This window comes from Lampetra fluviatilis, chromosome 35, assembly GCF_964198595.1.
Source record: "Lampetra fluviatilis chromosome 35, kcLamFluv1.1, whole genome shotgun sequence".
Lineage (NCBI taxonomy): Eukaryota > Metazoa > Chordata > Hyperoartia > Petromyzontiformes > Petromyzontidae > Lampetra > Lampetra fluviatilis.
In genome coordinates, this window is record NC_136309.1 from 10,060,601 (window position 1) to 10,183,931 (window position 123,331).

The 123,331-nt window shown below is 46.9% G+C and overlaps 1 protein-coding gene across 2 annotated transcripts; it reads right to left on the reverse strand.

The window, feature by feature from the left end:
* Nucleotides 1–57,624: 57,624 nt before the first annotated feature.
* On the reverse strand, nucleotides 57,625–120,787 carry LOC144944605 (TOM1-like protein 2). 2 transcript variants are annotated; one of them, XM_078872912.1, is made up of 15 exons: nucleotides 120,689–120,787; nucleotides 101,492–101,576; nucleotides 100,557–100,635; nucleotides 99,911–100,060; nucleotides 97,044–97,178; nucleotides 92,202–92,366; nucleotides 91,715–91,831; nucleotides 90,816–90,949; nucleotides 89,236–89,362; nucleotides 82,247–82,361; nucleotides 81,365–81,494; nucleotides 76,011–76,086; nucleotides 67,431–67,490; nucleotides 61,504–61,552; nucleotides 57,625–59,939 (listed from the first exon to the last, which is right to left on the reverse strand). In XM_078872912.1, exons 1-15 carry the CDS (start codon nucleotides 120,738–120,740, stop codon nucleotides 59,791–59,793), a joined length of 1,623 nt encoding a protein of 540 aa, XP_078729038.1. In that variant the 5' UTR covers nucleotides 120,741–120,787; the 3' UTR covers nucleotides 57,625–59,790. The 2 variants fall into 2 exon arrangements, with proteins under 2 accessions (XP_078729038.1, XP_078729039.1); XM_078872913.1 differs by lacking the exon at nucleotides 67,431–67,490.
* Between the last annotated feature and the right edge of the window lie 2,544 nt (nucleotides 120,788–123,331).

The following is a 123,331-nucleotide window of genomic DNA, read 5'->3' on the forward strand; positions in this document are numbered from 1 at the left end:
AGAGCGCGTGTGGAACCTCAAGTAATTGTCTTTCCCTCACCTCCGATGAGCACGGTTGCAGTCGCGTAACTAGCATGGGGGCAGGGGGTGCCTTGCCCCCCCCTCCCGCCTTGACAACCACAATAAGATATGTGTTCAATAGTGTAAAATAACACAAATGTACGTTATGATGTGATTAGGCAAAAGGAGCTGCAATGTATAGCCGAGGTGCGACTGTACGAGACATATAAAATATTGGGGCCCCACCTGACCACTTGCCGCACCCCTTGAGCTGATAATGTAGTTACGTCATTGCATGGTTAGCTAAGTACAGTGCGAAAGAAGTTCAACATACATACCGTACATATGTGCCCAAGCGTTCCCATAGTGTGCAATCGCACAACGGGAATATTTTTCACGTTGCTATGGAATTCCATATTACTGAAGATACTGCACTCTCCTTCCCAATTTCGGTCATTAGTAAATGTATGCCACTGTATTTTACGATGTGACCCATATTTAAAAAGTCACTTTTGATATTTCGATTGAGTTTGTTTTTGGTATGCAGCCAGTGCAGACAGTCCGGGCGCTAGATATGCGAGTGCATGTTGACAATTTTGACTTAATCACGTTTCTTCTTGCGATAATTATGCAACTTGGAGTCTGCCTTCTTTAGGCAAATATAACTCTCTGTTAATCCTGATAAAATACTAGCAGGGCTTTTAATTTCTCACTCGATATTTTCCACAGCGCTACTGGGTTGGCGTAAGAGGAGGAATTATTGGCGTAAGGCACTACCACTAGAGTACAAGGTATGCCTTATTCAGCATAATCCTGTATTATTGCACCCTATGTTCCTATAAATCTGAGTAATACTTTAAAAAATAGGGCGAGATGGACGTGACGTGCCGAAACAATTTCCGAAGAGGTGTTCCAGAATGTTCTGGCAGAAATGTAACTCTTTAAGTTTATGTGAATGTATAAGCACAAGTGTATTTGTACCATGTATTGCATAGGCTGCTGCAGGGGCTATGTTAAACTAGACCGGTAGCAAATAAAATGAACTGGTAAAGTAAATTATTCAAAGTTGAACGCATGAAATGTAATGAAATGGAAAAAAAAACTGCACAATGTTGAAATAGCTATGAGATTAGGAATACACGTTAAATAAGTAATATATTTTAAAAAAACTCTTACAATTGTATGCAATTGCTGTTAACAGATTCCATATGAACTCGGACTCCGGATGGAACAATCTCACGTTTAACAAATAAATGAATAAGTTAATATTGACAGGTTGCTCGTGATGCCCTCCCCTCTGCGTCTATGCGTACACTCTGGACTCTGTGTGCGTCGACTGTCATGGATTTCCCAACTCCGTGGGCTGCCTCACCGTCCTTCAACAGCACATCGAGGGGCCAGAGAGATGAGAGTGGGTAATCAAAAATTGGAGACTGCACTTTACATCCTGGGGCCTCATAAGTTTAAAAAAATATTTCTTCATACTTTTTTTAAATGTTAACATGCACAGTCACGCATCTACCAACTCGCATTTTTGTCTGATTTGACGAACTCACGTTTCTCCTGCATGCTCCTCTTCAGCGCCGTGTTCTCCTGCTTCAGCCTCTTGTTCACCTGCTGCAGGAACTTGATGTAGTCAATCGCCTTCCTCAGCACCGCCGACTTGTTCAGCTGCGACGCAGTCGGGGGGGAAACAAATGCGCTCAGCGCGAATCGATCCCGGGCGTCACTCGCTCTCGCGTTTGCCACCGCGCTCGCCTACAGGTGGCCTCAAATATGAAGACGCTCGTCAATAACACCGCAGCCTTTAATGTAAACAGCGTGCACGAGAGTTGACGTTTCAGGCAGTGGCACGTCTTTAACCGTTTCCCGTTCCGATGACTTACGCGGACGTACGTGTACGTCATCGGAACGGAATCGGAAGTATAAGGCCATGCGGGAGGGCGCGTGGCACAGTTTGGCGCCAGCTAACGTAGAGTGCGGTCGTGTCGCTATGGGTGTCTGCGATTCAGTACAATGTCTTTATAAACAGCGGCGCTACGCCTCTATATAAAATGAACGCTGAGGCAGGCGCTTACGCGTTCCGAGGTTCGGTGGTGAACGAGACACCCACCCTCAAAGTGGTACTTTGTGGGTGGTACTCGAAAAAGAGCTTCATAGCTTATCGGATTTCTCCGGAATAAAGAATCTGGTTCTGAAAAACGCTGAGCGGGTTATAGCTGACGATTCGCTCCACGTGTTAGGAGAGACTTCAGGAGCTGCTGTGTTAAATTCGGAATGAACATTTACGCCAGATAAACATTGTGGGACTGACATCACTGTGCTCTACACGGCGGTTCACCGGAGACGAGCCACCGACGTCTCGGTGTTCGTTACAGCAGCAGGAAATCACTTAAAACTCGTTGCTGTTGAACCTCGTGTACCTTATTGTGTGGGCCCACGAGCATGGAGCGCATTTCTCCGATGCGGTCGTTAATGGAGCAGCGGTAGCGGCGCTCGATGGCGTTGTGCGAGGAGCGTCGCGATCGGCACGGCACGGGGTTCCCGGTCCCTGCCGACGACGGCGAAGACGAAGGCTCGGCCGCCCCGGCGGTGCCGGCGACGGTGGCGGCGACGGTCGCGGCGACGGTGGCGACCGTGGCGATGGCGGCGGGCTGCTGCTGCTGCTGCGGCGGCGGCAGTGGCGGCGGTGTGGCCGCGGTGCGTGCGGGGCCCGCGCTGTCGGCCAGCACAAATATCGTGCCACTGCTGACCACCTGTGGGGGGTGGGGGTGGGGGGTAGAGAATTGTGGCAGTGGTCACATGGCACCGCATGCAAGACGTGGGTAGCAGTCTGGCCTTGCTGCTGTCTGTGAGCACACCTCTGTGTGCGCACGCACGTTGAATTTCTTTCGCGCCGTACTTAGCCGACCGTGCCAATCGGAGGTGCGGAATAGTGGGGATTGTTAAATCCGAGGATGGTTGTGGACGTCTGTGAAAAAGATCTGCATAGTTCGTCGGATTTCTCCAGGATTAATACAAATCCTGGTTCTGGAAAACTCCGATTTGCCCCACGTGTTGGGAGCGATTTCGGGAGCTGCTGTGTTAATTCGGATAAACCTTCATGCCAGATAAACGTTGTTTATGACCTTTAAATATCTCGTTTGTGAGTGGTGTAATATTCCTTTAGAGTCCCAGTACTCTTTGCAAAAATGACGTTTCTGTCTTTGTTTTCTTGTTGCTGCTGTGCTCACACACCACGGATCTCCCTTGTAAAAAAGCCGGGTAACTGGCTAAACATAAAATACACATGACCTTATTTGTATATGCATTCCCATCCACCAGCCACTTAATCCAACCACCGTTATAGCCGTAAGATTCGAAATATGAATTTAGATATTCCTACGGGAACTTTCCCCTATATAAAAATGTATGAAAAATAAGATTAGGTTTTACCCTTTCTGGCATGTTTTGCCACAAGTAAGTGTGGTTAATGCAGACTTGATGCCTTGAAAAAGGTATCCATTTGGTGTTTTATTGCCAGGAAGGGGTAAAAATCTATTCTTATTTTTGTCATAAATTTAGATATTCCTGGCTTACGTGGCCGGGCACACTCACTAACCTGGAGTGGCTGACGCTGTACGGGGCTTGCGGGCAGAGGGGAGGCCTTAACGGCGCCCACCAGGCTGCCCGCCGCGTCTCCCGGCATCGCCGTCAGGAGGAACGATTCTCCCTTGAGCAGCTGAGGTTGCACCAGCACCTTCGGTCATGAGAAAGCAAGGATGTAGAAACAATAATGGGCACACCACCCATCCCAACTTGGTCAACAGATATATTCACGTGCGTTCAATGTGAGTCGCATTGATATCTTAGTTGCAGAGAGAGAGAGGCGTGGAGAGAGATTTTAGGGTAGTAAAATGCCTTTTGTTTAGGCCTGGTGCTGACAGAAGTGATCTCATCAGCCACCGTCTGGTCGAAGTACGGCCAGGGGCTGTCCTCTGGGGGCCCCTGCAACTCGACTTTGCAGCGCAACAGGCGAACCACGTGTGGCCATGTGCTTTGGCTGAGGTAAATGTCCACGCGATAAGCCACTTTGTTGAGCTATCATTTGTGGCGGTCAGTTCGCTTCTAAAAAATAAGCTCATAGCTCAGCGGGCTTTACCTGGTAAAATAAAATAGTGACATTGTATTTGTATATTTTTGTGAGTGATTTGCTGCCGCTGTCCTATGCTTTGCACTCCTATCGTGCCCTTGTATTGTTTTTCTGTTGCCATGTTCTGACTCGCCCCGACTGGACGTCTGTGAAAAAGAGCTTTATAGCTCATTGGATTCCTCCGGTGTACATAAATGTTCTGATCCTGAGCACCAGGACATGAAAGCCTTTTCCCCCACGTAAACCTTGTAGCCCAACCTGCCATACTTGTGCTGCCACTTCATTGTTCTTATACACTTGGGTTGCACATCAGACAGAGAGTGGCCCTTCTTAAGTGTTAATGACAGCAGGAGCTGGGGGGTTCTAACTGGGTAACAACATTGAGCTTAAACCACTCTACGCTGCTTGTTTATAAAGGGGCATTGATCGTAACAAATAACAAATAGTGGTTCTCAAGATCATATTAAGGTCGCACTCCTGACACATAAAGTGATTTGCACAAATGAACCACAATATCTTGCCGATCTCGTCAAGGAGCATAAACCACGATCACACGAACCGCGTTGCATCCTCGCAATAGCAGCGGCTTTTGGTTGATAGCCATCGAACAAAGACGGTGGCCACCGCATCGCGCGGCGTTTTCAGAGGCGTTTTTGTGGCCGTCTGGAACGCCTTTTCCAAATTAGGAAGTCAATTGGAGCTGTGCACTTTTTAAATAATCTCGACTGAAAACGAATTTCTTTAGAACTGCTTTTTGTGTTTAGTTGGTTGTCCTTCCCCCGCACCTCCGATTAGCACGGTTGGCTACGTACGGTGCTAAAGAAGTTCAACGTACACACATCTACTCGGTGAGGGCAGCCCCGTGGCGTCGATGGCTGGAGGGGGGCTGAGCACCCCCTGCCCAAGGCGCGAGCCTCCCCCCTTCTACTTTAGTCGTCAAGTAAAAAACTTTTTATGCAAAAAAAACAAATGGGTGAAATGAATTGATGGACGCCAAAGCCTTTTATATTATTTACTTATTTTACAAGCCACGGCGTGCTGAGCACAGGCCCAATATGTCACGTGGGCAGCAACGAACAGCACCATTGATGTAATAGATGAAGAGTGTAACACGTTTCTTGACTTGAGAAAGGGTTATCATCATTATTATTGTTGTTGTTGTAAGATCTTGGGGAGATAAAGAGAAAATGGGAGAGAATGGGAAAGTGGAGGAGCGGGAAGTGAAAAATCAGACGTGTGTATGTACAGCATGTTGAACTTCTTTCGCACCGTACGTAACCAACCGTGCTAATCGGAGGTGCCGGGTGGGAATGCTCAAAAACTACTAACACAAAAAGCAAGTTCTAAAGTGGGGAGTGAACTCGGCGCGGATTCACACAGAGAGAGAGAGAGGATGAACGGGGGGGGGGAGGATGAACGGGGGGGGGAGAGCAAGAGCCGTACGCACGACAGAGAATATCAGATCGCATCGTTACTTATTCCAATTGGCATTTTACATCCAAGTAAGATTAATTGGGTCGCGGCCACCAACTTTTGCAAATCCCCCTCCTCCAACCTTCTCCCCTCCCCTATTAAACAAAAAATGTGGCACATTCAACAATAACAGCGTGGCCTTCATAGAAAAAAAAATCCAATCGGCGACGTTTCGGGCAATGGCCCATTTTATTCGTCGCACATTCACTCGCAATAGTGGCTCCCTTCAAGCGAGATGGCGCTGCGGGGTCGTGCGAGGGGCCCTCCGTACCGGCAAGTGCTGTCCCGTGGAGATGAAGGACTGCCCGGGCGCCAGCTGCGTGGTGGTGGCTGTGGCGGTGGCGGATGAGGAGGAGGAACGCAGCAGCTGCTGGGCAGGCAGGGCCTGCAGAGGCCGGTAACCTCGTGCGGGAAAGGCCTGCAGCAGGGGCTCGTAGCCTTGTGGGCCACCTGCGTCCCACCATGCGTTTCAAGCACATCTTTAATGAAACATTTTTATACAACAAATATTATTGCTAGAAGGTTTACGTCTTTGTCAACCAAACGCTACGGTTGTAATGACAATTATACACGTTTAAGTCTATTGCAATGTAATTACTATTGTGCGTTTGTGTGCTTACAAGACGTATGAACACTCTCGCATGAGGTCTGAGCAATAGGTAAATAATAATGGCGTTTTTTCAGCCCTGATCTCTTAGCTAGGAAGAAGAGGTTCACCCACCATGGCACCTGAGTGCACTGCTCAGACATTGACAATCCCAGAGAATAAATGAATGCCATTAAATGTAACTCCCCTCCCCATTACTCCCTGGCGGGGACATGGGGGTCAACTTTAAACCACTCGTCCTGTCGCTGCCTGTAAAGCGCCACACTTGGCTCACTTTCAGATGGTGGCTCACTCACGTTTGCAGAATATATGCTCAAGAATATAAGCCGTCATCTCTTGATGTACATAGCGCATGCTGGGACTTTCTTTTGTCTGTTTTTTCTGTATCAAACACCTTTCAGCTGATATCATCTGGTTTCAGGTCTGTACACACACACACACACGTTTTTTTGCGTCTGATGGACTTTCCAATTATCTACAAAAAAAGCAATTTAATTAGAAAAATGGGGAATTGACTGGGCAGGCGATTGCCAAAAACGAAATTGTCTGTGGCATTGTGGGAGCAGCAGGGTGGCGGGCACGGTGCTGTCATGTGTGCCTCGTAGCAAGAATGACCTCGGTTCGATTCCTGACTCGGGCGCCTTTCTGCGTGGAAGTTATCTGTTCTCCCCCTTGTCCTGTATGGATATTCTCCGGGTTCTCCTGTTATCTCACATGGCTTAAGCAATACCACAATCGGTGTTGCCCAAATATGCCAATTGCAGGACCCTCCTGAAAAAAGTCTCCATACTGAGTAAATATGTTTATTTTATTCTTCTTCTTCTTGGTTCCTTCGGTAAAGTCACGTAGAAGGGAAATAATAAAATAATAAAAATAAAACAATAAAATAATTCTCCCGACGTTTCGGCCAAAATGCAAGCAGCCGTCCTCAGATGAAGACCAGGTCTGTCGGGGAGACACCGTCTGAATGAAACACCACCACGCTTAGAGCGTATATTTAAGCTGGGTTGGAAGGGGGGAAGGGCGCCTTGACAAAATAATTTGCATATCAAGAGGAATATTATTATTTTATTATTTCCCTTCTACGTGACTTTACTGAAAGAACCAAGAAGATGAATCCCTGCAGTCACGAAAGCTTTAAATCGAAATTTATTATTGTTATTATAATAGAACTTACGGTTGTAGGTGTGCTGTGGGTCAGTTCTGGGCAGCAGGGTCCCACCCTTGGTAGCTTTGGTCAGCGGTTGGCAGACGCTGAGTGGCTTGCAGGCCTGCGCTGCCGTGGGCTTGGGTCTGATGGGCAGCGACGGGGCGCTGGGGAACGAGTCGCTGGGCCGTGCCGCACACCCCGGGGACTCGCTCGTTGGCGCGGCCAGGCCAGTGGGAAGAGCTGTGGGGAAAGATCGTGAGTGAACGCGTGAATGGCCTTGCGGTAAAAAAATGTATGTCGCGGCTCCGAATAATTAACATCTTCAGCTCGTGTTCATCATGGCAGCGGCGTTAAATACAGCCACGTAATATTACACAGCGCCTGGTGGCTCAGCGGTTGAGCGAGCGGCTCACGAAAGGAAGGTTGAGAGCTCAAATTCATGGTTGGGGGTTGACTCTGCCCATCATCACTCTCGGGTGAATAAAATAGCTAGCACTTTGTGGGGTAGTCAACAACAGTGGTTTTCCTGTGGGTAAACTCGCCCCCGTCGTACAAATGTGGAGTTTGTACCACTGGCTCAGGGCTGTAAACAGATGAGCACTGGATCAACTCGCCCCTGCCATAGAAATGTGGAGTTTGTACCACTGGCTCAGGACTGCCAACAAGAGATGCACACTGTCTCAATGGGCAGCAAAAAATCTTGAGTTTATTTTGAATACCACACGCCTTATGGTGTGAATTAATTTAAAATTTATTTATTTATTACGTAATGTTAAGAATCGTTTCAAATCATTCAAAAACCCTCCAGCGAGATTGAACTGTGAACATATTGTCAGTGTTTGTCTCGGCTGTTTTCTCTCTCTATCCTTATCGGAGAGGGATGTGATTCATGCAAACAATGACAATGCAATGCTGATTATTAATCGGCCTATCTTTGCAATGGCTCCTCTGCTTCTTCCCTTGACTGCAATGGGGAAGGACCATTGCTCAATCAGCATCGATTATATATAAAAAAGTGTTGTCCCCTTGAGGGCAGTGTTATTGACGAATGTGTTCAGTTGTTTGTTGTTGCTATTTGCACTTCTTCAAAGTATCTAAAATGTATATTTGTAATCATCACTAAAATATAAACACAATAGTGCTCTTCTGCTCAAGTGAGCGTTGAGGCGGAGCTCACCTGTGCACATCACTGAACCACCAGTGGAAATGACAAATTCTTCTGACATTTGTGAGTCTCTGCATACGACGACCGCTCTTGACTTCCCTACAAAGTGTCAACTATTTGCTAATAAATCCGCACACCTTTGTAGCATTCGAAATGTGCGCATTTTCGCAATCGTCGAGCTGCCGAGAAACGCACGTGCGGTCGCAGCGGAGGTCCCGGGCCGAGCAGAGGGCGTGCTGTCCAGCAGAGCGGCCAGCGATGTTGGGTAGTAACTGCTGCTGCTGCTGCTCATGGTGGTGGTGGTGGACGGAGGCGCAGGGATCAGGGAGGCCGTGTCCATGGCGCACGGCTGTGAGAACGAAGATGCCAGGTCGGGGGTCCCCTCGTCCATGGGACACGGGGGCTGGAAGAGCTCCAGGAAGTCGTCTGAGTGGTTGCCGATGTACTGCAGCATGTCTGTAAGGACACAATACGAGGTTCACTTTTGAGTTGTGCAATGCAGTGTGGATTTGTCCTTGATCAATCCACTTCGGGATCCCTCACGGTTCTGTAACAATCAACCCTGGCACCTGCCCATGAGATGATTTAAGCGCTCAACATATATTCATACAAACTCGTACATGTCAACCCATACGGTTTACCCGTATTCTTGTAGAGGGAAATTGAGTAAAAACTATTTTTGACAATTTGTGTTTCTCCCTTGTGATGGTACTTTGTAGGATGAACGTTGAGATATATCAGGGCACGGGTGACCAATAAGGTCTGAATTGGTCTGTAATAAGGTAGGAGCACTGATGAGGGGTTGACAGGTAGGCGTCCTCCACGGTGTGTTTCCTCCTATGGCTGCCACTCCACAATCAGTCTTGATATCTGTCCATCACCCCTCACGACATGTCTTGCACAAGCCCACTTACATTCCTTAACAGTCAGGATGGTGTATTTATCCTGCTTATGACCTCTAAATCACGCGTCTTCTCTCTCGGTGTTATTCTAGGCTTGCTTTTCTCCACGCCTATTTGCACACTTTTTTTCAGGTCATTGCTTATTTTTATTCCGTTAAATGTCGGTGTTTCTGATCCGTATCTCGTAGCGTTCGTATGACAGCAGCCATTTCCTCTATATATGTGGTACTCATTTTATCAACACGAGAGGGATGATGGGCTGATTCAATGTACAGCCATGACATGGCTTAGCAATAGCACCTTCAGCACTTGTTTAAAAAGCTTCGCAGTTGTAATCCGGTAGGCCGGCCTGGTTATTACTGCAGGTTTTATTAACCATAAAATATGTGCCATATGCTCAAAGTGGGCCATAAAGATCCCCTGAAGTCATTTGAAATTCGTAGGCCAGTGTGGGCCTGCAATATGGTCCGAATTTATCAAATTCGAAAATTACCCACAAAACTACACAATTGTGATTACACATCACAATCATTGCCCGCGGCTGTCAGACTGATGCCAGATTGCAGGCCAGGTAGGGGTGACTTTTCAAATGTTTGATATTAGAAGTGCTGTAAGTCACTTATCACGTATAAAACTCTTATCTGAGACGCTACAGTGTAAAGGGCACGCATTATTAGTAAAGTTATATTGTTACATCGGCCTTTGCAATGTGAATTGAGTAGGTAGGCCGAACATGTTCTAAATGTGTTTTTATTCTACAAGAATATCTATGCATTATTGCTGTTCCTGTGAACTTTAGTCACTGATTCCTCCACCCATGTTGAGGACTCGGTCTTGCAGACACTGACTGTTTCATGTGCAATTGCCTCCCGTTGTACTTATAACCTTTGCTCAATTAAAGAAATGTGTGTCCGTAACACTTATTTATGACAAACTTTAAGAGCGATCTTTGTTCCTGGCCATGTGGGGTGTGAGCTTTTGGGCCTGTAATCAGCGACTAGGGTTTGTCTTGTCTAATTCAGTTGATATTTTATCAGATTATCGAAAATATTGCACAAAATCACATGTTGCTACGATATAATAATATTAATTTCATGAAAGTATACGAATACAATCTACTAATAAATTCTGTACCGGGGTTGAAGGCCCATGACATGGAGTCTAATTGCTTTTTTGGCCCTTTCTGCTGAAATAAATAAAACATGTCTCTCTACCTTTAGACTTGTGATTCTAAAACAAACACAACGTACAAACCACGTAAAAAAAAATCCTCCCTGCTCGTTTATGAGCATAACAGTCACTTTGGTTGGTAAAGAAATCTTCCCTGCTCGTTTATGAGCATAACAGTCACTTTGGTTGGTAAAAAAAATCCTCCCTGCTCGTTTATGAGCATAACAGTCACTTTGGTTGGTAAAGAAATCTTCCCTGCTCGTTTATGAGCATAACAGTCACTTTGGTTGGTAAAAAAATCCTCCCTGCTCGTTTATGAGCATAACAGTCACTTTGGTTGGTAAAGAAATCTTCCCTGCTCGTTTATGAGCATAACAGTCACTTTGGTTGGTAAAAAAAATCCTCCCTGCTCGTTTATGAGCATAACAGTCACTTTGGTTGGTAAAGAAATCTTCCCTGCTCGTTTATGAGCATAACAGTCACTTTGGTTGGTAAAAAAATCCTTCCTGCTCGTTTATGAGCATAACAGTCACTTTGGTTGGTAAAATAATCCTCCCTGCTCGTTTATGAGCATAACAGTCACTTTGGTTGGTAAAAAAAATCCTCCCTGCTCGTTTATGAGCATAACAATCACTTTGGTTGGTAAAACAATCCTCCCTGCTCGTTTATGAGCATAATAGTCACTTTGGTTGGTAAAAATTAAATTTTTATTGGTGCAATCATGTCGATTATATTCAGGCAACTAAGGCCAAACAAAATGTGTCGAGCCAAAGCATTTGTTAACAAAAATATTCTCGGGAGGTATCTTATCTCCTTCTTCGGAAAAGATATATATAAAAGCGACGGGCTGCAATTGTATTTTTAAAAATATGTTGTGAGCCATTCCACAACTTTGGAGTAGCACAGTGGAGCCCGATGTCTCGATACAATAGATCCATCGCTGTTTGGAATCCTACACAGCGATTCCGCGCCACTTGTTACGAACGTGATGCATAAGACGGACACGCTGCGGATAAAGAAAGCCAAAAATTAATTTTTCTTCCAAAAAGGGTTTTGTGGATTTCATGAATCCAGAATTAATTATCGTGGCGACCCGAGCCGACGCTGTTTCCAGCGAGAGCTGCAATAGCGCACCAACAGCTTAAAGACATTTTTGTTCCACGCGTTCCACATCGAATTAAAAGCCCTCGCCACAATGCGCATGTATTGTTTGATACATGCGCATCGCAATCCGCTGGGATGAGCAGAGTTGGTGCGTCTAAGGTTACGCGCTGGAATGCCACTGCGGGGAGGACATGCGAGTTCACCACGCGCCAATCATTAATCGGAGCGTCGGAGAGGGGGCAGGCTGCCAATGTGTTTCACACAGCCGTATCGGGGCACCGAGTCGGCAACGCCTGAGTTCGCGTCCTGATGCTGGTCGGTTGGCCACGCTTCCAGAGTTCGTGTCTAGTCACTTTTCTAATCTCGTAGCTTTCCGTTAAAAAAAAAAACTTTTTAAAAAGAACATTTATAAATGTGAAGTGCAATTCACCATACTTGTTCAAATGTTTATGAAACTATTGTTAGGTTTAGTCTAGATTTGCTACATTTTAAATGTTTTAAAGTATAGATATTCTGTGCACTTTAGCAGACTTGATGTAACCCGGATCACCCTTGCAAAGAGAGGCGATGGTTAATGCGTCTCGCTGGGTCGAGGGTTTCATTTGCTGGTTAATTGAGGATTCTAAAACACGGAGCCAACAAACCTTCGGTCCTGGGTTAAAGTCGTGAACCTAACAAAAAAAGACTGTAAATGGCAATACGTAAAAAAGTTGCATAGTACACAGCATGCAATTATACAGAGATACTGCACGTTTATTGAAGGCTTGGAGCGGTGGCATAGTGGTTAGCACACTGCGTTACAATTCAACTGACACCAGTGAAAAATGTGCGTCCAAATCAATCCTGAGGCCGCTCTACACACAACCCGCTTCGACCAGTGCGGTGAAGTATGGTGAAACAACCACAGTGCCTAGGGAGGGGACTCCACCCAGCAGTGGGTTGACAAAAAGCTGTTCGATACATTCCAAGTTTTTTGTCACTATCAAAGTATGGAAAATAACAATAGGCTGTAACCTTTGGGCGAACAGCACAAAGGCAATGCAATGTACTTGCGCTGTTTACGTTTTGGCGTTGCTCTCTGGACTGACAATGGTGGCGAGACGAGGCCATGAAGACGACGAGGCCATGAAGAAGGCCGCTGTCTCTGGTGTAGGCCAATCAGTTAAAAAAACAATGCAATTTATTATCAGAGCATGTTTGTTTGCATGTTCACCACCAGTGCGTGTGGTTAATGCAGAAATGATTGCTTGCAAAAGGTTCAATCTATTTGGCGTTTGAACATCTTAACACCTGTACTCGTTGGTTCTTTCGTTAAAGTCACATAGTTAGAAATAACATAAAACAAAAACAAACTTTACCGAAAGAACCAAAGAGTGTGGATTCCTGCAGTCACAAAAGCTTCAAATCAAGATCTTAACACGCGCTTTATTGCCAGAACGGGTAAAACCTAGTCTTAGTTTTCCCATACATTCCAAGTGTATTGAGCATTATTGGGAAGGCGTCTACAGTGGCAGAGTTTTTACAGAAGAGACGACACGAGCGGCAGACAAGTTTGATTTCGGGAGAAGCCACGGCGTGTCAATGCCTGCAAGGTGCCATGGCGGCCATAGGCGTTGTAAGGTCAGGGCATGAGCTGACAGTCTTGTTGGAGGATATTTGGCTTCTTCTTTTTAACAGTGGCTGCTGATCTGTATGGGGAGGGGGGGGAGATTGGTTGGCTACCTCGGGATTAGCACGGTTGGCTACGTACGGTGCGAAAGAAGTTCAGCATACATTGGGGATGGGCGCCCCACCTAAACATTATCTTTGAACATGTAATTTATTTTTCATTGAAACAATTACAAATAAAGTTTTGAATGTGTATTAAAAAAAAATCCTGAATAAGTAATTTACTTCTTTATTTGGACAATGCTTAAATCGATTAGAATCGATTTAAAAATAAATAATTCGTTCAGTCGACTCAGGTGCGGGATCCCACTGAGAGGGAATTTCTCATTGGCCGATGAGGAGAGGGGCGGAGCTTCAGCGTCGGGTTCAACTCCATAGCCAATCAGAAGCCGCCCCTTGGAGGAGGAGGAGGAGCATCTTTCCAGATGGTGCAGGTGATGAACAGTTGGTATATAATTAATGTGCTTAATTGTTTCCAATGTTAATTGCTTCTCGTGTTAAAATACTTAATAGTAGCCTCCCCCGCCGAAACGTTGCACCACTGCAGTCGCCACTGGCTGCTTGTCATTATAATTGTAGAGAAATACTTCGATACCTAAAATGACACGGTTGTACCAATATACCAAAATAACAATCAACTTGGGCATGCCATTGGCTTCACGCTGCATTTAGTGCGTGCCAAATGCGGTCACTTTTTTAAATCGAGAAAGCGAAACAATGCCACAACCTGATTCACACTCGATGTTTCTGTGAGATCGATCGCGTGCATGAAATGTGTGCGCTAAACCCTCCACCACCCGACCCAGGTGTGATGAAACGAACGTGTCCCGATGTTTTAACAACTTGCTTCGGCAGCGCCACAAGTGTTGTGTTGGAGTGCGATCCAACACCGTGTCAACCCGTACGGTTTAACCCCGTATTCTTGTACAGGGAAATTTAGTTTTTAGGTCCATAGGGCGTACAGCCGTTTCAATGCGGGCAATAAAAAATATTGTCTATTTGTTTGTGTTTCTCTATTGTGATGGGACTTTGTAGGATGAACGTTGAGATTTATAAGGACACGGGATGACCAATAATGTCTGAATTGGTCTGTAATAAGGTAGGGGCACTGATAAGGGCTTGACAGGCGTGCGATCTCATCACAAAATTCAACAGTTGGGTACGACGTTTCGCTGGTAATTGCAACCAGCATCGTCAGGTACAATACTTGCCAGGGCAACTGATTACGTCACTGATGATTGTTCTCCCACACGCCGATTGGTGCTGCTGTCAGCAGTGATACGTCATGCACGTTTGTTCATCACGTGACAACTTTGACTCATAGTGTCTGTGTCGCACGCGGCGATCTGAGCCAACAATATATTCGAATATTGGATTCGAAAGCCTGCCTGTGAAAGGCAACACTTTTAGACAAACTTTAGACTTGCTTTCTCCAAACTACCTATTTTGGGAGAAACAACTCATGAGCTGACTTTAAAATATATATCATTCCAGAGAAGCCAGCATGTGACTCGGCTCAACTTCACCTAAAACTAAAAACGTTTTACTTTACCACGTAAGGCCCACCACTGAGATATTTGGCTCTTTTTCAAAAGCGACTTGGCCACAAATGATAGCTCATCGAAGTGGCGTATCGTGTGCAAATGTATAGCAACCAAATACCTGTAATTGTATAGAGAGTAGTACTGTAATACTATTAATTTCCCACACTTTTGTCAATCCACTGCTGGATGAATGTCTCTCCATGCTGTGAAAGTTGCGCGGGTTGTTTCACCATACTTCACCATGCAGGTCAGTAGGGGCGGATGACGGGGGGTAGAGTGAGTGGGAGGTCCAGGACCGGTTTGAGCATCGCTGGCTACTGACGTTAGCAGTGACCAGCAGAAATCCAACCCAGGTCACCAGGGTTCACAATCGCTGGGCCACCGCTCCCCCTAATATCTCGGTAATAAACTGGAAATAAGTAATTGGAGTTGCATAACCGCCACGTTTGTCGTACAGCGTTCACCGGTAATCGTGGTCACCAGGGGTAATTGCTCTGTGGCAGCGCTCTGCACTAAAAGCCAGCAACAACTGACGACACGAATGTCGGTCATAATTTTACTTGGCATCGTAAACCAATTTAACTACAAGGACTTGGGCTGATAAGCCGTCTCTATCTCACGCTGTCAGCTATTTCTTGTACTTTAGACTCTAATGAGAACACTGAGTTTTTTTTACATGTCATACTACTTAAGGCTAGAAGCCAGGGAGGGCCCATGTTTATTGGTGGTCTTATTCTCCAGCCTTGTCGTTGGGTCCATCTATGTAGCACGTGACAAATATTAACTTCTGTGTTTTTTTTTTTCCCAGGAGTTTTCTTTTCCTGCATATAATGATTAGTACACTGGACTTCCAAGTTGATTACATTTCCCCATCTCTGTATACTTAGCAATATAAATGGATACACAACAGTTAGTCAATCAGCAGGTTGCGTGTGGTGGAGTAAAATGTACGTACTCAACCCCTTTCCAAGACGTCTGGCCAGCAAGGAAGAGTAGGCCAAATGCTCTTTAGAGAGGCTCTCTCGAGCTTACACTCATGGAGGCCCTTCCACCAGCAACGGAGTGAGAAAGCAATTGCAGGGCTGCGTATTTATACCTTTTAGGCTCTTGGCAATTTTAATTGTACTTTCAGCATCGATGTGCAAAGCATATTTTAAATTGTCATCACTGTTTACCATGCACATCATTGTCCAATTCTCATGAAGTGACATTCAAGACATTTGCTTTCATACACAGTCCTTCGCAGCTTATATAACATCACCTATACACTCTTATTTTCATATGTGCAGATCAGCGAGTGATTCAATAATGGTAATAATGATTCGACAAAGAATGCGCTAGCGTGTCGAAACATATCTGCATACACTATGGGAACCTCATTTGCCAGTAAAAATATGATAATTGGTTCTTTACCCTTCTATCTGGCGTCATCTGGTCCAACCCATATGAGACTAGGCTATAAGGAAAGCTGTCTCGGGTGTGGATCAATCAACTTTAAGGACAGTGCACATTATCAGAGTTATGTTCTTTTGTTTGCATTATGACTGCAGGTATTGCGGTCTATGCAAACATGACTCCTTGTAAAAAGGTGTCAGTTTTGTTGCCAGATAGAAGGGTAAAGAACCAATTATCATATCTGCATAGTTGCGAGGTAACAGGTGAATTTTTAGGTCGCGTTTGACTCTAGAGAGGGAAGGCGAGAGAGAGATGTCTTTGTCCTGCATTCTTTACGCAGCGACTTCTAAGGAATGGATGCATGCTCGCCCTGCGCCAGTCTGAAACATAATCCCCTTTTTTGCTGGCCGCTTAACAATTACGAGAAAGGTGGCAATCCGAGTTATTGTTATTTGTGTGCTGCTATCGGTAAACTTTCTGAAATTGACAAACTAATTCCACTTGAAAACAACGACCATTCTCGGCTTTAATGAAACGAGAGTTTTTACCCAAGGTAAGCATGCAAAAGGTCACTACGGGTCTTGACACGAATGGCTGTGTTTGTTGAAACGGCCAAAGGGTTAGACCCCCCTCCCCCGAGCCTCCCAGCTTGATTTAGTTTAAAACACACATTTCAATTCAATTTAAGTTCCATAAAGTACTTTCACTGAAGAGGCATTGTAACCTTTTGACAATATCATTATGAGAGCCTGCAGATAAAACCTCCCCCACCAAACCACCAATTTGCATTAGTACGCATTAGCCATGTTCACCCGAGGCACTTTTGTGTCAGCACACATTGCAAGTGTTGTGGGAAAAGTGCCAACTTCGCATTGACATCACCAAGCACGGCTACTTGCTGTGGCCACGGTGGAAATGCCATCCCTTACAACTAAAGTTATTATCCAAGCCTGAAGGTCATTGTGGAGTGGTGGCGGTGGTGGTTAACACACGATGCTGTGACCCTGGTGACCGGAGTATGATTCCCAGCCACAGCTAAACTCGACGATGAGAGACACCTGAACCGGTCCTGGGCCCCTCTTGCCTGTGCTGACACTGATCGGCATGCGTGAAATATGGTCAGACAATCACCATGACCGACACAGCATGGGGCGACTTTCATCCAGCAGTGGAGTTACAAAAGGCCTGAAAGTTAATTGAGTCTGTGGTTGGCTCTGTTTAAATGCTTTTTCTAGTAATTAATTTATGTAAATAGTACAAATTTCATTCTTAACACGGTTATAAAATGGGGTGCAGATGCTTGAGTAATCTTGGGAGTTATTGTTATTAATTGGTGTCCTCTATGAAACCAAGCGATGAACTCGGAAATATTTGTGATATCTCTTGCAATTAAATTAAACCAAAGTTTCACGGGGGATTGTTGTTGTTACAGTCTAATCACGGCTGGCTGTAGGATTTGCAACGTGCTCCTGCAGACATTCTCACTGTGAGTGAGTTACCCTCACAGAGACTCAAAATTTTCACGATTTAGGGACAGAATTCTGCTCAATAGACGCTTCCTTTCTTGTTTTCGCTCTCTCACTTATGTTGATTTTTATGTTTTCCTGACTCGTTTCTACACAATTTCTTTTGGCCTTAATTTCTCACGTGATTTTTTCCCGAACGCTGCTAGGCTGGCTTTGGGGAGTAGGGATTATCGGCATAAGGCACAATGTCCTGCCTATCCATAATAATCCTATTTTGTACAGTATGTTCCTAAAATCCTATGAACTGCTTCATACAAATCAGATACAATTATTCACAAATCATTCCCGCAGTGTTCCGGACCCAGTCAAGCACTGTCCAGTGGCCTAGATGTCGCATTGATGTGGACATTTGAGTTCGAACTGCCATGGCCATGCATCTGACCTGCAACAGGGAAGGCTGCGTGGGCCCGTCAGCCGGCACGATCTCCGGCTGAGCCATCTCGCGTAAAGTCGATGGTGTGAGGGCTTTGCAGCTGCCAGGTATTTCCGTCGACTACTGAAGCCTACCACCATGTTCTCAAGTGGACATTAAAGACGCCCCACGGTGTCGTTTGCGTCAGGGCTCAAATCCCAACCATGTTTTAGATGAAAAAACACCAAGCATTGTCATACTATTAAACAGCATATACATGCATAGATTGTTATCTAAAATTCTAAGCAATAATTCCTATCTAAATCAACTAACGCGGGTCACATTTGCAATTTAAAAAAATGCATAGTGTACTCACCGGATTAGATAAGGCATTGATATCGTATAATGTGTATGCACTATTAATGAATAATATTAAACACCATATACATGCAAATATTATTAATAATTACATTAATAAATCCTATGCAAATCAATCCAGGTCTCATTTTCAATTTTCAAAAAATGCATATTGCACTCAGCGGTTCAGACAATGCATCGATATCGTACAACGTGCATGCCCCATTAATGAGAAATACCTCTAATACAAATTCAAATATATACTAAGAAGTTTTTAGTTATTACAGTTTTATGTTAAATGCGCATCTAAAAAAAACATCTAACTTCTATCGAAACTGTTTCCTTACCATCCAGGTTGTCCATGACGCGTGGAGGATTTCTGACGGCAACTCGAGAAATGGAACGACGGCTCGCAGGCTGGCGGCGGTGGCGAACGCTTCTGAAGTTTAAACCCCCGTCACGCGCACATATACACTCACACACTCACTCTCGCGCGCTCCAGAGGCGCGCGGTGCGACCCTCTAGCAATCAAGATCGTATATCGTTTGGGAGCAATTGCAACAAACAATAAAAGGAGTCCTGCTCAGGGGGACTGGGCGGAGCGAGTATCAGCGAGCCTCGGTATCGATGAGGTGACTCGCCGCCGGCCAATGACTGCGGGGCCAAGCGCGGCCGGCCCTTATCGTTTTGTTCGGATGGCACCTCGCCAATTTGATGTGCAGTTTGAAGGTTTCTAATCACTGATTGGAAGCAGTGTGCGTTTGTGTGTGTGGGCACTGGGAGGGTCGTGGTGGGGGCGGGGGGGGTAGGGTTATATGTGTGGGAGGAGGTGGGTTGGGGGGTGGTGTAACAGGAGCGAGGTTACTGACGGACATGTGTCAGACAACAAAGTTCACGTTGTCCCTCTCTTTGCCCCTGCCCGTTACGTCGCAGCGACGAGTGGAGTTTCCATGGGCGGCGAGGGTGGTGGGGGGTGGGGGGGTGGAGAGGGAAAACCTGGTTAAGCATTCAGAAGGAATAATCGCCCGCGACACGATCGAGACCATCGCATCGGGAAAAAAATTGGCTGCTTGCGACATCCCAGTTGGTTCTCAGAAGAGTGTGACTCCGAATGGTCGGACCGTTTAGCAAAACTGAGCTCACGAGCCGGAATGGTGCAGGTGGTCGCAGTCATGCGATAGTTTGGAGCTGAAGTGTCCGTAAAACGAACTACGGACGGTACGCTGCTTCACCATGATTGAGGCCAGCTCTCATGATCGCCCACATTGGTAAAGTTTCTTACTGGTAGGAACCTCCTGGTTACACCAGCCTACAGGGGATTATTGTGTCCGTCCGTCGTGCATCCAAAAATGGGAGGGGTGGGCTGGGTGGGGAGGGGAGAGGCTGGGTGGGGAGGGTGGGGAGGGGCTGGGTGGGGAGGGTGGGGGTGGGAGGGGTGCGGCTGGGTGGGGAGGGGCTGGTCACCCCGTGGTGCCCTTATAAAACTCAACGTTTAACCTACTCACGCCGGCTTGTGCCCACCCTCACAGTCGGGCATATTTGCGGAATACACCACGCCGCCGTTGACCCTGGCCATTGACCGAGCAACCCAACGTTCCTACCAGCTCCCTCCACAGGAATGTGTTAATTAACCCACCCACGGACCCACCCCACCCCGGCCTCTGTTCACCCAGGAATATGAATGTGTTCACCACGGTTAGTCAATCGGTAAGTCGCATGTGGTGGGGTAAAGAGTGGGCTACTCCTACCCCTTCCAAGATATCTGTGCCAGTGTGGATGTCTGGAAGAGTAGGCCAATTATACCATCTGGAGGGGCTCTCTAGAGCTCGCTCTAGTAGAAGGCCCCTCTGTCAGCATTTGCTTGAGCAGTAAATTGCAGGGCTGCACCTTTACCTTTTAGCCTGGAACTGGACCACTGTGAAAAATAGATTTATAGCTCATCGTACTCCTGCGGTATAAATACAGATTCTGATTACACACCGTCAGCTAGACGACAAATCATGGCGGTTATATTCACCCTTTTGTAGTTTAGTTCAGGACAGTTTCAGAATTTCTCCTGGGCTATGACACCCATTGGGATTTGGGTTACGACACTTACAAACAATGTCACGCAGACCATTGGAACCTCCTTTGCCAGTAGCAAAATATGTTAATTTTTTTTACCCTTTTATCTGGCAACAGAACTGACACCTTTTTTTTTATCAGAGTTGTTTTATTTGTTTGCATTCCGACCGCAGGTATTATGGTCAATGCAAACATGACTCTTTGTAAAAAAAAAGGTGTCAGTTTTGTTGCCAGATAAAACGGTAAAAAACCAATTATATTTTTCTACTGGCAAAGGAGGTTCCAATGGTGTAAATTCTTACCCCGAGCTCGCATACTCTGATGGTGCATTGTCTTTGAGTTGTGCGCCTTTTGGCGTCATCTGGTCCAACACCATGTGAGACTAGGCTCTAAAAAAAGCTGTCTCGGGTGTGGACCAATCAATTTCAAGGACAGTGCATACATTATCAGAGTTGTGTTTTTTTTTGCATTCCGACTGCAGGTGTTGTGGTCAATGAAAATATGACTCCTTGTAAAAAAGGTGTCAGTTTTGTTGCCAGATAAAAGGGTAAAAAAACAATGATCATATTTTTCTACTGGCAAAGGAGGTTCCAATGGTGTAAATTCTTACCCCGAGCTCTCATACTCTGATGGTGCATTGTCTTTGAGTTGTGCGCCTTTTGGCGTCATCTGGTCCAACACCATGTGAGACTAGGCTCTAAAAAAAGCTGTCTCGGGTGTGGACCAATCAATTTCAAGGACAGTGCATACATTATCAGAGTTGTGTTTTTTTTTGCATTCCGACTGCAGGTGTTGTGGTCAATGAAAACATGACTCCTTGTAAAAAAGGTGTCAGTTTTGTTGCCAGATAAAAGGGTAAAAAAACAATGATCATATTTTTCTACTGGCAAATGAGGTTCCAATGGTGTAAATTCTTACCCCGAGCTCTCATACTCTGATGGTGCATTGTCTTTGAGTTGTGCGCCTTTTGGCGTCATCTGGTCCAACACCATGTGAGACTAGGCTCTAAGAAAAGCTGTCTCGGGTGTGGACCAATCAATTTCAAGGACAGTGCATACATTATCAGAGTTGTGTTTTTTTTTGCATTCCGACAGCAGGTATTGTGGTCAATGAAAACATGACTCCTTGTAAAAAAGGTGTCAGTTTTGTTGCCAGATAGAAGGGTAAAAAAACAATGATCAATGTCACTCAGGTCTTTAGACATACATTTTACAATAAATGGTGTGCGTTCGTTAATTTCCCACAAAAAAAGTATACCACAACCTTTGTTGAGCGTGCCACCGACCACAATGTAATGCACTTGACTTTATCACCATTATTTATTTTCCTAAGCTCTCAGGTTCCACTAGGTTTAGGCATTCATGACAATGAAATTCTAATCATAATAATCTGATGAACTTTGCATGTGTAGTGAGGGACTTCTGAGACACGTCGAGTAGAAGGCTTCTTATTTATTAAGAACAACTCGTAACGCAGCTACACATAGGCGATCCTAATGTAATAAAGGACTCTTGCACTGGGTCTGTCGTACAACTTTGCCCGCACGGCGTCTCGCTCAGAGTCTCCTCCGTCTCCCGCTCGGCAGCTTCACTGCTGCCATCGCTCCTACCAGACTTGTTGCTGGCTCACTATGCAGCCCCGCTGCTGGCTCGTTACTCAGCCTCTCTGCCTCCGACCTGCAGCCCACGGCTGCTCACTGTGCAGCCCCGCTGCTGGCTCTCCGTCGCCTCCGTGCCCGGACACCACTGGCTAACGGTGCCGAGTCCCAACCCTGTGGCGATCACGTCACTTTCCTTCTCCTGCCCTGCGTGGCCTCCTCCTGTCTTTATTCTCACACCCTCCTCTAGCCCTTCCGGTTCTTGTCCTTAAAAGCTCTCTCTCTCCCCACGTGACCTTAACTCCTCTCACCTGTTACGTCACATCCCGCGAGCCCGTTTACGCTCGCATTACACCACCCTCCCCTGTAGAGAAAATTCCAGCCATCCTCGGCTGAAACAGAACAAGTAATGCGAGCGACCACCAACCATCAGCCGTGACCGGACAACGGAGAATACAACGATAATAACAATAACAACAAGAACAAGAACAACAATCAACGAAAAGAAAGAGATTTCGAACGCGTGCGGGTCGCCGGCCCGTCCCGGACGAGCGGCGGCCCCCCTGCAGACCGAGAACGCGACGGGGTTTTAGGAGCGACAGGGTCAAAACCCCCTGTCGCTATTGGAGGCCCGTCAACGCCAAGGTCCCGTTCCCCCGAAGGACCCGAGTCCGGGGCGTCCCGCAACCGTGTCTGTGGTGGGGTTGGAGGGACGGCGGGGGTCAGGTGTCCCCGCAGCCGTGGTAGGCCCACCCAGAGCAGAGTCCGCTGCCTCCTGCAGTGTCACGGCCGGTTCGTCTGTAGAAGGCACGACAGGCGCTCTTGCAGGGTCAACAGGCACAGGCAAGGGTGCGTCGGCAGCAACAGACACCGGCAAGGCAACATCAGGAGATGACGCATCCGTCCGAGGGGCCACGTATGGTTTCAACCGAGACGTATGGATGTACCAGCGCCGAGATCTGAACCGAACGCGCGCGGACTGCGGGTTAGGAACCTCAATGAGCCTAACAGGCCCCTGCCATGGTTTATGCAATTTAGCGGAGGTTCCTGCTCGCACCTGCGGGCAATGCAGCCAAGCCATGTCCCCCACTTTCCAGGGGCACTTCCCCTTCGAGCGTCGAGCGCAACGTTCGTTTCGGGCCTGCGTTTTGGCAGTAGCCAATCGGGCCCCCTCCCGCGCCTCAGCGACGCGGCGAACGGCGTCCTGAATGTAATCGGGGAGAGGCTTAGTAGGCCCTCTCATTCCCGTCCCCAACTGCACATCCATTGGCGGCACGTTTTCGCGACCGTACATGAGAAAAAAGGGAGAATATCCTGTGGACGCGTGAGGCGTCATCCGGTATGCCAAGAGTACCCCAGGGATGTGCAAATCCCAGTCAGCTTGCTTCTCATTAACCGAGTGACACAGCATGGCTGACAGCGTCCGATTTAGTCATTCCACCATGCCATCCGTCTGCGGGTGGTAGGGGGATGTCCGGATCTTTTTGGTCCCCAGAGCAGCGCACACCTCCCCCAACAATTTAGAAGAAAAATTTCGGCCCTGATCCATGAGCGGCCTCTCCGGCGCCCCTTTGTCCATGACATATCCAAATAGAAAGGCGTCCGTAATGGACGCCGCCGACTGGTCGGGCAGGGGCCAGGCCATCGGCCAGCGGGAGGGATACTCCACCCCAACTAGCAAGTATTTATTACCCTTAGCGGATGGCGGGAAGGGTCCCAAAATATCCAACGCCACCAACTCGTTAACTCGAGACACCTGTATAGACTGTACTGGCGGCACATATGGGTGTTTAGGCGGCTTCCGCCGGGCACACTCGGGACACGCGCGAACGTGCCCGACGACATCCGTCGTCATGCCGTGCCAGAAATAGTCTCGTTGCAACGTCAACAAGGTTTTCTGCACCCCCAGGTGTAATAGCGTGTCGCAATGCAGAGCCCTAATCAATTCGTACCGTAATGACGACGGTACAACAAGACGCCAGTGATCATGTAATCCCTCCCTCCACATCAGTCCGTCGCGGAGAGCGGCCCCTGGCGTCCCTCCGGAAACCAGTCCCCCCCCTCCCTTTGCAGCCCGACTCCGCAGAGTCCCCAACGAGTCGTCAAGCATTTGTTCACGAATCCACACTGCTCGTGGAAGGTTCAGAACCCCATCGGCCGGTCCCGGGCACACTGGAGCCTCAGGCACCTCGACCGCTAACGCAATAGGCCAAGGGGGCTGCTGAGTCGGCGTACACCTATGCGTACCTGACGCGCAAGCGCAAGGGGATCCTTGCGGTAACCTGGAGAGCGCGTCCGCGTTTGCGGACGCGCTCTCCAGGTCTACCTTCAGAGCATATTGTAAAGCCGCATGATCCGTGCGCACTATAAACGAACGGCCATAGAGATACGGCCGAAATTGGCGGAGAAAATAGACAATGGCCAAAAGTTCGCGGCGAGTGACACAGTAGCGGGTTTCTGCGGGGGACAAGACGCGGCTACCGTACGCCACCACGCGTTCCACACCGCCTTTGGACTGCGACAGAATGGCCCAAATGCCCGTGTCACTCGCGTCCGTGTCCAGAATGAAAGGGTGATCGAAATCGGGATAGTCCAATGTTGGCGCCGTCGCCAAATGATCGCACAGGCCCTTAAACGCCGCCTCCTCTGGCGGTCCCCAACTGAATTTCCGTCCTTTACCCGTAAGGAGGTGCAGAGGCCTAGCGATCGTTGCAATATTGGGAACGAACCTACGGTAATATGAGGCAAACCCCAAGAAGCGACGCACATCCCCCACCGTGGCCGGGGTTGGCCAGTTGCGGACGCACGCCGTCTTCTCCGGATCCGTGGCAACCCGTCGGCACTGACTATGTGTCCCAAATAGCGCACGGATCGTTGCAATAGGTGACATTTCTTAGGTTTAAATTTCAGATTGGCGGAGCGCATCCTGGCGAACACCGCCTCCAGTCTCTGTAGATGTTCGTCAAATGTGCGGCTAAAGACGATGATGTCGTCTAAATATATCAGACATGTCTCCCACTGCAACCCCGTTAATACCAGCTCCATCAACCTCTGAAATGTGGCGGGGGCAGCATTCAACCCCATCGGAAGACAATTAAATTGAAATAGGCCCTGCGGCGTACGGAAAGCAGTCTTTTCCTTCGAGGACTCATCGAGGGGAAGCTGCCAGAATCCCGAAGAGAGATCCAGCGTCGAAAAGAACTTCGCCCCCGACAAGGCATCGAGGGAATCATCCATACGCGGCAGGGGGTATGCATCTGCCACGGACACTTTGTTTAATTTGCGAAAATCGACGCAAAATCGCAATTTGCAGTCTTTCTTTTTGACCAAGACTACAGGCGCGCCCCATGGGCTGTTAGACGGAGATATTATGTCCGCAGCCAGTATGTCATCCACTGCTCCACGAACATGGTCTCGCTCCGCTGGGCTCATCCGATGCGAGTTCAACCGAATCGGAGCAGCGTCCCCCATGTCAATATGATGGGAAAGCAGGGAGGTGCGTCCCAAGTCCAAATCGTCGGAGCTAAACACATCGGAATAACTCAACAATAGCGCGCGAAGCGCGGATCGCTGTTCCCCGGTCAGGGATGAATTCTCCCCACACAATTCGGCGACCCAGTGATCATCTTGGCCCGTAGGGCCCGAAACTCCGCCAACCACATCCCGGCGGCCCAGATCGTCATGGGCCGTGAACGCTGTCGTGGCATGGGCCACAACCGTTCCGGCCGGCACGCAAACATTCTCCGTACTCCCATTGAGCACCTGCAAAAACGGCTGCTGGTCCGGCCGGATAATAGTTTGCGCCCCGACCAGCGCTGACCCGCCCGTAATGGTTGCGGACGGTGATAACAAAACCCCAGGCGCTCCTTCCCGACCAGGCACCGGTTTCCGATATCGCAAGGGGATAAGCATCTGTGAACCAGATGGAATGTCAACAGATACCTCGGACAGCGCCTGCACCTGGCAGACCGGAGCGGGTCGCCCCCAGGGCGACGGCAAAAATGAAATTATTCGACCCCCCGGTAATTCAATGCAATTTTGATTCACTCTTATTAGAATGGGCATTTTGGTCAGAAAATCAGTCCCCAACAAACACGGAACCGCAAGGGACCTCGAAATCAACACAGTTCCTGAGGCCGACACCCCCCCCGATGGAGATATTGGCGTCCACCTGGCCCACAATGCCCATACTTCCCCCGTTCGCTGCTACACAGGAATCGTAAACCGGGCGCACTGCGTCCAGCGGGATGCCCAACAGATGGAAAATGACATCCGATATAATCGTCGCGGACTCACCGGAGTCCACTAAAATGCGCACGTCGACCCCTTGTATAGAACCCGGCACAGTGGACGAACCAGTAGCGGCCGCAACAACCCGCCGTGCCAATTTACGCCACTGCATTACCGAGCGACATAGGCCATACGGCGGCCTCCCGTTGTTAACGACACCTGGATCGCGCGGCAAAGGTGATGAATGAGGTGCCAAGCCTTGCCGGGTGTCTGGTGCGCACCGACTTGCCTGTCCTGGAGGGTCCTTCCGCGGCACGTCTGTGGTCGAGGCCTCCTGCTGGGGCGGCCCCGGGATACGGGCCCAACAATCCCTGGCGAAGTGGCCTTTGCGACTGCAGCGAAAACACTCGACGTCGTTGCGACGCACAGCACTCCCTCCATCCCGACGCTCCTGTGTCGGCGGCGCAGATCGCGGCCCCGGCCCTCCGCGGGCAGGCCACTGCGCAGAGGCGGCCGTCAATTCCCGCGGGCCCCCCCCCCGTCAGGAACGTAGACCGTCTTCTTGGGATCCCAACCCACGGCACCCCCCTCCACGATGGGCCCCTCCGTCCACGCTGTCACCTGCTTCCAACGGCGCAGATTAAACTGGGCATCCAAACACTTCGCAGCAGCCCGTGACGTCAACTTCTCATGGCCGCACACTGGCATAGGGATCCCCAAATCTCTCGACAGCTCCAGCATTTTGCCCAAAATAAGGGGTTCCAATAGGTCAGGCTCTCTCAGGGTATGCGGCCATGGCCAATTCCAGGACAGCACCCCTGTATGCCACCGGCGACTCTTCGGGTGCCCGCTGGCGCTGAACGAATCGTCAGTGAGCGTCATCCGGTGGCTCGTACGCATCCGCCATCTCATCAAAAACCCCTCTCAGTGTCTTCTTCTTCTCGACCTTGATGGAACGGAAAAATCTGACCGACTCATCGTCGAGAAGAGTTGGCAGAACTTCAAGGGCCTCTGCGTCAGTCCATCTGGCGGAGCGTACCGCCGCCAAAAATCGGCAGGCGAACGCACTCCAGTCGCCTCCAATTGAGAATTCTTTAACCATTGTCAAGTGACGGCTGCGGGTCCTCGCTCTGCTGTCCTCCGCAGACGGCGCGTCGCGTGGCATGTTCAAGATGGCGTCGCACCGCAACGTGTCAAAGATGGTGGCTTCCCGCCGCGGAGGGCGCAAGATGGCGGCTTCCCGCGGTTCTTCTCCCGCCACGCCCAAGATGGCGTCCTCGTGCCGCGTGACGGAGGGCGCTGGCTGTGCAGGCAAGGCCCTGGTCTGTTATTCACCCCCGGACCTCCCTGAACCCTTCGCTGGCGTGACGAGGTCACACAGTTGCGCCAAGATGGTCTTTAAAGTCTCCAGCTGGGCCGCCATCTGTCTCCATCGCTGGTCAGCGTCCCCCAGCGCGGGCGGATCCACCAAAGCGGCGACCTCTTGCACCCCCGGGCCGTCACTCGTTCCCGCGTCGATTTCTCCCTCCATCGTTGGCAGCGTCACTGCCTGAGGAAGGTCGTCGTTGTCGGAAGATGTAGCAGACGATGGTGCGGGGATATTCTTTCTTCTGAGCTGTTTTGACATGCCGTTTCACTTCTGACACCAGTGTAATAAAGGACTCTTGCACTGGGTCTGTCTCCGTTGTCCTTTATTGGTTCGTACAACTTTGCCCGCACGGCGTCTCGCTCAGAGTCTCCTCCGTCTCCCGCTCGGTAGCCCCACTGCTGCCGTCGCTCCTGCAGACTTGTTGCTGGCTCACTATGCAGCCCCGCTGCTGGCTCGTTACTCAGCCTCTCTGCCTCCGACCTGCAGCCCACGGCTGCTCACTGTGCAGCCCCGCTGCTGGCTCTCCGTCGCCTCCGTGCCCGGACACCGCTGGCCAACGGTGCCGAGTCCCAACCCTGTGGCGATCACGCCACTTTCCTTCTCCTGCCCTGCGTGGCCTCCTCCTGTCTTTATTCTCACACCCTCCTCTAGCCCTTCCGGTTCCTGTCCTTAAAAGCTCTCTCTCCCCACGTGACCTTAACTCTTCCCACCTGTTACGTCACATCCCGCAAGCCCGTTTACGCTCGCATTACACTAACACGCAGCCCATCTCCGTCATACACTACGCGAGCTGTTCGACTAGTGTAGTGGCGGCGACGGAGATGGTCTTGCAGAAGAACAGTCACGTGGTCGAAGACAAAGAGATGATGACGAGCAGCGACACAGCCAGAACCCAGGACCCGTAGAATAGCCCGGAACCTCTGGTTCGGTCCCCCTTATATCTGCCCGACGCGGCCAAGCTCCACCTCTGGCCACGCCCCATTTCCAGAACCTTCGGGCTGGTTCCCGGAGCTTCTCGACTGACTCCGCCCTTCACCTTTACCCCAGATACACCCTCCTTATAATAAGGCATTATGTAATGCAGCCATAACCGTAATTACCCCTACAGGCCGGCAGGTGTCACCCTGTCATTACATCATCCCTGCCATGGTAGAAAATAGCTGTCTCGGCTAATAATAATAACCACGACACACGTGATGCATAAAAAGCACTGCCAGAACAGGAACAACATAACAAAATTCGTTTCTGAGTAGGGTAGAACGACCTGCAATAAAGGGAAGGATTCAACCAGCAACACAGAGAGGTAAGAGAACAACAATAGGAACAGAGAGGGGAAAGATGAGAAACACATTTTCCTTCTGTAAACATGCGAGTGCAACGCCCCAAATTCCCACATACACACGCAACCAACGGTGTTTATTGAAATTTGAAACATTTGGACCAACTTCTCAATGCCGGTCTGTCCATGGGGACAATCTTCGCATCCTTGACAGAAGATGTGGGCTCCTTCCGAACTCCCAAAGAAGGTGGTTCCACACCCTGCTTGGCGGGTGTTGCGGCTTCCGACAGTGTCCGTGATCTCGCCGTTCGGCAAGATCATGGGTTCGGAAGCTGTGTGCGCACTCTCTCCATTTGCATTTTCCCCGGCTCGTCGGATACAACAGACACCTGCCATACACAATTTGGAGATGAGGTGTCAGTCTGAGGAGGAATATAGGGCTTAAACCGCGACGGATGAAAAGACCAACGGCGATGGCCAACTCGTATACGCACGCACTGCAGCCGTTTGACTTCCATCACTTCCACAAGACCCTGCCATGGGCGATACAGTTTGGGGGACGTTTCCAATGGCACTTGCGGGCAATGCAATCATGCACGATCTCCCACAGCCAAATGTTCCCTTTTTCCCGAATTTCGTTCGTTGGCCACCTGCGCTTTGGTGGTGTTTAATTTCGCCGCTTCTCGAGCTGCCGCAACACGTTCCAAAGTAATTTCCAAGGGCGCAGGCAATTTAGATTTTCCCTCTCTTCCAGACAAATCCAATTGAATCTCCATGGGAGGTTCAATCTCCCTCCCGTACATGAACAAAGAAGGCAAAAATCCAGTGGAAGCATGGGCAGCCGTTCTGTACGCAGCCAACACTCCCGGAACATGCAAATTCCAATCAGTTTGGGTTGTATTGACTGCCTGACTAAGCATAGATGTCAAAGTTCTATGCAGCTATTCTACCATCCCGTCCGTCTATGGATGGTACGGGGATGTTCGAATTGTCTTAGTGCCTAGCACATCACAAACTTCTCGTAGCAGCTTAGAGGAAAAATTTTGGCCCTGATCCGTGAGAAGCTGGTCGGGGGTACCCTTGTCCAACACGTATCCATGCAGAAACGCATCCACAATAGAGGCTGCCGACTGGTCAGGCAGCGGCCAGGCCATAGGCCATCGTGAGAAATATTCAACTCCTACCAAGAGAAACCTGTTCCCCCTCTGCATGGCAGGAAATGTTCCGAGGATGTCGAGTACGACCAACTCGTTGATGCGCGAAACCGAGATAGACTGCGATGGAGGCTGTGACTTTCTCAACGGCAGTTTCCTACGCTCCTATTCCGTGCAACCCTGAATGAAGTGGTGCACGTCGCTCGACATCCCCGGCCAATAATAATCGCGTTGCAACATTAGGAATGTTTTCCGCACCCCAAGGTGTAACAACTTGTTCTCGTGCACCCCCCAAGTCAGCTTGCCGTGGAGGGCAGTGGGCACTATGACACGGTGATGGTGTAAACCATCCTCGTCCATCATCAAAAGACCATCCCTTAGGACTGGTCGTAGGCCGTCAGAGGGAGCAGACCCCTTCCAGCTTCCGCTTGATGCTGCAAGGTCATAAGGGACACATCTTCCAATGGCAATCCTCCCCATTCGGTATGCACAAGGTGCAATACACTATCCCCCGGCGCAACCTCCTCGGCTCCACTCCCTCAAGCGCTGCCATGACAGGCGAGGGCCTCGCCACCGGAAGTGCACAACGACCCGCGCCCAACGCGCACGCACAACCATTTCCCAGAGGCAACCGGGACAACGCGTCAGCATTCAAATGCCGCATTCCTTTACGGTGCATCACTCGGAACGAGTACTCCTGGAGAATCTCCAGCCACCATGACAGCTGCCCAAAGGGCTGGACTGAAGGGCCGCATGATCTGAGCGAACTACAAATTCCCTGCCATAAAGATGAGGCCTATACTGTTGTATAAAAGATACAGGGGCCCAGAAGACAGGGCACCACCAGCGTCCTCGAGATCAGTACCGGCCCAACAACTGCAATCTCGCTAATCTCAACGCGGGCCTCTATTTTCCCTATAATCCCAACACTACCACTATTCGCCGTGACGCACGCGTTCACTATCGGCCTAATAAGCCGGTCCTTGATTGGTAACAGGTCAAAAATCGCATCCAAAATGATGGTGGTGGAAGCACCCGTATCTCAATTCCTTGAATAGAACCCGACACCACCGAGGCCCCCCGCAGCAGCTGCGATAACCCGATGCGCTAACTTCTTCAACTGTGTCCACGAGCTAGGCCATACCTGTGTAATCATGCCCTGCTTCCCGGCGGCAACATGAGTGCGATGCCGGGTGGAGATGACTTCCGTGAGCCTAGATGCATGAGGTTGTAAACACAGGCCGAGTGTCTGCTGTGTCGCGATTCGCCTGTTGGGGTTGGGATGCAGCCGTCGATGGAGCCGGGGGCACCGGAGACATCATCGGGGCTTGACGCAGGCTCAGACACCCCCCGCGAAGTGCCCCGGCTGGCCGTAGCGGAAGCAGGTAAGTGTGGCCCTCCATAGTAGACGATCCTCCTCCTCGCACGGCCTCCAGTCCCGCGACTGCCGCGGCAACTCTCCCTGTCTGCGACTCCATGTTGGGACCGCAGCTGCGACGTCACCCTCCATCGGCAGGTCCACGGTCACCTTAATCGTAATGTTCTGTGGCGACCACCCAACCGGTTCGCCTTCCCGGCCGTGGTCACCTGTCCATGCCGCCATCTTGGACCAACGGCACAAGTTTTCATGGGCCTGCAGACATCGGGCGGCCCATTAGGACGTCTGCTCATTTTCATCAATGACCGGCAAGACGACCCCCATTTCACGTGCCAGTCCCAACATTCTTTCCATCACCAGAGAGTCAAGGGCCTTCGGTTTTATAGCAGGGTACGCCACCTCTCCCAGTGCCAACAATGCGCTGCGGTAGGCGAGGGGCATCTCGGCCTCCCCTCGCCTGTGCTGCAAAAACTTCTTACAGGTGTCGGAAGGTGGCTCGTATACTTTGGCCATCTCGGGGCATGCATCTTTGAGTGTCGTCTTTTTCCCGGCAGTGGTATGGCCCGGAAAACAGTGAGGGCTTCATCGTCCAACACCGTCGGCAGAGCACTCAGCGCCTCCTCCTCGATCCAGTTAACCGACCGATAAGCTGCCTTGAAGCGCCAGGTGAAGGCGCTCCAGTCACCCCCTGCCGCGACATTCCCTGACGGGAGGCCGTCAGCGGGTCTGTTTAGACCCTCTTGCAGCGTCGACAGCAACAGGCGTCGCATCCGGCGAATCACGCCCGTGTCCTAAAATGGCGGCCCCTGACCACGCGTCTCCCATGCTGTGCGTAATGGCGGCCTCTGCCCGCGTGGTCTCTGAGTCACGCGTAATGGCGGCCGCTCCGCTCGCGGATGTTCCCGCCCGTGCTCCGCTCTCTGGCGGTCGGTCTTCTCTTCCCGGTGAGGGCCGTGCAGGTAGCCCCACCAACGTGGTCGCCGTCAGGAGCTCCACCATTTGTGAGATCGTCGCCCTCAGGAGCTCCAGCTGATCCGGCACCACACGCCATCCAATTTCGGGCTGCTGCCGCGGAGAAGATGTTGCCGGTCCCGCCGTCTCCAGTGCCGCCAATTCCCCCGCCTCGGCTTCGGTAATAGAAACTGCGGTACCCAGGGTTGTCAGTAGGTCTAGTGTCTCATTCTCATCATCGTCAGAAGATGCCACAGGTGGGTTCTGCTTTTTTTGGTACTTCGACATATTTTTATTTTCTCTTTATTCTTTCTTCTTTCCTCCGATGACAAAATAATTTTTTTTACCACTTCTGACTCCAAATGTAGTGAGCGACTTCCGAGACGTCAAGTAGAAGGCTTCTTATTTATTAAGAGCACGCGGGGCGATACACTTCGTAACGCAGCTACACATAGGTGATCCTAACACGCAGCTCATCTCCGTCATACACTACGCTAGCTTTTCGACGAGTGTAACGGCGGCGACGGAGATGGTCTGGCAGAAGAACAGCCACGTGGTCGAAGACGAAGAGATGACGACGAGCAGCAACGCAGCCGGGACCCAAGACCCGCAGAAGAGCCCGGAACCTCTGGTTCGGTCCCCCTTATATCTGTCCGGCGCGACCAAGCTCCACCTCTGGCCACGCCCCCTTTCCAGAACCTTCCGGCTGGTTCCCAGAGCTTCTCGACTGACTCCGCCCTTCATCTTTACCCCGGATATGCAATCCTTATAATAAGGCATTATGTAATGCAGCCATAACTGTAATTACCCCTACAGGCCGCCAGGTGTCACCCTATTATTACACATGTACAGTGGCGCTTGCTTAAACGGCTCAGCATCTCAAAAAACACCGTACATAATGTAACATCTCATCTCGTACCTCTGAAAGGGGCACCCCAAGTGGTAGCTGTCCCTGTGCGGCACAAGATGACTCAGCTGTGGCCTGCAAATGGCCATTATTAGTCTGCCAGTAGTGGGCAAATTTTGGCGTGCAATAATCATAATTTAATAATTTTGATGCTAACAATCATGAAGATATTGGTAATGAAAACGATGATGAGGCTGCAATGATGAGGGTGGTGATTTTTTTAAATTTGGATTACTCACGGGTAATTAAAATGAATTGATGATGGCAACGATCCGTCGGCTTGATGAAAAGGGCTCTCCATTGCTATGTTCCCATGGCCACCACGAGAGCCGATCATGAAACGCACGGCACAATCCTTCGCTTGGCAGTTATCGACGCACGGACAGGACTTTGCCCAGCGGTAACCCCAAAGAGAGGGAGAGGGGAGGAGATACAGCGAGAGAGGGAAAGCGGGGGGGCAGAGCAGCTAGTTAACAAATACTGCAACCAGGGTACGCGTTGCACCATCGCATTCACGCCGTCGCGTCCAATTCATGCGGTGTGCGGAAGTTTTCGTTACACCATAGTTTAGTGGCTGCTGGAGGAGATTGGTTTCGGATTTTTTTTTAAATCGCATCTGAGATGTTCGGATATTTTTTTTAAGGATAATTTTAGATTTTTTTCAGGTTTTTTTGGTGCACGGATGATTTTATCATCGTTGACACGTCATTATTTTGAAGTGTCATCGTCGTGTCAACAATAGTGACATCACCCGATGGGTGACAGGTTACTGTACATCAATTTTGTTGGGAAAAGTGGTGTGAAAGTTACGTCATGAAAGTGTCGTCGCTTTCTGCGACGTCAGGTTATATTTTTCGTATCAATCCGAATTGGGGAAAAATGCATTGGATTGTTCGAACTTTTGTATCGAGGCTCGATTTTTGTCCTCATTATGAAAATCGGGAGGGCACCCCTAATGGCTACGTTCACAGAGAATACTGGAGGAAACGATCAGTCGTTGACCCCAACACATTCCGCCAATTGTTCCGTGTTCTGGAATGGTTCACAGTGAGATCCTGTCAGGACTCATCCCATGCTCAGTTACATCACCACGTCCACTGTGGGCTGAGCTTCCACCCCACGACTTTCTCAACCTATACCTTCTCGGTTGAGATCAGCTTGGGCCTTGTCAACAATAGCCATTAACAAGTTTTTTTGTCGACAATGCCACCGTCACCCATCAACCAGGTTCCAACCTACGGCTTAAATAAAAACAACACAATCCCATGCTCGCTAAAGGCATCTGCACCATACCATGTCAGTCACACGGGCTATTTGAACATACTCCCCCACCACTCATGTCGCTGGGTTGATAGCATTGTGCACTAACCACTGCGCAACCGCTCCTCCATTACCTCCTCTTACATTACAAACTCCCTCTCTCATTCCTCGTGAAATCCATCGGCAGTAGCATTGGCCAATCTGTCAACGGTTGTTTATTTTTTAAAGAAATCATTAAAATGCACTTAATTTAGCTGCTTGCCAACTATACAGGATCGCTAATGAACTTGCCAATGCCACAATTCCAGCCAATAAAACATTGCCCAGCTGAGCATATGGCACGCATCATTGGATTTTCTACGAGACATCTGATTGGTTTAGCAATCGCATGGATTCGGAGATATTTGCTTGTCATTTCTATGTATGCGTGTTGAACTTCTTTCGCACCATAGGACAACAAACTATGGGTTTCTGTGTGAGTCTATGGGTCTCTGTGTGATGAGTCTATGGGTCTTCGTGTGATGAGTCTATGGGTCTCTGTGTGAGGAGTCTATGGGTCTCTGTGTGATGAGTCTATGGGTATCTGTGTGATGAGTCTATGGGTTTCTGTGTGATGAGTCTATGGGTCTTCGTGTGATGAGTCTATGGGTCTCTGTGTGAGGAGTCTATGGGTCTCTGTGTGATGAGTCTATGGGTCTTTGTGTGATGATTCTATGGGTCTCTGTGTGATGAGTCTATGGGTCTCTGTGTGATGAGTCTATGGGTCTTCGTGTGATGAGTCTATGGGTCTCTGTGTGAGGAGTCTATGGGTCTCTGTGTGATGAGTCTATGGGTCTCTGTGTGATGAGTCTATGGGTCTCTGTGTGATGAGTCTATGGGTCTCTGTGTGATGAGTCTATGGGTCTTCGTGTGATGAGTCTATGGGTCTCTGTGTGAGGAGTCTATGGGTCTCTGTGTGATGAGTCTATGGGTCTCTGTGTGATGAGTCTATGGGTCTCTGTGTGATGAGTCTATGGGTCTTCGTGTGATGAGTCTATGGGTCTCTGTGTGAGGAGTCTATGGGTCTCTGTGTGATGAGTCTATGGGTCTTTGTGTGATGATTCTATGGGTCTCTGTGTGATGAGTCTATGGGTCTCTGTGTGATGAGTCTATGGGTCTTCGTGTGATGAGTCTATGGGTCTCTGTGTGAGGAGTCTATGGGTCTCTGTGTGATGAGTCTATGGGTCTCTGTGTGATGAGTCTATGGGTCTCTGTGTGATGAGTCTATGGGTCTTCGTGTGATGAGTCTATGAGTCTCTGTGTGAGGAGTCTATGGGTCTCTGTGTGATGAGTCTATGGGTCTTTGTGTGATGATTATATGGGTCTCTGTGTGATGAGTCTATGGGTCTCTGTGTGATGAGTCTATGGGTCTCTGTGTGATGAGTCTATGGGTCTCTGTGTGATGAGTCTATGGGTCTTTGTGTGATGATTCTATGGGTCTCTGTGTGATGAGTCTATGGGTCTCTGTGTGATGAGTCTATGGGTATCTGTGTGATGAGTCTATGGGTCTCTGTGTGATGAGTCTATGGGTCTCTGTGTGATGAATCTATGGGTCTCTGTGTGAGTTTATGGGTCTTTGTGTGAGTATATGTATGTATGTTGAACTTATTTCACATCGTACGTAGCCAACCGAGCTAATCGGAGGTGCAGGGGATGGACAAACTAAACAAGTAAGTAAGAGCGTTCCAGACGGCCGCAGAAGCGCATCTGAAAGCGCGCGATGTGGTGACCGTCTTGGTTCGATGGCCAGCCAAAAGTCGCCTGTGCGGGGATGACATTCGCTACACATGCCTTAACTTCTCCAAAAAACACTCCATCCTCTTCACTGTGCGACAAAAACTCGAGAGACGCCACATTTTGGGTTGCTCCACTTTAATGTACACCCGTGTGTTGCAGTTATTGTGTAATATTTTAATTCGTGGCCACTACCCGTCTTGTAACTGAGAATGTCTGATATCACGCAGCTCGTACAAAAATTATTGCAGCATGCGCCGGTTTCACAGCCTGCATTTACTTCACGTTTCACATCGATCCCTCCCATGGTGTGCATATTAGCGGTGATGCGCAGACTTTATCGTTATTTCAGGAAATTACCAAAAAAAATCGCTTTCTTTTTTTTACGACAACATTACTGTCGCCAAGCCCTGTATATAGAGTCCACAAATTTAATTTGAAATTGTAGATCTATAATTTCAAGTTAAATTCTAAATAAAAATTAGTATTAGTGGACCCTGCATATATTTAATTTAAAATTGTAGATTTACAATTTTCCTACGTACGTATGTTGAACTTCTTTCGCGCCGTACATAGCCAACCGCGCGGCAACTGTAAAACATGTAGTCCAGGTAGCTGTCATTTTTTACACAACTGTGACGAACGTCTCTTTCAAAATGAAAATCATCGGCAGCAGGGTATAGCATCTGTCTCGGGATCTCCCTCTGAACGCCTCGTGCGTGACACGGTCGTAATGAATGTGGTATCCATCCTTGCGTCGTCGTTGCGGGGTGGCCGGTAGATAGATGGCAGTGCGGTCGTCGATTCTTGAGTCCGTCTGTGCGGAGCTCTCTGAGTAACACCCTCTCGCATGTTGACCATCTGGTGCGAGAGTCGGGGCCGTCTCTGCTCGTGAGTGCCGTGGCAAAACCGCTGCTCCATCTACCCATCCCTCGCTGTTATTTCACTTTGTTCATTTGTTTTGTCTGACTTTGCTATTTGTTGGCATTTGGTTGCCCTGTAAGGTGGGATAAGAAGCTTCTAGTTTACAACCTGAAACTAAACAATAAACACTCTTTGGTTCTTTCGGTAAAGTCACGTAGGTATATGTGTTGCGCCCGAAACGTCGTGATTTAATTTAATGTATTTTCTACCTACGTGACTTTACCGAAAGAACCAAAGAGTATGGATCTCTGCAGTCACGAACACCTCAAATCTAGATTAAACAATAAACACATTTTTTTAAATCAGGTAAGGCCAACTGAGCTACAGAGCTCTTTTTAAGAAGCGACCTGTTCACAAATTATCGCTCAACGAAGTGGATTACCACCGTGTGGACATTTATAGCAGCCAAATACTCTAAGCGCATGTTGATGCTATATGTGGATATAACAACCGCAGGACACGAAGAAAAATCCACGCGACCACGGGGAGAACACGCAAACTCCAAATATACATCAGGCGTCAGGGTCGGGATCGAACCCACGACCTCCTGTATACCAGGCGAGGTAGTTATATGCACTGATGTTATTGATATGCTTGCTCATGTAAATTGGTGGTTATCTCACGAGAGTAGTGTGGATGTTAAAAAATAATAATTATTATTTCAATTTGTAACGCGGCGCACAGTAATTGGCGACTTTCGCACGGAGAGAACGACTTGAAAGGGCCCAGGAAGCACAGACGGGTGGGCCGGCAGCCGCCGCAGCGGGACGGAGCCAACGATTGCCCAAGCTCTGCAGTCCTCTATGTCAAGGTGTTATCAGCCAATTCATGGGTCCTCCCATGTGAGAGGAAACCAATGCGTGCAAGGGGGAAGCACTGTATCCCATACAGACGGATCGAGTTGAGATATCTTGACATGTTATTTACAAGGGTAGACCATTACGTGTCGCTTGCCAAATTTTACATTTAAAAGTTACCTGCTAATTGTAAAATATCCATACCGTGAAATACTCATACGTTGCTATTTCCGTGTAAATACTCCTGCTGAATAGTGTATCTGAGTGAGACATCGTTGGTGATACAACCAGAAAATTACATGTTTACATCTCAAGGGTAATTTAAAATGTGCACCGAGTCTGCCTCATTCACGTGAAACACGGACGAGAAACCCTTCACCAATTCGACTGTTTATCTACAGCCGTGGTTCTCAGCCGGGGGTGTGTGGAACCCCAGGGGATACGTGGCATTGTCCCCGAAGGGAGGATATGTGAGGTGATTTATAAATGTGTGAAATTGTGTTATACATGAGAGTCATTGGTGAATAATGAAGTATGAATCTGGCAATATAAAATAACGACGATGAAACTTGAATCCGTATGGTGACCTAAAACGATATAAAGGACCTTCTAAACTCACTGATTGTGAACGATGTCGTTTCCAGGGGTTACCAGGGAGCGCTTGCAGTTAGGGGCCGTCCATAAATGACGTCACGAGATTTTGGACGATTTTTTACCCCCCCCCCTTTTCGTCACACGGCGTCACAAAAAGTCAGACCCCCCCTCAAATATGACGTCACAAAGCTCTGCCCCCCCCCCCAAATAAAACATGCTTCAAATCGCTTTAAACTATTGTCATTGTAGTGCGTATTTAACGTGGCGCTGAACTCTGATGTTGTAAGAGAAAACATTTATTAAAAAGTCCATTTAATTAAGTAGAACGTGTTGTCTATATTTATTTAAAGTTGCGCATTTCGATGTGACGTCACATTTCTCAACCCCCCCCCCCCTCGTCACACATCGTCACAAATGTCTGACCCCCCCCCCCCTAGGTGCGTGACGTCATTTATGGACGGCCCCTTAACATTTCAAGCTCTGTTGACGCTGGAGCGTGCCGTGCGAGAGTTTTTGTGCCACCCGCAGAGCTGTTGCGAAATAGTTTTCCTCTCCTCGCCGTACGGACGAAGTGTTAACATCTTTTTGAAGCACCCTGTATTGCACTTGAGGCCACGGTCCTATTGACGAATGTGCGAGTGCTACTTTAATTTCCCCTTTATTACATTGTCCTTGCGCACCATCCCCAGCCGGCCACATTGTCGATTAATTTGTAAAAATCTACAAAAAGCGGACGAACCGCACCACCGCAAGCGTGACTCTGCCGTCGTGCTAACAAAAAAAAACCCCGCACGCGAAGCTTTTACTTACTTTCTAAGCCAACAAAATAATTGGGGGAGGGGGGGAGAGCTACGAAATAAGTTTCATCACAATTACAAAGTTGCAAATAGAATTTGGCTGACAATTTGAACTCAAAATTTGTCGCAGCTCGTAACTCGGCACAGGCGCCGCGCAGAAGTGCAATTGACAACGGGTGGCTGTGGGGATACACACAGGAGCGCTGTCATCCGCTCGCTCGCTAATACAGAGTGGAGCTCGTTAAACACAAACAAACACAAGTGCGCGGGCAGCAGGTTTTCCCCTCCCCGTAGTTTCGAGTTCATTTGGAGGTGGGCAACGAAATTGAGTTAACAGGAGGAATCTTTATCCGTTCACGACGTGGGGTGCGGGTAGGAGGGGTAGCAGGGTCATTGCGGAAAATATCGCGTGTATGTCTGTTGAATTTCTTTCACACCGTACGTAACCAACCGTGCTAATCGGAGGTACGGGGGGAGGGACATCAATCTTATGGGTCTCTGTGTGAGTCTGTGGGTCTCTGTGTGATGAGTTTATGGGTCTCTGTGTGAGTCTATGTATGTTGAATTTCTTTCACACCGTACGTAGCCAATTGTGCTAATCGGAGGTGCGGGGGGAGGGACAGCAAACTTATGGGTCTCTGTGTGAGTCTGTGGGTCTCTGTGTGATGAGTTTATGGGTCTCTGTGTGAGTCTATGTATGTTGAATTTCTTTCACACCGTACGTAGCCAATTGTGCTAATCGGAGGTGCGGGGGGAGGGACAGCAAACTTATGGGTCTCTGTGTGAGTCTGTGGGTCTCTGTGTGATGAGTGTATGGGTCTCTGTTTGAGTCTATGTATGTTGAACTTCTTTCACACCGTACGTAGCCAAGCGTGCTGATCCGAGGTGCGGGGGAAGGACACCAAACTAAACACAAGAAGCAGTTCTAAAGAATTCTAGATTTGAAGCTTTCGTGACTGCAATGATTCATATTCTCAGGTTTTTTCGGTAAAGTCACGTAGGTAAAAACATTAAAATTAATGAAAGTAAAATAAAACAAAACAAACCTGATGACGGAGACTTGTGTTGCCTCCGAAACGTCGTGAATTTTATTTTGTTTTGTTTTATTTTACTTTCATTAATTTTAATGTTTTTACCTACGTGACTTTACCGAAAAAACCTGAGAATATAGTTCTAAAGAAATTCGTTTTCAACCGAGGTGATTTAAAAGTGCGTAGCTCCAGTGGCTTCCTCATATCGGAAAGGAAAGAGCATTCCAAAGAGCCGCAGAAGCGCCTCTGAAAGCTCACGAGGCAGTGACCGTCGTGGTTCGGTGGCCAGCCAAAAGCCGCTGCGAGGAGAGTAAGTGTAGCATTATAAAGTGTGATAGCGGATCCCTGTATTTTGCGTGTAGGTGGTCATCTGTGAATTTACTTTGCAAGGAATTTGCGGATAATCGCGGATAAAACTGGTCAACACATTTTTTTTTCTGGCCTGGACTTTTGCAGCTGTTTTAGACTAATTTCAGGGTGTTGATTCCAAATCTGATCTCAGATTTGCTTTATCACATCTCACTTTTATTTATTTTACCCAAAATTAACTCTGTCACTTATGATTGCAAGTTGTTGCGAGTCAGTGACTGCTTTAATTAAAAAATATGGTGCTGTATTTTTAGGATAGTCTGTTTATAATATCATTTTATGTAGATATTCACATTTATTTAATATTTTTCTTCTGCAGTTTTTATTGAAAATGCAATATTTGATATCTCAAAAACCTGATGTGATAGACAAAAACTGATGCCAGATTTGGAATCAGCACCCCAAAATTAACATAAAACCGTTGGAATACCTTATGCCAGAAAAAGTGTGTTGACAAGTGTAATCGGGAGAATAAGTGTACGTAAAAACAGGGGTTCCTCATGCAGCCTGACTGCTGTGCGTGGTTTATGTGCGACCCAGACGTTGTGCGGTGCTCCCCACAATTAAAACTAGAGGACAGCGAACTCACGCGACCAATCTTATCCATGAAGGCGTTTTTTTTGGGAGCGTGTTTATTTTCACGTTTTGTCACAAGGATGTGTGGTTAATGCAGACTTGCAAACAAGTCTTCTACGTGGCTTTTGAATCATCGCCTGTTTTATTGCCAGAATCACTTCTTACTATTTTTCATCAAATTTTGATACTGGCAAAAAGGGTCTCCGTAGATGAAGCTTAAACCCTCGGCTCAAATCTTGAACTTGCGCCTGAGAGCTCAGTGGCATTTGTCCGGACTCAGCCTGATTGTGGGTCGCTGTACATTGAGCCCGTAATATTAATTTCCATTTGGCAAGTAAATCACAGTGCATGTCCCTCGCACCACTGGGCGTGCAAGCTAAAATAAATTGTTCCCTTTCTGTCCCCGTTCTTGTGAACATAAATCATTTCTTCCTCCTGATGTCCTCTTGACCATCTTGCGTCTGCCAAGAATCTGGCTAACGTGAGCCAAATATTCATCTCATTTGATGATAGTTCATTTCGTAGCTTAATTTATAAAAGGCGATTTGAAGAATTGTGTCGATTCAGGGTCCCTATACATTGCAATTGTAATTGTTTATGCATGTCTGTTGAACTTCTTTCGCACTGGAACATAGAAACCTGTGCTAATCGGAGGTGCTAATCGGAGATTTGTAGCGGCATTTAGCGTCTGCAGGGGTCACGTAAACCATTTACATGCAACACACATCGGTTCGCATGCGTGAGATTTGATGCGCGTACCGTTTAGCTCAAGAATCAACAATAATCGATGCAAAAAAGATGCATCGATGCATTATGCCCCGGCCTATCACAGGAATGTTTTTTTCATGAGCAGTTTGTTTTCGCAAGTTAAACTTTGGACTTAGCGTGGCCAATGGAACCAATAATCGCTACTGTATTATGTAGTACAGTAGTCCATTACTATATTAAAATCTATAAATATATAAACCCCAATGCGTATGTCTGTGCACACTTTAAACAACTGCTGTCGCCAGCCATGTTCTACCCACTGCTGGATGAAGGGCCTCGTTACATCGGCGTCTCACAAGGTCCGCAATTACCTCTGCACGGGGAGTTCATCTCACGGCTCCGTCTCCGCTGTGGCTGTCCTTTAGGATTGTCTCCCCTTGCAGTTTTTCGGTTTTTCTTGAAGTACCCCGTGAGTTGCGGGTTTCATCAACAACAACCACACACCGTTTCCGTAACAGACGCTAACGCATCAGAGAAACATAAATGAACACAAATGAATACATAAAAAATGGTAAGAAAGCATAAAATGGCAAATGTAAAACGTATCTTTTGAAAGTTGGCTGATAATTCCATCGGCAGTTTCGTGGAGGCTTGAAATGTCCTGTGCTAGCCTAAAAATAAATGTCAGTCGTGCCGTGCATGTGATTGTTCGACCCGTGTTTAATGGGTTGTGCCTTGCAGACTCAAAGGGCACCCGAGTTCGTGAACTGGCTTGGAGGCTGGCTTCAGATCATATCGCTTTTGGATGTAAATCTGCGACATAACCTTCTGCCCACGGACAATCAGCGTCTGTTTGCAGTGGCTGAGTGATATGTCTGGCTGGCATGAACAAAACATGCAAAAAAGACAAAGAACCCCCCCCCCTCCCTATAGCCTGAACAGATCGTTGGGGGCAAGTGCTGTTAGCGAGTAGCACCTATGAAGGCCAGCACGGCACACAAGGGGGTGGGGTGGCCTGCGTCACGCTCGGTCGCCTTTGTCTGTATGTTGCACTTTTTCGCACCGTACGTAGGCCAACCGTGCTAATCGGCGGTTTTGGCCGTGAGCGGGAATCGAACTGGGGTTGAACACACGCGTGTGCGCTTGGGCACACACATGCGTGTGTAGCAAGGGGGATCTAAAATTAAATCGATGTTGGCTGTTCCCTCACCCTGTAACTGAGGTTTTAGAGTGCAGCGTTTACTGATCCACACGCTGATTGCGCGCTGCCCTGGCTTGTCCCGAGCTCTCTGCCAACCTGTTCCCGAATACCGGAGGACTCGTCACCAAGATGCTGTGAAGGCAATCACGGCGAGAGCAGCACCCCACGTGGAGTCGCTTCCGTCTCTCGCGCGCACCCATGGCAATACCCGCATCCACCACCCACCACTACCCACCACCACACACCACCACCACCACCCACCACCACCACCCATCACCACCCACCACTAACCACCACCACCCACCACCAACCACCACCACCCACCACTACCCACCACTACCCACCACCACCCACCACAACCCACCACTACCCACCACTTCCCACCACCACCACCCACCACTACCCACCACTACCACTCACTACCCACCACCACCCATCTTCGCAGCAGCAGCGGCGGCTGTTGGCTGCTCGCCGTCGAACAGAGACGGCGCTCACCGCATCGCGCGGCGCTTTCAGATGCGCTTTTGCGGCCGTCTGGAAAGGCTCTTCCCTTCCGATATTAGGAGCTGTGCACTTTAAAATCGTCTTACTTGAAAATTCATGTCTTTAGAATTGCTTTTTGTGTTTTGTTTGTTGTCCCACCCCACGCACCTCCGATGAGCAGGGTTGCCTACGTACGGTGCGAAAGAGGTTCAACATACTTACACATACTCATTTCAGGCCACGTTTACCGACGGGAATAATGATTATAACGTCAATTATTTACCCAGCCTCATCACAACTTCACTTCTTCTCGTTTTCATTGCACTGGTCAATGTTGATTTATAGAATAGCGATCATGCACTGCCAATTATTCACCCAGGAAAGCACAAAGGCAGAGAGAGCTTCACGCAGTCCTGCAGACTCGGTTTTTATTTGGTCAGGAGTTCCATGGATTGAAACTGTGTGGCCAAGTCCCCAAATGAGTGTTGGGGCTTCATGTGCCAGGACACTACTGGGCTTCTGTGAAAAATAACTTTATAGCTCACACCATTGGAACCTCCTTTGCTAGTAGCAAAATATAATTGTTTTTTACTCTTTTATCTGGCAACAAAACTGACACTTTTATTTTTACAAGGAGTCATGTTTGCATTGACCACAATACCTGCGGTCGGAATGCAAACAAAAACACAACTCTGATAATGTATGCACTGTCCTTGAAATTGATTGGTCCACACCCGAGACAGCTTTTCTTATAGCCTAGTCTCACACGGTGTTGGACCAGATGACGCCAAAAGGCGCACATTATCAGAATTGTGTTTTTTGTTTGCATTCCGACCGCAGGTATTGTGGTCAATGCAGTCAGTTTTGTTGCCAGATAAAAGGGTAAAAAACCAATTATCTGCTTTATAGCTGTCAGCGAGTAGCACCTAATGAAGGCCGGCACGGCACACAAGATGGTGAGGTGGCCAGCGTCACGCTCGGCCGCCTTTGTCTCCCCAACACCAGTGATAATTGTATGCATGTTGAAGTTCTTTCGCGCACCGTACGTAGGCCAACCACGCTAATCGGCGGTTTTGGCCGTGAGCGGGAATCGAACTGGGGTTGAACACACGCGTGTGGGCTTGGACACACACACATGCGTGTGTAGCAAGGGGGATCTAAAATTAAATCGATGTTGGCTGTTCCCTCACCCTGTAACTGAGCTTTTAGAGTGCAGCGTTTACCGATCCACACGCTGATTGCGCGCTGCCCTGGCTTGTCCCGAGCTCTCTGCCAACCTGTTCCCGAATACCGGAGGACTCGTCACGAAGATGCTGTGAAGGCAATCACGGCGAGAGCAGCACCCCGCGTGGAGTCGCTTCCGTCTCTCGCGCGCTCATGGCAATACCCGCACTCACTACCCACCACCACCCACCACAACCACCCACTAACCACCCATTAACCACCACCACTACCCACCACTAACCACCCACCACTAACCACCCACCACCACCCACCACTACCAACCGCCACCCACCACTACCCACCACTACCCACCACCACCACCCACCAACACCACCCACCACCACCCACCACCACCCACCACTACCCACCACCACCACCCACCAACACCACCCACCACCACCCACCACCACCACTCACCACAACCCACCACCACCCACAACCACCCACCACTACCCACCACCACCCACTACCCACCACCACCCACTACCCACCACCACCCACTACCCACCACCACCCACTACCCACCACTACCCACCACCATCCATCACTACCCACCACCATCCATCACTACCCACCAGAGGTGGGACAAAGTCATTGTTATGCAAGTCCAAGTCGAGTCGCAAGTCATCAAATTCATGACTCGAGTCTGACTCGAGTCAAAGTCACATGACTCGAGTCCACATCTCATAGGTGGGACAAAGTCATTGTTATGCAAGTCCAAGTCGAGTCGCAAGTCATCAAATTCATGACTCGAGTCTGACTCGAGTCCAAGTCACATGACTCGAGTCCACACCTCTGCTACCCACCACCCACTACCCACCACCCACCACTACCCACCACCATCCATCACTACCCACCACTACCCACTACCCACCACTACCCACCACTACCCACCACCATCCATCACTACCCACCACCACCCACCACCACCCACCACATCATCCTCGCAGCAGCAGCAGCAGCGGCGGTTGTTGGCTGCTCGCCGTCGAACAGAGACGGCGCTCACCGCATCGCGCGGCGCTTTCAGATGCCCTTCTGCGGCCGTCTGGAAAGGCTCTTCCCTTCTGATATTGGGAGCTGTGCACTTTAAAATCGTCTGGATTGAAAATTAATTTCTTTAAAACTGCTTTTTGTGTTTCGTTTGTTGTCCAATCCCCCCGCACCTCCGATGAGCAGGGTTGCCTCCGTACGGTGCGAAAGAGGTTCAACATACTTACACATACTCATTTCAGGCCACGTTCACCGACGGGAATAATGATAATAACGTCAATTATTTAGCCAGCCTCATCACAACTTCACTTGTTCACGTTGTCATTGCACTGGTCAATGTTGATTTACAGAATAGCGAGCGTGCACTGCCAATTATTCACCCGGGAAAGCACAAAGACAGAGAGCTTCACGCAGTCCTGCAGACTCGGTTTTTATTTGGTCAGGAGTTCCATGGATTGACACTGGGTGGCCAAGTTCCCAAATGAGTGTTGGGGCTTCATGTGCCCGGACACTACTGGGCTTCTGTGAAAAATAACTTTATAGCTCACACTATTGGAACCTCCTTTGCCAGTAGCAAAATATGATAATTGTTTTTTTACCCTTTTATCTGGCAACAAAACTGACACCTTTTTTACAAGGAGTCATGTTTGCATTGACCACAATACCTGCGGTCGGAATGCAAACAAAAAACACAACTCAGATAATGTATGCACTGTCCTTGAAATTGATTGGTCCACACCCGAGACAGCTTTTCTTAGAACCTCGTCTCACATGGTGTTGGACCAGATGACGCCTAAAGGTACAAAACTCAAAGACAATGCACCATCAGAGTATGAGAGCTCGGGGTAAGCATTTACACCATTGGAACCTCCTTTGCCAGTAGCAAAATATGATAATTGTTTTTTTACCCTTTTATCTGGCAAAAAAACTGACACCTTTTTTACAAGGATTAATGTTTGCATTGGACACAATACCTGCGGTCGGTATGCAAACAAAAAACACAACTCTGATTATGTATGCACTGTCCTTGAAATGGATTATTCCACACCCGAGACAGCTTTTCTTAGAACCTAGTCTCACACGGTTTTGGACCAGATGACGCCAAAAGGCGCACATTATCAGAATTGTGTTATTTGTTTGCATTCCGACCGCAGGTATTGTGGTCAATGCAGTCAGTTTTGTTGCCAGATAAAAGGGTAAAAAAACAATTATCAGCTTTATAGCTGTCAGCGAGTAGCACCTAATGAAGGCCGGCACGGCACACAAGATGGTGAGGTGGCCAGCGTCACGCTCGGCCGCCTTTGTCTCCCCAACACCATTGATAATTTTATGTATGTTGAAGTTCTTTCGCGCACCGTACGTAGGCCAACCACGCTAATCGGAGGTGTTGGCCGTGAGCAGTAATCGAATTGGAGTTGGACACATACACGTGTGTGCTTGGACACAAAGACAAAGAACCCCCGTATAACCTGAACAGACTGCTGGGGCAAGTGCTGTTAGGGAGCATCTATAAAGGCCGGCACGGACGGTACACGAGGGGGTGGGTGGCCAGCACCACGCCCGGCCGCCTTTGTCTCCCCAGTGGCGAGTTTTATGCACCGCACCAGGTACTCATTTGAGGCTGAGTCGACCTAGGGGAGGCTAAGAACCGGTTCAGATAATCGTCACTGGTGTCGGCCGGGAATCGAACTCGTGTCGCCAGGTTCATGGCGCAGTGCACTAACTGCTACACTGCTGGAGGAATCGGATTCCTCCAGTATAAATACATATTCTGATTCTGAACTGGAGAACCTGAAGAGACCCCGTGCTTACGAGGGGGGGGGGGGGACACTCAGCACTGCCGTCCCCTCACAGCGCCGCGCTTGCAACACCTGGAAAGCCCTGGTGGTCGCCGCTTCGTGCGCTAACCGGGTTAGTCCCTCATTAGCTGCCACGATCTACGATTTAGCCACAGATCTATTGGATACCATTTACCACGACTGGTTTGTATCACGAGGAATCAATGCCAGGTCGTTATGGTCTTAGTGCAGTGCACTAACCACGATGCACCCACACACCACAAATACGAAGATCCCCCGTGTAGCCTTAGCAGACTGTTTGGGCAAGTGCTGTCAGTGAGCACCTCTGAAGACTGGCATAGCACACGAGGGGGTGGGTGGTCATTACCACGGCCGGCCGCATTTGTCTCCCTAGAGGTAATGTTTACACACCGCACCAGCTATTCATTTGAGGCCGAGTCGATCTAGGGGTGGAGGCCCAGGTTCGGTTCAGATAATCGTCACTGGTGTTGGCCGTGAGCGGGAATCGAGCGCGGGTGCCGGGTTCATAGTGCACCGCACTAACCGCTACACTACCGCTCCACACTCCTTGCATACACTCGTACACACGCAACTTGTTGCACATTGCATTGACGTAAGCGCACACACACACACACAAGAACACGTTTATGCAAACACACGGACGAGCGCGGACGGACACGCGGCGGGAGCCTGGAATGTCCATTTGACCGTCAGTCTGGGGCGTCTGGGTGGCAATACGCAACGTGTTCTCAGTGTTGCTTCATCCAGTCTCCAAGGGTCTTTGCAGAGCCCGAGAACATGTTGACTGGAACTTTCTTTTGTATGGATATTGGCAGCAAATGCTACAATAGTTTACCGCATCTGTCAATTGCGCTGTCTTACTGCAAACAAATATGTAGGAGCCTGGTGTTTTGAGGAATGACATATTTGACATATTCTTCAGAGCAGAGAGAGAGAGGTTAACTAGGCTGCCGCTGTCTCCCTCGGTGTTGGTTCCTGTTGCCACGCAACACTCGGTGCTCATTTACCCGGTGGTCGGGTAACCCTGGGCAAAATTGACATTACCAGAGCACTGGACCTGCATCGCTGAAATCGAACACTTGAATCTGAGCAGTATAAACAAAAAACGAGACAATTTATATATTTATTTTACCAGGTAAGGCCAACTGAGCTGTATAGCTCTTTTTCCAGAAGCGACCTAGCCACAAATGACAGCTATAACGCTATAGGATACAGCGCTATAGGAGGTCACTATATCATAGTTCCAATGCAGATGCGTTACCAACAGCGCTATAGGGCGGTCACTATAACATGATTCCAATGCAGATACGTTACCGACAGCGTTGTAGGAAACAGTGCTATAGGAGGTCACTATAACATGGTTCCAATGCAGATGCGTTACCGACAGCGCTATAGGGGGGTCACTATAACATGGTTCCAATGCAGATACGTTACCGATAGCGCTATAGGAAACAGCGCTATAGGAGGTCACTATAACATGGTTTCAATGGAGATGCATTACCGATAGCACTATAGGAAACAGCGCTATGGGGGGGTCACTATAACATGGTTCGAATGGAGATGCGTTACCGACAGCACTGTTTCTTACCAATGATCGATATATAAGGGCTTCATTGGGGAATCGGTAATTGCCTTAATAATGATTCTGTGCATATGCTAAATGTATTAAATCATTAAGAATACAAATTCTAAGTTTCAATGACGACATAAAAATAGAGAATAAGTTATGTACTCCACAGTGCATTCGGTTGGAGCTTGCGTAAGATTAACCACGCACATTTTAATATATCCACACCGATGCCTTTCCTTGACTATTTAGCCACATTACCAGTACTGTCACGCGCAGGCCTTTTATCCGCACATTGTGGGTCAAGAATTGTATGGCAATGAAGCAAAAAATCAGTCGAGAGTCAAACGCCACGTTCCACGGGAAGCATTCAAGACTGGCGGGCAGAGGCAGTGGGCACCGATTGGCTCGGTGCCACTCAGCGTGCACCTCTCTCGCCGGGTGGCTCGGAGAGAAGAGGGAGCTAGATTTGAAGTTTTCGTGATTGCAGGGATCCATACTCTTTGGTTCTTTTGGGTAAGTCACGTAAGTATAAAATAAAATAAATGAAATCACGACATTTCGGGCGCAACACAAGCAATCATCATCAGGTAGGACAACCACATCAAGAAACAATTTCCCAACTTCAGCAATTGTTTCTTGCTGTGGTTGTCCCACCTGATGACGGACGCTTGTGTTGCGCCCGAAACGTCGTGATTTAATTTATTTTATTTTATACCTACGTGACTTTACCGAAAGAACCCACACTATACACTACACTACTATACACCAAACTATACACTACTACACTACACTCTACACTATTATACACTCCACTATCACTACACTATTATACACCACACTATACACTACACTATACACTACACTATACACGACTATACACTACACTATACACTACACTACTATACACAGATTCTAGCTCTTCCTGTGGAATTCCCAGGCGTTCCCAGGTCAGCTGAGCAACATAGTCCCACCAGCGTGTCCTGGGCCGGCCCCGGGGTCTTCCCCCAGTGGGATGTTGCTGCTGCCCGGTAGAGAGCCAGGGAGAGTCTACCGGGGGGCATCCTTACCAGGTGCCCAAACCACCTCAACTGGCTCCTCTCGATCCGGAGGAGCAGCAGCTCGACTCTGAGGCTCTCCCGGACTACCAAGCTCCTCATCCGATCACGGAGAGTGAGCCCGGCGGGTGCAATGCCAGTATGGCAGGGAGAGGTATGGTCACAATTGCCATATCTTAAATAATCGTAATAAAAAACGCACCTGGTTCTGCGTAGCAACTAGCAGAGTGGACAATTATGTGTGATTCATCGCAGGCGAGCTCACACCGGCTACATATGCTTGGTGGCCATATCCACCACATGGAAAGGGAGCTCAAAGCTTTGCTGGCTCTTCCTCCCTTCATCAATTTTCAACCAGACTAAGTGGTATTCAGACGGTTATCTCATTCCCTGCTGTAGGTGGCATCTACATTTCACTTCCAGCAGGAACTGCGCCTTCCAATGCTACGTCCGGGCGTCATATTCCTTAGACAAACGGGGGGGGGGGGGCACGACATCCGCTTGTTGTGGCTTAGAGATCTCAAGCGCTCGTGTTTATGAAGGACCACCAATAGATGCGAGTCTCAGCGGCTCAGCATGCTGTACGCGGCCTCTAAAGTGTGCGAATTTCAGTCCGGTTCAGGGACCGTGAGAGGTGTTCAAGCAAGCTTCCTCTCGATCCTTCCAGCTCATTCTACCAGAGCGGTGGCAACTTCCTGGACCAGGGCCTTCAATGTTCAGCTGGAGGCAGGGGCGGTTTCTTCATTAGGGCGATTGGGCGACGCACCACCAATGTCATTCAACCACAGAGTCACGCTAGCCGTACTGTGCCTCTGGATATAGTCCAATCAGCGTCATGTCACGTTCTGTGGAGTACCGCCTCTTTTTGGGCGATTTCACTCCGGCTGAGAATCGCCCAGTGTTCCCATAGACTTACATTCAAAGATGTTTTTTTTCGAACGGGGGGCGCTGCAATGCATTCTCTATGGCTTCCGGGAGGGCTCACACTAACGTGCTTACGTCATCATACGTAAGCACGTTTCAGTCAACAATTTTATTTGTCGCCACCTAGTGGAATCTTTAATAAAAGAAACTTGAGTGGATTGTAATAATAGTGAGTATAGAAACAAACAAGATGTATTGTAAGAGTCACTTTATTTTTCATTAATATTAAAGAAGTGAATTTGCCTTTACATGCTTAAGCTGTTAATTTATCCTTTGCATGGGTGGACCTTATCCTTATAAATCATCCAGACATTTGCCCCCCCTGAGAGATTTTGCAGGAGCCGCCACTGGCTGGAGGTCATACACAAAGGGGTGACCTGGAGGTCGTTCCATACATGGTGCAAGCCATCTGTGAAAAAGAGCTTCATAGCTCATCGTATTCCTCCAGCATAAATACATATTCTGATTCTGACTGGATATCCTGGCTTCTCAGGACACTTATTTAAGGAGGGCAGCCCTGCCCACAGCAGTGTCCTACATCCGTGTTACCAACTTTGGTATATATTATAATGTTATAATGTAAAGAAGACTCCCGTGGGTGCCAGCGATGATGACCAAAAATTAAGGTTTTGTATCTCCGTAAAAAAAAGTCCGTTTTTTTTTCATAATCGTTGCCGGCATCTATAGGACGTCGACCCATTCCTCTCTGCAACAGGCGTCTCACGATCGTTAGTGGCGTTTGTCGAAGTTTCCTTGTGCGAGGATTTGGTCAGGGCACGTGTCTGCTGTGTCCATGTCACTGTTCAGTGTTAGAATTACATTTAGGAGCTGCACTGCGTTGTTTTTGTTGTTGTGTTCCGAGTGTCATATTTCTCCCTCTCCTCTCTTGGATTGTTTTTTCTCCCACTAGTGTTCTTGGAGAGGCATGGTGTTCCCATGACTATCCTGCTACCCTTACTGTAATTTGCTTTTGCTGGTAAGCAGTGATAGATTGTGGGTGGCGGATGAGGAGAGTCAACGTGGCAGGAGTGGCACTAGTGCATGCCTCCAAGGGCCTTCTCTGCACACATTTGCAGTCCTGCTGGGAATTGCCAATGTGAGAATGTCGAGAAGGACTTCTGTGGAGGCTTGAGGCAGAATGTAACATGGGGCACCCTGATTTATGAGCAATAAAAAACAGGCCCATTGTGGGGCCTTCCTTTGCGTGAGGCTCAGGACAAATAGCCCCCTTTTTCCACCCAACTCTTACTCCCAATGACCTTGTTGCTAATATATGTATGTGCGTTGAACTTATTTCGCACCATACGTAGCCAACCATGCTAATTGGAGGTGCGGGTGAAGGACAACAAACTAAACATAAAAAGCAGTTCTAAAAAAACTAGTTTTCAATCTAGATTTAAAAGTGCACAGCTCCAGTGGCTTCCTATTATCTGAAGGAAGAGCGTTCCAGACGGCTGCAGAAGCGCATCTGAAAGCGCGTGATGCGGTGACCACCGTCTTTATTTGTTATTTGATGGTTAGCCAAAAGCCACTGCGAGGATGACCGGAGTTCACGTGATGGTTTCTGCTCCTTAACAAGACCAGCAAGGTGTTGTGGTTAATGTGTGGCAAGCACTTTACGTGTGATGAGCGCGACCTTATAATGTGTTCGTTCGGCAACCGGAAGCCAATGCAGCTTGGCAAGCACCGTACAGACAGTCAGATCTTGCAGTACCCGTCATGAAATGTGCCAAAAAAAATATGTACACGCTGCAGCTTGCTAATGTTGTTTTTGCCAGACGTCCCGTAGAGTAGTGAGTTGCAATAATCGAGCCTTGGCGATACCACGCTACATGCCACCATGTTGGCTATGCCACGACGAAATAGTGGTCGAATGTGTCGTATAGCCCTGATATGAAAATTGTAGGACCTGTATCCCTTTAAAAAAGCTTCCTAACCATCCAAGTTTAATTGAGAGCAGTGGTACACAGTTATCAGCGTGGCCAATTATAGTGATAGGTGAGAGACTGTTCCCTTGTATTGGCATCGCGTTTGTTTTTGTTATGCAAGTTGAGTAACGGGGGGCGGTGTGGTATATGTCGGCTGATTTTAGTGGACAGAACAAAAACACATCGGCATATGCCAACTGGTAATTGCCCGAGCTCACAATATGTTTTTTTGTGCTACCGTGGGCGGTTCTCACATTTGCACATTGTTAATCTTTAATATGAGAAAGGCTTGTTGATGCTTGTATTAAAATATGTCAAAACAAGGCCATTTCAGGATAACACGTGGGACCCTGGGGAGGTCGGAAACGGGGCCGCACGTGGCGGCTCTTCAAGCGCCACTTCGTGACGGCCACTTTTTTAAGGACCCGCCGTCTCGTAGTCACCACCACGTGGCATTGCGCCTCTTGAAATATTGAGTTGTTTTTACCGAATTAGAAAAAAAAATGGCTCTTCTTGTTACGTTTAGTTGTCGACCCCTGCACTAGGCTAACGAGACCACCCTCCCGCCGTTTCAGTTGTACTTGCGTCCCTTCAAAGGCAATCGTTTGAATGGCGTTAGTGCTCAACGCACGTTCTTGTCGATGGAAATTTAACATCGCGATGGCAGGGTTGGCAATAATCCAAACAATGCAAAGTATTGACATGATATGCCAATATAGCCGTGTCGATCGTGAGGGTTGTTTGACCGCACATCGCCACGCTGGTCAGTGTGGTTTGAGGAAGGTGGGAGGGGGGGGCAGTTGAATCCAGAACCGGTTCAATTATTGTTCACCACTCATCTTGTTGGCTGAAAATCAAAACTCAGGTCACTGGGTTTAAAGCGCAATGCTCTCACCACCACGACACCGCTCCACTGTGAACTGAATTGTGAAGGTCAGGGTGCAGGAGCGGAGAGCACTTCAGCAATAAAGTAACTGGAGAGGAGACCCAGAGGCAGGCGACGAACGGGGAAGACCTGAAGCCAAATGTGGCGCATTGCAGGAGTAGAGGTCTGAGGTTGGGTGTCAACTCTGCAGCAAAGGCAAGATCTGGGTGAAGGAAGCGATGGTCTTGGCGTGGCACATACTGTTGGCAACGTTGTTTTTCTTCAGAACTGGTTTGGGCCTGCTCGTTGACCACATGTCCCGAAGCTGGTGAAAATGGTCCCACATTCTCAGCCAGTCAATTAAGTGCACACCAATTAACAGGCCGATGCCTCGTAAAGCCACGGAACACAGGCTGCTAAGAGGGCCCATTCCTTGGGCTCTCTTTCCGACATCTGCACCAGCCTGCTGTGCCACGATGACTTGACAGTTTCATGACCCCCTGAGACCTCACGTGGTGGACGGACTGGCTTCACCTTCACTGGCACTCATCATCATGTCACTGTTAACGAAGTCAGTGCATCTGGCAATTGAATTCCCTCGGCTGAGATTTTTGTACCAAATACCGTGCATGGCACAAGACTTTCACGGTAACAATATAGGAGTGCAGCGAGGCTGTGTAAACAACCCGCTTCATGAGAACTGGGTACAACATTCCATTTTAAACGCAATATTAAAATCAGGTGGTCGGGTGGATTAAGGGTCAGAACCGGCACTTCCTGAGATCCTGGGTTCAGATCTGGGCAACGGCTCGCGGTTTAAACCGGTTTATGAAATGTAGCGAGCTGACGGGTCTCGGGCTGGTCATCAATAAATGCACACACACACAAAAACTATCGTATTAAATTTAGTTTCGTACTTTAACTTGGCTAAACTCCAGCTCTTGAGAACGTTAATTAAAATAAATGATTGGCGTGCCCGTTGCGCGAAAACCTTGGAGCAGTTCGTGTGGTAAGGTGCCCCCCCCGCCCCCCGTCATTAAAAAATATGATAAAAAGGCCACTTGAAAGAATATTTCCAAATTTCGGTGAATATTTCACCGGCCGTCCGCCGACAGATGGGGGGAAAACACTGATCTGTGCGACGTGACGTTCAGAGGACATTTGGAATAATCCGGGGAAAATAAGACTGCAACTTGTTTGAAAAAATGGATGCGGATTTATGCTGTAATGTTTGGCATGAGAGGGATCACAATTGGCATATGTTTCTCGTGCAGCATTGGGGTTTTAGTTGGCAGCTGCAGTTAAGTGTTAGGTGGAATTATGGTCAGATGTAGGTATAGCGCCAGGGTTAGTTTTATTTACGGTTAAAGTGTTCGGATAATAATAATTTACATTTATAAGGCGCGATTCATCTCGGGATCTCAGTGCGCCATGCATGAAATAAGGACATATAAATACTACTGAGTTAAGGTTGGTCTAGCACTTTTAGTATGCCCATCGCTGCAATATTTTTCCGAGCGCTACACTTTTTTTTGTAATCACAGCACAGCACAGGGCCGAACATTTTTTTTGGTACACGGAGTGCCATCGTATTCTCGTGGTCACACGAATCACGTGGGCACGTGAACTAAACTGAACTCGCACGTGACACACACACGTCCAGTGTCTCAACCGCAAGCTTCACAAGTGCAAGTGTTTGTATGGCAGCGTGGTAGGTAATGCTACTCGATGGGCTTGGACGCCTGTTGTCAGTTAAGACATCGGCAGAAAGAACATCAAAATCACATGTGCCGAATGTGTTTGCCTGTGTCTGCAGTGCCAGTGCAATGGTTTTAGCCCAGCGATGAGTGGCAGCCAAGCCTCATCAAATCTGTCTCGAATTTCCGAATGTCCCCGCTCCTCTTAGTAGCCTGCTTGCAAATACCAGCGACTGCTGTTTGAATGTGTACACTTTCTTACAATACCGTGTAGAATTACGAAGTCATCTATGGCCAAATCACCCCAAATATGCCCAGTCTTCAATCCCATCCATACTCGCCGACTTCAAAACAACTCACAACAGCTGTGGAAAGTCAATGGTTGTTCTATTGGACCAGAGTTGCTATCAAAGTTCAAGGCGCGGCCCTGCAATTGCTCGCTCACGGCACTGCTGGCAGAAGGGTTTCCCAACAAGAGAGATCTGGAGTGCCACTCGACAGCTTATTTTGGCCTTCTCTTCCACAATGGCCAGACGTCTTGGGACAAGTGAGAGAACACACACTTTACCACGCCAGACGTCTTGGGACGAGTAGGAGTAAACACACTTTACCACGCCAGACGTTTTGGGAGAATTTCGATCACCTGCGTCGCCAATGAATAGGTTCACCGCCCAACACACGTTTAAGCATATGGACACGGACATGTTAATATTAAATGTACAAACTTGCTTCAACGTTCAAAGCAAATGTAGTGGAGCAGACCAAGATGCAGTCCCATTTTGACTGTGTTACAACCATACACAAATGCAACGTAGGAGCACAAAGGAGCACGCCGCAGTGGCGAGATGTTAACCACCTCGCCTGGTCTACCTGTGGTTGTGGGCTCAATGCGATCCTGACGCCTGCTCTATATTGAGTGTGCGTGTCCTTGTCCCCGTGGTCGCGTTGACTTTTCTCCGGGTCCTCCGGTTTTCCCTCCACGTTTAGAAACGCGTTTTGGAGTATTTGGTTGCTATGAATTTCCACTCAATAAGCCACTTTACTGAGCTATCATTTGTGGCCAGGTAATTTCTGAAAAATAACTTTTTAGCTCAGTGGGCCTTAGTGAAATAGCAAGTTTAGTTGAGAGTAGGCTAGCTTCACCAATCGGCAACGTCACCACTCATGCCGTTTGCACGCAGTTCAATGCTGTCGAGACGTCCTTATCAGTTAACTGTCGAGTTATATCTTTAGTGGAAATGGGCAAGTGTCTCTTCAATGTCCAACCTCCTGTCCAAATGAGCAGTCCAAATGTGAACACCAGTCGACGAGTAGGTCACGTGTGGTGGGGTAAAATTTTGGGCCTTCCCACCACTTCCGAGACCAGTGTGGAAGAGTAGGCCAAATACCCTCCCCTAGAGGGGGGGGGGGGGCTCTCGAGATTTCACTCGTGGAGGCTCTAGCTCCAGGAGTGGCGCAGGCCAGACATTGCAGGGCTGCACCTTTAATGATTACTTCCCTGTGGTTTCCCTCGTCTTCTTGCAAGTCAATTTCAAGTAAAAAAAGAACTTTGAAATGAAATGCATTTAACTTGCGATATTTTATTACAACTTTTTATATGCTTTTCACAGGCTACATGCACACTGGAGCCTTACAGGTTTTCCAAAATTTACAAAATGGCTACATTCAAATGTTGGCATACGACCGTTTTCGAATCATTTCGGAGCAACTGGGCAGGGTCTTTGCGGTTGTGTTGCTGCGTCAGCTCTCCGGCGCGTTTTCAGGTGGAACCCGCGAGTCTCCCAGCACGATGTTGATGAAGCCCCTTCCGATTCGCACGGCTGGCTACGTACGGCTCGAAAGAAGTTCAGCACACATACAGGCAGCTCCCAGGACGTGGAGCGAAACGTCAGACATTGTGCCGAACAACACGCGGGAACACCCTGAAAACACGTTGGAGACACGGTTTTGTTTGGATGACTAATCTGTGACTGGCCATGCCGAATTTCAAATCATTACCTCATGAGTGATTTCTGCACAAGAGTGGAATAATCATCAGTTACGCAGTCAAAGAAAGCAGAAGCTCACGTCATTGGGGAATGTAGAAGAGAAAGCGTGAAACTAATCCGGGTCATCTCTGACCCATCTCTCATCACACGTACGCTCGAAAAAATGCTCCTTCGATATTGTGAACGGAGCACAATAATTTCCTGTCCATCTGCCAAAGTACATTACGCCATCAGAGCTGGCACAAGATTATTGTGTCGAAATAGAGTGACCACCATCAAACCCTGCCACACGCAAAAACCCGGTTTAATTTGCATTCCCAACTCGGGGTCAAACTCATGACCTCAGCGTCCTGATCATGGTGCCCCTCAAACACCCAAAGTGACTCGGGCATCTTTGAAGATTCACTTCCAAAAATGTGCCAATGTGAATTCCGCAATGCCCACCAACTTGCAAAATGGCCCTTTTATAAGCGGCGTTAATTGTAACCAACGCTCTGGTGTGCACGTAGGATCATTACAAAATAAAATAAACATGACCAGACGTTTTTTCCAGCAAACAGATTCACGTAATTGATGTTGTGGTTTGGAAACAATCACTCAAATAATCGTCGTAACGAACACAGCTTATTCTATGCATACTTGCTTTGCGCGTCACTGTACAGAAATAACCCATTCACCTACAGAACGGCCACGGCGCTTGCCGCACACATCTCGCTGGAGACGGTGCCTCGAGGATAATTTACGCTTTAGGCTGCGGGGCGCTCCGAGCCTAAACCCACGACGTCGCCAAGCCGCGTCCAAAAAAAATAAATCTGCAGTGAAAAGCACAAGGGGGAGGGAGAACACCACTCTTTGTCACGAGAATACTCGATATGCCCGCAGGCTCCGGGGCCTGCAGGTGAAAGGGTTACCCACGGCAAGCAGATACAGCTCATCGGCGGACAAATGATTACATCACAATCTGCGTATGATGCGAATTTGGCAGCTGATAAAACACAATTTCTTATGTTCACATTCGTAAAATAATTACTTTACTGCCACTGCCTTTCCTCCCACAATTATGATCCCGACCACCCACTTCATCCTTTTCCCTTTCATAAACATCCATACCCTCCCACCACCCACCACCAAACCTCTCAATAAGCGATGGTATTAGCAACCACTCCACTCATCTCCGATGGGTTTTATTTACCAGGCCACATCTCTTTTTTTTTGTTTCACCTCAAACGTTTCGCTTGTTTTTCAGTTCTTAATGAGCAGCGTATACGACCGCCACCTAGATACAAAACGTGATTTGCATTTCTGGATGGCGTTACAGGCCAAGGCCAGTCCTCTTTGTGTTGGGAGGAACAAATAAGAAGAGACAGGCCGCCACTCGAAATCGTTCGACGGACCTACGTTACCAGAATGTAGCGACTGCGGCTGTTTGCAGACGAGCGAGTAATTCACTGTGTGCTCCGCGATTTAGACTGAAGCCCCCTTCAAGAGTTGAGCTCGACCGAATTGAGTGCAAATCCAAAAGACTAATGCGACAAAAATGTTTTGTCTGTAATCTTTCAGGTGACCAGGCAAATATGACACACGTGAGAACGTGGTTATTAATCTCTGTTTGAAGCTTTGTACGTCATCAACCCAGTGGTGTTGGTTCAGTGCTCCCGAACACGCCCGTTGGCATTTAGCTCTCCTCTCGCTCCACAAAACCACCCGGTTGACCCCCCCCGACCCCCGCCGCAGACGTGATTTTAAAGGGCAAAGAGAGAATCTTCCGTCTTGTCCATCTTCTTCTTGCCTTGGACGGACGAGCGAGCTGGGCCCTCGCTCGGCGGGGGCATCGGGAGGTCAGGCAGCTTCTCTGCAACGGTCGCTCTCGAAGCCAGAAACGAGTCGAACGCTGACGGAGGGAAACAAGGAGACGGAGGGGAGAATTACTCAAAAACGCAGATTCCTCCGTGGGGTGGTTACAAATCCATATTAGAAACATACATCCAAAGTAACCTCGCCCGAGACTTACATTTTATTAAAAGTGCCGTGGGTAAGTTTTATATCCTGTGGGAAAGTCTGGCCCCGGTGCGACGGAGCAATTGTGGATAACAATGCGGCGCTACCGAGCAGGATATGGGGAATAAGAAAGGGACGCGTGACTCCTGGACAAAAAGCACGATTGAAATTTAAAACCGTTAACAATAAATTCCAGCGCGCGCGTTTGACACATCTTGTCCACATTGGACATCTGACTGACACCGCGTGTAATGGGGGAACAACAGCAGAATCCAAAATCAACTAACACGTGCAAATAACAGATCTGTGGGATGCGTTGGGGAGGGGTTGAAGGTGAAAACACATGCAAATATCATTGGGCATTTAACTCGATTGCTCCCAAATGTTCCAGCTGTGACAGGCAGTGACGAGCAGAGAGGCTTGGTTTTATTAAGTGACCTCTCACATGCATGCCCCTCCATGTGGAACGTGGGTGTGCCATCCAGGGAAACTAACCGAACTATTAACTATTTGTAATTTACCAGCTTAAGGCCCACAGAGCTGCATAGCTCTTTTACAGAAGCGACTTGACCACAAATGATAACGCAACTAAGTGGATTATCGTGTGGATTTTTAAGCAACCAAATACTCTAAACGCACGTTGATTCTAAATGTGGAGGACCCGGAGAAAAGTCCACGCAACTACGAAGAGAACGCGTAAACTCCAAATATACAGCAGGCGTCAGGGTCGGGATGGAACCCACGACCTCCTGCATACCTGGCGAGGGAATTAACATCTCGCCACCGCGGCGGGAAGGCAGCACTGTGAGCATGTGTCACACGAGGTAATTTTATGAAACGCAGAACGCCGAATAATAAACAATCTCAAGGGGGCCTCTTCTCGGTTAAAACGAAACAAAGGCAAGTGATGGATGAAATTCTAGATTTGAAGCTTTCGTGACTGCAAGGATTCATACTCTTAGTTCTGTCGGTACCGAACTTTACCGAAAAAACTAAGAGTATGATGGATGAAACCCAATGGGCACTCAAGTTGCGAGAAGAAACTATTTGACCGAATAAAATGTAACTCTCAAAAAATGGGCTCTCACAAAAAAAGGCAGCAAAATAATTAGAGAGACGAGGTTCTGAATTGTATCCGGTACAAAATATTCGCAGCGCCTTTTTGGCTAGCCATCGAACAAAGACGGCCACTGCATCGCACGCTTCCAGAAGAGCTTCTGCGGCCGTCTGGAACGCTCTTCCTTCCGATATTAGGAAGCCACTGGAGCGATGCACTTTCAAATAATGTAAATTGAAAAAAAAATTCTTTAGAACTGCGTTTAGTGTTTAGATTGTTGTCCTTCCTCCGCACCTCCTATTAGGTACGGTTGGCTTCGTATGGTGCAAAAGAAGTTCAACATACATACAAGCCAACGCTGTGAGATGCCACACGAGATAAGCGATGATGTGAACTCTACCTTCAGTCGTCCCAGAAGTGGCCACTTCTGCCGTCTCATCTCCTTTCCCCTGAAAAATACAATCAACGAATTTCAATACAAACTAACAAGACAAATATCACCTGTACAGCTGTTAGCGAGCACCAATTAAGGGCCCGGCACGGCACACAAGGGGGTGGGTGGCCAGAACCACCTTCGTCTGCCCACTGGTGATGTTTAAAACACTGCACCAGGTACTCATGAGGGTCAGTCGACCTCGGGGAGCCTCAGGACCGGTTCAGATAATTGTCACTGGCATTGGCGTTGAGTGGGAATTTAACTCGCGTCACCGGATTTGTAGTGCAGCGCTCTAACTGCTGCACCACCCATGCCCCATTCACCAGGCACTCACACAGCATGTGTAGATTCATACAGGGTTACATAGAACAATCTATTCATTATATCAACACAGTTACAGCATCTCACATTTCAAGTATTATTATTTGCAATAGCCAGAGAACTGCGATCCGTTCCATGTCTATTAGCGGAAGGACACATGTTGGAGAATGTGCGATTCTGTATAGTTTCCAGAAGTTAATCAGTGTGTTCATTCATTCAGATGAAAATGTGGTGTAAAATCTGTAGAAACTGCATGAATGTGAATGCAGCACCCACAACTAATGCTAAAGGGCTTCAAAAATTAGTTTAGACGCTCTGCTCACGTGACGAAAAGAAACACTATTCCCGTTAAATGTGAACGGTGAGAAAATATAAATAATTCCGACACGTGGTTACTTGTTGAGTTTCCCCAACAGCATGTGTTTTGAATTAAGTGAAGGTGTTCTACTCGTCGCATGCATTTTCTGGAACATTCGATGGGCCGGTAAGCGGAACTACCTTCGGCGTGATTTTACAGACGACATCAAACTACAATCAGAGCTGTTGTTGCAGTATCAGCAAACAATAACCCAAATAAACTCTGCCGTGACAAAAAAAACGAGTAATCTTTATGGTGCACAGTTAGTTACAAATTGGGCACACATGGGTGTTTCTATCAGTCGGGAACATCACTGCAAGATGTACAATGCGATGGGTCACGTGCCCACAGAACTGTCCGTGGCATGGACACGAATTAAGTACAAAAAGCAGTGAAAGCTGCGGATCCACTGACAGGGGAAAGTTTGGGAAGCTCTCATTGAAACAAGAACACAATGTGCGCATTAAAACTTGTAAAGCATGTATATGGTGTTGACAGTTAAACGTTGAACTGTTATTAGACTTTGAAACCTGCTATGGTAACATTTGATCTCCTCTCACAATGTGGAATGAGAGAAGTTGGATCTTACGAGGTTGGTATTAAGGCAACTGATATAATAGGAGGGCTGATCAATAAATCCAGTCCATATAAAAGTGGTACTGCTACAACATCAAGTGAGAAAGTTCAGTTACATGCTGCATGCGTTACTTTCACAGATGGCAAAACGTCACCGGCGATGGTCTAACTCAGGGGTCGGCAACCTACGGCTCCGGAGCCGCATGCGGCTCTTTACGGGCTGCTTCTTGACAATATGTACGTATGTACAGTATGTACTCAGATGCATTGCGGCTCTTGAAATACTGAATTTTGTACCGAATTGGAAAGAAATGGCTCTTCTTGTTATTTTGGTTGCCGACCCCTGGTCTAACTCCATCATTATTTACAGGTGTTTGAAATCATCTTGTTTTGTGTGTTAACTGAAAAACAGAGAAACCCGAGCTCTGAGCAGCCGTAAATTATCGTTAAAGGACATGACCCCACAAGAAACCCATGACAGACACAGGAAACAAACACTCAATTGATAAGAAGCGGTGTGTGTGCAGAATTTAAACGTGGACGATGTTGCACGGCAAACCTATTTCAATGCAGTTTATTATCTTATTATGAAGCCACTGGGGAGGAGCTATGGGGTTTTAAACCGAGACTGAAAACTCATTAATTTTTTACTGCTTTTTGTGTTGTCCTTCTTCCCCGCACGTCCGGTTGGCCATGTACGGTGCGAAAGAAGTTCAACGTACATACACGGAATACCATCGTCTGATCAGTTTTCTGAGACTGCTTGGTTTTTTTGTTGCTGTAAATATGATTGCACACAAGCCGTATTGACCGGCGATTTGGGAGTTGAACAAACGGCGTCTGCGGGATGGGGCGATTCAAGATGCTGATCATCGACCAGAGTCGGCCAACAGACTCCTCGATTGGGACCAACAAAATCTAGGACAGTTTAATACCACGCGAGGCTTTCGCTTACCAATATTATCCATAAGAGGTTTTTTTGTTGGTTAGATCGCTTAAATATAAATGTGTTGTTAAACCCGCCACCACCCGACACAGCCAATTATGAAGGTTTGTCACGTAAACAGAACATTGCAATTCGTTACCAGTATAGCACAACGGTTGTTATGGAGAGTAAATCCACAACAATCAGAGTACGACGTTTTGCCGGTAATTACAACCAGCATCATCAGGTGACAGCCAGATTTGTAGAGAAATCCTCCTGTTTCGTTCTTAAATAGGGAGATAGATGTGATGTCGTCACTTGTGAACCCCTCATGTGCGAAGGCCAGAGGGGGGGGGGGGGGCGTGCAATCTAACTGGATGTGCGAGTGGTTAAAAACGTGGCTCCAATCTTTTTCCGTGGACTACTCGAGCAAGCACAGCACGAGAGCGTCCAGTGTAATCCCCACGGATCACTCCCATCAACAACTTTTTTTTTGAGCTGGACAGAGCCCACTTCAGTTGAGACTTTAAATTGTTCACCAAATGATGGCTCACGTTTTTTTTTTAATATGCAAATGGTGGGCGGTCACATAATGAATGATGATTTGGAACAAGGGCGATACGCTATCACGTGGCAGTATCATGCAGACCTAATCACAGCATTAAGCAATTCGAGCAAAGAGGTGAAGGAAGCTGAATGTGTTCACCACGTACACACAATCGTGCTGTTCACAAGTTCTGCGTCTCAGTGGGCTGTTAGTCATGATTCCAGATATCATTTGGGCAATCGACACCCCACAGACACCAAACCTGGCTCTCTCAAGTGACCTCCGTGGGTTGACACTGATGACCATCGCTTGCGGGGAAAGCACATTTCTCGTGAAAATGAGGGTGTGTGTGCCATTGAACGAGTAATGCGAGGAGCAAGGTCCTTCTTGTAGACGGGGATTACAACTTTAAGCATTGAGAGACCCTTCTTTTAAATACAACACTTTTTCTGGATTACTCATAATTTATTTAAGTCGTATTTTAAGGAATATTTTATGTTCCCGAGGAAACTACATGTGGGGGGGGTAACCGCGACGTTCCAGGAGATAATGAATAAATTAAAAGCATGAGGCACAATGAGATACATTGAAATTTTTTGGGGTAGCGGTTACAAAAGGTTAGAGTTCACGTTGAGAGAATTGTTGATAACCAGCAATTGACTCAAAGTAAGAGAAGGGATTGTACGGATTAGCCGATTAGTTGCATTCAAGGAAATTTAAAAGAGACAAACAAAAAATAATAAATATCAAACTAAAACTATAAAAAACATTTTTTATTTTAACCAAGAAAGGCCCACGGAGCTGTGTAGCTCTTTTTTAGAAGCGACCTGGCCACAAATGATAGCTCAACGAAGTGGCTTATCGTGTGGACATTTTTAGCAGCCAAATACTCTCAACGCGCGTGTCAAAATGTAGAGGGAAAAACTGGTTAAAATCCACGCGACCACGGGGAGATATTCAAACTCCAAATATATACAGGGGTAAGGGTTGGGATCGAACCCACGACGGCCTCCTGTACACCGGGTGAGGTAGTCAACATCTTGCCACCGTGGCGAGTGTATGCATGTCAAATATGGTAGCGGTGATGGCAAGAGACAGTCGACATTGCGGTGCACAGCCAATGAAACAAGGAATAAGCACATCAAGTGGCTTAGTGGCTCAACGAAGAGGGAAGCAAGCACATATTTTCCAAATTCAAATGAATCCCCAGAAGCAAAAGCTTTTATTTTTACTCGTGTCAACTTTTACTTGCAGAAACTTTACTCGGTGGTCTGTGCTCCGATGTGGATGTGAAGCGGGCCAATCACAAAGAGCCTACAGTTTCAAATAAATGTGTGTTTTTAAGAAGGTTGTTAAAACTTTTAATAGATAGACAAGATGAGAAACACAAGTGTATTACATATAGAAGGTACACAATTAAAATAAGAATAGTTAAAGGCAAGTTATATTCCTTTGGAAATGCTAATGAGAAAACAACAGACCGAATGCGATGTTTTGACTGGGAAATTATAGGCACGGCTAATTAAGTCACGTGAGCGATTTTAACGATTGGACGGAACTGGGAGGAGTATCCAACGCAGAGTTCCTGAGCAAATATCATGGACAGGGGTAGATAGAAGGAAGGCCAGGATCGCTGACGTCTTTGACAAAGGACAGGGCCTCTCTCTTCTCCAATCACTACCCCAAACCACCGGCTTCACCGATGCAGTGAAATAAAGATTTCCCTCCGTTTCGCCACGCGAACATGTTTCAGTCCCAACGGCCTTTGGACTCCTTGACACGAAGGATCAGTTCCAACATATGAACCGATTTCCAACTTCTGGATCTCATCAGCGGTCGGGCTTGATAAACAAATATTGCTCGGGTAACCAGATGTTACAGCTTATCTTATATAGGTTTATATAGGGCCTTATTACAAGCCGCTTAAACCCATTATAAAATTGTACGTAAGATGACAGTGGTTGAAAGAAAGAGCGGGGTAATTAAAAGTGGCGGTGGGAGTTTTGGTGACAGTTAGGAGAACAGGCGGGCGAGTTTGAGGAGGGGTTGATCTAGAAAGCCGATGGGCTGAAAATCATTAGTGTTGTTATGTGGCGAGGCTGACGGAAGTGTGCTTATTTATATCATTGCCCTCGCAGTTCCACAACACCACGCGGGCCTCTTTCCACAGCTGCAGTGTAAGGCGACGTCGTAGCTCAGTGCAACCAACACAACTGCAAATTCTGTTCAGTGACCGTGTGCAACTTTCAGTCACCGGACATTTGGAATTGTCACAGGCGGCAAAACCGGTGACCGCGAGACATGTCCGTCCATCAAAGTATGCATCTTTGTATTTAATATTTTACTCAACAAATAAATGTGCCAGTTTTTCCCCCAGTTTTACTCCCGACTGTGCTCGTAGCATTACGGCGAGTCCATGTGGAATTCTCACAGCATTGGCAGCCTTCGTGTTAGAGAACAGCTAGTAGAAGAAGCGGATATACTGCAGAGTTGCCTCTAAGAACCCTTCTCGTGACCCCCCGGTAGCTTTTGCCACCTCCTCTGCAGACAACAGTAACGTTCTTCACTTGGCAGTCTAAACAATGTTTAACTCTCAGAGCTACCATTTAGCCAACTTGCATGTATGTTGAGGTTCTTTTGCACCGTATGTCGCCCCCACTTAAGTGCAGAAACCAAATTCTACGTGATCGTTTGTTTGTGCAATCATCGTTGATCGGGCTGAGATCATCCACTTGCGACGCTTAAGAAGAGACGGCCGCTCACGACCTCAGCGGTGCCAGCTGAACGGTCTGACCTCAAGAGTCCCCAGGGACACGTAAAATATTCCGTCTTTACAATCGAGATGTCTACTACTAATAATAATCATTTACATTTATTTGTTAGGCGCCTTCCACTAATGTCTCAGGGCGCCTACTACGGTAAGCAAAGCCCTTAAAAAAACTCAATGCACCAGAGAAGCCGACTTCACCAAGAGCGGATGCGCGTGTATTCACCTGCAGCGTTTGAACCGTGCAGACTCGGGGCTGTGGCGCGCGGGCACGAGCGCGCAGGCCGCGTGTGAAATGTGGCAGGTTTAAAGAGCGTTTGGCACGGTGGATGGGAAAAAAACAACGTATCAAGAAAATAATCAGAAGGGGGGTGGGGGGGAACCAAGGTCCTCTCACCGAATCGGCCAAGAGCCATGCATCTACCTCGTCTTTTGAGGACACATGCGTGACCGGGATCTGTATGAAACACAACAGAAAGAATAACAGTGACCAACAACATAAAACACCGCACAACAAATAGAAAATGCAAATTAAACCACCATGCAATGAACAGAAACCAAAACAAACCCACGGGGTGTTGAAATAAATAGTTCCGTATGCCGTCTACGAGCGGCCAGCGTGAATAGGCCGTTGTTTTCTGTGCTGCTCTGCGACTATCAGATGAAACACAAAACCAGACGGTTTTTAATCTTTAAGTACAAGTCGAAGAAATTTTTTCACGGTCGTGGCTTTGAACTCCAGACGATGATTTTTGTTTTTAATCCAACGACCCGCAATGTTGATGCTAGTCTCCCTGACCATGACAGGGGAAGCATATTTTTTTATATTTCGATGTTATGAAAATCAAATTAAAATAAAAAAATTTTTAAATGCTAATTGTGAAATCACATCCAAAGCGATAACATTAGGTATTAAAGATACATTTGGGAAAGGCATATATGCAACATTATGTAATTTTGGCATTTAACACAGATTTATTTGCTGAAGGTCTCACAAGGCTATGACTGGGGTGTCAACAAACTTCCCCGACCCTCGCAAATCAATTAACTGTCACAATTTATAGGGGGGTGTGCAAATCGATTCAAGACTCGTATGGGTCATTTGATCCCACTACATACAATATAGATACCAGTGGAAAAATCATAAAGTATTACACATGCGATGTGATGCTTGTATCATCGTGAGCACAGGAATCAATAGTTATCCATGGATCGACGAATCACTACACCCCTAGCAAGCGAGCACCCTCTGGGCGACGTGCTTGCAGCCACCAACAAGTTTGCATGATGTCGACAGCTGAAATATAACGTGGCCACCCCGTCATTTTCACACGGAGAATTAGCAAAGCATCCCGTCTGCCGTAACAATAAAGCGAAAGAGTGAAGCCATCGTGGGTTGATGATGGATGGTGGAAAAAACCCAGCAATGTGAAATCACGACGTTATTAATGATTCTCCTGACCTATCAACAAATTCCAGATGTCTTTTTTTGCAAAGGACATCACGAATTTCAACGTTGCGTTTATCTTGTAAAACAACAACAAAAAAAGGGCCCATGTCATCTATTGATCAGAGTCGATAACGGTTCTGGTGTTCCGTCCCGGCGCCCACGCAGCACACACGGCATGCGCGAGCGGCGTGCATCGACAAGCTATAGCAACCGCACAATACAAACACAAGCACACAGGGCAATGATGCAACACGACCGCTGCAGCCTCTGAACACTGGATCAATGACAGGGCACAGGAAATGTACCAGCGGTAGCGCTCATACTAACGACTCCTCGCGTAAGCAGCAATTCTTTTTCTCTTGGAGAACCGAACCTAACGGACCGATTTTGTAAGCGTTCACCGAAAAGCAGCAACGCGTAGACGTCGACTAACAATGCGCCAAGAGCACACGACATTTGCACGTTATGTAAGGTAATACTTGAAGCTGGCAGTGGACGTATTGGCGGTACACCGGTTGTGCGCGGTATAAGAATATAAGAAACATTTTCACAATAACTATTTACTTCCTCTCTGACAGGAAGCAGTGCGTTAAGCTGGGATCACAAGTTTCTGCCCCCAGGTCCATCAGCACCGGATCTCCTCAGGGCTGCGTCCTTTCCCCTCTGCTCTTCACCCTGTACACCAACAGCTGCACCTCCAGTCACCCGTCGGTCAAACTCTTGAAGTTTGCGGACGACACCACCATCATTGGGCTCATCTCTGATGGGGATGAGTCTGACTATAGGAGAGAAGCTGACAACCTTGTGACCTGGTGTAGCCAGAACAACCTGGAGCTTAATGCTCTGAAGACCGTGGAGATGGTTGTGGACTTCAGGAAGAATCCAGCCCCACTCACCCCATCAACCTGTGCGACTCCCCAGTAAACAATGTGGAGTCCTTCCGCTTCCTGGGCACTATTCTTTCTCAGGACCTCAAGTGGGAACTGAACATCAGCTCCCTTATCAAGAGAACTCAACAGAGGATGTACTTCCTACGGCAGCTGAAGAAATTTAATCTACCAAAGACAATGATGGTGCGCTTCTATACAGCAATCATTGAGTCCATCCTCACCTCCTCCATCACTATCTGGTATGCTGCAGCCACTGCCAAGGACAAGAGCAGACTGCAGCGTATTATCCGCACTGCTGAGAAGGTGATTGGCTGTAATCTACCAACCCTTGAGGACCTGCACAACTTGAGGACCCTGAGGCGAGCGAGGAAGATTGTGGACGATTCCTCTCACCCTGGATACTCTCTGCTCCAGTTACTCCCCTCCGGCAGAAGGCTGCGGTCCATCAGGACCAAAACCTCACGCCATAAAAACAGTTTCTTCCCATCCGCTGTTGGCCTCTTAAACAAGGCCAAGGACTTAAAATGACTTTTACACTTACTATAACATTTTATCTACATAATTACACCTTGTCATAATTACAACGTGTTATCATATTTGTATTTTTGTATTTTAAGTTTGTATATTACGGCTAATTCATATTTTACATTTCACATTTTATATGGTCTACTTATTATTAATTTTATATACTTTAGCCCGTTAGTATTAGATATACTTTGTAACGTTAGTATAGTTAGATTTTATATCACTTATTTAAGTTTTTAAGATTCCTAAATGTTGTATGTATGCACCCTACTTTAAGGACATTGCATACATTATCAGAGTTATGTTTTTTGTTGATTGGTCCACACCTGAGACAACTTTCCTTAGAGCCTATTCTCACAAGGAAAGCTGTCTCGGGTGAGGACCAATCTACTTTAAGGACAGTGCATACATTATCAGAGTTATGTTTTTTTGTTTGCATTATGACTGCAGGTATTGTGGTCTATGCAAACATGACTCCTTGTAAAAAAAAGGTGTCAGTTTTGTTGCCAGATAAAAGGGTAAAAAAACTATTTTCATATTTTTTCTTCTGGCAAATGAGGTTCCAGTGGTGTAAACTATTTACTTCCCCGCAATTCACAACCCCGCTCAGAACATCTTGCAGGGTAGTGATGCGTCAAAATCAGTTCTCGTGATGTCGAAGCAGTCGGAAGACGAATGTCAGTTGAACTTTTGAAGACTGTTTTACGAGGACCGGTGTGTTTCGCGCGCCGGTGTACTGCCAATACGTCCGGTTGTCAGGCACACTGTTATTTAAAAACACGTATTAACGTTGGCAACGGTGAATTGTGGGTAAATCATTAATTAGCATTGACAGGCATGGGTCTTGATGACCAATAATGCTGCAGACAACTTTTTCACTTGCACTCAAGAGCGTGACCGCATCTTCAAATACCAAAATGGTGCCCTGTCCATTCAAGACCTGACTACAACACTTTCTTCGTATTTCAATTCTGTCATGGACTTTCCCCTTCACACACCCCTCCTCTACCCTCGAGTTCACTCGAACGTCCTCAGTCATCCTCCAGTAACCAAAAAGTGTTTGAATGACACCACCAGTCAATCTCAGCCCAACGGGAGGTCACTTCTTCTGCTCTGTTGCCCCTAAGGCTCAGAAGTCACTCCCACTAATTGTTTGCACCGCTGAGCTCCCCCCCTACACAAGACCTTGCCCAAGATCCACCTTTCTCCTCTGCACGCGATTAATAATCGTTAATAATTGTTTACATGACATCAACCTTTTGTCTGCTCGACTTTCGCTTTCATTTGCTGCTTTTACACAATAATCTGTCCCACTGCTGTGAAGCTTTCGCGGGAAGTTGCCGCATTAGACGCTACATTAATGAGATTTTTACAGGGAATAATTGACGCGTCAAATTTTTTTGTTAATGTCTCTCACTTTGTCCATCTGCTTTAACCCTAAGACAATATATTTATTGTTGCCGTCACTCGTCCAACATAGCTTGTATCTCGTCCTTCTATTCCTCAGCAGCGGTCCTGAGCATCGTGCAAATACCCGGACTTTAAATTACAGCATCCATTAGTTTCACTCCTCACCCATTTGCCCTGCCTAGCATAGAAACCACTGTGCCTGTCTCAGCCACAGATCTTTTAAGTCCTTCCAGGAGTGAGATTCCTGCTCCGATTTACCTTTCTCTGCAAGGCATTAGAAGCCAGCAGATGTGCTTTCAAAGCTTATCTGAAAATGCCATCACACTTTATCAATCTTTGCTGAGACCGTCAAACTGTACACCTGCTCATTTATCTCCCAAGCTTCACTCTTTATCTCGACGACAACTCTAAGTTAAGATCTGAACCTATTTGTAAGTCATCCTGCACCCTGTTATCTTGTCTGGTTTTAATCTTTAGACATTTCAGTCTTAACACCAGCTGATATCTCTTTAGTTTTGTGTGAGTTACCACTCCCCACCACCACTTCCCATATTCCCCCTTTCAGAATTTCAACTGCATTTCACGGTACAGCACCTCCAGTGGCTGCAGGGGCGACATGAACTCATTAAACACCAACTCGTACCGTGCGAAAAGCTTTATTACGACTGCGATTTAACGCCCGTTATCACGAGATTAAGGATTGATAGCCATCGATGCATCATTCCTCCCTCAGTGGGTACTGTAACAAAAATATTCACACACTGCGTTTTGCTCGCCAAACTCTGTCTTCTGTCTCTTCCGTCAGCGCACCGTCTTGTATGTACTGTACGCTGAACTTCTTTTGCACCGTATGGAGCCAACCGCGCTAAACGGTGGTGGTCTCCAACTGGTCTTTAAAGGTGCATTGAAAAATGTTGATACTCCTACTGTTATGGAGTGACTCATGCTGCCAGCTATGGCTGCAAAGTTTGGTCGTACATGTTATGTATATCGTTAATTGTAAAATTTGAATCACAGTTCCTATGATCACTGTTACGTTGTTTTTATTGCTTTATTTTGGTGATTTAGAAAACGTTTTGGTTTAGCCATATTTGTTTGTTATAATTCTAGATTTGAAGCTTTCGTGACTGCAATGATTCATATTCTCAGGTTTTTTCGGTAAAGTCAAGTAGGTAAAAAAGCATTAAAATTAATGAAAGTAAAATAAAACAAAACAAAAATAAAATTCACGACGTTTCGGAGGCAACACAAGTCTCCGTCATCAGGTGGGACCGTCACAGCCGAATTAGCTGCATCAAGTGAAGCAATGATTCAAGATGTAATCCCTTATAAGCAAGTTGAAGGGAGGTGGAGAGGGGGGGGGGAGAGCTTATCAGGCTGTGGTAGCCAATGAATGGAAACGTATCGGGAGGGAGGAGGAGCGGTGATCAAAGACTGCACGCAGTGCTCAACACAATGAATGGAGACGTGTCGGGACGGAGGTTGTTTGACTTGCATCCCACTGGGATTTTGGCACACAGCATTGATATGCGGTGCTTTTTCTGGAAGACTTTGCTGTTTTTTCCTGGATTTTTCTGTTTGCGTGTAGTCACTTTAAGATGTTTCTTGTTCATGTTTTTGTTTGTTGCGGTTGCACCCGATTCAATATCCGAATGGCTCACAGGGCTATACCAAATAAATAAACTGAACTGAACTGGTGTCACATCACAGTGCTTATACAGCTCTGCCTGGAAGCAGAAGCTCTGGCAGGAGTTTGGCAACACTTTTCCACCTTTTCACCGGTATGACCGCGAATCACTTTGCAATGTCACGACCAACACAGGAGGATATTTTTCTATGTGGTCAATGTAAGGTGGGGGGGATTTGAGATGAAATTACAAAGCACAGTATAATTTCAACATGCATTCCAATAACACATGAAACATTTCATTGTTTTTCCTACATTTCCTTGCAAGGCAGCTCTCGGATATGTTTTCTGGTTGTACCGTGTGATGATATCTGTGTTGTTTGGCATCACACGAGTGCTGTCCCCTACATAACCGTGAAAGCCTACGCAACCTAAACACAAGCACAACAATATCATAAAACAGGCTAACATTTGTGACAATGGCCCTTGTTTACGGCGGTATATTTTGTTGTTACAAAGAGGCGCTGATGAAGAATGTGTCACGGGTTCTTTTTTCGTCTGCCTATAATCACTTGCGCTTGCGAACCACCGTCAACAATCTCTTAATTTTTCACCAGCCTGAAAAAAAATACAACGTGCAGAGGCGGCGTAAACATGTGAATTGCAATGCCTGGCAAACGACAAAGAAAATATATCGGGCGTGCGGGTGGGAAAAGTTTTGGACGCGAGTCAATGAACGCAACACCGGAATAACGCAGCAGTGTCTACAGTGCTCCACGACATGTTGACTCTGGCAGTGATACAAGGCATGGTCGACTGTTACAGCAGATGAGCTCCATTGATCAAGTCACTGGCTCGCCCCTCTCCCCTCCCACCCACCCCCCCCATTGGTGTGCCAAGTAATCAATGGGCAATCGAGTAGCAACACATTCGATACAGCACGCCAGGCGAATGATGTGCAACTGTACACTTTAATATTTTAAAAGTACATTTTTTTTAACCGGGGCTGCCAAAGTTAAATGGCTTGACATATGAGCACACTCGTGGAAATGTTACGAGTAAACACCTCCCACGTACAATAATATTGGTGGACCCGCTTGTAAATCTGAGACCCGAAAGTAGTAGAAATCGACACGGTGCCTGGCTACTGTGAACGTCAATTTGTTCGAAACTTTTAATGCCGATATAATTACGGAGATTTGGACATCATAGATAATTCAACTTTTGATTTAAAGCTTTCGCGACTGCAGTGATTCATATTCTTGGTTCTTTCGGTAAAGTCACGTAGAAGGGAAATAATAAAATAATATAAATATAAAACAATAAAAATTCGCACGGCGTTTCGACTGCAACACAAGCAATCATCATCAGGTGTGAAATCCACAGCAAGAAAATTTGTGTTGCAGTCGAAACGTCGTGAGAATTTTTATTGTTTTATATTAATATTATTTTATTATTTCCCTTCTACGTGACTTTACCGAAAGAACCAAGAATATAAGATAATTCAACATTTTGTTTTTTACAGCAGATTTGTCAATCCCCTGCTAGATCAAGGCTTCATCATGCCTCTGACTTCCCTTGACAATAAATTACACGCCTACCGTATATTACCAAATATGTGAAATCGAGCAAAACATTCATTCCACGGAAATTTGTGAGACAATCGGAGGCTCCACGGTAATGTTTAAATACTATTTGTTGTCAGCAACGGTCTCCCAATTGTATTTATGGAGTTAAAAACAACAAACAACCTTTGGCTGCACATCAGGTCAAAGGAATGAGCCCAAACACAGCCCAGAAGGAGAACTTGTGACTGGCCTGTGCTCTTCTTCTTTTTTATCTTTAGCAAAATCCAGAAACGGAATCAAAGCTGCAATCAATGTCTAAATCATTTCCTCCACTCTCTGTGCTTTTGTCCGAGTCCGTGCTATTCTTAGTCTGCTGCTGCTCTGCTGACCGGCAATCTCTGTTACGCTATCCTCAAACCACTTGACCTACTTGCTAATACTGCTTTCCCGCATGCCGGTGCTCCCATACACGGTATGCCTTCTGGGAAAATTACCGTGGTTTTATTTTCGACCTTTATATGTCGGTATTAAGCTATTGACAACTTGCAGCTCAGCACACGGCAGATGCCTGTGCAGCGCGACTCACGACCTCCTCTTGATACCAAGATCCAGGATGGTCACGTCTATGCGTCGCTTCTCGGTGGCAGCCCCAACAGTCTGGAACGCCATCACCCCTCTGCACATTCGCAGCATCACCTCAATCGCCTCTCCTTCAAGAGACACTTAAAAACTCACCTCTATAACCACGCTTTTGAGCGACTCTGAGCTTGGCTCCGCGCCTCTGAGTTGCGGCCATTACGTTCGCAAATTTGCACGCGTTATAAATTGCATTATTATTAAATTATTTTTATTTTACCAGGTATAGCACACTGAGCTATATAGCTCTTTTTCAGAAGTGACTTGGCCACGAATAAAGTGGCTTATCGCGTGGACATTTATAGAATCCAAATACTCTAAATGCATTTTTCAACATGTGGAGGGAAAAATTAAAGGACCTGGAGAAAAATCCACACGACCACGGGGAGAACATGCAAACTCCAAATATACAGCAGTAGGCGTCAGGGTGGGAGATCGGACCCACGCACTCCCCCATACCAGGCGAGGGAGTTTAAGGGTGTCACGATTCACTGCACACCCCATTACAGGGATTCTATATCCGCGATTCAATTAATCAATTATTATTTTAGGTGCCATTAACGCCCTCAATAAAGTGGGCATCAGTGCACCATTTACAGCGATTCAGGGCTGCGATTCGATTCGTGAATCAAATCACTTTGTAACATCGCAGCATGATGGCGCCTGATGAGGCTGCACGGATGACATGAACCCCCACACACTCACATAGTCCACGTGAACCTATTCGCACCCCCTGGGTATAGCTGCATGTATAGCGTGGCTAAGAATCAATATGAAACATTTCATCAACGCATTGTTGATTGTCAACTGGCTAATTAATGGAGTGTAAAAGCAGCCGAGATTCCTAAGATCGTTATGGAGAGGTACTCACTGCGCCTGTGTTGTGTTGCCGGGCGTCCAGAGCTCCTGCCAGACCCGTGACCGCCTGCGGATCCTCGTACACGATGCTGCAACACAACACCGGTTTTATTGAAACACAGCGTCAAATGACATTTTCACCTCCTTGGACAAGGTCGAGATCCAGGCTGAGGTACATTTACAATTCGTTATAAACCATCATGCGAACTCCGGTCATCCTCGTAGCAGATTTTGGATAGACATCGAACAAAGACGGTCACCACATCGCGCGCTTTCAAATGCGCTTTTGCGGCTGTCTGAAACACTCTTTCTTCTGATATTAGGAAGCCATTGAAGCTATGCACTTTTAAATAATCTAGATTGAAAACTAATTTCCTTAGAACTGCTTTGTGTGTTTAGTGTATTCCTCCTCCGCACTTCCGATTAGCACGGTTGGCTACGTACGGTGCGAAAGAAGTTCAACATACATAATTCCTTGATTTTTTTTGTATAATTCGATGGCGGCATAGCAATACAATAACCATGCATTGTGCAATTAAAGTATTAAATAGATATGGTAAAGGGTCATTTGTGAAAAATGGTAAGTACAGATGGCAATCGGACACGCCGGTTATCCGAGTTACACATATGGGCGACCAAATTTTCTAAGTGCATGAAAGTTTTCAAGACAGAAACTAAGCCTACTTTTGAACTATGCTACAAGAGATAATAAACGTCATCTGTGGAGCATTCTAAGTTGATTGTACAGAAGCAGTGGGGCCGTTTAGAGTGCAGTATGCAGTAGTAGAGTACCGTCTGTCCAGACTGTCGCTAGTGCCACCACTCGGCAGTGTCCCGAAGCTCCCGTAAACAACAGATCTCAGATCAACGCACGGCAGCAAGATGCCAGATAGTTCGAGGAATTTTTCCGGAAACGCGAAGGAAGATTTGTTTCTGCCGTCTATGACAGATGCCGGTTAATTGAGCAGTCAATTAACCGGCATAACAGAGCTTTTGTTGTACGCATTTTTTATTTTCGTTTTACAGTAGCGTTATTGACTAATGTGTTGAGTTTTTGTAATTAAAAAAATAATCCATGATATATAAACACGTAATGCCAATTATTTACTTAGACGTGCTTTACAATAATAACATGCTAAGGCGGGTGCAATTTGACAGTGTGGCCGTGCGATACTTAAAAAAGCAGACTACTAAATGCATTTAAGGTGCAATTCTTGGGAATGTGCAGTGTGAAATGTTAACATCTACCCAACAACGCCAAGCAAAACCCATTGAAATCAAATCCAGAATTCTCCGGAGATCTCGTAATGTTCAAAAACAAGCCCGTGTCCGCACACACACGTGCAGCCTTTGTAGATTGCATCAGAGGTAAATTCCTCTCAAGATCGGTGGATATTTGATGCCGTTTTGTTTGTGCGCTTTTTTCCAACTGCCACACGCAACCAACCATTATATCTTGGGGTTTTCAGATAAAATCTCGAAACATTACTTGCGACAATACGTACACAGAGAATTCCTCATATCTGAGATTATGTTGGGGGGGGGCATCACAGATAATTTACAGATGTGAGAAACTTTCTTCCTAATTTCCATGTTTAAACATCCTATTATCCACACATATATCAGTGTACGTAAGCATATAAATGCAAGTTATATTTATTTACATTGCTTCCAATTGCCAATCCAAACAATCCCCCACACCTTTTAGTCACAAGTACTTCACCAAAATGGTCAGTGCAAGGTTGGTGAGACAGGTGCCAGGGGACTGGTTTGGATATTGCTCGCCGATGACCTTAGCCGTGGCTGGCAATCAAGCTCGGGTTGGCATGTTACTATATCGCAGTGCCTTGGGGGCACTGTGACCATCACTCCTCTCAAGGAACGCGTGATACACGCACATAGGTGCGTTTGCATGCTTGTGACGTCTCGTTATGATACCGCTCGCGACTGTTGAGCTACAAAAACATAACAAGAACGAAAGAGATGCGAGATAAATGAAACAATAGACGGTGACGGTGCTCATGCAGTTCAATACCGGAGCTGCATTAACACGGTGATATGGGTCTCAAAATGAGGTGACATTGCCTCCAAGTTCAAACCAGCACTGAGCAGTGCTCATCTCTGTTGGGTAGAGACTTGAACCAGTGGTGGTAATTCCAAATTCATATGACGAGAATCTATCGACACAGAACAAATTTGACTTCACACAAAGTGCTACTCGGTTAAATTGATTTTCAATTGAGTGCAGATAACTTTTGAGTCTGTGATTTGTTGATGTGAGACTGGCAGGCATAGGCATACAAGGCAAATGATAATAGTTAACACAGGGCCTTAGATGTCCACATTACAGCAGATGCCACACTTTGGTAATTTCCGTAACATGTCCTTGGCAGCTGTGGGAAGTGAATGGAATGATTTGCAGGTAAGCATGTTGACTGGTTAGCCATTAGGCTAACAATTACTTTTTTTATGCATTGCCCTCTCAATCACACTTATAGTCAAACATCAGCAAAGTTACGGTGTCCTGGCATAAATACAGTTTCAGTTTCATTTAAGTTAAATTTTTTAGGTATAACCCTGTGAGCCATGCGTCTCTTGACTCGGGTGCAACCGCAACAAAAGAAAAACACGAACAAGAAACATTTTAAAGTGACTACACGCAACAGAAAAATCCTGGAAAAAACAGCAAAGTCTTCCAGAAAAAAACACCATATTTTAACGCTGTGTGCAAAAAAATCCCAATGGGATGCAAGTCAAACAATAACAACCATAAGGGTACAATACCCTTGATAAAAAGTGCATTCACTTTTTATTAAAACGAAATTACATATAACGGGCACTTTCAACCCAAATAGAAAGAAAATAAATGGACACGTTCAAGCAAGCATTTGTCCAAGCCTCGGGATGTTACGATGACCCCAGCGTAGGTCATCCCAGCCTCTTCGTAAGAGCGGGCTTGTGCCAGAACTGCCGGCAGGTAAACAAAAGCATGCAAAAGCGCACTTGCAGCTGTTTCAGCATGCTGGCCATTCAAATCGAAATAAATAAAGTGGCAATTAACATCCATAGAACTGTTTTGTGTCTCCATACCCCAATTACCTCTCTCGGTTACGGTGACAATAAACGGTGACAATAAACACAAAAAAGGCAACACACGATTGCCTTCGTGGTTTCTGTCGGTAAAGTGTCAACACGGTTATTCCATGCATGCTCTCCCCGTGGTCGTGTGGATTTTTCTCCAGGTGCTCTGGTTTTTCCCTCCTAGCTTGATTGGGGTGTCCCTTAACCGTAGCGAGCTTAGAGCGCGGTGTTTCATTGAATGAACGCGGAGTGACGGGACAGCAATGCGCCATTAGAGATGCTATTCGCGTGCATTTTGCATTTCTTAAATGACTAATTGCATCAGGTGACATTGAATCACGGGCAGCCGCTCCGTTTGCAACCAGGATCTCACTCTCGGCATCTCCGTAGGACACAATACCTTAGAAATAATCGGTGGCAAAATAATGTTGATGCATTCCATTGCCCTTGTATGCCGACACTATTTATTCTGTTTATTAGTTTTATTGTGAGCGCGTCAGCATTGCACCATACTCTATCCCACTTGCATATTATCCGAGATCTCAACTTTTGTCAATGGACTTACGTGACATTGAGCTCTCTCACCTGATACCAAATACAAAAAACAAACATGACTTAAAATAAATTAAGGTTAGTTAAGGGGCGGTGCAGAGGTTAGTGCACGGTACTACAAACCTGACATAAGTTTAATTTTCTTAGGTTTTTTCGGTAAAGTCACGTGCTGTGACTGTTCCAACTGAAGACGGAGGCTTGTGTTGCTTCCAAAACGTCGTGATTTTTATTTTTATTTTACTTTTATTAATTTTTTACCTACGTGACTTTACCGAAAAAACCTAAGAATATGAATCCTTGCAGTCACGAAAGCTTCAAATCTAGAAATAAGTTTAATTCTCGGCTGTGCCTAACATCGCAATTGAGCGATAACCGAGCCGTTACTGGGCCCCCAACCCCTTAATCTATCCATTAATATTATTAATTTTTTTAGGACTCTGACCACCAATCGGCATGAAGGGCCAATCTGGTAGCAAGGGCACTTGAACTGCCCTGGCGGGTCAAGTTGCCCCGGGTGCCCTGGGTTTACCAGCGCAGATGAATGACTCCGGCAGTCCTTTTGTAAATGGCATCTACGACACAGAGGCAGGCACGTGAGCTTTGTGGAAGTCAACGTGACTTTATTAGGAGGGGGGTGGACTTACTTTCCGCTGGCTGTCATGTAAATTGCAGAGCATGGGCGGTTGGTCGTGGCATTGCGCAGGGATGATTGTGCGCGCAAGGGGCACGGGCAACTGTTTGCGCAGCTTTCCATGCTGATCCACAATTCCTTTGGGATCAGCGGTTTTTCTTTTCCTCATGCAGAAGCTTTGCTCTTTTAGAAATTGCTACTAGATTATATTTATATACAATGCCCGTGAATGCATTCTATTGCAGTAAACACATTCCAGCCAAAGTGTTGTCTTCACATGACATGCATTTTTTTAAGGTATACAATTATATGACGAAAGCAGAAACCTTGGTGGGAATTTACTGAAGAAGAGCAGATTTTCCCATCCCAACTACTTTAACTCAATGGAGTAATTTTTTTGTTAGATCGCGTAAAAATAAATGTGTCGTTAAACCAGCCACCACCCGACACAGCCAATTATTAAGGTTTGTCACGAGTAAGGAAAATGTGCATAGACTTGGCATCAATAAATTTCACCAAGAAAAACCAAATGTTGTTACTTCTACAATAAAACAAACTTGTTGACAAAGATTTTCGCAGCTGTGCTGTATGTTGTTCGTATGTATGTTGAACTTCTTTTGCACCGTACGTTGCCAACCGCGATAATCAAAGGTTCAGGGGAAGGAAAACAAACTAAACACAAAGCAGTTCTAGAGAAATTCATTTTCAGTTTAGATTTAAGAGTGCATAGCTCCAGTGGCTTCCTAATATCTGAAGGAAGAGCATTCCAGATGGCCGCAGAAGTGCATATGAAAGCACGCGTTGTAGTGACCATCTTTGTTCAATAGTTCGCCAAAAGCCGCTGCGAGGATGACTGGAGTTTGCATTCTTGGTTATGCTCCTTGAACTGATCAGTAAGTTATTGTGGTTAATTTGCGGCAAGCACTTTATGTGTAATGAGCACGACCTTCTAATGTATTTGTTCGGCAACCGGAAGCCAATGCAGCTTGGTGAACACCGGACAGACACAGTCAGATCTTGCAGTGCCCGTCACGACACGTGCCGAAGAATTGTGTACACGCTGCAGCTTGCTCATGTTTTTGCCCGACGTCCCGTAGACTTACTGTTTCCTCTGGTCAGCCAGGGAGCTGCCGCGGCTCTGGGCGAACATGTCGAACGTGTCGGCCTTGACGGGGACAGCGCTCGACACGCCCAGCGCACTCAGGGTTCCCGTTACGCTGTCTCCGGCCACACCTGCGACGACAGGGCAACCACAAACTTGCAAACGTTCCACAATTAGGCCGTGGTTCTGACGGGGCAACGGCTGCTCCAAGTCGATTTGCGTTCATGCTCATATGAGCAAAGCAATGATTATGCACGGATCTTTATTGAAAAAATTACAATGCTCACGTATGCACACGTCAATTGATAAGTGCGTCTAAAAATCCATAATTTATGATTTGATTGCATGCACAACGCAACACTGAGCCAAATTAAAGGCCACGGAAGCGATTAAGATCGACAATACATAAGTGGCTGTACACAAAGGGGACCGACAAATATTTCATTTTACCTTTTAAAAATCCACACGGGTCCATTTTTTACTCCCATGCCTTACTTTCCCGAGGACTATGCAAACGCATGATTAAATTGTGCAATGTAAGTGACCGAACAAACATACATTTCCTAGTGCCAAAGAAAATAATTCCCCAATTCAGTTGATACAAGTGGCACGAATCCTGGTCTATCAGACTTCATACAGCCCAAATTCCATTCACAAAGTCTGACAAAGCGAGTGGGCCCCGCACTCCCCCCAAGGACATGATCAGAATGCAGTAGCAACTTCTTTTCCTGAAATATACAGACAAAAACACATTTCACACTCAACATGCTCGCCTTCACTGCCATGGTCACCACAGAGGCAGCTGGCGTGCAGCCCAGGTGATAAGACAGGTGCTTAGAAGCGTCCCCCTGCTGTGAGTGAGGCTTTGCTGCGGTGAACGTACCGATGCTGGCCAGCTGGCTGGCTAAGGAGTTGCTCGCCACATCTGCCGGGTTGGTGGCCAACGCGCCGGGTCCCGGGTTTTTTAGGCCCCCGTCTGGAAACGTGTTACTTGACGCCTGATGGTGACGGACACGCAAAGCACACTGTGAGCCCGGCTCGACTGGACACGCAGAGCAATGTAGAATATATGCAGGACAATAATCGGTATGGTTAGTCCTTAAAACAAATATATACATGGTATTCTATCGTGCTCGATGATAAACACAGCAGGCTTCACTACCCTTAATTTAAAACAAAATATTATTTTAAAATAATAAAAAAAAAAATTGTACTACTTATACTTTTTCCACAGCGTCCCCGAGTATGTGGTTTGTTTGCATTTTGACCACAAGCATTGTGGTTAATGCAGACATGATTCCTTGTAAAAGGTTTCAGTTTGGTGTTTTAACATCTTAACACCTGTTTTGTTGGCAGAAAAAAGGGGAAAAACGTATTATCAGCCTCGCCGAGTTTAATCATTAATTTTCATGACAATCCCCCACTTGGGATGTTTCGTCATTTTTTCTGCGTGTTTTTTTCATTTCACGGAGATCAGAGGAACGGGAGAGAATTCTCACGATAATGAGATAACACTCAAAACTCCAGAGTCAGCCATCAATTTCCACGTTGTACAGCCACCGAAAGGCTACGAAAACCCCATCGCCAAGCTGGGCATCAGTGAGCCAACAAGCTGAGCAGCTCAATATTGTCAATGTTTATTATGAATGCAGAGTATAAAAATGTCCAAGTGATTTACTGCTCAAATGAGCATCGAGGCAAAAGTTAATCTCCTGTTTACAGTTCTGAGCCAATGGTGGAAACTCCACATCCCTATGGCTGGGAAGAGCCCATCCATAGGACAATGCCCGACAATATCCCTACACATGTGGTACTCATTTTATTTATTCACCCCAGAAAGATAAAAAGCCAAGTCAACCCCCAACTCCTGTTATCTCACACCGATCGATTTGATGTCCGGCCCCCACGAGTTTAACCTGCCCTGATAATCACAAGCTGGCTCGGTGGAGGCCCACTTCAACAGAGGGGACCAGTGGATTTTTATCGCGACGTTCCAAATGACACGGCCAAGCGTACGATCCTACAGTGCCCCCTATCTACCCACCGCAGGCCATGCAGATGCAAATCTGTGCGCTAACGTACACCGACTTCACTCGTGCGTACGTCGAAATCCCGGCTAGCCGGATCAATAGGTGATGATAAGCCCTGGGTCCGGTGAGCTGAAAAATCCAGCTAGCTGCTAAACTCATAATTGAAATCGATTTTCAAGAAACAATAACAATGTATTAATGTATACATGTATTGCCGTGAATGTATTCATGTGTGTGTGGGGAGCGGTAGTATATTGGTTAGCGTGCTGCTCTACGAACCCGGCGACTCGAGTTCAATTCCCACTCACGACCAACACCAGTGACGATTATCTGAACCGGTCCTGGGCCTCCCCTAGGTCGACTCAGCCTCAAATGAGCACTTGGTGCGGTGTGTTAAACATTGCCACTGGGGAGATAAAAGCGCCCGGGCGCGGTGCTGGCCATCATAGGTGATCGCTAACAGCACTTGCCGAAACAGTCTGTTACAGACTAACAAATAACAAGCACTGAGGTACATTATGTGCTGGTGTGTACTGTGCTGTATGGTATTAATGTCCGTCAGTCAGAGGTCACGACCCCCCCCATCCCTTCGCACTCCCCCTGCTCGCCATCCCCAACAAGAAACGTAGCAGCAAGCCCGGCAGCAGGATGTTCATCTGGCACTCGTTCCTCATGTCCCTTGGGGTCAGACGCCCCCCTCCCCCGCCCCCCCCCTTCTGCTAAGTCATCATTGCCGATCTCGTCACGCAGCATAAACCGTCACGCAAACTCCGGCCATCCTCGCAGTGGCTTGTCTAGCCATCGAACAACGTCCGATATTAGGAAGCCGCTGGAGCCATACACTTAAATATAGATTGAAAACCCATTTCTTTAGAACTGCTATTTTTGTTTAGATTGTTGTCCTTCCCCCGCACCTCCGATTAGCACGGAGGAGGCCGCTCTCCTATCTTACAGTTACACGCTAATTTCTCACATTGACATCACTAGCCCCGGCCATTTCTTTATAACCCTTAAGCTACACCCACTTCAAACCTTTTAAAACAGTCTGCCTCAACAGCAGACCATGCTTTCCCACCTGATGGACACTTGTGTTGCGCCCGAAACGTCGTGATTTCTTTATTTTCTACCTACGTGACTTTACCGAAAGAACCAAAGAGTATGGATTCCTGCAGTGGCGAAAGCTTCAAATCAACATTGGTATGAAAGAGGTTCAACATACATACGTATCTCCCTAAGTACATGCATGACAGTTGAACCACATATTTTACATTTTACACAAGATAGCATGTTCTAGTGCATTATAATTACGCATTATAACATGTAAATTACCTTACATTTACTTTTTTTGCATTATATTAACATTTGATATTAAATTTAAATATGCCAACCTGGTCTCGCTAAATGTAATATTCGGCTCGCCAGGGTTTTACTGTACTCTACATTTTACCAATTAGCAAGCCATAATTATAATATTATTTTGGTCTTTCGGTAAAGTCACGTAGATAGGTACAAATAAAAAAACTACGACGTTTCGATTACAACACAAGCGATCATCATCAGGTGTGAAATCCACAGCAAGAAAATTTGAAAAAGTGGCGGTTTTTCAAATTTTCTTGCTGTGGATTTCATACCTGATGATGATTGCTTGTGTTGCAGTCGAAACGACGTGAGAATTTTTATTGTTTTATATTTTTATTATTTTATTATTTCCCTTCTATGAGACTTTAGAACCAAGAATATGAATCCCTGCAGTCACGAAAGCTTTCAATCAAAGTTGTTGTTGTTGTTATCGTTGTTGTATCCTCAAATCTTGTAACTTAATTTTAACCCACTTCCCAATGTGGTATCGACTGCAAACTTGGTATACTTATGTCATACTGATGACAACACTATATTCTATCATCAAAAATATATATTTTTAAACATTATTTTTTTAATGTTATGCTTCGGCATGGTTCTAATTGTCCACGCTCAACTGACGTTGGCTGTAATTGGCCACGGTCCCTTACGTCGTGTCAAGCTTCGGGGCCACTTTCTGGAGTCGTGGAGTTCTGCCATTACTAGTACATTTCATAAAAGCGTGTTTAAAAGAAAGTTTTTTTTTTAAATATTACTTATTTATAGGGTGTAGTCCTAGGGTCATAAACAGAGTGGGCGGGGCTAGTGATGTTAATGTCTCATAGTCGAAAACACACCGGTGTGCTGTACTAGTAACGCATGGAAACGTTATGTTGACGTCACAAACCTTCCCAATTGGCAGTTGGGTGGCAGCAGGTGAACGACACATTTAAATTTATGCGATTTAACCAAAAAGAACCTCTATTATGGAAATACAATTATTTCATTTGCTGAACGTATCTGCAGAAACGTGGATCTAACTCGGCATAAAAAAATATATACTACCACGGTTTGTGGTAGTGGGTAATAGATAACAATTAAGAAACACACACAAATCAGTTTCATCATGTAAACATTAAATATTATATACATTCAGAACATTATGGTTCATCATTAGACCTCCTTTGCCAGTACCAAAATATAGTAATAGGGGTTTTCCCCCTTTTTTCTGGCAACAAAACTGAAACCTTTTTACAAGGAATCATGTGTGCATTAACCACAATACGTGCGGTCAAAATGCAAACAAAAAACACACGATGATAATATATGCATTGTCCTTGAAACTGATTGGTCGACACCAGCCTTTCTTTTTTATAAATGCGTGACAGCTTCGTCCAGCCGTCCCTGGTGTGGACCAATCAGTTTCAAGGACAATGCATATATTATCATTCACCATGGACGTCGAAAATGATGGCAAGCTACCCTTTTTGGATGTCCTAATCAAAAGGAGACCTGATGGTTCAATGAGCCACTCTGTCTACAGGAAAGCCACCCACACGGATGCTTATCTAAAACTGGATTCCCACCACCATCCATCCCAGAAGAATTCCCTCATCAAGACTCTATATCATAGAGCCCAATGCATCTCCGACCATGAACACATTTCCAGTGAACTCAAACACGTACGCCAAGCTCTTAAGGCTAATGGTTACTCCGACTACACAATCCGCAAAGCCATCACTCCAACCATCAAGAAAGATCCTGTTGAGGAGCCTTTCAAGACCATCACCTTACCCTACATTGCTGGGGTCACAAAAAAGATCTCCAAAATCCTGATTAAACACAAGATCCAGGTCCGATTCAACACAGTACATAAAGTCCGTGATCTGGTACCATCTGTAAAAGATGTGAGTCCAGACATACAGTACCCTGGCGTCTACAAACTAAGTTGCCTCTGTGGAAGCAGTTACATTGGGGAAACCAAACGACACGTCTCAGACCGCATTCGTGAACATAAAGCTGATCTAAAACACGGTAGGACAAACACCTCAGCCGTGGCAGACCACTGTTACAACTCAGTGGGCTCACATGACATTGACTTCTCCAAGACGGAGGTTCTCTGCAAGCCATCTGGCTATCATGAGAGATTCGTTCATGAGGCGATTCACATATACAAACACAGAGACAATTTTAACCGAGAAGATGGATTCAGGCTTAGCAATCATTGGAAGGACGTAATAAACCATTTCGATACACATTAGGGTGAGTTGAATAAAACATAGTGTTATATTAAAATGTATAAAGTATAGGGTGGTTTACAGCAATACAGTATATAATTTAATGTTGGGTTTATCTATGGCAGTATATAGTACTGTATATGCTAAGAGAATAAAGTTTAGATGGAAGTATATTATATACTTCTTACGACGTAGAATTGTAATTTATTATTTGTTGTTAGTAACTCAGCTTATTGTAGAGTATAGTAAGTTTCAGTTTATATTTTAGTTTTTTATATAGTTTTTACTTTGGTTTTCTACGTGGTTGTTTGGTAAATGCAGCTACATATCACTAACATTCCTTTCCTTTATTAACGCTGTTCCTTGCGCCCCCCCCGTGGTGCTGTTGATCCTGCATAATGCATGGGCATAATGGGACTTTGAAACCCCTCCGCCCACCTCCTACGCATTGTCCATTGGTATGCTAAATTCCTCTTCATATGCACATTCTTTTGTTAAGGCGCTCCTCCTCGCAACACCTATATAAGCTCCTAGCTTGATAATGTTCTCATTCTTCGCCTGAGGACGGCTGCTTGCGTTGTGGCCGAAACGTCGTGAGAATTGTTTTATTATGTTTTATTTTTATTATTTTATTACTTCCCTTCTACGTGACTTTACCGAAAGAACCAAGAAGAAAAAAGTGTTTTTTGTTTGCATTTTGACCACAAGTATTGTGGTTAATGCAGACATGATTCCATGTAAAAAGGTTTGAGTTTTGTTGCCAGAAAAAAGGGGAAAAACCCTATTATTATATTATTATAACATTATGGTTACTATTGAAGTGTAATTTCATGAGCTTTTATAATGGGATCCATGAGGTTATTAATACATTTTGGGTTATAAGTCTGCAGGTTCCGTGTATATTATATTAAACAATTAAGAGTGGGTCTTTAGTGTCTAGAAGTTTGGGATACATGTTAGACGAAGTGGATAATCGTTCTTGCAGATGGCATTATGCAAACAGCTACACTTTGAGCTTTTTATGACTTACGGCGAGACGAAGCTGTCACGCATATATCAAATCAGACGAATGCCAAGAGACGTTATATCAAAGTCCAGTGCGGCAACAAAAGTGTGTAAACAGAACGGCTGCCTCTGTGCATCGCGTTCGTCGCCTGTCATCACTGCCGCGCCACGTAGCGCCACCCGTAGTTACGAGGAGGTGCACCCTGCAGGCTGACAGCTATTCTCTCTCCCTCCGCAGTCCCGTGGATTTCTTTTTTTCTCCGGTTGTTTCCCTCCACATTGAGAAACGTGCGTTCACACGAGATTATTTTGCTGCTACAAATGTCCACGTGATAAGCCACGTCGTTGAGCTATCATTTGAAGCCAGGTCGTTTCTGAAAAAGAAGCTATATAGTTCAGTGGTCTTTACTTGATAAAATAAAAAATATTTTATTTGTATTTTTTTAAAGTGATTTGTTTACATACTCTTTGGTTCTTTCGGTAAAGTCACGTAGGTATAAAATAAAAAAAGTAAAAATTTCTTGCTGTGGGTTTCCCACCTGATGATGATTGCTTGTGTTGCAATCGAAACGTCGTGATTTAATTTATTTTATTTTATACCTACGTGATTTTACCGAAAGAACCAAAGAGTATGGGTCCCTGCAGTCACGAAAACTTCAAATCGAGATTGATTTGTTTACCTTTCCTATACTTTGCACTAGTATCGTGTTTTGTATTGTTTGTAGTAACGTTCTGACCTGTCCCGACTGGATGGACATCTGTGAAAAAGAGCTTCATAGCTCACCAGATTCCTCCAGTATATTCTGATTCTGATACGAAAAGGTGGTGTTGAGGCTGTCGAGATTCAGAACCCGTTGCGTTCCGTGCACTCTGCGGGGCAGCCGTTTGTTCGAAAGGAATGTCGGGAAGTGAGCGACTCGATTCGGTGACGGCAAAACACGCTCTCTGCTGATGAGCGCCGGCGGAGAGACAAATTCATAAGAGCAGCAACTTCCGATATACGCACAGAAATGGTACAGGTCGACCGGCGAATTACAGTTTGGAACGTCGTGGGTGCATAGCTGATATTGCACCATGCACAAAAACCTGACCTGGTTTCTATACACACACACACAGACGGGGGGGAGGGGGGGGTGGGGGCGATGCTCGACTCAGCTGAGAAGTATTTGAGCGCGTCTGTCCGCCTTGCACAGCGAATACCACCATCACACCATCACGATCGGTCGGTCAGCAAAAACCCGCGGAGGACCAACAACACTCACGGCCTGGGAGCTCGGAGCCGCCGGTTGCCTGGAGGTAGCGGCGGGGGCGAGTGCGCCGGGCTCGGCGGCGAGCGCGCCCTCCATGGGGTCCTGCTGCGCCGCCCGGCTCGCCCGGTATCTCTCGAACCTGCGGCAAAGAGAAATGCCTCGTCGCTGCCGTGATAGAATGTCACGGCAAAGTGCCTGCCGTTTGTGAGTTATCAACTGACAGAGATGAAAAATCCCCCCCCCCCTACGCGCCCTCCAACTCAGACTGTTGGGGCGAGTGCCACTAGCGAGCAGCACCTACGAAGGCCGTCACAGCACACGACGGGGTGGGTGGTCAGCACCACACCCGGCCACCTTTGTGTCTCGAGAGGCGATGTGTTTACACACCTGGTACTTATGTGTTGAGGCCGACTCGACCTAGGGGAAGGCCCAGGACTGGTTCAGATCGTCACTGTTGTTGGCCGTGAGCGGGAATCGAACTCGTATTGCACGGCTCACAGCGCAGCGCGCTAACTGCTATGCTACCGCTCCTCGCCTATTGGGGCCACCGTAGCACAAGTGCTTGACGAGGTTAACATCGCACGCGGTTTTCATCGCATCAAACAAAGGGCTCGCTTATGGCAATGGACTACACCAAGTGCTCATATTATGACGGGTCTAGGTAGGAAATTTGATTCAAAATGGGTAAATGTGCATGCTACTATCGAGGTCTGCTACCCAAACTACACGAAGCTTTCTCCTGAAACTCCCTCGTGGCTAGCAGACTCCGGCGTTGTCATTTAGCTCCTGAAGCACATTGCTGCCATGCGAAAGAATAGAATGTGCATGCATGGTAAGTCCTCACTGAACTCATGATTACACAACACGCTTTCACGATAACACGGTTCTTCCATTAGGGAATACACAACGTGGGATGTACCCGTTATAACGCTAAATGCGCACCGTCATAACGCTGAACGCGCACTGTTATGATGCAGTTTCTGAGCGGTCGACGACGAACTACTCTTTCCCGAGCTGCGCGGCTGAGCGGTGTGATACAGTACGCAGAATGACACAGTAACGCAGCGGCGTACCCTCAGGTATTTGTTCCACCATCTCCATGCGAGGTGTGCATAGTACATCGATCGAATCTCGCCAAACTTTATCGTTACATTATTTATGGGGAAACTGTTTTCGCTTAACGCGGCACTTTTCAGTAACGCACCTACCGCGTTAAACGAGGACTCGCTGTAGCACGCTTTGTCAAAGCGCTTCACCATTTGTGGTCGGTGCGGGTTAAATGTAGGCAGCGTAAACGTGAGAGCAATAATAGTGCAGAACCTCCGATTAGCATGGTTGGCTACGAACGGTGACTTTACCAAAAGAACCAAGAAGATGAATCCCTGCAGTCACGAAAGCTTTAAATCGAAATTTAAGTTCAACATACATGCAGTACAACGGCGGATTTTTCCTCACTACCTTCGGCTGCCCGCCACGTAGAGCAGCGGCCACAACCGGGCATTTGTTCAAACGAGCCGTCGAGTGCGAACGCAACTATGGCGGGACAAGGACGGTGGTACGAGCTCGGGGTGTTGCCCCGGTGTACGCTCTACCGGTCGTATCGGAGGAAGATGTTGAGGAGATCGTCGTTGACCCGCAGGAGCTCGGCCGTCACCTCGTCGCTGGAGACGCGCGGGACCAGCTCGATGACCCTTTGCTGCATGGTGCGGCACGTCTGATGCAGGGCCTGACGAGCAAATGGCGCAGCGAGGAAACGGGCGAAGGCGTTCGCTGAAATTTTTCACGAGCATTTGGCGACACTGCGATGTGGCTGGCAGTGGTGCACAAACACAAATAACAACAACTCGCATTCATCAAGAATACGGACTTAAAAAGGGAAATATATATATATATTGGCCAATGTTTCAGACAATCGGCATTCTTTATATGTGCTATGTAGAAGGGGTTTTGTAAGGCAGTGTGATTTGCAAAGACCAGTTCACTGCTCTGCATTTTAACACTCTTTAAGTGCTGGCTCATGCCTTTGCATATTTGGTTTATCTGTCAACAGTCAAATGTTGTGACTTTTACGAAGTAGACCAAAACTCTCCTGCGATGTCATTAAATGTAAAACTTGTGCAAAGGAATATTTCTGACCTTGCAATATCTTCCCTTAAAATAAAATCTGTTTATCTAAGGATTTGCAACGATGTCATTATTTACTTACCTTTTTTGAGAGGAATAAATTAACATGCTCCAAATTAAATTATTTCACCACATTAACATTCACCAGCTGAGTGACTGTGCATTTTATTATTCTATTTTATTTATATATATCGCCCTGTAATATTCCACTATTATCACAGTGGAATATTACAGTCGGGATCAAACCCACGACCGCCTGTATACCAGGCGAGGTAGTTAACAGTTCACCAACGCGGCACCCTCATGCCTTCAACTGCACACATTAATTTGTAACAGCGGGGAACGCAATGCTCCTAGCGATCGGCACCTGCAGCAGCTGCAGGTCCGAATCCTCCACCTGCCCTGGCACCAGCTCCGTCAGCATCTGGGACATCACCTTCACGTTACACTCGACAATGTCCAGCTCGCTCCGCAGCTTTGCAACCTGGAACACAACAGGGCAGCAGTGTGTCTGGGAGAACCACGTCTGCACACAAACCAGGAACTGTTTACAACGGTCAAGTGCAGTCCTAAGCTGGGAAAAGTTGTTGCATCTTCCAGGGTGATGGTGCAGGTTACTGTACTCGGAGCAAAATGTTTTATTTTAAAGCTAATGTAATTTGAACTTCTTTCGCAGAATACGTAGCCAACTACGCTTAATCGGAGGTTCTGGGTAGGGACAACAATTAATCGAATCGTGCCGGGAAAGAATCATTGCACGTCTTGACAAAAAGAGACAAACTGAGCATGGAGAACGAGGTGGGAGAAGGAAGATGCAGACAAGCCGTGTGATGCTGTTGCCTCCATGTGCCGACCTGTTCCGGAGTGGGAGAGATGGGTCCGGCCGCCACGGACGCCGCGTGGGCGTGGGCGGGGGGCAGTGGGTGCGGGGGTGCAGAAGCCGACATTGCCGCGGTGCCCGGGGCCGGCCGACCCCCCTGGGAGGTGTTCCTCACTGCAGGGTCCACCTCCGGCGTGCTCTGCAGCGTCGTCACACAGACGGCACGAGGATGACAGGCGGCACGGTTAACCCTTTCCCCGTTCCGAGATGACTGCAAGTTGCTGGGCAGGTCCCCTTTACCACTGAATCTCAGAACGCACAATCAGTTCAGCGTTCATTTTAGTTAAGAGCCATAGTGCCGTTATTGCACTCACCGCAGAGAACTGTAGAGACAAGACCGCACTCTATGATAGCTGGTGCCAAACTGTGGCAGACACCCTCCCGCATGGCCTTGTTGGAGCCTCAGTACCGATAACATTATTTAATTTCTTCTTCCGGTTCCGGAATGGAAAAGGGTTAATACGCGTGTCACAATATTCTGCCTCGGCCATTCTATTGAGAATAACGATTCAGGGTCACCATTCTTATTTTTTTCCTCAAATTTTTACCACCTTTGATGCTTAGACAGAATTTTCCATAAATGCTGCATTAGCATAACAATCGCGTTTTAATTCACCCAGTGCGCCGCGACATCATGAGATCATCACTCACCACTCGCCTCGGTTAAGATTGTGGACTACGCGGTTACACACACACACAAAAAGCTAAATTCAAAATAGCATCAATAATATTGGCAAGGTAAAGGTACGGCCCTGAAATGACTCGCTCACGCGACTGTTGGCGGAAGGGCCTGCACTAGAAGGAGTTCGAGAGGGCATTTGGCCCACTCTCCTACCATGGGCAGACATCTTGGAAGTGGTGGTAATACTCAACACCTTAGCTCACTGCATGCAACCTGCTGATCGACTAATTGTGGTGTACCCGTTTATGCTGCTGGGTGGACAGAGGTAGGGCGATTTCAGAATCTCGCCCAGTGTTTCTACTGCCGTGCCAGGAGACTGAACAGGCGACCTCTGGATCGGTCACTGCATCGCGCGCTTTCAGATGTGCTTCCGACGGCCGTTTAGAACGCTCTTTCCTTCCGATATTAGGAAGCCACCGGAGCAATGCACTTTTAAATTATCTAGACCATTTCTTTAGAAGTGCTTTTTGTGTTTAGTTTGTTGTCCTTTCCCCACACCATGTGTGGTCAGTGTGGGTTGAATGTAGGGAACAAATGTGAGAGCATAGTCCAGTACCTCCGGTTAGCGCGGCTGGCTACGTACGGTTCTAAAAGAAGTTCAAACATACAAGTACAATGAATTACACCACGACAGAAACCCAAAGTACGCTATTACAGTCATACGAGTTGTTGCCAAACATCACGTCCCAACCACAGCTCCCCTCCCCTCGCCGCCTAGATTCCTGCGAGTGAAGATTTGCTCCCGCAGGGTGGAACACGAGGTCACGGGGAGAGAGAGAGGGCGAGTATGGAGAGAGCGAGGGGTGGAGGGAGCAGAATGGGACAGTGAGGACACGGGGGTTCATGCGGATGCAATTTAATCCAACCTGGATTAGCTTCAATAGGATTCAGACATCGGCATGGCTTTGACCTACATATAATTAGCCGCAGAAAGAACACAAGTCCCTTAAGATGTGTGTGCTCACGGCATTGCCTAAAACTAAGTGCCAAAACAAAAAAAAGTGGCCCTATAATTAAATACGTTCATAGGATTCAATACGTTAATATTAAGGGCCACAAGATGCCTGCAGGAGATAGAACGGACATGTTCGATGTCAATCCATAGTTTGAGTGTTCTCCACTGTAGGTGTGGGTTCTCACCAATCCAGCTGTGACCTACCTACAATGTGGTGCAAAAGCTAATTTACCACGATAAAGTGCAACTCATTATCTTGGTAAATTAACTCTAGTCTATCCTATGCATGCACAAAACTGAGAGATAACATATCCCGGTGAAAACCGTCCTGAAAATGAGTCTTGATAATTCAGAAAGGCTTCCCCAGGAAGAGAATGAAATTGCATAATCGGTGGTGAACCATGCTTTAGCACAAGCAAAGTAACCTGGTGGAGTTGCTAATGGCGCCACGGTGGTGAGATGTTAACTACCTCGCCTGGTATACATGATGTCGTGTGTTCGATCCCGACATTGACGCCTGTTGTATATTTGGAGTTGGCATGCGTCTCTCCCCGTGATCGTGTGGATTTTTCTCCAGGTTCTCCAGTTTTTCCCTCCACGTTTAGAAACACGCGTTTAGAGTATTTGGCTGCTATAAATGTCCACATGATAAGCCACTTCGTTGAGCTATCATTTGTGACCAGTTCGCTGCGTAAAAAGAGCTTCATAGCTCAGTGGGCCTTGCCTGGTAAAATAAAAATAGTAGTAGTAGGATGAAGACAGTCCACAATCAGAGTGAAGCAATAAAGAAGGGGTTAAGAATGAGCATCAGGGTGGCACAGTGGTCACACTTGAGCCTCAAAGTAGCAAGGGCCTGGCTTCGATTCTCCAATCGGGTGCTTTTTTATTACACGCTTTTATTTAACTCACTCCGTCTGTTGTCATATCCTTAAAAAATCTTGTAACTCAATTTCAACCGTCTTCCCAATGTCTTATCGACTGCAAACTTGGTATACGTATGTCATACTGATGACAATACTATATTCTATCATTAAAAATTCAAAATATATATTTTTAAACAATATTTTTTACGGGCCTAATTGTCCATGCTCAACTCACGTTGTCTGTAAATCACCACGGTCCCTTACGCTATGGCAAGCTGCGGGGCCACTTCCTGGAGTCGTGGAGTTCTGCCAATACGAGTACGGTACATTTCATTAAAGCGTGTTTTTTTTAAAAGTATTTTTAAATATCTTATTTTCTGTGCGCAGTTTGTATGTCCCCTCTCCCTGCACGGCTTACCTTCCAGTTCTCTAGTTTCCTCCCAGAGTTAAAGACAAGCCATACATTGCAACTGGTATATATATCCCAGTGGTGGAAATGGACACTGCAAATTGGGATCACACACAGCAACATTGCCCCCCCTCCACAAAAACTTGGCAGGACCCTGCTGCAAATTTGCCTGAAGACTCGGTGAGGCTTTTTTGGTAAACATGCGTATTAATACGAATAAGGGTTGGAGTGCTTTTGAAAGACTTAGCAATGAAACATTGCATGTAAAAATGTATACATTCGATAGTTGCAGACCGTTCGATTGCAGAGTATTCACCTTCACTCAGACTCGCTCACGTGTCTGAGCTCATGGTCAAGTTTACAAACTCTGACCCTGTCTGCCCTGATAGCGGTTGCGAGAACATTTCACGGCATCCACTCCACCAGCTTGCGCCCTCGCCCGAGTCAAAGGTCAGTGCATTGTTTACTCTCAGACTGCGGCGTTTCGCTATCGTGCGTCAAAGGGAGCTTACAATGTACACCGGCGCAATGAGTAAAAAAAAAGGTGGTGTCTGATAAAATCTATACAAATGTATTTTTATTTTACATTTCCTTTAGCAATAGCTTTTTCTTCATGTTTGCGGAATTTTTGTTTCATATACAGGACTGAATTGTTGTGCTGTGTAGTTTTCCTATCTTTTATTGTTAGGTCATCCTTGCGAGACACTTTGATCACAATGATACGGCTTAAAAAATGCTTCTTTAGTTTAAGCTTATACGTTAGATTTTCTGCAGTAGATGAATCAAACATATATTGCATATGAATGCCATCCAATAATTTACAAGAGTAACTTGAAGCATAAGTACAACATTTCCCTTAAAATTAACCTATTGCAATGCCGATTAATCAGACGTGTTCATCGGCCCAAGTACATTACCTAATCCATTTCCATAACCTGCTTACGCATATATAAAAAAATATATATAACACTAACCTTTCAGCAATGCAAACTGTAAGGTGGAACATCATGACCACGTGCTTCCAAGAAAGTCTAGCTATTAGTAAATATTTTTTTTCCCAAGATAAATAGGTTATTTATAAAGTTCTCCCTGGAAGTCAAAAAAGGGACTGCCCGCTGACCGATAAGCTGTTCCCTGCCGCCGTTCATGTCTGGACGATACCGAAGGCCGGCTGGTCAGCAGCCCGACATGCAGAACACGCGTGGCAGCCGCACGCTCACGCGCGAGTTATCGGCCGTTGAAACACATGCGCACTTTAATCGATTCCCCCACAGCCTCGCATCCGCTATGACCAATGCTCGTGAAACCAGCGACATTGCTATCGAGCAGGCAGGCGGTGCAACTGCATTGGGGGGGCCCCACGGCACAAAGGGGACCCGCCCCCCCCCCCCTTAACTCTTGGCACCAAGGGCTGACCGATACCGACCAAGCCATGCCCACTGTCATGATGACTCTCCAACGGCTGAAAAACAAATTGCATTGCCGACCCGCATCGTCAAATAATGCACACAGTGTGCCTACAGCAGCAAGGCAACGCAAAATGCCATCTCCTCCAATGCCAGAGCTGAGAAGAGTGTCTGGATCTGCCGAAGGGGAGTTTGGCACTTAGAAATGCATTTCGGCAAATTGTATCACAATGTTAACTCTGCAACAATAAAAGGTGGCAAAAGTCAACATTTTTTTTATCTCTCGCACTACCTTGTAATCCTGCGTACTTGCAATTTTCAGCCAAATCAAGTATTCGGCCAAATCATTCGAGTCAAGCAAGAACAGCGTCGTATGATTACTTTGCAAGATAGACACTTGCATGATAAGAGACAAGGCCCATTTGGGGTAAAATTAGAAGGGAAATAACAACTGTAACAATGTGTGTAAACCATTCAAAGAGCTTTGTGGTGGTCACGGACCCGCTGTGGAGTGTGGATAGGGGAGAGCGCATCAAGGTCGGTCATGGGAAACTCCACGCCCTTCCTCTTGAGGTCCTCGTACACGTGTACCACTCCCGTTAGGTCCGGAGCACTCCGGAACGCATCCGCCCATGTCTGAAAAACGAATAATGACGACGATTTAAATTCACATAGCATCCAAATGTAATCGCATCTCTGGATGCGTTCCTAAAAATAAAATATCGACGGCTGGTAGAATGGGGCGGTGGAGGTGGTTATAGCAGAGAAACAAGGTGGGGGGAGAGAGAGGAGAGAGTGCAACTTCTCAGTCACCAATAAAAACAAAATTAACAACAAAACAACGACTCAAATATACAACAACCGCCATTTCCACACGAAGTGGCTATGTGCCCTCTAAGGCCACGTGAAGTGTCAAACGCCCACTTTCCGGAAGGGGGTCATGGGACAGATCCAGGTGCCATGGGTTGACTGACTGAGATGCATGGCAGATGCACCAGCTGTGCCCCCTACTACTGTGTCAAATATACAACCATGGCAACACCGAGTTCCCGGGGGCGAAGGATGGGTCCCATCGTCAACGAGTCAGAGGGCAGTCCCGGTGATGGACAAGATAAACAGTTCTTATTTGACCTAGTGTATTATTGGTAAGTATTGTTCGAGAGCAATTAATGAAGAGATGGAGCCGACCGTGCGACACTCCCCAGTGTCGATGCGGAGAGATTTGAGGCAATGTCAATCAGATGAGGCACAGACAAGGCAGGCTCTGGTCCCATCTGCCAATGCCAGATAACAGGCCCCAGTTGCGGTGATCGTAATAGATTGTAACAAATATTACGTAATGTTTGTGCTATCGGCGATGATCATGAGTGACATAAATAGATAAAAAAACATCTCCCTATGCACACACAAATTTTTTTTTCTGTATGCTTACTCCGAATCATGCTCGACAGTGTATGGGTTTTGTTTTCTTTGTATAACACAGTTTTATTGGACTTGCCATGTTGTCTGTTTATTTTCTTTCAAATGTTTGACGATTAATATCTTCGGAAAGCCTAACGAGCCTAAATATTCTACACACTCGCGCGCCTCGTGTGACTATTCAAGATTTGATTTTAAAAAATCTACCCCCCCTTTGTGAAATCACGAATTGTCGCGCCCAGCTACGATGGCAAACGTCTAGTCCAATCAGAGCTGCTGTTGCTGGGCAGCCCATGACCAATGAAAGACGTGCTTATATCGCTGCTCTTCATGGCGCCGCAACAGCCGCTGTGGTTCCCTCGTCCTTCGTGCAAGACCAACAAGTACAATATACAGGTAGGAACAATAGTTCCACACTGCCCACCAGGGATTATTTGTCTGTCTGTCGTGCATAGCCACGCCCTCGATTTGTATTTCATAGAGCGCTTCGGGCGGGCTCAGCACCACGTGACGCGCCGCCCCACGCAGCTTGTGCCGCGTGACACGGATCGCACGAATGCGCTGTCCAACCAAGTTCCTACCTGCCCACTCCGAAGGAACGTGTTTAAATATAATTACTACTATTGCTATTTATAAAATAATACCTAGAAATAGCATTATTTGATTTTGCAACGCCCATTATGATGCGCTGAGGGCGGCATGGTTATGCTGAAATTGCACGAGCAGGTGAGACCGTGATCATGATTTCCATTTAAATGTCATCATGTTATCGCCATTGCAATTGACAACATTTTCTAATTACACTGTGTAACAATTTTTTTTTGTTCCTGGGTAGTAAGTGTTATTTCCTAATTGCTTATGCCTCAAAAGTACATAAAATGGCTATTATTCCCCACAAACTTTGCTTTTGTGACCAGGACAGTGATATTTTGAAATGTACCCATTTTCAATGAGAAAATGGGCGAATGTGTTTTTTCGTTCACATAAAGTCAGAAAAAAACAACATACGAATCAAAATTACCATGTATTTATACTAAAGTAATAAAAAATTACTGTAAAAGACTTAGAAGCACCCTGTACAATGTACGTGCCATTACACAATGGCAGCATCCCAACGTATGCTATTGCAGTCATACGAGTTGTCGCTAAGTCCAGGTGCTCTGTGTTAACCAATGTACCGCAGGAGCAGCAACATTGGCATCATCTCCCACTATTCTTAATGAGCCATGTATTCAGTGTTCCCTCGTTATTCGTGAGGGATACGTTCTGGAGATGATCGTACATTGCAAATTTCACAGATAATAATATTGGCCTACCAAATCGTTTTAATTACCTTAAATAAATACGTAAATAAGCTATTAAATACATGCAAATTATCAAAACAAATAAGTAGTTATAATAAACATAATGTAAATAAACATTTACACTTCTCTATTCTTGGTTCTTTGGGTAAAGTCACGTAGAAGGGAAATAATAAAATAATAAAAATAAAACATAATAAAATTAAATTCTCACGACGTTTCGGCCACAACGCAAGCAGCCGTCCTCAGGTGAAGAAATAGAGCTGGCCGAAATGCCGTGAGAATTTCATTTTATTATGTTTTATTTTTAATTATTTTATTTTTTCCCTTCTACGTGACTTTACTGAAAGAACCAAGAATATGAATCCCTGCAGTCACAAAAGGTTTAAATCGAAAAAAAAATCACCTTCTCTCTAATCCCTTTAACTCTCATCACTTTATTTCGCTCTCTTCCCGCAGTCGTGTGAGTTCCAGATGCGATTTGCGCATCGCCAAAAATCTCGAAGATTCGTGAATAACGGGGGAATACCGTAACGTGCAACGCGACCCGGGTGTGAGAATGTACGTGCGTATGTACGTGCGTTTTAACTTCTTTTGCACCGTACGTAGCCAACCGCGCTAATCGGAGGTGTGGGTGAACACGCTGACCTGCACCAGGCTGAGCACCTTCTCCTGCACGATGGTGGGGGGGTTGTTCTTGGGCTGGATGATGCGCACCAGGACCCCATCCACAAAGTCCTGGCTGGCGATGAGCACGTGAAAGCGGTGGCCGCAGTTTTTCACACACGTCTCCAGCACCTGGATGGACAGGTGACCATAATGGGATAGCCTTGTCACGTCAGATGCATCTGCACTACAGCGTTAATAATAATCATTTACTCTTATTAGTAAGACGCCTTCCACTAATGTCTCAAGGCGCTTGTTCGTTAGATTTCAGCACGGACTAGGGAGCAAAGGATTTAACAGTATACGGCAGGACGACGGCAGAGATGGAGCGATTAAATAAACTCGTGTGTGCAGGAGCTAGACGGATTGGCACTACGCAGGGCTGCGAGTGGCAGCTATGGCTCGGGAAGCGGATTGAGCATTCCCGACGATGAACGCTCCTGCATAGGTGACGAAGATTAAAAGACTCTTCTGCACTGCATCCACGGCCGCGACAGATGGCGCCACAGCGCCTCCCCCTGGCAGGTGAATGAAACATCCGTCGACGCTTACAAGGTGGGACATGACGCTCGGGGCAGCGCACGGCATGCGGTGTGCGCGTGCAGAGCAGTAGGAGCAGGGCGCGTACCGTCAGCGCCAACATGACCTCCTTAAAATTCTTGTTTCCACCGATGCGCTTCTTCAAGGCCTTTACGGCATCTTTAGGCCTGAGGACAGAAACGTGAAAAGAGATATTTCACAATGAAGCAGGGTCTTGGCTACTTTAATGTTTGTTGTGCCTGGACAATGATCCAGTTCACCCAATCGCCTCAAATTCTGTCTCAAGATTTTGTATTTTTTTTAACAAAGTACAGCGGAAGCTGGATATACAAGCACCACTCCCTTGGGAACCAGGCCAGCTGTGCTTACATTCGTAGCATGCTTATATGAAAAAGTTTCTCTATGAATTCCACACTACCAATGTAATAATCAAGAAAGTGTTACTTATATGAGAACAATGCTTATACAAGGCACGCTTGGATGCAGCTGCTACTGATTAACCCATTTGTGCCATTGTTGTGATGTTCATAAGAGTCTGAAAAACACAACAAAACAAAAACAAGCAAGGCTACACTCAACTGTTATATAGCAGATGTTAAAACTGTATAGTGATTAGGTACAGGACAGGATAATACTGGCAGGAACCACCTGGTTCCACCAGCCCACAGGGGATAATTGTGTCCGTCCGTCGTGCATCCAAAAATGGGAGGGGTGGGGCTGGGTGAAGAGGGGAGGGTGGGGAGGGGCTGGGTGGGGAGGGTGGGGAGGGGCTGGGTGGGGAGGGTGGGGCTGGGTGGGGAGGGGCTGGTCACCCCGTGGTGCCCTTATAAAACTCAACGTTTAACCTACTCACGCCGGCTTGTGCCCACCCTCACAGTCGGGCATATTTGCGGAATACACCACGCTGCCGTTGACCCTGGCCATTGACCGAGCAACCCAACGTTCCTACCAGCTCCCTCCGCAGGAATGTGTTGGTGGTCGAGTTAAAATCTGATTGCAATCTGCTCCCTTGACAGGACTCACCCCTCATCCGTCTCGTTGATGATGTCGCAGATCTCGATGTTGAGGTTCCAGTCTTCGGACGGCAAGGAGCCATCTGTGGCCTTTTCTGCAGGGCGACACGAAACAAAGCAACAGAGCACACAGCTTCATATTTGACAACAAAAACCACCGCACGCATGTAGAAATCTTTCGCGCCTCACCTCGCCGACCATGTTCATCGAAGCTGCAGGGGAAGGACAACAAACGAAACACAAAAAGCCGTTGTAAAGAAATTAGTTTTCAATCTCGATGTAAAAGTGCATCCCTGCAGTGGCTTCCTAATATCGGAAGGAAGAGTGTTCTAGATGGCCGCAGAAGTGAATCTGAAAGGTCCTTGTTCAATTGCGGTCCAAAAACCGCTGCGGAGATGAAATGGATGCAATGCAACCGTAACTACATCAAAACCGGGCCACTTTTAAACTTGTGAAATGATGAACGTTACACGCAGTCAGCCTATAACCAAATCACCCAGAATGGCCCCCTCCCAATCTCATAACAGCTCAAAAGCTCAGTAGGCATCGAGCAGGGACGGTGCTTTGATAGGCAACCATCATGCATGACAGGTGTTATAGGCTACTGTGCTACGTTGTGCGCAACAATCCATTGCAATGTTCTTCTTTGCTCCCATATCTATGTTCCCCACCTTCACCAACTTGCATCGATCAGCATGCTGAAGTATGGTCAAATATCTCCCATGTCCTGCACAGTATGGGGAGGCCCTCATCCAGCTGTAGACTGACACATGGCTACACACGTACATGTTATTACCATTGGTAATTTGACTGGACGTGAAATGTAGCATGTCAAGAGCCTTTTCTCACTGTTGATAACCAGACAGAATCCTAAGTGGCGATGTGAAGTGTTCGGTCAAGGTTCTGAAGTGGTAATAACCTGGCAGAGCTAACCAGCTGCCTCTATACGGCCGGCCCACACCCGAGCAATTAAGTTCCATGCAAATTAGTTGCAACTTAGTTGCAAGGAACTTAGCTCCATGCAACTAGTTGCATGCAACCGGACCACTTGTGTGGACGTCTATGCCACCAGATGCACAATCGGATGCTTGCAGTCGAAGGCAGGGGACTTTCCAAGCAATCTGCCCAATCGCGTTTGTTGTGCGATTTTGGCCGCACAGGTGTGGACCCTCGGACAACGAAAAAAAACCGTATCAACGAGCACAGCAGAGGCAACGTCTCTCTCACGTCTCGCCTGTTTTTACAAAAGCCCTATTAATAGCAATCCGTATCAACGAGCACAGCACGGGCAATGCGTAACTTGCACCGTCATCGCCATCACTTTGCACCGTTTATCGCGTTGAGCCGACGACCGCAACAAGCATGCTACCAAAATACGACGACGGGAACAAATATATTTCGACGGTTTTATTCAAACAAGCGCAATTCTGTGCGTGAGCATGAACAATGTTCTGTGTACTACGTTATCATCCTTTGCAGTCAGTGCCAGGCCATTTCGGGTTAAGCATTGACATGGTTGGATATCAATTATGCATTAACATCCTTTTCAGTGCCGGTCTTTAGCGAGGGTAATTTGACTATCGCTGTAGCTGGATATGTACAGGTGGGTTCAATTTCCCGTGTGAATGATGTGTTGAGTGCATCGGTATGCATGTGCTACGAATGCATTTTTTAAAATCATCTTGTCAATTGTGGTAGAAAATGTTCCGTCCACCGGTCTCGTCCATACAACTGTCAACTCTTCTTCTGGTGACGTGTTCTGCCCAAGCCCACGTGCATTTCTGAACAGTCGCGGTCCTGCGACGGCACAATTTGTCTCATCGTTTTGTGTCTGGTGTGTTCCCTCCTTCGGCTGCCATGCCCTCATCTGTCTCGGCCGTCTGCTATCGTCGCTTCAAGCGACGTTTGCTGCCCATTCATTTTTTCCCCAAAAAGTCAAACAAGATGCAAAAATGCGTAAACAGCAGACGGCCACTTGCGCGTGTGCAAAAAGCCATCAGCATTCCCTGAAGAAGTGCATTGTGGTCCTCTTGTCTCAAGTTCTACATCAAAATAAATTTGAGCTGTGACCCACTGACAGCAACACTGATGCAGTGACGGACAACTGTGGAACATATTCTTGTAAATTTGGACTCATCAGTATAGTAGTCGCCAATGCCGAGTTAATGATGTTTAATTTGCATTTACTCCTTGATGCACATGTTGCTATTCCTGTTTCTCTGTACAAATCCCACAATGCATCTCTTAATGCTTCTGTTCATACTTTTCAGCTTTTGTTCCAGATTCTGTATCATATGTTCATGTTTATATGATTCATATATAATGGCAGGTAATATTAAATTATTGAAAAAATATTCTGTAGGACACATTGGTATGTAGTTGGATTTCATTAACATCACCCTCTTTATGATCCTGATCCACTCCTAATTGCACGGTTATATATTTCATTTAGTACTCTACAATCTTCGTTAACAGATGACAATAATTTAAACGTGTAACATGCACAGTATTCACTCACTCACGAAGAGAACGACTCAGGGGCGCGAGGAACCAGAGAAAAGCGATGCGGTGAGCCGGCAATTGTCGAGGTTCTACAGTCCTCTACATATTTAGGTGTTCAGCCAACTAATGAGAGCACCCGGAGAAATCCAACCGTGTGCGAAGGGGGCAACACTATCCCCATATAGATAGAACAGATGGAGATTAGTCCACACTTGGCTGTATCGCCTTTACGTTGCAGGCAAGGGTATGGCTCCTCAATGTCCAAGGGAAGGGAGTTTCACTTTGTGTGGTGATGGATTAAGGGCGTGTGCGCCACCACCGCCCGGTTAAGAATGTGACTGTGGAATTCTACGATTGAGATATTTCACGTCAATCATAAATCAATCAAACTTGATTTCATATAGCGCCTTTCATAACAAAATCACACAGCGCTTCATGCGTAAACTTAACATTACATCGTTAACATTTGAGATGCACAAACAAGTAAAAAGACGGTTCAAAATATATGAGATTAGTAAACACATAATTAGCCTTTTTTTTTAGGTCCACAAATGTCCGTTGCTTTTTAAACAACAAATGGGTCCCTACATCGACGATGTGTAAAGTTTTTCCATCTGCTCTGAGCAGTGCTTGCCTCTTTAGGGGTTACTTTTGGGAGCATCCTGGCTACACCTCACCCGAAAATAATTAACCAATATATGTTTTTAGATTTGAAGCTTTCGTGACTGCAAGAATTCATACTCTTTGGTTTTTTCGGTAAAGTCACGTAGGCTGTGACGGTTCCACCTGAAGACGGAAGCTTGTGTTGCCTCCGAAACGTCGTGATTTAATTTAGTTGTTTTCATTTATTTTATTTTTTACATATGTGACTTCACCGAAAAAACCAAAGAGTATATATGTTTTTATTTCTGTAAAGATCCACGCAGATTCTGTCCCAATCGTACTTTATGGTTCCACTGTGCCCTTGGGGGACTTGACCATTTGCAATTTGAAATCAACTTCCGGCTTAGTGCTTTCACGTTCCCACTGCTGGTTATGGCATCTTCAACCATATTTGTGTTGTGTTCTCCAATTCATTTCCTCATTTTGAGCGCCACGGTGGCGAGATGTGAACTCCCTCGCCTGGTATGCAGGAGGTCGTGGGTTCGACCCCGACCCCAAATGCCTGCTGTATATTTGGAGTTTGCGTGTCTCTCTCCCTATCATTGTGTGGATTTGTCTCCAGGTCCTCTGGTTTCCCTCCCACATTTTTTTAATTAATTACTTACAATTAACGAAAGTATAATTCGACAGAGCTACATTGGCCCCTACTAAGAAAATACTGATAAACTCAAACTATGTCTTTGAAACATAAATCGCTTGTAATAACCTTGTACTCTAAAAAATTGCACCAATACCAATATGTATTACAGTCGTATTATGAATAATTTGACTAATTATCTGTATGCAACTAGGTGAACACATGACAGCCTGTAGCACTGAAATTAAGAGCTTGTCTTGTTGGTAGATGTCAATAACGGAAATGAGAAAAACATTGGGATTAAGGATATACACGGCCATGGCTTTGAGTGACCACAGAGGAAGTGTCGTACTTCCTGGAGATGTCACAACAGCATCATAATAGAAAGCTGGCGATGTGAAGCCTCCAGGGCTTCAAGAAACAGACAACACTCCCTCGTGCCTGCACTATCGACATGAGGCATGTCAATCCAATGACTCATCGATTAAAATCCATCCTGAGGTTCCAGATGGAGAAATTAAAGTGTGCACGAGAATTGGATTATTTACTGCGAATTATACGCCGCGATTTGAATCATCTGCATCGAGCAAAAATACATCAGTTGATAAAACGCACACCCATTTGATGCATGTATTGTGAGACCTAATTTATATTGACGAAGCAATGTCTAAATCATTACTTTCAGTACTATTATCATCATGCTATAATTATTACCAGTATCAACAGCAACAAAATGACATCATTATCGTCACATTTGTCAGTCAGCCTAGTTAATTAACCATAACATCCAGTTGTCCTGCCAGTGACCGCTTTCCACATGTAATTATAAATTCCATGTGTAACCAGTATAGTGCTCGCTCACTCCCCCAGACAGAATGACTCAGGGCGAGTAAGTAACCACAGGCACGCAAGAAGTTTGCCACGTGATGAGCCAGTGCCAACAATTTCCCTCGCTCTGCAGTCCTATACATATTAAGGTGTTACATGTGTACATGCATCAAACAATATCCCTTTACTGACGGAACGGGTGGAATATCGTGCACATTTTTTTTCTGTACTGCTTCCTCCTGGCGAGCCGGGGTATGACACCTCAACGCCCATGGGAATGGAGATCTACCAATCCTCGTCTCCACTGTGCTGTATTACAGGTGTGCGCCATCACGTTCCTGTTAATGGGTTCTTGTCTGTGCATCTGTGTATATATACAAGTGGGAGTGGTAGGGTAGCGGTTAGCACGCTGCGCTACAAACCTGGCAACCCAAGTTCGATTCCTGCTCATGGCCAACATCAGTGACGATTATCTGAACCGGTCCTTGGCAACCCCGAGGTAGACTCGGCCTCAAATGAGTACCTGGTATGGTGCGTAAAAACATTTCCACTAAGGAGACAAAGGTGGCTGGGCGTGGTGCTGGCCACCCACCCCCTCGTGTGCCGTTCTAGCATTCATAGGTGCTCGCTAACAGCATTTGCCCCAACAGTCTGTTAAGGCTATACGGGGGATCTTTGTCTTTGGATATATATCTTGGGTGTGTATGTGTTATTTATGTGGTTTATTTGTACGTGTTGTGTACGTCTGTGGCTCTGTATGTACGCATCTACGCTTGATTTGCACAAAAAGAAATGCTGCTTAACCCAATAGAGCCTCGGCACCATACTCGACCAAAATATGTCGTTTGATCACCACGTGCAAAATATAGTCGGGTCCTGCAATTTTGATATCAGGGCTCTAAGACACATTCAACCACGATCGAGTCGTGACATAGCCAAGACGGTGGCATGCAGCATAGTATCGACAATGCTCTATTATTGCAACTCACAACTCTATGGGACATCTGCCAAAAACATTACCAACCTGCAAAATGTACAACATTCGTCTGGCACGTGTCGTGATGGGTACTGCAAGATCAGACCATGTCCGTCCAAACGAAGTATAAGGTTGCACTCATTACACACCAAGTGCTTGCCACAAGTGAACCACAATACCTTGCCGATCTCATCAAGAAGCATAAACCCTGATGCGATCTCAGGTCACCCTCCCAGCAGCGGCTTTTTACTGGCCATCGAACAAAGACGGTCACCGCATCGCGCGCTTTCAGATGTGCTTCTGCAGCCATCCGGAACGCTCTTCCTTCTGATATTAGGAAGCCACTGGATCTATTCACTTTTAAATCTATATTGAAAATTCTGTTCCTTTCCCCGCACCTCCGATCAGCACGGTTGGGTACATACGGTGCGAAAGAATGTTCAACATACATACACACGTTTTGACGCTGGTTTACAAAAAGAAACTCGTTCAGGCTATGATCTGGTTGAAAAGTCAATTTGGCCTGGGCAGAATAACCCTGGCTCTGTTCCGAACAACAATCAAAACAAGAACCACAGCAGTGAAAGCTCCGCTTTAAAGGGCAGGCATCACAAAGCCCCTTAGCAACTCAGCCCGTAAATATTGTACGCAAAAACATGACAAATCATCCAGTATGCGTATACAAGGTTGGATGTATGCTTCCGTTAAGGTTTTAACAAATATGGCCAACTGCTGAGCCGAAAGAAAATAATTGGCGGGTTATCGAGGGTCTTGAAGACACAAGTTTGGTTACAAAAAAAAACGTCCTTCGTTAACAACTGTGTCATTCAAAGAAAATAAATCGTCGAAATTTCGGGCTACATCCTTTCTTCATAGTCCATTAAGTTCCGCTGCCCAAAACGTCCGCCGATGATTCTATTTTCATTGAAAAGCAGAGTTGGTCGACACGCTTTCCGGGTTTTTTGTGTGTGCGTTAATTGTCCTTGTGCAACCCGCTGCCAACACCAGCAGCAGCAGCATCACCAAACAGTTTGTTCAAATGTGGTGAGATCATTACGTGGCCTAACCCAAATAGCGATTACGAATCGACGGCCGAGGGTCTATTTTTAAACTCGCTTACGGTGCGCGTTAGGGGCCGTCCATAAATGACGTCACGCGATTTTGGACAATTTTTGACCCCCCCCCCTTCGTCACACGGCGTCACAAAAAGTCAGACCCCCCCCCCTTCAAATATGACGTCACAAAGCTCTGCCCCCCCCCCCCAAATAATAAAACATGCTTGAAATCGCTTTAAACTATTGTCATTGTAGTGAGTATTTAATGTGCACTCTGATGTTGTAGGAGAAAACATTTATTAAAAAATCGAATTAAGTAGAACGTGTTGTCGCTATTTATATAAAGTTGCGCATTTTGATGTGACGTCACATTTCTCAAACTCCCCCCCCCCTCGTCACAAATATCTGACCCCCCCCCAGGTGCGTGACGTCATTTATGGACAGCCCCTTATAATTGAATGGAGAAAATACTGCCAAGAACCCAGAAGTATTTTACAATGTACTGCAGAAAATACTGCCAAGAACCCAGAAGTATTTTACAATGTACTGCAGAGTCGTACGCGGGCTGTGGAATGGCAAGATGACCCAGTGCGTACTACGGGAGCTGAATATAGAAAACGCTCGAGGACCAAAGAGAGCTCAACCGTGTGGATGTGGGGGGGGCGCACAGAAGCACAGTACAACAGCAATTTTACTGGTAGGAACCTCCTGGTTACACCAGCCCACAGGGGATTATTGTGTCCGTCCGTCTGTCGTGCAGGGATGGGCTGGGTGGGGAGGGGCTGGGTGGGGAGGGGCTGGGTGGGGGGTGGGAGGGGTGGGGCTGGGTGGGGAGGGGCTGGTCACACTGTGGTGCCCTTATAAAATTCAACGTTTAACCTACTCACGCCAGCTTGTACCCGCCCTCACAGTCGGGCATATTTACGGAATACACCACGCCGCCGTTGACCCTGGCCATTGACCGAGCAACCCAACGTTCCTACCAGCTCCCCTCCACAGGAATGCATTTTTTCTGCACTACCCCCTCTGCTGCCCACTACGTAGCTCGCTTCATACGAAACATTTTGTAGCATTACAAACAACCAAGAACAGAACATTCATCGATAATATAGGCGCGCGTGCGGCCTATACGTAACATGCTCGCAGCTTATGAACAAAGCAAACGGTGGTCGTCTAAACGAATGAACAGCTGTACTCGTGATGTAAGGTGAACTCGCAGAGTCGTCTCCCGATGGTTGGAGCGTGGCACCGCACCTAATTAAAACACGAGGCTTTAAATCGAAGGTAATTTATTTGACAAAAGTATAATACTTAACCGGAGGCTTGCCACAGGCATGGGCAAGGACCATTATTTGATTCATTTGAACAATTCTCGAGTAACACTGCACATTTTTTCCACCTGCTTTTGGTTTAGTGCCGTTTGTTCCTCCGAAGCGAGAGCATATTCTTTGTTAAGATATTCGGTATTCATCAACAAATTAAAAACAAATTCCGTTTTCCACAGCTGCCCGATGTTTGACGGCAATTCTCGCAAGTCGTGTGGCTCGCCCGCGAACTCACAAGCCGACGAGTCCGGCACCAACAAAGACAAAGATCCCCTGTATAGCCTTAACAGACTGCTGGGGCAAGTGCTGTTAGCGAGCACCTATGAAGGCCGGCACGGCACTCTAGTGGCGATGTTTACACATCGCACCAGGTACTCATTTGAGGCCGAGTCGACCTAGGAGAGGCCCAGGACCGGTTTAGATAATCATCACTAGTGTTGGCCGTGAGCGGGAATCGAACCCGGGTGGCCAAGTTGGTAGGGCAGCGCGCTAACCCCTACACTACCGCTCCCTCACGCACACACACGCGTAGCGCAGCATGCTAACCACGTGTGTGCGTGAGAGAGCAGGGGTTTCCAATCGAGGGTCAGACTGACGACAACATTGACAAGTCTCAGGCAGCTACTGATGCTGTGGTCCCTCGGTTAACAATATTTAATTGTTCCGCAAAAAACATCGTTAATTGAAATTATCGTTGATCGAATGTCACAAATACATGATAAAGGCTTAATTTCTTCCAAGACGATCGGAAGTTGACCTTTTTGACCTTAAAGACACGTAAGTTTAGTAAATAAACGTTATAAGAACATATTAAAGTAATGACATTAATAGAAAAATATGGATAAATAATTAAGAGCAAAAAAAAGGTGCCTAAATAGAGCATAAAATACAAATGATTACCTTAGGCTATGAAGATGGATGGCCAGTTGCTCTCAAAATGCTCATAAAAGGGCAGGTCACCGATTGGCTGAGGTCTGCCGAGTCCACTTCGGAAGCGCTCCGATTGGTCGAAATTTGCAGCCCACGTGATATCCTAAAACATAATTTCTCCAAAATGTATCGCTAATAGAAACAATGGGGACCCTATGGGAGGCAGATCGTTAATTGAAATATCGTCCATCGATGCCATCGTAACCCGAGGGACCACTGTATGCAAAAAGTCAATAACAACCTCTATTACTGATGTTCCTAACAGATGTAATGCGATAGGAAATGAATTTACATGACATAAGATGAGAAATGAGAATGTATTCAAGCCAAGTCAATGTATTTTTTGCTTAACACGTTGGTGGCCTTTCTGGCACGAACGTGCCACCTAAAGCGCACCATCACATCAACACCCCCATAAACATTAAAAATAAACTATTTCATACAGTGAGACAGGGTGACGTAAAATGAAAGGAAGTTGTGGCTGCGAGTTATTTGTTGTACCCAAGCGTAGAGAGATGACTGTGGTGATGACGGAGTCGACTGTGCGCATTCGCTTCGGGGAGGTTGTCCCAGACAGTGGAGGTCGTAATCGGGTACCCGGTACCCGATACCCGTACCCTACCCGATACCCGTACACCCTACCCGATACCCGTACCCTACCCGATACCCGGCTACCCGTACCCAGCCGGGTACGGGTACCCGTTTGCGACCCTGGTGCGGCCGGGAATGGGTAGGCCGTGAGTCACTGGTGAGTCACTGTTTGTCACTCATTTCCCAACGTCTTGTCTCTTCTCACAATTCAAGTTCCTAGAATCAACCCACCCATGCCTGCAACATGGCTTCATCCCAGAGGTCGCAATCGGGTACCCGTACCCTACCCGATACCCGGCCGGGTACGGGTAGCCGGGTATCGGGTAGGGTACGGGTACCCATTTGCGACCCTGGTGCGGCCGGGTACGGGTAAGGAATCAAAACCCGTTTGCGACCTCTGCAGTGGACACTGCTGCAAATGAGAAAGATATGTTCCCCATGGCTTTTGTTTGGTTGTTGGTGGTGGTTGGAGGAGTGTGTGGGTTGAGAAGCGAAGTAATCTGTTGTTTTGCTTGGATCTGTATGAGGTTTCTGATGATACAAGGTGGAGCTTGGTGGTCGTGTATTGCTTTGTACGTTAATAGGATGGTGATGATTTTGGAAGTGTAGGGCTGGATTTGACTGGTAGCCAGAGAAAGTATTTGTTTGAGTTTGTGTGATGTGGGATAATTTCTCGTAAATTTTAAATGAGTCGAGCTCCACAATTATTCTGAATGATTTGAAGACTTTGTAGCGGTGTTTGAGGTTTGCTGTGTTTAATAGTCAATTGGTAATGACCCCGTGGGGCTGGATTAACGGAGTCTGTCTGCCTCCATTTGCCAAGTGGTGGAGCGGTAAGAGGCTTTGTCTTTTTGTGTGAATACCTGGTTATTTCTGCATTCAATCACCAAAGCACAATTTTATTCCGATGTAAAAGATTCCGTGACATTCACAAGTAAGCCATTATAAATTAGAGTTGTGGCTGAAATTACATTTAAAACATCTGACCATTACGTACTTTTATATAAATGTCTAAGTGTTGCTCTTTACACTGGAAGAGAGCAGGGGTTTCCAATCGAGGGTCAGACTGACGACAACATTGACAAGTCTCAGGCAGCTACTGATGCTGTGGTCCCTCGGTTAACAATATTTAATTGTTCCGCAAAAAACATCGTTAATTGAAATTATCGTTGATCGAATGTCACAAATACATGATAAAGGCTTAATTTCTTCCAAGACGATCGGAAGTTGACCTTTTTGACCTTAAAGACACGTAAGTTTAGTAAATAAACGTTATAAGAACATATTAAAGTAATGACATTAATATAAAAATATGGATAAATAATTAAGAGCAAAAAAAAGGTGCCTAAATAGAGCATAAAATACAAATGATTACCTTAGGCTATGAAGATGGATGGCCAGTTGCTCTCAAAATGCTCATAAAAGGGCAGGTCACCGATTGGCTGAGGTCTGCCGAGTCCACTTCGGAAGCGCTCCGATTGGTCGAAATTTGCAGCCCACGTGATATCCTAAAACATAATTTCTCCAAAATGTATCGCTAATAGAAACAATGGGGACCCTATGGGAGGCAGATCGTTAATTGAAATATCGTCCATCGATGCCATCGTAACCCGAGGGACCACTGTATGTAAAAAGTCAATAACAACCTCTATTACTGATATTTCTAACAGATGTAATGCGATAGGAAATGAATTTACATGACATAAGATGAGAAATGAGAATGTATTCAAGCCAAGTCAATGTATTTTTTGCTTAACACGTTGGTGGCCTTTCTGGCACGAACGTGCCACCTAAAGCGCACCATCACATCAACACCCCCATAAACATTAAAAATAAACTATTTCATACAGTGAGACAGGGTGACGTAAAATGAAAGGAAGTTGTGGCTGCGAGTTATTTGTTGTACCCAAGCGTAGAGAGATGACTGTGGTGATGACGGAGTCGACTGTGCGCATTCGCTTCGGGGAGGTTGTCCCAGACAGTGGAGGTCGTAATCGGGTACCCGGTACCCGATACCCGTACCCTACCCGATACCCGTACACCCTACCCGATACCCGTACCCTACCCGATACCCGGCTACCCGTACCCAGCCGGGTACGGGTACCCGTTTGCGACCCTGGTGCGGCCGGGAATGGGTAGGCCGTGAGTCACTGGTGAGTCACTGTTTGTCACTCATTTCCCAACGTCTTGTCTCTTCTCACAATTCAAGTTCCTAGAATCAACCCACCCATGCCTGCAACATGGCTTCATCCCAGAGGTCGCAATCGGGTACCCGTACCCTACCCGATACCCGGCCGGGTACGGGTAGCCGGGTATCGGGTAGGGTACGGGTACCCATTTGCGACCCTGGTGCGGCCGGGTACGGGTAAGGAATCAAAACCCGTTTGCGACCTCTGCAGTGGACACTGCTGCAAATGAGAAAGATATGTTCCCCATGGCTTTTGTTTGGTTGTTGGTGGTGGTTGGAGGAGTGTGTGGGTTGAGAAGCGAAGTAATCTGTTGTTTTGCTTGGATCTGTATGAGGTTTCTGATGATACAAGGTGGAGCTTGGTGGTCGTGTATTGCTTTGTACGTTAATAGGATGGTGATGATTTTGGAAGTGTAGGGCTGGATTTGACTGGTAGCCAGAGAAAGTATTTGTTTGAGTTTGTGTGATGTGGGATAATTTCTCGTAAATTTTAAATGAGTCGAGCTCCACAATTATTCTGAATGATTTGAAGACTTTGTAGCGGTGTTTGAGGTTTGCTGTGTTTAATAGTCAATTGGTAATGACCCCGTGGGGCTGGATTAACGGAGTCTGTCTGCCTCCATTTGCCAAGTGGTGGAGCGGTAAGAGGCTTTGTCTTTTTGTGTGAATACCTGGTTATTTCTGCATTCAATCACCAAAGCACAATTTTATTCCGATGTAAAAGATTCCGTGACATTCACAAGTAAGCCATTATAAATTAGAGTTGTGGCTGAAATTACATTTTAAAAATCTGACCATTACGTACTTTTATATAAATGTCTAAGTGTTGCTCTTTACACCGGAATTTTCTAAATGAAAAATTCATGTGAGACTGTAAACTGCAAGTAATAGGTGTGAATATTCCAGGTTGCGATTGGGGATACTAAATGGGAAATGTAAATTTAGCCTTTTCATTCTACAAAATAAAACATCCTGTTCACTTTAGTTGCTATCAAGATTTTGACCAATGATTCAGAAACGTTAGTCCCTCCAGAGTTGCCTGGATGCAGGTTTTTGTCGACTAAAGTTGAAGTACTTTCAACTTAATTTCCATAATTTGTATATAATAAAAACGATGGTTAATATTTGGGAGGGTTGATAAGCTACTGTAGACTGCTACGTGAAAAACACAGGCCGTTTGTCACTCACATCTATTTTAAGTCCCTGGTTAATGCCACTTAAGTAAATTCTTAGATGGATTCATCATGTCGTTCACGTTTGGGCATGCATGTAGTGTATTATGTTTGGGCAGGAAGGGATTTTACATTCTTGGCCACAGTAAACGGGGTCACAGCCACCCTACATGCCCATGGACTGATACATCAATAAGTCATTGACAGTGGGACAATGCATACAATCGATAAAATGTCGATAGATTCTAAGATAACAAAAACACACACACAAACTTGCCTTAAATAATGTCTTCTCCAGTCACTGTGGGGGGTTGCCTAGCCCTGCTTCTTTCTCACTGCCTCCTGTTACCTCTGCAGGCTTGTGTTTCAGGACAGCGGCGAGGGCACGTGGGCTACTTGGCTCTCACCAAGTGAGAATTGCAAATAGCGGCCAAAAAGAGCAACGTTGGGGGCAGGGGGGGGCGGGCAGGGAGAGGGGTGATGAGCAGAGGATGCCCACATAGCATGAGAATGCGTTATGACTGATACCTGATCAGTGACCCTGGATTGTCTGATGTGTCAGGTGATGCCGGATGAACCGAGTAAGCCAGACACCTAATTACAGATGAGCACATCACAAGATACCCTTCAGCACCTGTGTTAACGTCAGAGAAAATGCACGCACCTTGAATGGAAATTCAACAATTATCAAACTCAACGAAGCAGGAACATGTTTTTGTGTTTCATCATGGCGCTGCACACAGTCACTGGAAAACAGTAATTCTAAAATTCCTGTTGACTGCAAAGGGGCAACAATCAGCCTTAAGAACATCCCTCATCCCAATGCCTCACCCGGTGACCACGTGTCTTCTGGCCAGCTGAAAAGTCTGCATGCAAAGTGAATGAGCACTTTCTTCAAAGCCGCTCTCTCGCCGGTTTGAAGCCTCAAGGTTGCCAGTGATCTCCTAAGCACAAACAGGCAGCAGCAGAGCAGCCGAATGGTCGGCACTCCCCCCAACCGGGCCAATTTGCACAAAGTCGATGACTAGATTCATGTAGCCTGCCAACACAATTTCTGAGTCATTACCAATGTGCTTATTCTGCTGAAAATTCTACAATTTAGCATACGCTTAGGTATGTATTAAACTAATGATCAATTACCATCAAATTCACTGCTTCTAAAGGAACTATGGAAGAGCCAGGATTCTCTACAAAGGCTAGGATACCAAGCTTGGACATCAACCCATTGAGTCAAAAAGCAATCCCTGATATTTTTTCAAACACTGTAATATAATCTTTGACAGCTCTTCATACATTGCTTTGTATAAAATGCTCAAAACAGCAAATGTAAGTTTAGCTGTAGTGTTGTCCAATAAGCTCAAGCCTGTGCTTATTCAGCATGTGGTTCAATATAATCACAGCTCGCATCCACGTACAGCAAATAAGGTGTGCCCATTCGGCACATTTATTAATTAAAAACCATAAAATATGAATAAGAACATAAAATATTGTTTCTTCACACCAAGTTCTCGATTGAACAAAGCGTCCGATTTGTAAAACGTGTGAGATAGAATTTGCGTTTCATAATGTAAAATGTTCTTTGGTGTGAAATATAGCAGATACAATATGGTATGACTTATCGGCATAACAAGCCAGGCATCTAGAATAATGCAGGGCACACACAGCGCACACCTGTTTAAAACATCCCTTATTCAGCCTGAAATGAGGATCTGTTGGTTTTTCTGCTTGCGAACACTTCATAGGCCCCATAGGGCAGACATTAAGAGGCAGTAGAAAGTGCACCGAATCCATCCAGCTTCATTGTCTCACCAGCCTTGACGCATCATCATATCAACCATGCTTATCCAATGCTGGCTGAAGGCCTGAAGGCATCCCATGTCACCACCACTCCTCCCAATGTCCTGCTATAGCACAATCCATCTCGTACATGTTGATTCACGAATTGCTCCATCTCCACAGTGGTTCTTCTCTTTGCAGGGCATTTAAAATGTGTCCCTAGTGTGGATAAAGCAGCCTATTGAAATGACTGAATCTTTTCTTATCTTTATATATCCTGGAGAAATTGGATGACTTATTAAGCTTTTTTTCACAGATATCAACACCTCCGCATTAGTTATGTAACATCACCTTGCGGGGGCTATAATTATTAATAGCACAAGTGGAATATAAAACTGGAGGGGGAAACAGAGAAACCAATAAAATTAATAATTAGCGTCAGGAATTGTTGTGGCATGCATGACGTGGCCACCACATAACAATGCAACGATGACGGGACACGAGTGGAAGGGGGTGAGGCACCAATGATTATCCCCTCAAGTAAACTGACCACACAGGAGAACAAAGAAAAACCGTTCCATTTATACAACCCAGATAACACAACGGGTTTTCAAACAGGAACGCGAAGATAAAAATCCACCAATGTAATGGGCCTGCCTGGTGGTACGCCAAGCGCCGTTTGAGGGCACCTATTTGGGTGATGGTTAAAAGCACTTCCCGTTTGCTACGCCGTACCATGCACTGTACCTTAAACGTTGAGGCTTAAGAGTATGAGGTCTTTAAATTCCCACTGCCAGCCTCTTTTTTAGAAGGTCACTAGCATAAGTACCCGGCGTTGCCCGGGTGAAAAATATATTTCTTAATAACCTTACATATATACACACCCTCACCACTCTCCCTCACCAATCACACCCTCACCAATCACCACTCACCCTCAACACTCACCCTCACCACTCTCCCTCACCACTCTCCCTCACCACTCTCCCTCACCAATCACACCCTCACCAATCACCACTCACCCTCACTCACCCTCACCACTCACACTCACCATTCACCCTCACCACTCATCCTCACCAATCACACCCTCACCAATCACCACTCACCACTCACCCTCAACACTCACCCTCACCACTCACCCTCACCACTCATCCTCACCAATCACACCCTCACCAATCACCACTCACCACTCACCCTCACCACTCACCCTCACCACTCACCCTCACCACTCAACCTCCCCTCACCACTCACTAATCACCACTCACAATCGCCACTCACAACCGCCCTCACCATTATATTTTTGCCCCAGTCAACGCCGGATATTTCCCATTCGTAGCAGTTTATATCAACTCTATAACGAACTTGCATTAAACAGGAAGCGCGATCCTAAAGTAATTTACAACCTTCGATTAGTCCTTTGTGCGATTCAAAGAATCGATTCCTGGCATGTTGGGGGTTTACATTTTGAATGATAGAGTTTCATTTTCATTGGTATGTTATGTTTTAATGTTTTCAGGAGTTTTTAATTACATTTTTGCCCCGGTCAACGCCGAATATTTCCCGTTCGTAGCAGTTTATATCGACTTTAACCAACTTATAGTAAACGGGAATCGTCCGAATCTAAAGGAATCTACAACCTTCGATTCCTTTGCGCGATTCAGAGAATCGATTCTTGGCGCGTCGGGTTTAGAAGTAATTACACAGTTGTATTTTCATTGGTATGTAATGTTTTAAAGTTTTCAGAAGATTTTAAATGTATTTTAACCCCGGGCAACGCCGGGTATATCGAGTTTATACCACAAAGTCGTCGCTTGACACGGGTGGGGTGTCGAGGCCTAGTACCGTGCAGAGCCTCCGGCCTCGCCTAGATTGCCCACCCGGCTGAGGCTGGGTACAGGGGCCGTTACCCCCCCCCCCCGCGCTACAATAATACTGTGTAATCGCTATAATTTTATTATCTACCAACCCTATAATAGTAATTGCACACATTGGGGTGGGAGGGGAGTGAAGAGGACGTGAAACTTTGATGAATTTACCTCAGAGTCGCGTGTTAATGCGTGCGCATATTTTTAACGGGAATTAAAAATGGCGTCCACCCCGCAGCGAATGCGTCGCTACCCGTTGCCAGGGGCAACCGCCGACCAATGAAACTGCGTATGGTCCGGCGACACACAGACACACACACAGACAGACAGATTTGCGATTTTATATATATAGATTAAACTGCCACAGCAAACAAGGGGTGTGGTTGTCCATAACTGGGGTCCTGTTCATTATTGAAAATGTATTACAACATTGTTAGAGCTCGGGAAATAACACAATGCGGCACTGTACAAAGACAAACATCCCAAGGATGATGATAGCCTTGACAGACTGTAGGGGCAAGTGCTGTTAGCGACGTAGCACCTAAGAATTCCGGCACGGCACACGAGGTGGTGGGTGGCCAGCAACACGTCCGGCCGCCTTTGTCTCTCCCAGTCGCGATGTTTTTACTACACACTGCACCAGGTACTCATTTGAGGCCGAGTAGACCTAGGGGAGGGCCCAAGACTGTGAGCAGGAATCGAACTCGGGTCTCCGGGTTAGTAGCGCGGCGCGCTAACCGCTTACACCGCACTCTGATTTGATCACGAGTCACATCTCCAAACCTCCACGGATCTGCTTTGGTGACACACATCGCATTGAGATCTGAGAGTCCCAGGTGTTCGTCAACATCTTGGCCGAGAATGAATCAACAATCACCGATAATAAAGACAATTATTGAAGCTAAATTGTCATGCGTTGCTGAAGATCAATAAAGTGGGTTTTTTTTTTTGGTAACCGCATAAGATGTTTCCAACATTTCACTCACGCAAATGACGGGATGCAGTAATTCGAATTATTTATTCACGGATTATAACAGACGACACCTCGGTTTGCATGCGTTCCATCGTAGGATGGCGACGCGACTTGACAGCCTGGGTAGAGAGGCCATCATTAACCCACTGGGTGGATCGCCACTGATAATGACATCTTTACCGATGCGCTGTAGTGCAATGCAGTGTTGTGTGTAACCATACACGTGGGGAGACTACATTCACCATTAATACAGGTTGCTTGGGTAGATCGCGTAAATATATAAATGCGTCGTTACCACCCAACACAGCCAACTAGTAAGGGTTGTCACGTAAACAGAACGTGGCCAATTCGTTACGATGTACAGCACTACACCGGTGTGTTGGAGAGCAAATCCACATTTGCAATCCGAGTACGACGTTTCATGGCCGTGTCTCCACGACACTGAAGCAAGATGAGCAACCCTACACATTTTGGGCCGAGTCAACCTGCAGGAAGTCCCCCGGCCCCACCCAGCCTGTGCGCTTCGGACAAGCACACACCACGCCGCAGCCGTCGTTGCGAAGCACACACAGACACACACACAGAGACACACAGCACACAGGGACACACACCACACACAGAGACACAGCACACACACAAAGCACACACACAGCCACAGCACACACAGACACCACAGTCACTTACTTACAGGGGGCTAGGTGTACCAGGCTGTGTGTACCAGGCTAGGTGCACCATGCTGTGTGTACCAGGCTGTGTGTACCAGGCTAGGTGCACGCGACAGAGCCGCCAGGGGGGTGATGATGATGATTGTGGTGGTGATGATGATGGTGACGATGATGATGGTGGTCATGATTATGGTGATGATGGCGATGACGGTGACGATGGTGATGACGATGTTGATGGCGATGACGATGATGGTGACGATGATGATGGTGGTGATGATGGTGATGATGACGATGATGGCGACGACGATGATGGTGATGATGAATTATGGTGATGATGTTGACGATGATGATTATGTTTTTGTTTAACGGCTTGACCCAGACTACACACAGCAATCCCAGCAGGCGTCACGGCGTTGTGCATGCGATTGACGTGGAAGACAACATTCGGGGTAATAACCCCACAGTCAATCCGCCGCTGCCCACGCCATGCCGATCAAGGGGGTGGTTTGACCATACTTCACCACCACCACCACGCAAGTGAGGCGGAGGGAGGAGGAACTCCGATCACTCGCCACTGATGTTGACCGTGGCCCGGAAATCATCGTAGGGGGCAGCACCGCGTTAACCACTGCGCCACCGCTCCTCCCCCCCACCCCTAACGCGATTCGTCATCACTACCAGCCATGGTAAATCCACTGCTGGATGATCAGGCCTCCACAAAACCACCGCTCACAATAACAATCCAACCCCGACACGTGCACACGAAGCCGCGTATCCCCTCGGACAGACAACATCAGCAGCAACAAGCGACGGGCACGGACAAAGATACACCAAAAGGACAACGCCTATTAGACGCAGTGCCACTCGAATGTTCTCACTCACACCGCAGTAGCAGAAGCAGTAGCATCAGCAGCAGCCATAGGCGGTGGTAACACCTTCAACACGCATGGCTCTCGCTGCTGCTTCCTATCTGCAAAACCACAGCCGCGAGCCACAGTGCCACGACTGGCTCCAACGTCGCTAAACGCTTTCCTGCCACGTCGCCGTATTGTTGTTGTTGTGCTGCTGCTGCTGTTGTTGTTGTTGTGAGTGAAGTGAAGCGAGGGATCGGCTGTCGCTCTCACCAATGCGTTGCCCGACGGGAGAGCTGAACGCGTTGAGCAGCAGGAACGCCATGGCGGAACACGTGACCCGGTCACGCGCGCGCGAGTAGCCCCCACCCCCTCCACCAACTCCCCCTCTTCAGCAGCCCCCACCCCCTCCAAAGCAGCCCCCACCCCTCCACCACCCTCTCTTCAGCAGCCCCCACCCCTCCACCACCCACTCTTCACCAGCCCCCACCCCTCCACCACCCACTCTTCAGCAGCCCCCACCCCCTCCACCACCCACTCTTCGGCAGCCCCCACCCCCTTTACTACCCACTCTTCACCAGCCCCCACCTCTCCACCACCCACTCTTCAGCAGCCCCCACCCCTCCACCACCCACTCTTCAGCAGCCCCCACCCCTCCACCACCCACTTTCCAGCAGCCCCCACCCCCTCCACCACCCACTCGTCTTCAGCCCCCACCCCTCCACCACCCACTCTTCAGCAGCCCCCACCCCTCCACCACCCACTCATCTTCAGCCCCCACCCCTCCACCACCCACTCTTCTTCAGCCCCCACCCCCTCCACCACCCACTCGTCTTCAGCCCCCACCCCTCCACCACCCACTCTTCAGCAGCCCCCACCCCTCCACCACCCACTCATCTTCAGCCCCCACCCCTCCACCACCCACTCTTCTTCAGCCCCCACCCCTCCACCACCCACTCTTCTTCAGCCCCCACCCCTCCACCACCCACTCTTCAGCAGTCCCCACCCCTCCACCACCCACTCTTCAGCAGCCCCCACCCCTCCACCACCCACTCTTCTTCAGCCCCCACCCCTCCACCACCCACTCATCTTCAGCCCCCACCCCCTCCACCACCCACACTTCTTCAGCCCCCACCCCTCCACCACCCACTCTTCAGCAGCCTCCACCCCTCCACCACCCACTCTTCAGCAGCCCCCACCCCTCCACCACCCACTCTTCTTCAGCCCCCACCCCTCCACCACCCACTCTTCTTCAGCCCCCACCCCTCCACCACCCACTCTTCAGCAGCCCCCACCCCCTCCACCACCCACTCTTCTTCAGCCCCCACCCCTCCACCACCCACTCTTCAGCAGCCCCCACCCCCTCCACCACCCACTCTTCTTCAGCCCCCACCCCTCCACCACCCACTCTTCAGCAGCCCCCACCCCCTCCACCACCCACTCTTCAGCAGCCCCCACCCCTCCACCACCCACTCTTCTTCAGCCCCCACCCCCTCCACCACCCACTCTTCAGCAGCCCCCACCCCTCCACCACCCACTCTTCTTCAGCCCCCACCCCCTCCACCACCCACTGTTCTTCAGCCCCCACCCCTCCACCACCCACTCTTCTTCAGCCCCCACCCCCTCCACCACCCACTCTTCAGCAGCCCCCACCCCTCCACCACCCACTCTTCTTCAGCCCCCACCCCCTCCACCACCCACTCTTCTTCAGCCCCCACCCCTCCACCACCCACTCTTCTTTAGCCCCCACCCCCTCCACCACCCACTCTTCAGCAGCCCCCACCCCTCCACCACCCACTCTTCTTCAGCCCCCACCCCCTCCACCACCCACTCTTCTTCAGCCCCCACCCCTCCACCACCCACTCTTCTTCAGCCCCCACCCCCTCCACCACCCACTCTTCAGCAGCCCCCACCCCTCCACCACCCACTCTTCTTCAGCCCCCACCCCCTCCACCACCCACTCTTCAGCAGCTCCTACTGCTACTGTGATGACGTCACCACGGCCTGCCCTCCCCCACTCGTGACGTCATCGCGCACTTTAACTAACTAATTCACTACTTTACCCACTGCAGGTCCACTCAGCTATAATCTCTTTTTCAGAAGTAACCTGGCCACAAAGATACCTCAACGAACATTGCTTTTCTCTTTTTCAGAAGTAACCTGGCCACAAAGATACCTCAACGAACATTGCTTTTCATCACGTGTAACGAACATTGTCACGGCTCCTTTTAAGGAATCAGATCTGAATATTTATTTAGACTGCAGGAGGAATCCGATGAGCTATAAAGCGCTTTTGTTTCACAGATGTCCAGTAGGGGCGAGTAAGAACGTTACAACGACAAACAGAACAAAAATACGATAGTTAACGCAAAGTACAAGAAAGTTAAACAATAACCAAAACACATACAGTACAAATACAATTTAGCTTATTTTTCACAAGCGACCTGGCCACAAATGACAGCTCAACAAAGTGGCTTGTCAACATCATGGAGGGAAATTTATAGCAGAAAAGTATTAAACCACTAAACTATTTTTTTTATTTTACCAGGTAATGCGCATTGAGCTAAAATAGCTATTTTACAGAAGTTACCTGGTCACAAATTACAATCTCAACTAAATTATGATTTAAAGCTTTCGTGACTGCAGGGATTCATATTATTGGTTCTTTCGGTAAAATCTCGTAGACGGGAAATAATAAAACAATAAAAATATATAATATATTTTCTAATATATAACATATTTTTATTGTTTTATATTTTTATTATGTTATGATTTCCCTTCTACGTGACTTTACCGAAATAACCAAGAATATGAATCTCAAATAAGTTGCCTATCTTTATAATGAAGCAGTATTAAGGCCACAGTGTTATTTGACAAATATGTGGCATTTCAGTTGTTACCATTTGTGCTTGTGCA

Coding starts and splice junctions, on each gene's coding strand:
- LOC144944605 (XM_078872912.1), bottom strand. CDS start 120,740: ATGGCGTTCCTGCTGCTCAACGCGTTCAGCTCTCCCGTCGGGCAACGC. Junction 100,636..101,491: donor ATCAACGAGACGGATGAGGG/GTGAGTCCTGTC, acceptor TTCTGTCCTCAG/GCCTAAAGATGCCGTAAAGG. Junction 89,363..90,815: donor ATCTTCCTCCGATACGACCG/GTAGAGCGTACA, acceptor TCTTTGCCGCAG/GTTCGAGAGATACCGGGCGA.